Source organism: Pogona vitticeps, chromosome 1 (genome assembly GCF_051106095.1).
Source record: "Pogona vitticeps strain Pit_001003342236 chromosome 1, PviZW2.1, whole genome shotgun sequence".
Classification (NCBI taxonomy): domain Eukaryota; kingdom Metazoa; phylum Chordata; class Lepidosauria; order Squamata; family Agamidae; genus Pogona; species Pogona vitticeps.
The window spans coordinates 330,218,953-330,340,848 of NC_135783.1; the positions used below are offsets into that span (position 1 = coordinate 330,218,953).

Here is a 121,896-nt window from a genome sequence, read left to right on the forward strand (position 1 = left end):
CCAAGAGAGATCTGGTAGTCATTGGTGCACAATGAATGCTGGATTAGGTGGCGGTCCAGCCCATCTGCCAGAGGTTAGAACCCGCAGTTAGCTTTAGGGAAGGGCAGAGGGTGGATTGAAAAGTGTTTTGTTGTCCTTTGATTCACCCAAAGTTCATGCTGACCTGCTTTGTTTTTCCTCTTTTGTGGTGACTAGAGATCAAAGCTCCCAGGCAGAACTCTGGGAGAGCCCAGGGATAACAAAGGGTCTGGGAGGGACAGCTGGAAAGCTTGAGAAAAATTTACTCATTTGAAATGTGATGCTGGAGGAGAGCTTTGTAGGTACCCTGGACTGCCAGAAAGATGAACAAGTGGGTCGTAGATCTAATCAAGCCTCTGGAGGCAAAAAAATGGAGCTAATGAAGATCAAATCAAGCCTGAACTATCTCTGGACGCAATAATTATGAAACTGAGACTTTGGGCACATCATGACAAAGTAGAATTCTCTGGAAAAGATAATAATGTGGAGAAAAGTAGAAGGCAGCAGGAAAAGAGGAAGACCAAATATGAGTTGGATTGACTTCTTAAAGGGAGCCACATGCTTGAGGTTACAAAGAGCTGAGCAGGGCAGTTGAGGACAGGGCCTTTTGAAGACTGCTCGTTTGCCATGAGTCACAGGCGACTTGAAAGCACATAACAACAACAAACTGGAGCTTCAAAGGGTGGTCTGCGGTCTATAAAAGTTTATATGAAATAAAACTTGTTGATTACTAAGGTGCCATGAAACTTTTCAAAGCAGTAGCTATGTTAATGAAACAAAATACTGTGGCACCTTTAAAAATAACAGATTTATTTTAGTATGATATTTCATGGGCTACGTGCATCTGAAAACAAGCGGATTGTAGTCCACGTCAGCTCATGCAATATAAAATTTGTGAATTGTTTTTGTTTGTTGTTTGTTATTATTTTTGTTATTGATTTACTGAAAGTTATTGATTTACTTTCCTTCAAAAGACTATAGACTAACATGGCTTTCCTCTGTTTGTTTGATTACTACAGCTCCCAGAATCCCCATGTTGGTGTGGTCAAAGAAAATAACTTTTCTAAGTTCTCGCCCTAACTAATATATTTCCTTTCCACCCTTCCACCTCCCTTTTTCTTTCCAGATAAGAACCGAGCATAAGCATGAGACATTCAACAAAAGGAAGTTCAAGAAAGGAAATGCTCTAATCCTTTTAGACCAGATGGGCGGGGTATAAATCAAATCAAATCAGTCAATCAATCAATCAGTCAATCAATCAGTCAATCAATCAATCAGTCAATAATATCTCCTCTCAGCCTTTGAGGATCAAAAGTTGCTCTGGTCTGGATGCCAAGCATGAGACCTCCATTCCTGTTCCACTTCCAAAGCAACTAAGGGCTTTGTCACGTGATTGCTGCAAGACTATTTCTGAGGGAAACATGTCAGATTCTCAGGTTACAGCATCAAATGCCTAGATCAGTGGTTCCCAACCTTGGGTCCTCAGATGTTCTTGGACTACGACTCCCAGGAATTCTGGCCAGCAGAGCTAGTGGTGAAGGCTTCTGGGAGGTTTATTCCAAGAACATCTGGGTTACCCAAAACTAGGAACCACTTCCACAGGCTGATGCCCTTCAGATGTACTGAACTACAATCCACTTTGTTTGTTTCATATATCACTTTTCTTTTGGAATTGAGAACCCATGATCCCCATCATGGTACATTGGCAAGGGATGATAGGAGTTGTGAACCATATCCAGAAGGCATTGGTGGGGAAAAGCTATGTCAGTCCTTTTGAAACCAGTGACTCTGAGGATAAATTCACATTTTAGACTAAAGACAAAATATCCACAGGAGGCTATTATTTTTCCTAACACCCTTTCTTCAAAAAGTTGAAGAACAAACATGCCCATAACATACATGTTTATAGAAATAACTATAAAACAGTGCACATCTATACTACTTTTTGAAAATAAATCTTCTATGGCAAGCTTATATTTTTCCTCTTTTACTCCAGTTGGGGTTACAGTGGAGTTTTTTTGTTTGTTTGTTTCTAGACTGTTGTGTATGGTACTGATTGAGTGCTTTTTCAGATAGGAAGACTCCAGGGACCAGCAGCATTGCCTCTGCAAACTTAAGCAGTCCAGTCCAAGGAAAGATTTACTAGGGACTGGTGAAGGTGTTAGAACAGCCCTAGTCCCTTTGGATGGGGCCAGGGAGAGGGCATAGATGAAATGTAATCTAATAGTGCAAAGGGTAAAGTCAGAAACCTGTGGACTGATATAATAAGCACTTTTATTACCTTCTGGGAACCTATGAATGGGAACTGGCAGAGTTCCTAACAGTAGTCCAGCATTTAGTATAAAAATGTCACTCAACACATAGCTAGAGATATTTTATTCCCGCCTCACACTAGCTGTGTTTGAACTGAGCAGCAAAAGGCTGATGTTTTAGTACATCATTCCCTGCCTAGTGCCCTCCAGATTTAGCTATGCCATTTGTGGATGGTGGGAGTTGGAGTCCAACACATCAGGAGGGCCTCAAAGTGGAATTAGCTGAAGGCTGAGTACTGTATGTGAAAGACCACCACAAAAGAGAGAGACAGAGACCTGGAATATGTTTCCAATAAAATACAAGTCAGAGAGAATTTTCGATAAGCTAACAGCATGCTGAATATGCAGAAGAATAAGGTGTGTGTGTGTGTGTGTGTGTGTGTGTGTCTGTGTGTGTGTGTGTGTGTCTGTGTGTCTGTCTGTGTGTGTGTGTGTGTGTGTGTGTGTGTGTGTGTGTGTGTGTGTGTGTGTGTGTTAGTTATTAAAATATTAAAATGCAAATCTTAAGATTCAAGACCACAATCACAGTAGATTGTTTTTCCATTATGCTTCCTTTCGAAGTGATGGTTTCTTTTGCCACTGTACCTTGCTGGCCATGTGGTGTGAAGTTGAAATCAATGTATAGCAACCCTTACAGGGCTTTCTAGTTAACTAGGGGTATGATCAGATTGAGAAATAGCTCACATTTCGGGGCACATGGTTCGATGTGAACTATTTCGCAAGGAACCATGCAATGGATGTGAGATCACAAACCAGCCCAGCCATGTTTTGTGCCCAAGTGAGACTATTTTGATCCATCCCCAAGGCTACTCCTGGGGTGCGGGGTGTGTGTGTGGAGCTATTCCTCTACAAATCAGATTCACTTTAAGGGAGACTGTTCCCATCAAAGCAGCTCTTTCTGGTGTGATCAGACATAATCCTTTTTTGTCATCTGATCACACCCTGAGATGTTTAAGGAATCGTTTTACCAGTACCACCTCTACCCCCTTGAGTTTCCATAGCTGAGTAGGGATTCAGACCAGGGTCTCCTGAGTCCTAGTTACTGTGACTACTACACCATTCCTAGGATCTTGTCTGTTCACTTTCATATGCATGCCTTTTTTCAATACTTTATAATTGCCTCATGGTTTGTACACATGCTGCAAAAGTTTGCAGTGTTTCTTCTAGTATTCTGTATAGAAAGAGAACACTGCTGATATATTCATTGGCACTTTGGAATTGCAGGTTAACTCAAATGACCTCTCCATTATGACGGGTTATTGTTCTAACAGAGAGCGCTCTTTCCCCTCCTTCCACTCAGAGAGAAGGGGATAGGAAGTTGCAGGAATTCATTGTGCTTAGATCCATTGCCATGGCCTGCTGAACTTTGTAACTAAGAATCTGGTGGGTTGTGCTGTTTTCTTCCACCTACTGCCAACTCTTTTTTCTTTTATGTTGTGTCTTTTTTAGCCAAGTAAGTTTAAATTTTTTTTTAATGGAAACATTAAAGTGGAAGACTCATCAATTTATTTATTTATTTATTTAACTGAACTTACATGCCACTCACACTACCCAAAGGTCTCTGGACGGCTTACAACAATTTAACTACAGTAAAAAAGATAAAACAATTAAAATACAATTAAAATATACAGTGGTGTCCCGCATAATGGGCGCCCCGTTTAATGACGAATCCGCATAGCGATGGTTTTTTTGTGATCGTTTTTGTGATCGCATTGCAATGTTTTAAATGGTAAAACATCGCTTTGCGATGATCGGTAAGCTGTTTCGCTTACCGATTTTCGCATAGCAATGTTTTCCTAACAGCTGATCAGCGGTTCCAGAATGGCCACCGGGTTAAAAAAATGGCCGCCCGCAGTGTTTTCGCACCCATTCCTTGCTTACCAGGCAGCGAAAATGGCAGCCGTATGGAGGATTTTCGCAGAACTGTGAGTTTTTTGCCCATAGGAACACATTAAATGTGTTTTAATGCATTCCTATGGGCTTTTTTGTTCTGCATAGCGACAATTTTTCCGGAACGGATTATCGTCGCTATGTGGGGCACCACTGTATACTCTAAAAATCGCCATCAGGACCCACAGTTGATATTACTTCAATTAAAAGCCTTCTGGAACAGGAAGGTTTTGAACTGACGGCGAAATGTCATCAGCGTCAGCGCCAGACGAATCTCCCTCAGGATGGCGTTCCATAGTCTGGGGGCAGCTGCCGAAAAGGCCCTTTGTCTACAAGCCATCTTTCTTACCTCCCTCCTTAAAATATGCAGATTACTCAATCTTATTGGCAGAAACCAGCAATGGCTTGAAATGATTTTTAGTGAAAGTGAAAGAAGAAAGTGTCGATGCAGGATTGCAGTTGAACCCAAAGACAAAAATCATGGCTACAGAAGAATTACACAGCTTTAACACTGACAATGAAAAAAACTGAAATAGTAAAAGATGTTTTACACATCCTTCAACTATCAATCCAAATGGAGACTGCAGCCAAGAAATCAGAAGGAGACAGAGACTTGAAAGGACAGCAATGAATTAATTAGAAAATATCATCAAGTGCAAGGATTTGTCACTGAAGACTAAGGCCAAAATCATCCACAGTCTTGTATTTCCAATCACCAAGTATGGGTGTGAAAATGGTACAGTAAAGAAAGCTAACGGGAAAAAAATGATTCTTTTGAAATATGACACTGGAGGAGAGCTTTGTGGATACCCTGGACTGCCAGAAAGACAAACAAGTCGATCCTAGTTTAAATCAAGCCTCTGGAGGCAAAAATGAAGCTATCCTAATCTGAGCACATTGTGAGAAGGCAAGATTCTCTGGAAAGAAAATAACACTAGGAAGTGTGAAAGGCAGCAGGAATAGAGAAAGATGAAATCCGAGATGGATTAGTTCCCTAAAAGAAGGCAGATGCTTGAGTTTGCAAGAGTTGAGCAAGGCTGTTGAGGACGGAACATGTTGGTGATCGCTCATTCATATATTTGCCATAAGTCCAAGGTGACTTGACAGCACATAAGAATGTATTTCCAGAATACCAGATTTCATCTGGTTCTTAGAGTTAAATAGGAACAAATGAAAGCCTTTTTTAGAAGGGACAAAACCAGAGTTTTTGGTTTTTAAAGATGTTTGTTGCCCTGGCTGATAACCATAATGCCATTTACATGATGTGGAAGAAAGTTGGGGGGGGGGAGACAGCAGAGGAGAAAAATGTCCCCCCTGTTTGACTAGCTGTCATCATTTTAGTTTTACTAATTAGGACTGATACCAGTTGCAGTCCAACAAAATCTGGAGAGCCCACACACCTCCCCAAATGGGGGAAGAGTCAATCATGAAGGTGTTTTTAGAAAACCATATTTAGTACCTATATTCAGCAGAATCTGAGGTGCATCTTGCTCAAGATATGATGTTACTGTAGTACTAAAAATAAAAAAATAAGACCAATAGTCCAGCTGCAGGGGGAACCTTTGACCCTGCCACTCCTAGCAGTAACAACCAGCAATGGCTGGTGAAAGATAAGGCACTGTACAAATACTTCCTTAAAATTATTAAGTGCTTAAATTTTCTAACCCCTGCAACTATTCAGCTATGCTACTTGGTCCTTGTCATCAACATAGGACTATTATGCGCAGATAGATAAGGAACCCTTTGCAGTTCTTTGAAATTCAAGTTAATCTATTTGTCTCATTTGTATTTAGCTGGCTGAATTACTCAGTGGTTTATCAAGTAGCTGGCTATGGAGCCAGAGGTTGGAAGTTCGATTCCTCACTGTGCCTCCTGTGAGTAGAATCAACCTACGTAGTCTTGGGAAAGCTGCACTGTCCCAGGATGCCCCTGAAAGAAAGGAATGGTAAACCACATCTTGAGTATTCTCTACCTAGGGAGCCCTGAAAAGAGTCGCCAATTCTGAAAAAAGTCAGAATTGACTTGACAGTACTGTATATGATTATGATTGTTAGTATTATTAAAAAAATACCAGTAACAGTCAATCAAAATTATAAAACTTTGACTGGTTGTATATAATCTAAGTACAGTGGTGCCTCGCACAACGGGCGCCTCGTAGAGCGATGAATTCGCTCTACGAGGCCGGTTTTGCGATCGCAAATGCGATCGCAAAACGGTGCCTGCATAGGGCGAAAATCGCAGAGCGAAGGTCAGTAAGCGGTTCGCTTACCAACCTTCGCTTTGCGACCCGCCAATCAGCTGTTCGGCGGCTACAAAATGGCCACCAGAAGCCCCCAAATGATCTCTGTATTTTGTTAATTTTTCCAGGTCTTTAGTTTCAACTCTGGCATCCACTGGAACTGCAATGTTAATGATCCAGACATTTCTCCATTCTCTTACTACTATGTCTGATGTGTTACATTTAAGGTGTCTATCAGTTTGGATCTGGAAATCCCACAAGATCTTGACTTTGTCATTTTTGGACACCTTCTTTACCTGATGTTCCCATAGGTTTTTGGAGGCTGGCGGGTTATATTTTTTTTGCATAATGACCAGTGCACTAATTTTGTAATCTGTTTGTGCAATCTTTGGATCTTCACAGATGAGATGTGATGCAGCTTCAATCTTTTTCTTGACAGAGATGACATATGCTGTTAGCACTACGTAATTATTTGGATCTTACCTTTCATCACATTTGTTTGGAATGCTTGTTCTTGTGCAACAAAAATCAAGCCTTTGGCTTATTTCTTAATGATCCATATTTTAAACATGCCCGTGTTGAATTATTGTCATGCTTTCCATCAATATTTCTCAGATGTTGTCCATGTAGTGATTTATTTTTCCATCTGTTTAATTTACTTTCAAATTGTTGTTTCTTATATTAAGCCTTTGTTTTCAAAATATTCTCCATTTTCACTGCCTTAAGGAATTTTTTTTCTACTTGTACTAATATAATCATTTAGGCATCTTTTTCCCTCCTCTACTACCTTCTGTATTTGCCATAATTCACAGCCTCCAGGTTTTCTCAGTAAATACAATATGTCCACATCACTTTTTGAATGCAGTACGTGATGCATGTTCATTAGTTTCCATTAAAAAAAAATCTTCCTCTTCTTCCTCTTTTTCTTCTTCAGTAGCATTTGTGAGTTTGTGCATTTCCTCCTGTGCACTTAAGGTGGAGTACATGAGTCTTCTTATTAGAGATGGGGGTATTCATATATGAATATCCCCTCATAGGTGGAGATAATGAGGGTCCAGCCCCATGGGGCTAGACTGTCCACTCCTGATTACACCACTGTCACGAGCTGCACAGAGCTTTCCTATCACTCCATTGCTCGTGATGGATTAGCCACTCTGACCTGGCAGGGAGACTCGTCATCCTGCCTTCTGCCAGGACTGGCTAATCTATCGCAAGCAATGGAGCTATAGGAAGGCTGCATGCAACTTGCAGCAGCAGCGTAATTGTGAATGGACAGTCTGGCCCCATGGGGCTGGATGCTCGTTATCTTCACCTGTGGGGGAATACTCGTATTCATATACGAATACTGTACCCTCATCTATACTTCTTATCCCACAACAATCCTGTGAGGTAGATAAAGATAAACAGAAAGATAAACTGGTCCAAAGTTACCCAATGAACTTCATGTCTCAGTCAAGACTAAAACCTTTAGACCACAAGGATGATGTAAAGATACATTCGTGTCCCATTGATTTCAGTAGGCCTGCTCTAAGTGTGATTCGGTCTAGATCCAACCCACAGACATCTAATTTGGATCATGCTCAAGGAAACCAAATTGTGTGTTTATAGGAGACACTGGATCTTCATGGCAATAGTTGACTGGAAACCAGTCTCACTTCACTGTTCTACCTCCTATTATCCCAAAAAACTGCTTTTCACTATTTTTAAAACTGATTCTGTTTTATAAGCAACAGGAGTACACTTAATGTAAAATACCTGCTGCACATCAAATATGCTTTTTAAAAATGATAGCCAGCTCGCCTGAAGCATGCAAGGGTAGGATATGTCAGGGCAGATGGATTTCTGAAACAGCATTCAATACAATGGCAAGTGTATTCATCAAATATATTGTGATGGCAGGAGATGGATAGCTCAGAGGTTTAGGTATCTGATTGTTATTATTATTAAACCATGATTGGGCTTGTGGAAGAAAAAGAAGTGTATCAATTCCTAGAATGTATGGATCTTTGCTTTTTTTTAACCAGGCAGAAGAACAACAAAACACACACCTCTGTGTCCTGCCTCAGGAAATTGTGATGACTTTAAGCAAAGTAGGAGCAGCTCATGTAAGGCCATGCAAATTCCTGTCTACATCAAGCATCGTCCTGATTTAGCCTGGCTTGCTGAAAAAGTATACTCGGAAAGTTGGCATCCTAGCATATGCAGGCATGTTTTCAGGAGTACCTGAGAGTGTAAGGGTGTGTGTATTAAAGGGACATTTGTCTAGTATAGTTCTACAATTTGGGCTGGGTTGGGGATATACCGGTTCACTACTTTTCCAGGAAGAATAAGATGTATGTGTCATCCATCTGTGATCAATGCTTACCCTGCACCTTTTTGGGTCTTTGTCAGGGGCTAATGTTTTCCAAAGTGGAATTCTCCTTTGGCAGGAGAAGTGAGAAGGGTGAATGCAGAACATGCTGGGTTTCCCATACTAAGCTAGCTGGCTGGCTATAAAATGTATTAGTTAGATCTAAATGTACATATAAATAGTGTTTAAATTGGGGCCTTTTTAGCATCATTGTGCCAGTATAAATATACTGGCACAGTGATGCTGAAAATTGATGCTGTATTGTGATATTGAAAACACTGGAGTTTAAACTCTACTTATATATATATAGTTGTACACATATACTCTCAGGTCATACGTTGCTGAATACAGTGTCGTATACTGTATGAAATCAAGTGCCATAAAGTCGCCACCAACTTATGGTGACCCTATGTGAACTTCAAAATGTTTTGTCCTCAATAGCCCTGCTCAGCTCTTAAAGACTTAAGCATCTCGTATTTGGTCTTCCTCTTTTCCTACTACCTTCAAACTTTACCAGCATTATTATCTTTTCCAGAGAACTCTTCCTTCTCATGTTGTACCCTAAGTAGGATAGCCTCGGTTTCAATATTTTTTGCTCCCAGAGAAAGTTCATGTTTATGTTATTTTTAAAATATGTGTTGCTCAAAGATCTCAGGGCACAGTGCATTGAATAAGAGAACCTTTGGACATTTTAGAACACTTTTATTTATTTATTTATTTATTTATTTATTTATTTATTTATTTATTTAACTTATATGCCGCCCACTCTACCCAAGGGTCTCTGGGCGGCTCACAACAATTAAAATACAATAAAAATACAATAAAAAGATAAAACAATTAAATACAATTAAAATAGATACTCTAAAAATTGCCATCAGGACCCACAGTTGATATTATTTCAATTAAAAGCCTTCTGGAACAGGAAGGTCTTGACCTGGCGCCGAAATGTCATCAGCATCGGCGCCAGACGAATCTCAGTTGGGAGGGCGTTCCAAAGTTTGGGAATTTAGACCCACTGGAAACAGTTAAGCCAAATTAAAAGACAAATGAATTGTGGAGAAGTTATTTCTGGGAGTTTGAGATCTCACATTTGCTTTATCACTTGTCATACCTTAAAACCATGTCAGAGGCCACAATATGCTTCTGCATCTGTAGTAGTAGGACTTTATACTGCTGTTTCAAATCCTCCCCCACCCTTTAAATGCCCAGCAAATGCCCAGTACTGCCCTGTGCAGTAGTGCAAATGAGTGTTAAAAATAATTCCTGCACCCTCCAAAAATAGCTGAGCCAGATAAAGTGTCCAACTAGGATTCAGAAGACCTGGGTTCAGATCTCTTCAGGGGCCATGGAAATGCACTAACAGGCACAGTAAAGCACTACTGACACACTGAAAATTTTGTTTAGGTCACCTAAGGGCTCAATTCCACTGACAAAAAAAAAACCCCTTACTGTTGTACCAGGTTCTTCTTTTGAAAAACTGCTTTAAATTTTAGCATATACATGAGATATGCATGTGCATAGCACTGCACCAGGGGAGCAAGTTTTCTCCTCCTCTGCCAAGGTGCATTTATTTGGGGTGGATGTGTAATCAATTCATTGGAATTTATTCACCTATAAGAACACCCCATCTGTTTTTTTAAAAAAATTCTGTTACCAGGTAGCATGAATTTAAAAAACACTCACAAAAGAACAGACCTGGTCAAAAAAGTTGCTGCCAGCCCAGTCATCCCTTCACCCGTCTAGTCACCTCCCCCTTGCTGGCTGACCCCCCCCTGCCCACTCGATTGCCCCTTTGGCCACTTGGACGCCTCCCCTCACTCCCTCACTTTCTTGTCCTCTCGGCCACTCCCTCTCATCCTCCTCCTTTTCCCTTCCCATTCTCCCCATCATCACCACCACCTGATAGGCGGCAGCATCAACAATGGCAGTGGGGAGCCCCAGGCAGTAATGGGGAGCTTGAGGTGGCAGTAGCAAGATGAGGACACACGCACCACCAAAAAAAAAGTTTTGGATTTAGGCTGAAGTCCACATGACTTTAGCCAAAATAATAATACAGTAATAGAACATCCCTCTCTCAGTTTATTCTGACAATGGGATTAGGCCCACTGTCATAATAACTTCATGGCACATAGTAGAGTGAGAGAATGAGAGAGCAGTCATGCCATTGTTGAAGGAATAGAAATGAACAGTAACCCCAGATTGCCTGCATATTTTTGCCTGGTTCAAATTCTGAAGTGAAGTGGAGAGAAGATGTTGCAAAATGCAATCTGCAACCTTGAAGCCAGTCCCAGGAGGGTTATAATACCACTCAATTTGTGGTCAGCAGCATGTCCAAACTGCTATCACTGAAAAGTATGTCATAAAAGGGGTGGGTGGAACAGAACCCTGATTTTTTTTTTTTAATCAGCATCATGATCATGGATGGGGTAGGGTGTGGTGTGCCATTGAAAGGGACCGGGCATTGCTGTGCAGTTTTTAAAATGTCAGTGTAAACTGGTCCATAGCACAACCAAAAATGAGCGAACTGTCCCACAGGCCCAACATGGTAGCATGAAAATGTCACTGAAACCCCCTTGAAGTGGCCATTTGGCCCTTTTGTTCTATTGAGTGACTCAAAGCACGGGCTGAAATCTCAGCGAAACTCTGGGTTTCCAGGCAGAGAAACAACTCACAAGGTAAGCAATGCTGATGGGAGAAAAAGCTTGATTTCTGTGTGCAACGTGGTGTTATTGCCTGGACATCTGTTTCCAGTCATGCCCAGCTGCTGCTTGAGATCACTGTATTGTGCCAAAAAGCAAGGACTAAGGTGAGGGAGAGGGGGAGTCTGGAGAAAGACAGTGGGTGTGCAAACATAGTCCCATCATGCCATTTGAAGCAACTTGCAACTTGTGCCCCCCATTGCACCCATATCCACAGTCACTCTTTGCCTGCTGTACATCACAAGGGGTCACCCCCTGATCTCAGGTTTCGGCCTTGAATCTAAGGGTACGAGAGGTTGCTAATATGACAACCCAACTTGTATTGCTGTTTCTGACTGTAGTGGATGTCGAGTCAAAATTAATAAAGCAAAGTATGCCACTTATATACTGCCACATAGTGCTTAAACTACTCTGTGGCCAGTTTACAATTTTTAATCATGCAAGCTACACATTTACCAACCCTAGAAGGATGCACGGCTGAGTCAACTTTGAGCTGGCTACCTGAGCCCGCTGGGATCAAACTCATGTCCTGAGCAGAGCCCTGACTGCAGTACTGCAGTTCATCCACTGTGCCACAAGAGCTCGTTTGATCATGATATCCAAATTAGTTCTATTTCAGCTTTGCTCACAAAGCATGGCTTTCTGCTGTAATGTAAAAAGCAAATTAGCCTGGTACTGCCAACTTGCAAAAGGTTTCTTTTTCAAACATCTGATTTTAGGTTATATTTCTTAAACATGGACTTTTTGCCAAATGAATACTGCATTCCTGACAGTTTAATGAGTACTCTTCCAAAACTGGTAGCCTGAAGATCAAATAACAGAACTATAGACAAAGAGCGTTAGATTTAGCAATAAAAATAAAACATTGAATTTTAAAATGTTCAGAAGCATCATCTGGTCCAGAATACTTCAGCCAGATCATTGATCCTGTTTGCTTAGAAAGAGAAAGTAAATGACTCATTTGTTAGAACACCTTCACTGACTATTGGCCAATTTCCAGTCACAATTCAAGGTGCTAATTATGGCTTATAAACGCCTATGTGTCTTAGGGCCAGATTACTTGAAAGAACACATTCTTCTGTATGCGACAGCCTGGGTTCTAAGTGGTTGAGAAGATTCCCCTTTCTTTGTCCCACTAATATTGGAGGCATGCTTGTCAGGAACATGAGAAGTGGCCTCTTTTATCTTCCACGCTCTGGAATTGTCCACCAAGAACGAACAATCTAGTTGCATTTCTTGTTTCTCTGCTGCTAGGCAGTGGCATTTCAAATCACCAAGGGATTTGGCTTTTGAACCAAGTTATTCACTGAAGTAGGTTACAACTAGCAGATGCTGTTTTGTTTCTTTTGTATTGGCTTTTTCAGTTGTTTTGGTTTGGTATTTTATTCACAATTCTGTATTTTATTCATATTTTTATCTATCTTGAGCGCTGCTTGTAGGGATAAGGTGAAGCATAAATTTAATAAACGAGTAAGTAAATAATGTGAAAGAATGTGAAATCCCTAAGAAATCAAAGTAATTAATAACCCAGCAGAGTTGAAAGAGACCTTATGCATTATTCTGTTGAGGAGGCACAGTGGGGTATTGAACTCCCAACTTCTGGCTCTACAACCAGATACCTAAACCACTGAGCCACTCAACAGTTGTATTCTAGGATAACTGGGGTGCAATCCTGCCTTAGTTAAATACTGTCCTTCTTTTTCCCATCCCTTTTCTGCCAACTTTATTTTTTCCAAATGTTTCTTAGTAAGGCATTGGATTAGGCTGAGCTAGCTAGATGATCACTAAGAGAGACCCACAACAGATTAGATTTGTGCTTGGGGTTTCAGAGTGAGTTGCTTTTGTTGTGGAGTTTTTTGAAAATTTCCTCTTCTCTTTCTGCTGACTCCTGTGTGGTTGGTTAAGGTGAATTCACAAGGGGAAACCCAAATTTTCAGGTACGAATTCTTAGCAGATCTCTTCACATTTTTCCCACTGTGTAGTCACAACCGTACTTGGGACTGAGCACCACTAATCTTACTAGCACTTACTTCTGGCAGCATAAATTCAAATTCTAAAACAATTTAACCATTTATTGTTACATTTTAAGTAGAAATGCAAATAATATGCCAAATAAATGCTACAGTTTAAACTGCTAAAAAAAAGTAGGAATCCCATGATAGAACAACAACAACAAAGTACAGTAATCAGTTTCTGCTTACTTATCTTGATTCCTATATGGTAATCTTTTAGAAAAAGAAATTGCATTTGAAAGCCTCATCATTATCTCATTCATTTGTGAGAGTCGGTAGTGTCAGTTATCTTGGTCCTCTGGCGGATTACACAATTTTACTGCTCCTGCTCTGAAAAAAGAAGTCCCAGACTGTTTTTCACAATATGCTGTCTGTACTACATCACTGTTGGCTGCTACTAAGAAAAAAAGCTTTGTTGTTGTTTAGTCGTTAAGTCGTGTCCAACTCTTCGTGACCCCATGGACCAGAACATGCCAGGCCCTCCTGTCATCCACTGCCTCCCGGAGTTGGGTCAAATTCATGTTGGTAGCTTCGGAGACACTGTCCAACCATCTCATCCTCTGTCGTCCCCTTCTCCTCTTGCCTTCAACTTTCCCAACATCAGGGGCTTTTCCAGGGAGTCTTCTTTTTTCATGAGATGGCCAAAGTATTGGAGCCTCAGCTTCAGAATCTGTCCTTCCAGTGAGCATTCAGGGTTGAATTCCTTCAAAATGGATAGGTTTGTTCTCTTTGCAGTCAAGGGAACTCTCAAGAGTCTCCTCCAGCACCACAATTCAAAAGTACTGTATCAATTCTTCGGCGGTCAGCCTTCTTTATGGTCCAGCTCTTGCTTCCATACCATAGCTTTGACTATGTGGACCTTTGTCAGCAAGGTGATGTCTCTGCTTTTTAAGATGCTGTCTAGGTTTGTCATCACTTTCCTCCCAAGAAGCAGGTGTCTTTTAATTTCGGGGCTACTGTCACCATCTGCAGTGATTATGGAGCCCAAGAAAGTCAAATCTGTCACTGCCTCCATATCTTCCCCTTCCATTTGCCAGGAGGTGATGGGATCAGTCGCCATGATATTAGTTTTTTTGATGTTGAGCTTCAGACCTTTTTTTTTTTTTGCACTCTGCTCTGTCACCCTCATTAAGAGGTTCTTTAATTCTTCCTCACTTTCTGCCATCAGAGTGGTATCATCTGCATATCTGAGGTTGTTGATATTTCTTCCGCAATCTTAATTCTGGCTTCGGATTCATCCAGTCCAGCCTTTTGCATGATGTATTTTGCATATAAGTTAAATAAGCAGGGAGACAATATACAGCTTTGTCGTACTCCTTTCCCAATTTTGAACCGATCAGTTGTTCCATATCCTGTTCTAACTGTAGCTTCCTGTCCCACATAACTCTGGCTTTCTCCATAATCCAGTGCATGTTAGCAATTTGGTCTCTAGTTCCTCTGCCCCTTCGAAATCCAGCTTGTACTTCTGGGAGTTCTCAGTTCACATACTCCTGGAGCCTACCTTGCAGGATTTTGAGCATAACCTTGCTAGCATGTGAAATGAGTGCAATTGTATGGTAGTTGGAGCATTCTTTGGCACTGCCCTTCTTTGAGATTGGGATGCAGACTTTTCTTTTCCAATCCTCGGGCCACTGCTGAGCTTTCAAACTTGCTGGCATATTGAGTGTAGCACCTTGACAGTGTCATCTTTTAAGATTTTAAATAGTTCAACTGGAATGCCATCACCTCCACTGGCCTTGTTGTTTGCCATGCTTTCTAAGGCCCACTTAGAATAGTGTGGACTGATACAGAGTCCACACAGGTTTCCTGTATATTCCTATTTATCGCTGATATACTGCCATTTGTGTATTGCCAAGATAGCAGGAACGCAACAGTAAAAATAGGGCATTTTGTGAATATGGCTTTGTTTTGCTTTGCACTGCTCTGCTTTGCTTTGACAAATGCACGGACTAATGTTTTTTTTTCAACCCACATAACCCTTGCTGTCCTGGAGAGTCATAGTCTGGCCACAGTTTTGCTTGCTCTGGTTTCAACATGATGCCCCTTAGGGTGCTGTCCATTTCTACAATTCTCTAATTCTATGGCAACTTTCGGTTTATGGTGATGGGTTATACATGGAATATCCTCTAGACGTTTTCCCAGAAATGTCAGTTAGGACAAACGGGACCTGCAGCATTGCTAACCGCATCTAGCTGACAAGAACACATCTCTTCAATGTGCTATTCCATTTCTGAGCACAATTTAAAGAACTGCTGTTTATGTTTTAATTCTCAAGCAGCTTTGTTTTCAAGGATTTTTCCCCCATTTGCAGATGAAGAACTTTTCATTTACAGTACCTTGGTTATCCAGCATAGTAGTCAGATACATGGCTCTACTCTGCTTTGTGTTATTGTTGTTGATGATGATGTCGTTATGTGTGTGTTTTAACATTGCAATCCTATACAGGCCTATTCAGCATCAACTCCATTCAATTCAATGGAACTTACAGCTTTCAAAGGGACCAGCTCCCAGCTGATGGTGTACTGGATTGCAACCTTAATCCCCTTGTTTTAATGGCATTTGAATCTGCACTCCTGTGTTTAAAGATCAACAAAAGACAAGCGGTACAGACTGGAGACTATAACAGAAAATGACTAAATAAATACAAGAACGATAGAGAATGCTTTGTTTTTGTAAACAAACAAACAAACAAACACTGGACAGCCTATTGTGTAGCCTAACTGAATACACAAAAAGAACATAAGAGGAAAATCTATCCAGGCCATAAAGTATGATCCAGCAGTAGCATAAATGAACAGTGAAAAATAATACTGTAACAACGTGAACAAAGAAATCATTGTAATAAGGACACAAAATGAAGCAATTAATAAAAGCCATAAGAATATGAATCATTCCCTGTATTATCAGGCCCAACTCTGCCTCTTCCCAAGGAAGCTTTCTCGAGCTAACCGCATTTAAAGCATTCCAATTTCCTAGCTGTTCTAACTGCATTATGTTCAAGAAGTATCCATAACTAAATTCAGTATTGTGGATAAACAGACCCAAAGATCATTCTGTCTCCAAAAGGGCAAAGCAATTTGGGAAGAGCAGGAAAGTCAAGACAGAGAGCAAAAGAAAGAGAGCAGGGAATGAAATAAAGGGAAGCCTTCAGCCACAGTGCCTGGTGCCCACGGAAGTTAGTGTGACAGAAGGCAGCCGATGGACGGCAAAGGCAGGGGCGACTGGCAGGACAAGGGGCAAAGCTAGGTATTCATGCCCCACATGCCCACACAGACATTTACACAAAAGAGGCACATTATTTTTCCACACACGCCCAGAGTCAGGAAGGCAAGTGTTCACATTGGAATGGAGTGGAAAAGTGGGCTTGTTGGAGTGGGCAAGTGATAGCCCATTTGCCCATATGAACTAACCTCTACTCATGTGAAAGTGCATCTCTCTAACAGAGAGAGGAACAGAGGGGGAAAGTTGAAAGCACAGAAGGTAAGGTTTTCTTAGGAAAATGTGGACTGGGATGATGCGCTTGTAATAGCTGGCTGCAAGAGCGAATTTTAATATGTGTCACTTCAAGCTGCACCTGCTGGAATTTCCTCTTCTGCACAACTATAAAAGGTAGAGGAGTTCCGTTCTTTTTTTCCAGTTGGCCTCCTTAATAGAAAATGTGCCCCACTTTATAAGGTTAGGAAATTGGAGTAGATCTTTATGTCATTCCAGAGCTGAGCTCTTAAAGTAGACAATATAACTTTTCCTCTTTTCATACAGGCTCAGAATTTCCCACGGAAAGTGGAAACAACATCCCCTGGGCTTGGAAAAGTACTTTTGTAAAATAATTAGTTAATTATAGTGCAAGAGCCTTTTCACCTCAGTAATTAATTACCATTATAATGGCGATTTTAAAAAAATATAACTCTTTACTATCCTATTTCTCAGAATAGTTACTGGCACTTTAAAAGAAATGGAATGCTAACTGCCACAAGCTCGTGGCACATAACACACTCTCGTCCATCTGTCAGCCAAACACATACGCAATAGTATATAAAGCACAGCACAGGCCAACGCTAGAACCAGGTGATAGCTTTTCTTCGCTGTTTCATCAACCCTGACCTCTACAAGTAACTTGAAAAGGAATGACATCTTCCCTGATTATATTACAGCTGCAATATAACTTAATTATGCCTTTGTGATAGAAAAAAAGAATTAGTTACAAGAAAGTAGTTATTTGTAATTAATTGTATCTAAGCAACACTTTTCTTGTCAATTTATATTAATGTATTTTACAATTACTAAGAAGAATTATTAATTTCTTAAGAAGAAATTGATGCTTTTGAATTGTGGTGCTGGAGGAGACTCTTGAGAGTCTCCTGGACTGCAAAAAGAACAAACCTATCCATTCTAAAGGAAATCAACCCTGAGTGCTCACTGGAAGGACAGATCCTGAAGTTCAGGCTCCAATACTTTGGCCATCTGAAGAAAAGAGAAGACTCCCTGGAAAATACCCTGATGTTGGGAAAGCGTGAGGGCAAGAGCAGAAGGGGACGACAGAGGATGAGATGGATGGACAGTGTCAACAAAGCTACAACATGAATTTGACCCAACTCCAGGAGGCAGTGGAAGACAGGAGGGCCTGTCGTGCTCTGGTCCATGGGGTCACAAAGAGTCGGACATGACTAAACAACAACAACAATTTTACAACTTGTTCTTAAATTTAAACAAAATATTTTATGATTTTTCTAGCTACCGTGCTGCATGACAATCACTCTTCACAGCTTTAATTTAGGTAAGATCTTTTTCTCATTATGCTGGGAGATAAGACCTTATAGAGGTCATCTCACTAAAAGAGTCAGACTCCTCCATTCCTGTCATAAGTTCGTTAAGTTTAACGTTCTGGGCCCAAGATTGACATTTTGAGATTTCTTCTCCATGCTTCAAGATTTCAACCTGAAATATCAGAGAATGAGATGCTGCCAATCTCATAGGCCTGCCATTCAGACATACTCAGACCTGCCATTCAGACATGTTCAAAAGCACTCTTGTCTTTCTCATTACCTTGCACGCTGCAGAGCTGCAGCTGGCGTTAACAGTTCATATCGCCACAGAGGTTCAGTTGCCTGTCTCGCAAACAAACCGTGTTTTGCAGTTTGATCCACCTCTGTGGTATTGTGAGAGCCACTATCTCAAGATATGGTCCTAAAATCTCAGAAAATGGGGAGCTGCTGAGCCAGCAATCCTACTCCTCATGATCCTGCTGTAAACTGAATTGGGTCTAACAGGAGAACTGGATTAACAGTAGTAGTCCTAGAGTAGTCCATCGGACTAGATAGGCGGGATATAAATTAAATAAATAAATAAATAAATAAATGACTGCTGTTTTTTTTAGTGATTCATATGTCTTGATTTTATAATGTTTTATAACTGTTGTAAACCATCCTGGGATTTTAAAGAGAAATGTTTAAAATAAAAGTCCTGGAGAGGACATTCCAGCTTCGCATACAGCATCAAAGTCCTCCATACAGAGCACGTTTTCATAGTCTCTCGAGACTGAAGGATGCCTATGAATGAATGTTCAGGCATGATAGATTTGTATTTACTAAACATGTGAGGGGGAGGAGTGTGTTAGCTACTCGCTTGGGCACTGCCTCCAGTGGCCTGTACACATGGGAGAAAAGCCTTTTCTCTGATGGCGCACCCTCATAAATATAGATTATTTTTTTCACAGACTCCGTCTTCACAGTGCATGGTAATAGAAATGAGGGCAGAAGGGGTGGTCCAAAGCATAGCTCATGGCAGAATTAGACAAGTGGAGGATACTGCTGGATGCTGGCAGCCAGAAGAGCAGTATACCAGTTGTTTCCCACTTAGACAACAGACCGGTGTGTGTGTGTGTCAGAAAGCCTGTCCTTCAGTTTCTCCTACACTAGCTTCCTTACTGCACTGGAAGACACTGTTGTATCCTGAAGTAAAATTTGTTTTAATATATAACTGTGCAACCCAGCATGTATACACAGTATGTGCATCTAAGATTGATTGAGATGTGTTGTTTACATAGTCAAACATTGTAACCAATCAGATTCTGTCTTGTGCTAGCCAATGGGGGTTTGAAGGAGTTTACTGCCAGATGGAAGAAGATGTGACAGTCAGGATGAGGCTTATTCTGCTTGTTCTGTTTGTTTGTTAGCATTAGTTCCTGTTAGTATGCTGGAGAAGTGGTGTTTTGCAGTTATGCTGTCAGCTATTAGTATGTTATTAAGAAAGGTATTATGAAACCATTTAAGTCCATCAAGGACAAATCTAGACCATGCAAAATGTTCAGATACTGATAGCTTATTTTTCAACATGTCAATACAGTCAATGTTCTTTAAAGTTTTAAACAAATTTCAACTGCTGGCACTACATATGTGAACTTAATAACAAGTTCCTATACATATACCAAAGAAGAATCTATTCATGATCTCTCTGGGTTTTTTCTACATTCAAGCTTCATTCACTGTGTCTCAGAAATTTCAACAAGATTCAGGCAGCAGTTTAGTCTGCTTCTGATTATGGAAGTGGGGGAGGGTCTCCATCTTGTCTTTTGCTTCAGGCCACAAAGCATCTTGAGCTAGCCCTGTCTCTGAAACGAGACAAGCTTTCAGACAATCTCTATGTACCAGTTGTTTCTAATACCCAAAGGCAAGCATCTACAGTAACTTAATAAAATATTTATTTAACAAGCAAGAGACATAACAGTGTTATGAACTGTAGACCTCTAGTTATCTGTTTTCTATGTTTTGTATTGGTCTTAAACCAGAGCAGAAACCTTGCTTATAATACTTAATTCTGGTAGTCAAATATCTCTTTGATTTCAAGGTCTGCATTTATGTTACAATTTAGGAGGTGGTAGAATCTATTTGATTCTCCATGCAGGCCATATATCCCCATGGGCACATTCAGATGGGGCCACAGACTGAAAAATGTGAGAAGTTCTTGAAAGATACATGTTTGCATTTTGTCCTTATTTGACAGGGGCCTGGAACCTGAAAAAAGCTCCTAAAAGGGCCTAGGCAAAAAACAAAACAAAAAAAAGTTGACAATGGCTGGATCAGAGAGCAAAACAATTGAGAATAATGTAATTTTTCAGGAGACATAAAATTAAGATAAAAATCTGGGGATTCCAGTATCACTTTATATAGAAAAAGGGCATATCAGAGGAAAAGTTAACTTTCTCTCTTCTATGACATGGGGCTAATTGCAAATCATAGAACTACAGGGTCTTCAGAAAACAGGACATTTGAGAAATTCATCTTACTTTCCTAGCCTCTGATTTTTATTTATTTATTTATTTTTGGATTCAGGCTCCCAAGTCTCTTGCAAATGAAAATTTGGAGGGGAGACCAGTTCAGATCATATTTTCTTAGGCTCAGACCACAGGTAACAGAAAATCCACTTTGCACCTAGCTCAAGAGTCTGGCACACAGCACTGTATTCAATCAAGATATCTGAAGCTGAGTGGTTATAGAAATTAGCAGGTTGGATGTCAGTCTTGACTGACTATACAGTAGCTTTACAGGGAACAGGAGAGCTGCCTTTATGTGGAACTAGAATGGTTTTGCCCAGGCTAAAAGAAAAAAGAAAAAAAAAGGAGCAGATGTTAGCCATCATAATTGGCAGCAACCTTTGTTCAGCATGTTTTTATATATTTTATGTGCCAACTAGATGTGACATGGCGTACCTGTATATTTTGTCCCCTGAGGCAAATAGCACCATTGAAAGGGATTTAAGAGAAAAACGCTGCTCGATATCTCAGAATATCACATTTTATATCTCAGAAGTCATGTTTTGTTGCAGAGGTCACACAGAACAAGAAGCTGTTCACAGCATTGTCACCCGAGGAGTTGTGAGCACTGTCACTGATTTTCAGCCACTTGGCCTCGTGGCTGAAAATCAGTTTATTTTCTTTTTTAAATTTCTATTAACAAACAAAAACATAACTGGACTAAAATTGTCACAACAGATCCATTGCATTTTCTCATAACAATAATAAAAAATTGTGTGCCATGAAGTAAATTCCAAATTTATTACAGGTATAAATCACACAGAAGTGGTTTACCAGTGCCTTCTTCTGGAGGTATTCTGGGACCACATAGCTTGCCCAAGGCTATGTAGGCCAGCTGTTTTTCTGGGTGACACACTAGGGAATCAAACTCCTGACCCCTGGCTCTCATATTCCATCTCACTGAGCTATCCAGTCAGCTTCACATTTTTCCATATATATTTTTCTCTCTCTCAGTATAATGTTAATAATAATTATTATGTGCCATCAAGTCAATTCTGACTCGCGGTGACCCTTTTCAGAGTTGTCTAGGTAGAGAAAGCATTGTTCTGAGATTCCATTCTGGAATGAATTTTTCAGAATGACTCCAAGAGTGATCGTTGTACATCTGAAAATGAAGATAACTGTGCTACCTGCTGAAAGCTGCTCAGAATCGGAACACAATGTTCTTTCAGAGCATTCTTCACATTCCTCAAACATAAGCCTCTGGGAATATCTCCAAGTATACATGGAAAGGATGGCCATTCGAGGGGCAGAAGACCTAGAAAAGGGAAGAAAGCACATCCATGCTTACTCAATCCTATTCATTTAAGACCAAGCAAAGACACTGAGAACTGGGGACTGAAGCACCTGGTACAGAAATCCACAAACAGCTTCCCAAAAACATTACCTGGAAGTGCCTAGGAAGGATACAAACAAACAAATTGTGCTAGAATCCTTTGAACTGCTCCTCATAGAAAGCATTGTGTTTACCACATTATACATAAAATCAATAAAGAGGCACACTTTCCTTACAAAGTCCAGCTTGGTTTAAGTGTAGCGGCAACACTGGACAAAACATGGCAGGTTTTTTTTTTTTTACCAGCCTAGGATTGGCAGAAGGTCAATCCTACACAACATACACTGGCACCATTCAATAGAAAAATACTTGAATCCCCTCTCTGCCCTGCAGCTACTTCTGCACTAGGGCACTGAAAAAGAAAACCAGCAGATGCTGCGCTACATGTGGGATATTGGTTGGAAGGACAAACAAAATGACATACTCTTGTTGCTTTAGGGTGCCAGCACAGGGAATGGCTCTTCACTGGGCTGGGGGTGGGAGCACTTCCTTCCACAAATACTATTTTGTTATGAGATTGTTTAAAAAATTGTCCCACGGGACCATTAACATTAGGTCTTACTGAAAATAAATGAAAACAGCTGTTTTCCTTCAGGGCTTATGTTGGTTTCCTAGTTCTGGGAGTGAAAAACAAGGTTTTTACTATTCTGAATCAGAAATAACAGCAGTATTTTTAAGACACAATATGTGTATTGATAACCTTTTGTTGTTGTTGCAAAAAGCAAGAAAGGGGGGGGCAGTGCTTTATTCAGAATAAATGTTCAAGTTAATATAAACTTGGTTTTAAAAAACCTATATGTCTGAGCATTATGGCATTATCTTGTTTCTGTACTCACAAACTTTCCTGTGAACATAACATATTTCTATAATTTAAGTTGGGGTTCTGTCTGCTCTTTTGTTTAATATCTTAATTGTTTGTAAGCCGCCCAGAATAGTGCCCTTGTGGGCAGGGTAAAAATTTAATTAATCAATCAATCAATCAATGAATTATTCAATCAATCAATCAAATAAATAAATAAATAAATATACAAAACATAAACATTCTGATGTGATCAGAAAACATGACAAAAGTCACTCAATGAACATTTTTAATTTTGGTAGTTGTTACATTTTATCACATAAAGTGTTTATCCCACCTTTCCAGTAGTAAACAGTAGGGATGTGCACTAGCACTAAAATTCAGATTTGGAGTTTGGATTTAGAATTCACACTTACAGCCCTTCAGATTTGGAATTTGGAATTTTAAAAATTCAGAATTTCTAGATATCCAGAACTCTATTATAGTCGATATGAATAACCTGTTTCCCTGAAAATAAGACCTAACCTGAAAATAAGCCCTAGTATGATTTTTCAGGATGCTCGTAATATATGCCCTAACCCCAAAATAAGCCCCAGTTAAGTGAAACCCCACCCTCCACCATCATGCAGCAACCAGAAGATGACATGACTGTAAAATAAAACATCCCCTGAAAATAAGCCCTCATGCGTTTTTTGGAGCAAAAATTAATATAAGACCCTGTCTTATTTTGGGGGAAACACAGTATTATGTTGTCATTCTTATCCTTTTTTAAAAAAATCCAGACAAAACACTTTTAAAGGATTCCCTGTGTCCTCTCACACCTTCCAAGTGATTGTGCCAAAAAGAAAGAGAGCACACCAACAGCCACCAGTGACTAGGTATCAGAAACTGACTGTCACAGGCATACGGATTGACTCCTGAACAGTGGGAATGCTAGCAGGAAATACCAGCAGCATTAGGGAATTAGAGAACAAATACCCTGGCCAGGACTGGCAGGCACATTGGAGCAATGGATAGCCTGTGGTGGGTGGGAGCTGTGCCAACAGCATGGGGCACAGCATAGCTGAATGAGCACAATCTTAGAGTAGCAGTTGGAAGAATGAAAGAGGCAGAAGGAGGAGGCAGCAGACGGAAGCATGACATACCTAGTACTGCGGGCAGACTTTTCCATTCTCTCTTATTTAAAGGAGACTTCAGGAAAGTCCAGCAATGCCTGGTCATCTAGGGGTATCACTTCTGTGTGTTTAGTCGTTTAGTCGTGTCCGACTCTTCGTGACCCCATGGACCAGAGCACGCCAGGCCCTCCTGTCTTCTACTGCCTCCCGGAGTTGTGTCAGGTTCATGTTGGTTGCTTCGCAGACACTGTCCAGCCATCTCATCCTCGGTCGTCCCCTTCTCCTCTTGCCTTCACACTTTCCCAACATCAGGGTCTTTTCCAGGGAGTCTTTTCTTCTCATTAGATGGCCAAAGTACTGGAGCCTCAGCTTCAGGATCTGTCCTTCCAGTGAGCACTCAGGGGTGATTTCCTTTAGAACTGATAGGTTTGTTCTCCTTGCAGTCGAGGGGATTCTCAAGAGCCTCTTCCAGCACCACAATTCAAAGGCATCAATTCTTCGGCGGTCTGCTTTCTTTATGGTCCAGCTCTCACTTCCATACATCACGACAGGAAAAACCATAGCTTTGACTATTCGGACTTTTGTTGGCAAGGTGATGTCTCTGCTTTTCAAGATGCTGTCAAGATTTGTCATCGCTTTCCTCCCAAGAAGAAGGCGCCTTTTAATTTCAGGGCTGCTGTCTCCATCTGCAGTGATCATGGAGCCCAGGAAGATAAAATTTGACACTGCCTCCATATCTTCCCCTTCTATTTCCCAGGAGGTGATGGGACCAGTGGCCATGATCTTAGTTTTTTTGATGTTGAGTTTCAGACCGTTTTTTGCACTCTCCTCTTTCACTCTCATTACAAGGTTCTTTAATTCCTCCTCACTTTCTGCCATCAGAGTGGTATCATCTGCATATCGGAGGTTGTTGATATTTCTTCCGGCAATCTTAATTCCGGCTTGGGTTTCTTCCAGTCCAGCCTTCCGCATGATGTATTCTGCATATAAGTTAAATAAGCTGGGGGACAATATACAGCCTTGCCGTACTCCTTTCCCAATTTTGAACCACTCAGTTGTTCCATGACCAGTTCTAACTGTTGCTTCCTGTCCCACATATAGGTTTCTCAGGAGACAGATAAAGTGGTCAGGCACTCCCATTTCTTTAAGAACTTGCCATAGTTTGCTGTGGTCCACACAGTCAAAGGCTTTCGCATAGTCAATGAAGCAGAAGTAGATATTTTTCTGGAACTCTCTGGCTTTCTCCATAATCCAGCGCAAGTTAGCAATTTGGTCTCGAGTTCCTCTGCCTCTTCGGAATCCAGCTTGTACTTCTGGGAGTTCTCGGTCCACATAATGCTGAAGCCTACCTTGTAGGATTTTGAGCATAACCTTGCTAGCGTGTGAAATGAGTGCAATTGTGCGGTAGTTGGAGCATTCTTTGGCACTGCCTTTCTTTGGGATTGGGATGTAGACTGATCTTTTCCAATCCTCTGGCCACTGTTGAGTTTTCCAAACTTGCTGGCATATTGAATGTAGCACCTTAACAGCATCATCTTTCAAGATTTTAAATAGTTCAACTGGAATGCCATCACCTCCACTGGCCTTGTTGTTAGCCAGGCTTTCTAAGGCCCACTTGACTTCGCTCTCCAGGATGTCTGGCTCAAGGTCAGCAACTACATTGTCTGGGTTGTCCGGGATATCCAAATCTTTCTGATATAATTCCTCTGTGTATTCTTGCCACCTCTTCTTGACGTCTTCTGCTTCTGTTAGGTCCCTCCCATTTTTGTCTTTTATCATGTTCATCTTTGCGCAAAATGTTCCTCTAATATCTCCAATTTTCCTGAACAGATCTCTGGTTTTTCCTTTTCTGTTATTTTCCTCTATTTCTTTGCATTGTTCATTTAAGAAGGCCCTCTTGTCTCTCCTTGCTATTCTTTGGAAGTCTGCATTCAAGTTTCTGTAACTTTCCCTATCTCCCTTGCATTTTGCTTCCCTTCTCCTCTCTGCTATTTCTAAGGCCTCGATGGACAGCCACTTTGCTTTCTTGCATTTCCTTTTCTTTGGGATGGTTTTCGTTGCTGCCTCCTGGACAATGTTACGAGCCTCTATCCAAAGTTCTTCAGGCACTCTGTCCACCAAATCTAGTTCCTTAAATCTGTTCTTTACTTCCACTGTGTATTCATAAGGGATTTGGTTTAGATTATACCTGAGTGGCCCAGTGGTTTTTCCTACTCTCTTCAGTCTAAGCTTGAATTTTTCTATGAGAAGCTGATGATCAGAACCGCAGTCAGCTCCAGGTCTTGTTTTTGCTGACTGTATAGAGCTTCTCCATCTTTGGCTGCAGAGAATATAATCAATCTGATTTTGATATTGCCCATCTGGTGATTTCCATGTATAGAGTCGCCTCTTGTGTTGTTGGAAAAGAGTGTTTGTGATGACCAGCTTATTCTCTTGACAAAACTCTATTAGCCTTTGTCCTGCTTCGTTCTGAACTCCAAGGCCAAACTTCCCTGTTGTTCCTTTTATCTCTTGGCTCCCTACTTTAGCATTCCAGTCCCCTAGAATGAGAAGAACATCTTTCTTTGGTGTCAGTTCTAGAAGGTGTTGTAAATCTTCATAGAATTGTTCAATTTCAGTCTCCTCAGCAATGCTGGTTGGTGCATAAACTTGGATTATTGTGATGTTGAATGGTCTGCCTTGGATTCGTATTGACATCATTCTATCATTTTTGAGATTGTATCCCATTACAGCTTTTCCCACTCTTTTGTTGACTATGAGGGCTACTCCATTCCTTCTACGGGATTCTTGTCCACAATAGTAGATATGATAATCATCTGAGCTGAATTCGCCCATTCCTGTCCATTTTAGTTCACTGATGCCCAGGATGTCGATGTTTATTCTTGCCATCTCCTGTTTGACCACCTCCAGCTTCCCAATGTTCATAGATCTTACATTCCAGGTTCCTATGCAGTATTTTTCTTTGCAGCATTGGATTTTCCTTTCACTTCCAGGCACGTCCACAGCTGAGCATCCTTTCGGCTTTGGCCCAACCACTTCATTAGCTCTGGAGCTACTTGTACTTGTCCTCCGCTCTTCCTCAGTAGCATGTTGGACGCCTTCCGACCTGAGGGGCCCATCTTCCAGCGTCATATCTTTTAGCCTTTTGTTTCTGATCATGGGGCGTTCTTGGCAAAGATACTGGAGTGGCTTGCCATTTCCTACTCCAGGTGGATTGCGTTTAGTCAGAACTCTCCACTATGTCCTGTCCGTCTTGGGTGTCCCTGCACGGCATAGCCCATAGTTTCTCTGAGTTACTCAAGCCCCTTCGCCACGACAAGGCAGCAATCCATGAAGAAGGGTATCACTTCTCCTAGGTGACAAATAATTCTGCATTTTTACACTAAAGAAGGCCTTTTCCTGCACCTCTCCAAGCACCTCTAGGATTGCCTGGAACATGATCTTGAGAGGTGTGTCTCAGACTTGTCTTCCACCTCTTGCTATTTGACTATCTACCTCCTTAAACTGGTGGTTCAACCTCTGCCCTCTTGATGACTCTTACCTTTCACAATAGGAAAGGCACTTGCCCCCCACAGTACCCATTTTGTTTGCCAGCAGCAGTGCCCGGTGCTGAATCGTCAGGTGGCTGAGCATGCTACGATTGGAGATGTGGCCCACGTCCTGCCCACGTTTGAACACCTTCTCGCAGTGCATGTACTCAGCCTGTTGTACACTGTTAGGAATGATTCCAGATTATTGAGTTCTTGGGAGCTCCAGTTTTTAACTGCATGTTCCCAAGAGGGAATGCTAACTTGTCATCACTACTATTTCCAGAAACTGGCAGGGCAAGTGTTGCTGGAGGGGCAGGGTTGATTTCAATGTCATATGCTTGTGAAATAGTGCCCACCTGAGTCACCCTCAGTTTCCTTCTCCCACATGTCAGATGTGTAGGTACTTGAAGAGGATTTCCCAGCAACCGCAATGCTGCTTTGGACAGGAGAGATTTCCTGGGAATGAAGGTTAGGGATGAATCCTTCCATGAATATGATGGAGTGGCATGGTACAATAAGAGCCTCATGGCACAGTGGTTCAAGTGCAGTACTGCAATCAAGACTCTGCTCATGACCTGAGTTCAATCCCAGGATCATGTAGCTGGCTTGAGTTTGACTCAGCCTTCCATCTTTCCAAGGTTGGTAAATTGAGTACCCAGCTCATGGGGAGTGGAGCAGCGTGGGATGTGTAGTCTGCATAATTGAATTGTAAATTGCCCAGGGAGAGATTTAAGCAATATATAAGCAGCACACTTTGTTTTTTGCTTTATGGATATGGAAGGCAATGTCTGCTGCTCTTCATAAATGTTTCTCCCAACTACAAAAGCTGTAGCACATCTGCTACCCAAGCTGACAGTGCCAGTCTGAGTGCTGATGACATCCTTGTCCTTCGTTGGCACACTGGCTCTTTGGGAGTAAAGTTACTTCTTCACCATCTTTTTTTGATTAAAGTTTAATGAAAGATTACTTTTTTTTCCAGAGCTTAAAAACATTCCCTTTTTTAAAAAAAATTACATTTCCAAAGAAGACATTATTACCTGGGGAAGCTTTCAGAAGCCCAAGGGAAGAAATATGATTTGCAGGTACTGATGTAAAATACCTGTTACTTTTTAGTACTCATATTCTTGCATGCTCTTAATTGCTTTTATCCTTTTTATACCTTTATCCCATTACTATGCCTCCACAAAGCTATACTCTGCTATTTTGCCATGACCCTGAACTCTTGAGGGCTGTACCAAAAAAGCAGGTGCTATGACTGGTTCTACTAGATTGGTAACAAAGCAAAGCAAAAGGAAATTGTGCTTCTTATATTTTACCCCATAACACTTAAAGCACTGTATTTGCGAGGGCTTTTACAGCTGGGATCTAATGGTTGTTGTGGGTTTTTCAGGCTTCTTGGCCATGTTGTGAAAATTGTTCTTCTTAGTGTTTTGCCAGTCTCTGTGGCCGGCATCTTCAGAGGACAGGAGTAGCACTCTGTGCTCTGGTGCAGTTTGTTTGGGAGTTGAGTATTTATAGCTGTTGCAACAGCCTTGTCCTTTTCAGGAGATGGGTGATGATGGTGATCAGTGTGTTTTTGTTGTGGGTGTATTGTTGTGATAAGGAGGAGAGATTATCTGTCACTGTGATTGATGGGTGTTGTTAGCTGGTCTTTTGTGTATAGTGATCACCAGTCCTTGTGGCTGGGTAGAGTTCATTGACCTTTTACAGGCTGTATTTTTCAGTGCTGGGAGCCAAGCTTTATTGAGTTTTAAACTTTCTTCTTTTTTGTTGAAGCTCTGCTGGTGTTTGTGGATTTCAATGGCTTCCCTGTGCACATAATGATTGCTGGTGTTGTCCAGTATTTCAGTATTTTGAAATAGAATTCCATGTCCAGCTTGTTCAGCTACTACCAATTTTTCCGGTTGTTTTAGTCTGCAGTGTCTCTCATGTTCTTTAATTCTGGTGTGGATGCTTCATTTTGTGGTTCCTATATATACCTGTCCACAACTGCAAGGTATCCGGTATACTCCTGTAGTCGTGAGGGGGTCCCTTCTGTCCTTTGCTGACGTAACATTTGTTGTATTTTTGTGGTGGGCTTGAATACTGTTTGTACGTTGTGTTTTTTCAAAAGTTTCCCCATGCGATCCGTGACCCCTTTGATGTATATCACAAATATTTTATTTGTGGGTGGCTGTTTTTCTTCTTCAGTTTAGTGTTGTTTTCTTGGTTTGATGGCTCTTGTGATTTCATTTTTGGAGTAGCCATTTGCCTGTAGGGCCCAATTCAGATGGTTGAGTTCGGTGCTGAGAAATTGAGCTTCACAGTTCTGATTTGGACGGTCTACCAGTGTTTTGATTATGCCTTTTTTATTTTTGTATTTATTTATTTTTTGCTGTGGGTGGTGGTTGGAGTTTTTGTGTAAAAACTCCACAGAGACTGGTGAAACACTAGGAAGAACAACCTTCAGAACATGGCCAAAGAGCCCGAAAACCCCACAACAACCACTTAAAGCACTCTTTGTGCGGTTTACAGTATAATTATGCAGGCTACACATTCTCTCCCCCCTCCCCGCAAGCTGGATACTCAATTTACCAACCTTGGAAGGATGGAAGTCAACCTCAAGCCAGCTACCTGAGCCTGCCAGGATCATGAGCGGAATCTTAATTGCGTGCTGCAATTTCATCACTACCCCACAAGGTGCTATACTTTTTATACTATTATTCTGCCACCCCAAGACTGTACTCCGCTGGTAAGGCTTTCAGTTTGGGCATAGAAGTGGACTGTGCATTTGCTAGACCAGCCTATATTAGTGTCTAGACCACCCTTGTTAGGAATAGACAATCTTGTCGCCAAAAGCACAGCTACCAAATGATGAACTGGCTATAGGAATTATCCAAGGAATAGTTGTGATAGGTAGCGTAGATGGATTGTCCCATCAAGGGAATCATAGATTTTCAGGATATCCAAGATATAGTATTACGACCGATGTGCATTAAGCTACACTGATTTATAATCTGCAGCATTGTTGTATATTTATTAACCACTCTCTTGAGCTTTTAATAGCATGGAGAAATTTAAAATAAAAGCTTCTGTATTTCTTCATCTCCTGGACCATGGCTTCTATATTCTTTATTGCTTTCCTATGGGAGGCACAAGAGCAAAATGTTGACAATCCCAACTGTTTGGGTTTATAGTCCAGCAGAAAGTTGTCTAGGAATTCCAGTATGGTCACATTTGACTTCAAAAGGGAACATTTCTCTAAATGATGACGTTGACTAAAATAAAGTTGAGGGGAAGATTCAAGAAGTTAAATGACAGTGGAGTTAAAAGAATACTGAAGTGGGAATAGGCAATTACAGAAAACCTGAGTGAATCCTTTAAACTAGTCTTTGCAGCAGAAGATACAGAACAGATACCTCTTCCTGAATTATCAAGCCAAAAACAAATTTAAAATTAAAGAATATTAAAAGGTTGTGGCATCTTGAAGACTGTCTGTTACATTGTAATGTGAGCTTTCATTGATCAAGACCACTTCCTCAGACATCAGATTAAGATTACATGGCAAATTTGTATACATGGCCACAAAATAGAGACAGAGGTTGGTTAGCAGCTGAAAATTGTGTGAATCGGTGTGGTATTTCACACCTGGTCATGGCTTCTGTTTGATTTTCAGATCTTTTTAATTGAAGTGACAGTGGTTAGTGGGCAAAGCAACCCCTGGCTATAGGGAACAGCAGAAACAACGTGATAGTTATTATAAATAGCCAAAAATAAAGAGACATGGCAATGACTTTTAAGACACCTGTTTGATATTCAGTTCATTTCTAGGAGGCTTTGTTCTCTAAACAACAATAATGGTAGGTGGCTAAATTACCCAGGCTATATGACAGGAAAAACAACATGGTAACGAGTAAAGCATCTCTGATTCACTTTGAAGCCTTTTGTCTTCTTTAATTTTAATTTTATTTTGACCTGATATGCTAACAGAGGCTAATATAGCTACCTCTTCCAAAGCTATTCCTGAATTAATACTGTTAGAAAAGAAATCAGTAACTGAAGCAAATAGTGGTTGAAAGAGGATCTTGACCCCTTGTTGACCAACTGGGGGTTAAATATCACTTGTTTCAGATTATATCCATCACAATTCTGAAATAATTCAAAGGTAAGATTGCTCATCTTCTAACTAAAATATGTAATATGTCCCTAACATCAGTCTTTGTACCAAAGAATAGGAGAGTGACCAATATAATGTCAATTTGTAAAGGGATTGAGGGGATCAAGGAAATAACAGGCTAGTGTTATATTAAAATAGCTATGGTAAATAAGTGTGACTAACTCCACTGTTACTGTTGCCTCAGAAATGCTGTATCTCACATGTTTGAGCATATGAAATTTAAAATGAAATTGAAATTAGTTTGCACTGCAGTAGTCAACAGGATTATTTTGTTGATGTCAGGACTGCAGCAGTAAAAACTATATATAGTATTTCCTTATTTGTGGTTGGGCTTTTTTTTTAATTAAACAATGCAATAAAGGGTATTTGGCATCTGGCCTACCAGAGCAGAAAAGCCATAAATAACCTCCCAACAATATGTGACACAAAAGGACCTTTATATTCTTGCAGCCTGAACCAGTTTATTTGTCGTAGCTTTTGTTAATCGTAAAAACTGAGACGTGAATGTAATGTCACAGTTTCTTTGTGTTAATAGGTTTTTCTAAAAAGAGAAAGAGAGGGAGGGAGGGATTGCTTTTGTACAGAATATTCCATACACTCCGTACATCTTATTGCAGAATTGACCTTAGATGTTCTGATGCTGAGTCAAAACATTACATTCAAAAGAATGTTGCAAGCCCTTGCTTCAACTTTTACCTGCACCTGAGTCTCCGTGTTCACACTACCTCCATGTTTCTAGCCACTTTTGCAAGAGGAAACACCGTCTGCTAGTCTCAGTCTCTTTCTTAGTGACTACAACACACGCATCACCTCCTGGCAAATAGAAGGGGAAGATATGGAGGCAGTGACAGATTTTACTTTCTTGGGCTCCATGATCACTGCAGATGAAAACAGCAGCCCCGAAATTAAAAGACGCCTGCTTCTTGGGAGGAAAGCGATGACAAACCTCGACAGCATCTTAAAAAGCAGAGACATCACCTTGCCAACAAAAGTCCGCATAGTCAAAGCTATGATTTTTCCAATAGTGACGTATGGAAGTAAGAGCTAGACCAAGAAGAAGGCTGACCGCTGAATAATTGATGCTTTTGAATTGTGGTGCTGGAGGAGGCTCTTGAGTGTCCCCTCGACTGCAAGGAGAACAAACCTATCCATTTTGAAGGAAATCAACCCTGAGTGCTCACTGGAAGGACAGATCCTGAAGCTCAGCCTCCAATACTTTGGCCATCTGATGAGAAGAGAAGACTCCTTGGAAAATATCCTGATGTTGGGAAAGTGTGAAGGCAAGAGGAGAAGGGGACGACAGAGGATGAGATGGTTGGACAGTGTCATTGAAGCAACCAATATGAATTTGACACAACTCCAGGAGGCAGTGGAAGACAGGAGGGCCTGGCGTGCTCTGGTCCATGGGGTCACGAAGAGTCGGACACGACTGAACAACTAAACAATGACGACAACACGAGGAAGCTAAAGTATGGAATAGTTTCATCACTGCTAGCATGCTCTTTCTCTTTTTAAGACCTCAGAGGCAGAGAAGAGCCGTGATTGTTTATTTTTCTTTCCTCCTGAAACATTTGATTGATATTTTTTTCTACATCCTTGCTTTGCAGAAGTATGCAAAGCAGAGAGAAACCTGCCTCCTCGGTCATACGAAGAGGCTGTTGATCTAATTTCAGGGATATTGTAGATAAAATGAGAGTTACTGTGGTGTAGTAGGTGGAGAGTGGGATTTAAATGTCCCACTTGGGTTTGGAAACTTGCTGGAGGAAGGAAATGGGAAACCACCCTTTGAACATATCCATACACCTTTAAAAAATCATACTGGGTTGGCCATAAGTCAGAATCTACTTAATGGCACATAACAAGTAAACAAAACAGAAGACTCTTTGGTCCCAATCAGGTGCAACACTAGCCATTTGAACTGAAATAATATTATGTTTTGTGTTCTATAAATAACAGCTGGAGGGACACTAGGTTTCTTCCTGCCACAGTTACCAAAACTGCTATTTGTACCTCAAGGCACGTCTCCATCGACGCCAGTGGAAGTTTCCTTGGAAAAGCAAATGGCATGCCCGAAAAATAAATTTTTGCTGGTTCTATGACATAGTACAGAGTGGATTTTCCCCCCATTTAGTGCTAAATGGGGGCTTGGAGGGGGAAGAGTTACCTGTCAGAAGACACATGTAGATAGTAGGTGAGTCTAAAGCCGGAGGTAGACAGGGCCGGAGCATCACAAAGGAGAGTCCCTCAGTCAGTCAGTCAGTCAGTCAGTCAGTCAGTCTCTCTCTCTCTCTCTCTCTCTCTCTCTCTCTCTCTCTCTCTCTCTCTCTCTCTCTCTCTCTCTCTCTCTCTCTTGTAAAACCTGTGAATAAATGATAATGACTTTATCCATACATGAGAGCAGCAGGAGGCTAAGTAATAGGCAAAGTTAAGCAATATCATTTCTGGATATAACCTTTTGAGAAGGATATCAACAAGTTAGAGCATGTCCAGAGATGGCAACCAAGGTGATAAAAGTTCTGGAAACCAACCCTGGCTAAAGGAGTTTTGATATGTTTAACTTGCAGAAAAGAAGGCTTAGAGATGGTATGATAACCACCCACAAAAACTAAAGGACTGTCACATGGAAGATAGAGCAACCTTGTTTCTGAAGCTTCAAGAGTGTAGGACCCAAAGTAATAAACAAAAATTACAAGAAAGGAGACTTTGACTAAACATTGGAAAGAACTTTCTGTAAGAACTCTTTGTCAGTGGAAACGACTGCTTCAGAAAGGGATGGACTCTCCTTCACTGGAGAGGCTTAAAAAGGGTTTGGATATTCATCTGTCATGGATTCTTGATTTCTTGTTTTGGCAGTGGATTGGACTTGTTGAACACTGGTATTCTGCTATTCCTAACAACCTGGCCTCAGGGTGAGACTAGAACATAACCAAGAAAAAAAAAACCCTGAAGCTGCCCAGTGTATGATGGATTTGTAATAGTGAGCAAACTGAGTTGTAAGATAGCATGTCCTTCAATCTGCTCACTAAAAAAACACAGAAAGCTTCCAAGGAACACCAGATCTTCCTGGAACATAATTTTAAAACAATTGGGCCACATGATTCATTGAGTCCATGCTAACTTTGATTGCATGTTTAGGTGTTCTGTTCCAAAAGAGAACAACTTTGTTTTTGCAGACAACAACCTAGCTACAGTATCTACTTTATGTTATACATTAACAAGATTAGAGGATGCTATATCTCTGCACACAAAAACACAAAGGGGGTAATTGGACCATGAAATAGCATTTTTAGAAATGCATGTTACATGTTGCGACGTCTACGTTGGCTTGGGCATGTTGTAAGAATGGCTGATAGTCGGATTCCAAAGGATCTCCTGTATGGAGAATTAGTGCAGGGAAATCGCCCCAGAGGGAGACCACAGTTGTGATGCAAGGATATCTGTAAGCGGGATCTGAAGGCCCTGGAAATAGAACTCCAGATGGGAAACCCTGACATCTGAGTGTTCAGCCTGGAGGCAGGCAATGCATCACGGTCACTCCCAATTTGAAGAGACCCTTGTTCAGCAGGCCGAGGCAAAGAGGCAGTCATGAAAGCAGCAAAATCAGGGAGCAAGATGGGGTACATATTGTATTTGTCCTCAGTGTGGAAGGGATTGTCACTCTTGAATTGGCCTTCTCAGCCACACTAGATGCTGTTCCAAGTCCTCCATGCAGAGCACAGTACCATAGTCTCTCGAGACAGAAAGATTTCTATTCCTATGTTGCCAAAGGTAGAAGGGTGATTCTAAGAAGATCTGGTTGATACATTAGATTATACATTAACCAGAGCTATGAATTGCTGATCAAAAGACCCTGTGGGAGGGGCCTGGCTATGAGCCTCATGGCACAGTGGTTAAACTGCAGTCCTGCAGTCAAGACTCTGCTCATGACCTGGGTTCAATTCCAACTGGCTCAGGTTGCTGACTCAAGGTTGACTCAGCCTTCCATCCTTCTGAGGTTGGTAAATTAAATACCGAGTTCACAGGGGGCAGGGAAATGTGTAGCTTGCATAGTTAAAATTGTAAACCATTCATAGAGTTCTTAAGTAATACAGTATATATATATAAGCAACACACTTTGCTTTGCTTAAGTAGCATTTTGAAATAAAACAGTAGTAACGAGTTCTTTTGGTCCATGGGATCACGAAGAGTCGGACACGACTAAACTACGATGAAAACATATTTATTTATTTATTTATTTATTTATTTATTTATTTATTTATTTATTTATTTATTGTTATACAATGCAATACCCTTGTGATAACACCACTTCTGACTATTTTGCCAGTTACATGCAACCCTACAAGGCAAATGTGTGGCCACATATTGTTGAACTGCATCTCCCATCAACCTTAGCCAAAAGCAGCTGATGGTGAGGGATGATAGTAAATTTAGTTCAAAAACTTCTACAGGGCCACATGTTCTCCACCTCTAAATCTAGGTATATGTCATATTATCAGGCAGACTCAGATACAACAAGCTATCAGACATTTAACTGTGAAATCATCAGGATCTCCTGGAATCCAAAACTTCTAACTGTATCGCATCTTTTTGATAGATTGGCCTGGCTTAATTCACTGTCCTTCATGGTGATATCACTGCAGAGAGACATGCACCAATTTATTAGAAAAGCATCTTGAGCAGTTCTGCAATAAGACTCGGTTGTTTAATCTTTGAAGGTCCTTCCTAGTCTTTGTATCTTATACTGACTTGTACAAACCGCTCCCACCCCCACCCCCCGTTCTACAGATATTTGGAATATGTTATGCCAAACATTTGGGTCATTAGTCATCCGCAGTACAGTAGGACTGCAGTATCTCCAGGGAATTGCTTCCAAGCTCCCACTTTGGGAAATGCCAAAAAGAAAAAGAAAAAAAAAGGGGGGGGTGGAAATAGCGAACATATCATGGTCTCTGGCGCCTTCTAGTCACCAGTTTAGGCAAGTACACCATGGAAATACATATGCATAAATATTTTTGGGGGAATTTTTTATTTAATATTTTCAGACAGTGGATAAGTGAATCTGCAGATATGGATCCTGTGGGTGGGTGGGGGTTTTATTTGGTCGAACATTTACATTTTCCTGAAAATACTTGATGTTAAAGCTTTCTTTCTGCTTGGATTCAAGCTCTGGCACATGTTGTGCCTGAAAAGAAATCCTTGGCATCTCTGAAGCATTGTTTGTGGTGAACTGGGAGTGGGGGAAAACCTGTCTTAATTCCATGCTGAAGGTCTGTTGGCAGCTGAAATTCCAGGAAAGGCTTTCTGGTTCCAATACTTCTGCTCTAATATGCCATAGAACAAGTCTGTCATCTGTGCTTTAAATCAAAACTCTGCATCAAGGTAGGCAGATAGAACTCTGCACAAAATGAAAGTTAAATTCTGTGACCTGAAATCAATCAAACTTGTACAACTTGTCTTCATGCAGATATATATTGTGCAAATTATGGTGTCTTGCATCATTTATGATGTATCTGGTGCTGTGCTCCTTTATAGAAGGAACCCTAATAGTGTGGGTGATTGAAATTTCGAAGAAAGACTATTATATTATCTGTAGTTTCTAGTTTAGAAAAAAGTGACCAGGGAAACAATAGTTCATTCAAAATCCATCAAATGCAGAACTTTGGGATTTGAGTGACTCCTCTTTACACTCACTGATTACTGGATGCACTACTATCATGTGTGGCCAGTATTCTTCCAATAAATCAGTAAAGCTGTTGAGTCTGTATTAATGTTTGGTATTTGTACATGCAGAGTGCAGTGGGCTTATGCTGAACATGTGGCTATTAACCAAGACTATCTACTCCAGGAACCTGTCACTGTATCTATTGGAGACCAATGAGAGGTTCTCTGGTCATTTCTGAATACAATGTGAGTTGGAATATATTTTGTAATTTAATTTAGTGCAGTCAAAGGTGTGATATTGTTTTTTTTTTAAAGAACAACAGGAGCAGGTGAGTAGACAAAAATGGATCCAATGTCTACAAGGACCCATGAGCTGGGTGGGGCTGTTGGTTACTGTGGACTCTAAAATATGTCCGGTTGCATACAAATGTTCACAGGATGTGGCTAATTTGCAACTAGTCAACTAAAATGAGCATAAAACTGGTGTGTGTGTGTTTGTGTGTATCTGTATATGAAAATCCATATGAACTAGGAAGCTGCTGAGAAAAAAAACTGGCAAGAAAGAGAGAAAGCAAAAACAGCACATTTCTTTATTTCTTTCTTAAATTCATATACCACCCCATTAGTATGACACACTATTCTGGTTAGTTTACAGCAGTAGTAAATAAAGCAAATACTATTGAGTTGCTAATATACAATTAAGAAGTTAAAAAGAATTAACAATTAAAACTTGAAATGGATAGATTCTTGTGGAGGCGGGACGGAAGTGCTACACCTTGGATATATGGGTAGAGAATAACCCCTGATAGGTGTTTCCACTCTAGATGTACCATTAAGTAATGTCCTTTGGGTCAGATAGAAGCCCTCAGTTGTGAGCATAGTCCAGAGGTTCCAGCACTGGAGAAGGCAAAATATCTGAGAAGTTCCTCTCTCACAGTTTTAGATAATCTCCCAAATAAGCATAGGTAGACAACGTTATTCCTTTGGGTTACAATTCTCAAGTGCCCCAGCCAGCATGCTGGCTGGAGTATTATGACAGTGGTACACCCATCTCCAAAAAATAAGTGTTTGGGTGTGATGGAAAGAAATGTAACCTATCCCAGTGGATTGACCATGAGATAATTGTCCAGATTTGGTACAAGAATATGCTTTGAAGCTGGGCAGAATCCAATTCAGAAGCCGCAGAAGAAAGGAAGAAAGGACATGCTGGAGTTGTGAATGATCTGAGATGTCTTGTGGGAATTACAGAGGGTTACTCACCCTCACTTTTCTGAAGGGTGAAAAAAAATCTATGGGCAGCAAGCACTACAGTATTTGGGTTTGCCTTTCTTTTCAGCATGGAGATCAACGGAGCCTTGTTTTTACAGTGTACACAAGGAGGGGCAAACCAGATAGACCCCACAGAAAAAGTAGACTCACACCACAAGTTGGAGCCTTTCAGAAAAAAAAAACCCTCAAATGGAAATACCCCAAAATACAGTCCTTGAACCTGCCCTATTGAGGAACTAACTGATTTCCTGCTTGCTCGGCCCATTCACTCCCCAGTAGTGCCGGCAGTTATTAAGGAGGGAACTCCTTATTGGAGTGGCGCTGCAATGCAAGTCTGCAAGCCAAAAGACCACTAAACTCACCACTGCCAGGAAGAAAGTGAGAACTTAGGCTGAGAAGGAGTCAAGACCACATTCAGATCTTGTTGGTGGAGGAAGCTGTTCATCTGGAGGTGTCTAAATTGTTGAGGTCAAGCCACTGTGTCTTTGGCTCTGCCTCCTGGACTGCACCATTCTGAAACAACTTGGCATGCCCTGGACTCCTGCTCAAAGTCAGGATAAAACACTTACAGTGTTATGTAATGTAGATTTATTTGCAAGGAGAGCACAGGCAGAGGAAAGCAGCATGATGCTTCTAGCCAAGGACAGGGCCATTGTCTTTTCCTATCAAGTTCCAAGAGGCACCTGCTCCCTTGCTTTTTGTTTAAAGTGGTGCCTTTGTGTTCAGAAACAGCAAAAACAAACAACCACAAAAACAACCTAATATGTAATTACTTCTCTAAAAGCTAGACCTTACCTGGGGCATTTGTTTGGGGAGGATAAAACTTCTCCCAAAGAGCTCTGGTATAACAGCAGGACTGAGAACCTTTAGGCCTCCAAACTTTTGGATTTTCACACATCCATCAGTCTTACTTAGCATAACCAATAGCAAGAGAGTATTGGAGTTTCTGACCAAAACATCGGAATAGTTCACCCTTACAGGGCTTATCTTTGCATTCCTGAGCCATTAATTGTTACTGAAGAACTATCAACCATCATCTCCCTCCCCCCCCCCAACTGTATCACTGAACTATAACTTCCCTAACAAAAGGAAGTTTTCTCTAGCACTGCTTGACCAACATTCCCACCAGTATCAATTAGGATTATTGCTTTCATTTTGCTTCCCCACCCAGTGAAGTTTCAATGATTTCTAGAGCTTACCCTGAATTTTGAATTGCTTTGAATGTAGTCAATAAAGACTTCTGGCACTTTCTAACATAGGCATGTGTTTACAAATATAATAAGAGGCAGAATGTAGGTGGCACTACAAAGTATTAATACACAGCAAAAGATGCCAAAAAATCTTTAATTGTTGTGTTTAGTTCCATGACTTGTTACCCTAACCTTTCTTAGTTTACATCTGTCTTCAAAACTTCGGTGCTACCTCTGTCACATCATCATCATCATCATCATCATCATCATCAATATTATTATTGCTGCTGCAATAATAATAATAATTTTTATTATTAAAAAATTCAAAACAGTTTTTGACTTGCATTATAAAATAGATACCAAGTTTTCACAAAAAACCTAATATAAATAATAATATACATAAAATTAAGAAAATATAATAGAATTATTGTGTTGTAATTTCATTTTATATATTGCTCCATAATGCTAGAACACTGTCTGGGTAGTTCATAACATAATTATGCAAGGAATACTAAGTTAAGTAATCTTTTTTTTTGTCCATTCACATAGGTAGCAATTGATAATCAGCCAGTTAACATTTAAAGGCATATCCAGACAAGACCTAGCCAAGCCAGTTTTTCCTTTGAATCATTCACTGAATTTTTACAATCAGAGTGACTAGATCAGAGCACACTATTGATGGAACACTGTCATGTTGCAAAAAAGCAGGAAAGACCTGTGAGTTCAACATGAGTTCAAATATTGTAGCAATACAAACAAACAACATATATTAGTGTGGAATTATAGAATATAATTATATGCAATAAATATGAAATTATAGAATTGAATATGTAACTAACCTAATAAAAAAGATGTGGGTTAAAACTTTTCTTAATTTGGTACCTTGCTGTGGGTTTCGAAACAAAAAGATCCTTCAAAAAGTACTTCAGGATACTTATACATACCGAAGCTTTCTATACACTGTACCTAATGATCCAAATATTCAGAAGACTGCATCTCCCTCTATGAGCCTGCCTGGGCATTAAGATCCTCAGGGGATGCCTCTCTCTCAGTCCTACCACCCTCACAGGGGGCACTTGGTGGAGACATGGGAGAGGGCCTTCTCTGTTGCTGCTCCCAGACTCTGGAACCGGAAGCTAGGCTGGCCCCATCTTTGCTGTCATTCCTCAACCTGGCGAAGACCTTTCTCTTCAGGCAGGCTTTTCCTTAATTACTGGTGGTCTGAGAGAAGTTTAAAATGGATTGTTTGGATCTGATGCTTTTGATAGTGTTTTTAGTGCTGATTTTAATTACCCTTTTTAATATAATACTTGTTTAATTCTTTTTTAATATATGTACACTTACAGGTTTTAGCTTTTAAATACCATTGATGTAAGCTGCCTTGGGCCCTTTTGGGGAGAAAGGTGGGATAGAAGTATTTAAAATAAATAAATAAACATTTGAAACATGGGTCAAGTTTGTGTCCTTGGCAAGTAATATTTATACTGGTCACAGAACTTAAATTCCTTTGAACCACTCAGGGCTTTTGGCAAAGAGAAAAGGTTTAGAGAGAAATTACCATGGACATATGACAAAATGAGTTATCTGAACACATCTTATTTTGAGGAAAGTCTCCAGAGATTTGTGAGGTTCTCGCTCTAATTCGCCTCCGTCAGAAAATAAAGCATGCAGTAAAATTTGAAGAAATCAGGGAGCAGTCTCATACATTCTCCTCTCATCCGTACAACTTAAAATCCAAGCATGTTGGCTATCAGATATAAATGTGTTAGAAAATGTACAGAGATATTGAACATGGGATCTATTTCCATTTTCATTACGGACAATATGCTACCCTCTTTTGGGAGTAAATTGGCGAGCGGCAGAAAGTCTGGGGCAGAAAGTCTGGTTAGATTAACATAGAGAGACTTTTTATTAGACAGCCAGGATTAGGTATACAGATCTTTCCTGCTCATTTGTAAGATGAGATCTGAATAGCAGATAATATGGATTGATTCATTTACAAACGCAGTAGATATTGGCTGCCTAGGTTTCATTTTCACTAATGATTTTTATCAGGGCCAAAAAGTGATTTCTGCAGGTGAGATCATGTTAGCTGCTTTTCAAAGTACAACAGGTACTGTGATCTGTTTTTGTCTCACAAAACTGAAATTTTAAATGAAATCTTTCATAAGCCAATATTCCAGACATTTCTCAGCCCTTAGATTTTCCAAACATGCAGGAATGACAGGGAATTCTAGTCTCTCCTTTCTCCATATAAGAGTGTTTCACAGTACTGTATAAACTTATGGACATTTGTGAAATATAGCTAAAATTAAAAACAAATTAAAGTAATTGGACTGTTTTTGACCAGAAGTGGGCTACTTCAAAACCATCCTGAGGGCACCCAAAATACTGTACCAGAATAGCATTTCTGGTTAAGCCCAGACCACGGAAAGGGTTCTGAGGATTAATTCCTTCCATGCAGCATCATCAAAAGTATTGAAAGGAGTGTATCCTACTCATCACAGCAATGTTGAGCATTCTCCACTTTCTTGACGAGGTACAGTAGGGTTTAAATATACTTTTTAGGTGAGACCCGTGGAAATTCCAGATACCTCTGTAAGATTATTGGCCAACGCGGGCCTAGTGGAACTAGGCAGATTCCAACCTGCTTCCAGTACTGTAGTTATCAAATTAAATAACCATTTCCTGACACTTCTCATCAAGGACACTGCCCCAGATGTCACTCCTCCTCTGCCTTACGACAGGGCCGGCCCTGCAAGCCAAGAACCCGTCGCCAGCGGCTCCTAGCGCCTGCTTCTCCTGTGAGGCTGCTCTGACCCCAGGCACCACAGGACGGGCACCGAGGATGCCCTTCTCCCTTCCTAAGGAGCAATTCTGCCTCTGAGGCCGGCAGCCGGAGCACGCAAGCCGCCTCAGCCCCGAGAAACATCGGCGGCGACCAAGCCCTGGCCGTCGCTCCCTCCCTCCTGCGCCGCGGCACTCCGTCCAACCCCCCCCCCTCTGTTTTCGCGGAGGGAGCGGAAGCGAGCGAGCCCCTCTCCGCTTGCCGCCTGCCAGCTGGGCTGGCAGAGGGGAGTGTGTGTGGCGTGGGGAGGGAGGCAGGCAGGCAGAGGGGGGCAGGGCTGCCTGCTGCAATCACTCTGCTGCCACATGCCACGGGCCGGAGTGGAGGAGGGAGGGAGGGAGCGAGAGGGAGGGAGGGAGAGGCTCTGCTCCGGCGGAGGGATACGCGCGCCGTATAAAAACGGGGCCGCGCAGTCTCACACCTACAGCATTTGTTGGCAGCCGAGCGAAGAGCAGGACGCGAGAGCTGTGAGCAGCCGCTTGCCTTCCCTGCACCGCCGCCCAGTGCGCAGACCACCGTCCCCGCCGCCCGCACCGCCACCATGGTAGGTAGCTTGGATTTACAGCCAGACGGAGCGCAGCGAGGGGGTGTCGGCTTCCTTTAGAGCTGGTTTGGCGCGACCAGGTTTTTCCCCCCCTCCTTTTATTCCTCCCCACTTCTCTTTTTGCCAGGCAAGGGGGGGGTTGTTTAATTCGTGTGTGTTTTGTTCTGTTCTAAAATACGGACGAGACGCGTCTGGATTCGCCGGTGCGCCCTGGTTTGCCTCCAAGGCGCCGCCGCTGCCGCCACCCCTCTTTCTGGAAACCCGTTCTGGCGTTTGGCGGAAACCGAAGCGGAGGCCGGCTTCCTTTTTTCTCGTGCCCGTCCTTTGCTCACTGGGCGGCGGCGGGCGCAGCGACCGGGACCGGCGTCTCGTGCTCTGCCGGAGAGCTTGCGTGTCTTCTGCGTCTGTCTAGGTGGATCTTGGCACTGGGGTCCCGAGGAGCGACGGGATCCCCGGCTCCCCGAGTGTGTCGGCTGGTCTGGGCAGCCTCGGTTGGCCCCTTGCTAGATAAGCCCCAGGCGGCGGGGCTGAAGGGGCTGCATGCAGCTGGGTGGGCGTCGGGGCTGCAGGTCGGGTTCCTGCCCCCCCCAAAGGGAGAGATTTTGGCTCCCCAAGAGCGCCAGCCTGTCCATCGCGGGCGCCCCTCGCCCTGCCCCGCGGCGCCTTGCCTTGCCGCCTTTCCTCTTCCTTCCTTCTCCTCCTCTTTCCGCCGAGCAGCCCGCGCCCCTTGGTCCGTTCGCGCACAGGCACGCCTGGCCGGCTTCCTCGCGCCTGAAACTGGAGAGGGATGCTGCGGAGTCCCTAGATCCTGCCTGGGTGCAAAATGGGGATGGAGGAGAAACATGGGAAACAGCCTGATCCCGGCCTTGGAGAAGTGTTGCGGGGGGGGGGGAAGGAGAGGGACGGCGTCATCGGACACCGGAGCTCCTCGCCTACCTCCTCTCTCTCTCCCCCCCCCCATGTTGGCTCCCCCGCAGGTGATGGAGAAGGAGCTCGAAGGCGTAGGAGGCGCGCCGCCTTCTCCCGCCCGACTCCGCGGGAGACTTAAGGAAGGCGGCGTGGCCGAGGGGAGAGCGTTTGCATGGGGGCTGCCGTTGCTCTCCTTTGGCTTGAGGGTGGCTGTGCCCTGCTTGGCCGCCACCGCTTTCCGATCTCCAGCTCTTTAGGTGTGTGTGTGTGGGGGGGGGGGGTTGTTGTTTCAGGATTCTTTTCCTAGAGGGTTCCAAGCACTCTAGGAAACCCACTTTAGAGTTGGGTGAGGGTCGTGAAACGGTAGATCTGGGCCGTGGGGACGGTATCAAACCCTGCCGGGGCAGAAGAGGAGTTGGATGTTCCTTCTGGAGCCTGTCCTGTAGCGCGGATGGGGAGGGGGGGAAATCAAGGCTGTTGGGTAGAGGGAAGGTTACAACTGACCTTCTAAGACATAAGATTTGCTTCCTCCAGATCAGTGAATCTTAAGAACAAAACAAAACAGTAACATTGCTGTGCAGTCACCGTGATCAAAGGGTATGCTTTGCTTGTGTCTCAGTCTACAGGAAATACGGATTTCCTCTGCGTTATAGAATCAGGAAGTGGGGATGGTGTTCTGGCTTGGGGTGATCAGAGTTGTAGCCCTACAAATCTGAAGGGCACTAGACCAGGAAAGGGTGTGGATCTTCACTGTACGTATGGCATAACTCTGTGGAAGGGACAAGCGGGAGAAGTCAAATCTCCATATGGTGGTGGTGATGATGTTGATGCCGTTCTACTTGGGTGATCATGCCTCTTGGTTTCGATGGCAGGAGGAACTATGGTGAAAACAGCAAAACACCAGGTTGGCTAGAAGGAGATGACAGGGGAGCATTTGGGAGGGTATCAAAAGCATGATGGACGCCATGCCAGTTCTTACACCAGCTGCACTGCGCAGGGTTAGAGGGGAGGGGAGACTCCTCTGCAGCTATTGAGCTGCTTCTCCTCCCCCTTACACCTGCATCCCCCAAGCCCCTCAAACGCAGCGAGACTACAAAACCTTCCTTGGCTGTATTACCTCATGCCTCTTTATTCTCTAGCCTCCACCCTAACCCCCAAGAGGCAGTGAAGGTAAAAACCTGCAGTATTTCTAGTAAGAACAGAAATCAGTTTCTTACATGTCATAAGCCCAAGGTTTCTTTAAAAAGTAACTGGCAGGGAGGGAGGAAATAAGAGAGAGGGGTGTGTAGGTTGGGTGTGGGTGGGAGGAGATGTAAGATTTGGTTGCAGGAAGGGTGCTAGGACCAGCCAGCCACTGATACGCTGATCTCCGATGAGAGAACAGGCCACTTTTGGGCTACTGTTAATGTCAAAAGACAAGATTACTGCATGTGCAGCATCCTGTTAAGGGGTATTTTTACATTTAGATATTGCGGATCAATGCCACTTTAATTCAATTTTTTAAAAAATTTTTGACTTGATTTAATCTTGATCTCTTGGTAGCACTTGGGAGGCTGGGTTCTTCAGCTCCAAATGCTGATTAGAATTAAGTGTGGCTGGTCTTTTGTCTTTAGTCATTATTGTTTTCCATAATGGACACCAGGGACTTACTGCAACAGTGTGAAATCAGAAAAGGTTGGGAGGGGAAGAGGAAATGCTTCCATTTCCCATAAGTGAGAAAGGATAAGGCAGGATCTGTTGCAGATGGCCAGATATGATTATAGGCCACGTGGGCTGGTTCTCCAGTTTCCCCTTCATTCAGCTGGGAAAGATGACATCATTGATCTTACATCCCCCACCCCTCTCTTAATGACTTGCATGGGTGGCGAACTATTACCTTTACCTGAAAGCCAGAGAGACACATGCTTACCTCTGCTACACAGATTGCCAAAACAGAAGCTGTCTTAACAGGTATTCACCCAAACTGGACAAATAAAATATGTTACAATAAAGTCTGTAACTTTCATTCCTTGGCCAAGAAGTATTCCGTATCCTTTGGAGCTTGGATTGTCCATTTGAGCTCATGCTGAGGACTTTTCATGCTCCAGTTCATTTGCATTCTCTTTTCTATCCAGGTGTGGCTTCTGCATTGCTCTGCTGTGTTATGTAAATCACTGTGTCAACTCACCTTGGTGAAATGAAATCCAGAGGCTGGATTCTGGGAGGACTGCATTTGGGTCTTGATATCCCAGTGTAGCCCTTCATTGTATATGTTGCCCAAAAGCATGTTTAAAGGGAAATCAGTGGTAGGATTTGACATCTGTGATGGGGAAGAAATATCAGAACGCTTTTAGAGAGCCAGTATGATGCAAAGTGAACCTGCAGTTGCTTTCAGGCTTTTTCTCTTAAATAATGAGATTCCTGAATAGCATGGCAGCTTAAGCTGTGAGAACCAAGCATTGGATGAAATGAGAATGCATTATTTTGTTATATTCCAGTGACAGTTGTCCTAAACTGAAGTCTTATGGGAAATTAGTACACATATTTTCAATAGTAAATTTTGGACTAAGTAAGTACTACTGTTGTGTATGGGCCAGTTTTGAGAGGATTTACTGATTTTTGCTTGCTGTGTCACTTATGCTATATAGCTGATTTGTTTCCAGACTGTGGAAACGTTACTGTTCTGGAATACAGATGCCAGAATCCCATAGCCAACATGGCCACTGGCTATGCTTCCTACAGGATTCTGTTATCTAAAGGAGTAGATGTTTCTGAACTCCGCTTGTTGTAGAAATGGTTGCATAGTGCTAGGACTAGGAGCCTCTGGGTTATAATGAGACTGTGGTATAAAGTACCTTTGAAAGGGAAACGACTTGGTCATTTGTTGTCGTGGGTCTTTCTTGCTTATTCTGGCCAGGCACTTTGTGTTCTCCCCTCCATTGTGCCATCTTGGTCTTGTTTATTCTCCCTCCAGTAAAAGGGGTGATTGGTTGCCAGTTGCTTCTGGAAGTGCCAAACATTAACATAATGTTATGCCATCTTGTGTCTGAGTTGCAGTTGCATTTGGTGGCTTGACATAGCTACAGGTAAACAGTGTTCTGAAATACTTTTCTATTCTTTACATAGGCTGATCAGCTGACCGAAGAACAGATTGCTGGTAAGTATCCTAATTGGAGGGAGATGGTTTCTGTTGGCCTAGCAACCTATTCTGAATACAAAAATATTGCAGAACGTTCTTAGTGGCTGCCATCACCTGGCTGTTCCTCAAGTTTTTGCCTTCCTATTAGAGCAGACTGAATTGGTTCTATGGAAAAGAAAATATGGTTTTGAATTGCTTCCTGTTTTGTAGTTAATTTCTTAAATGTGTGTGTGCGTTTAAATAATTTGCTGCCATAGGAACTGAAACATTGGCTTACATTGGTTCCTCTCTGTGTATATGTTATACAGTTATCTATGTTGAAACAAAGGGGAAGTATGAAAGGATACATTTGTTTTTCCCCCTCTGTGTACTCTAAAAGACACCCAGTCAAGATCGCTTACTTGAACTAGGCACTTTCTTTGGATTGTCCTTCCTTAGACATAGTCAGACTTTCTGTTAAATAAATATGTGTGAAGTGCCCAGAACATCCCAAAAAGCAAGGGCTGATAGCTACTGGACTGATTTCTGTTTCTCCATCAGACAGAAAGTATTTGTGATTTAACTGGTTATCAAATGAAAGAACAGAACGAATTTGAAAGTTCTCATAGCATATGACACAAGCAACAAAATTATTCCATGAGGATCATTTGGCGAGTGAAATCCAGGAGGGGGTTGCTTCCTCAAACCTTGTGCCTCTAATTGTTCCCCAGTGCCTGGGTAAGCCCACAATAATAGCTGAGTTCAACTATCCAACAAACTGCAACAAAGTACAGACAGGGTTCTGACTCCTGTCCTCTGAAGATGCCGGCCACAGAGACAGGCGAAACGTTAGGAAGAACAACCTTCAGAACACGGCCAAACAGCCTGAAAACCCCACAACAACCATCGGATCCTGGCCGTGAAAGCCTTTGAGAATACATTCAGCAACAATTCTTTGCAGGAATCCTGGCAACCAGAAGCAAAACATAAGAGTTGTGCTGGATGAGACCAAAGGCCTATCTAGTCCAGCATTCTGTTTCTCATGATGGCCAGAAGCAAGAAGTGAAAGCCATAAGCTCCGTCTCGCTGTGGCTTCAGAATCGTGGGAATTGGATTCATGGTGACTTTGATCCTGGAGGTTGCCTATAGTTCTTGTGACTGTTAACAACCAGTAGCCTTATCCTTCATTGATTTGTCTAATCACCTCTGAAATATGTCTAGAATTGGTGGTTTTTGAAGAAATGATTGTGTTAGTTTGTGCAGGCATATCAGACCCAAACAAACAAACAAAAAAAGCAAAAAACAAATAAAAACCAAAGACTAAAATGCTATATGGTAATGTGAACTTCTGTTTGATTAAGTCAAGGAAAAGTCTGAGGAAGTGGACTTTATCCACAAAAGCTCAGATTAAAATATAACAGTCTTTAAGGTGCCACAATGTTTTTGGGTCTTGGTTTTTGTTTATTAGGGTTTTTGTTTGATAGAATTAATGTCTTTCACTCCAGCTTGTGGTAGTAAATTTCATTTGTCTGTGTGAAGAAACACTTCCTGTGGATTTTTGTTGTTATTGTTTTTTTGTCTGAATCTTCTGCCATCAGTCTTACTGCATAACCCTGGTATTGTCTAGCATTATCTGGTATTACCTGAGGAGTGGGGGGAAAACCCTGTTTCTCACACCATATATAATAATTGTACATACTTCTGTCATATTCCTGTGCTGGCTTTCCCCCCAAAAATCAACCGTTTCAACTTCATAACCTTTCCTCATAGAGGTAAACTGGCTAGCCTTCCACCAGCGGGCCTGCTGTTTGCCTTCTTTCTTGTCATGGGCTAGACTACAGAATTCATGGAGGCAAAACCCAAGCATTCTCGGTTTTGCTTGTTTGTTGTGGTCTTTAACATATAATTTACAGCATCTCAGACTTGGTAAGCTTAGCACTAAGTAATTAATGAAGCACTAGAGCTAAGGGTCGTGAGGTGTTCATCTAGAAATGTGCAGCTTCCTTTATGAGTTCAATAAATGTCTTTGAGAAAGCCACTCCCAATCTCTCTCCGTCTCAGTTTCTACCTGGAGACAATGACCTACTTTTAAACGCAATTGTCCTGATGGAAATTTTGTATTGGGTACCTTGAAACCTCTCTCAAAATACTGCCCAAATAGTAAAATAAAATTTTAGGAAAGCGTCTTACCGAGACCACATTTACAATGTCTGACAGCAAATAGTTGTAACATCAGCCTACAATCATGCTGGTCCTCATTAAACAATGACAAAGAATGGTATTGTAACTGGAAAACTTTGTTTAATTTGTAGTTTTTGTTTAATCAGACTTTTACCACATCGAATGGTTTTCCTTGTAATTCTTTTTTTTGGTCGTTCTATGGGACCTGAAGGCTCCTGGGTTCCCCATCTCTTAACTTAGCACACTTCATAGGAGTAGGGAAGTTGGATGTAGCAAACACTACTCTCTACTGCTGGAAGATACTACTGACTGCTAAAAAGGAAGCAGTAGTTTTTGATGTCTGGCAGTTTGTAACAACCGGAAGTTTGCATATTGTTTTGTGATAGGTATGAGCTGGAAGAAAAGCAAGATTTTGATCTGGGAGATTTTAATCTACTTTGAAGACTGTATGGAAGTTACTAATTGTTGCAGGAAAGAATTCAAGGGCTTAGACCAGAGGGGAGGAAGTGTGTACTTTCCAGATAGTTTGGCCAACAGCTCCCGCAACCCTCAGTCAGTATAACCAATAGTGTATGGGAGCTAGAATCTATAAAATAGAAGGTTCTTCATCCCGTGTTTAGATCCACAGTGAAATTTTGCTTTTCTCTCCAATCACCTGTAACATCATAAATGGCCTTCTTGTTTGTATCTTCTTACTGCTGTTCTCTCAGCTGTGCAGGGGGACAGGGTATTCTCTTCATTATATCCCAGTGAAGTAATTCAGGATGTGGGGAGTCAGCTTTACAGCTACTGGGGATTCACATATAATCTCTGTGGTCCATGTTGTGGTCCATTGTATCCCCTACATATTGGTTGTCATTTTGGATCCCCTTCCCCAACAATAAATGCCATACATAGAACAAATTAATTGATACTGATGTGCAGATAGCACTCCTATGTATACAGCTGTATGCATCTGTGTCAGGTTGGCATCTCATTTACATATATAAACAATTTGACAGGTAGAAGATGGCCTCAATTTGCTATATGTGGGATCAGGACTAAATAATTTCTAGTTAATGCTGCATTTGATGCTGGTCACAATGACAAATGGTGATAAGTCCGCTTTCCCTCCCTCTTGTCTGTAGAGTTCAAGGAAGCCTTCTCTCTATTTGACAAAGATGGTGATGGCACCATCACAACAAAAGAACTTGGCACTGTGATGAGGTCGTTGGGTCAAAACCCAACAGAAGCAGAACTACAAGACATGATCAATGAAGTAGATGCTGATGGTAAGTGTTTGAAGAGGTCAATGACTTAACATTCTTGTAACTACACTTAAATTAATTCTGGTAGAGGTTTAAGTCACAGAAATTCTATCAAACCCTGACTCTGCTTAGTCCAACTTTGCTTTATGTTCCTTAACCAAATGATCCTAACAGTAAAAGTAGTGGCTGTTCCTGTGTAATGATAGGAGCGTACTTTATAAAAAGCAGATTTGCTGCCATTTGCAGTCCAAACAATTTTCTAATATTTACCTGATAATCCTCTAAATCGGCCAAAGGATGTTACTTTAGTTGTAGCTTTCATGCCTTGAATTCAAGGATTACTCCCTTCATCTACCCACAAGTTGTCAACAGGTATCCCCAGTCTAGCTTGGGATCCAAGGATGGTGATTAGTTATCCTTTCATGCTTTATTGCCTTCTGCAGCACCGATCAATAATTTGCGTTGCCAAGTTGAGGTCAGTTGAAACCAATGAATTTGTCTGATTCTTCTTTTTTGCAACATAGATTGCAGGTATGAGGGGCCTTTGATTTGAATCAAGATCACAGCAGGCAGGACATGGCATTAAAGTCTCCCAAAAGAGATTTTAATTCAGGGAAGGGAAATAAACCCTGCATTCTGTACAGGGACAATGCAGTTAAGAGAATGTATAGTTTGGTCCTACATGTTCTAAAAATAAATATGGGAAAGGCAGAAAAATTCAGACATGAGTAAGTGAAGCAGAGAAGTGAAGCAAAGAACAGGTACAAGAGCATTTTTGGACATTCTCTAATGTGAAATAAATGGAGACTATAAAAGATCTTGGTGAAAAGGCTCCCATATGGTAAGAGAACAACTTTGCAATCTGGACATTCAGAAGAAGCGTGTCCCCTGGAAAGATCGCTGAGTTGGTTAACATTTATGCCCAGTGTGATTTTTTAAAAATAATAATAATGTAGAAGAGTGTTTAAGAAAGGATTCTGGGCCCCATGCACTAAAGGTCATGGAATTTTTAGAAATCCTGTTTTTCTGTGGGCCTGCTCCTTATATTGCTGTACTGGCATCCAGTTAAAAGCAAGGAACATGTTGAATCATATATTTATTGAAATATTACAGTGTTGCCCCTTTTTGTTCACTTGCCCTTAAATTTCCAGCCATTCACACAGCAGGAACTACTGACCTCTATCCAGGAATTAGCAACAGAATTGTTGCCCACCAAGACTCCCTTTGAAAGCTGATCTGGTGCCTGGAAGAATATCATAGGATGGCTGCTAGTTTAAGCAGAATACTGACTCTGGAGAGACAACAGGGTGTGTGCAAAGTCCCATTATTTCCAGCATTTACTTAAAGGGGCAGGGAAATAAAAGAAGCAAAGTCCCATTATTTCCAGCATTTACTTAAAGGGGCAGGGCAATAAAAGAAGCTTTGACAGCCATAGGCAGCCCATCACTAGAACATGGGCCAGTTCATGTGCCACTACTGTGGGTGTCCTAATAGGGAAAGTTTTGGAAAATTAAGGTTTCAACTAAGAAATTAAACCTCATTGTAACTGGTAAGGTGAAGGAGTGTCCCTAGTGGGGAAAAGGTGGCAACTTTACAGATCATTGGAAGTAATGATGATTACCTTATTGGTAATAAAGAATTGTCCTCTTCCTGAGTTAGATGAATCTAAACTTTGTTGGAATGCTTCTGCTTTTAAAACCTTAGGATATACTTTGTCCTGCTTAAATGTCTGTTCTGATGAACCCTACTCTTCTGGGTGGTCCAGATTAAAAACTGGTCTGTTGGCTAATGCTGTAAGGTTCAAAGCTTTCACAGCAACTCTTTTGAGTGCAACCTGTGCTCCAGTGTCACCTAATGAGCTGCTGATTTTTACCAGTAATGATTATGCATTACTGGAGTGCAGGAGATGTAGTAGTTTAAGGGAAGGTTGCTGCTGAAGGATGATGTTCTGCATGAGATCTTTTATTGTGAAAGTTAGAGTGGTCTCATTGAGATTTCCTGTTACATCAAAACCAGAATCAAGCTGCTAGAAGGAAAATGAAGAGTTTAGGAATACTTGATTCCTAGATGAATTGTGTTAATTGTAAAAGCAAGCTATGTTATATACAGAAAGGGTGCATGTAGGCTTACAAATTCGGACATAATTCCTTCTCTGTCCTTTTTTCAAAGGCAATGGCACTATTGACTTCCCAGAATTCTTGACCATGATGGCCAGAAAAATGAAGGATACAGACAGTGAGGAAGAAATTCGTGAGGCCTTCAGAGTCTTTGACAAGGTGTGGTTTAAATGTATACCTGGATGCTTGAACTGTCTATGGTTTTAATCGCTAAAAATTCTAATCAGATCTCTGCCCAGTCCCTCTCTTAGCCTAATCTACTTGAAGAACAAAAACGAGAAGTGAAAATTATGAAGTGTACTGCACACTGTCAAGTCGTGCTTCAGGGGAGGGGCAAAGCATGATCCTCCAATTTTTTTCTGGATGGCTACTCCCAGCATTCCTCATCATTAGTTGTTCTGACTGGGAATGATGGGAACTGTAGTCCCACAACAACTGGATAGCCCAGTGTTGCCCACTCCTGTCCTGTAGCAACTGTTGGCAAAAAAAAAAAAAAAAAAACCTGCAGGAGAGATTGTATGAGGATTTCTCTAAAGAGGAAAAATTTCTAGACAGACATTTAAAAAGCAATGTGAGAAATACAGCCAAACTTTTCTTTCTTTCTTTCTTTCTTTCTTTCTTTCTTTCTTTCTTTCTTTCTTTCTTTCTTTCTTTCTTTCTTTCTTTCTTTCTTTCTTTCTTTCTTTCTTTCTCTTCCTTCCTTCCTTCCTTCCTTCCTTCCTTCCTTCCTTCCTTCCTTCCTTCCTTCCGTCCGTCCGTCCGTCCTTCCGTCCTTCCGTCCTTCCTTCCTTCCTTTTCATTTCTTTCCTTTCTTTCTTTCTTCCTTTCTTCCTTTCTTCCTTTCTTTCTTTCTTTCTTTCTTTCTTTCTTTCTTTCTTTCTTTCTTTCTTTCTTTCTTTCTTTCTTTCTTTCTTTCTTTCTTTCTTTCTTTCCTTTCCTTTCTTTCTTTCTTTCCTTTCTTTCTTTCTTTCCTTTCATATAAGTTAAATAAATATAAGTTAAATAAATAAATATACTTATATCCTGCCTTATCTCAAGGCAGCAAACACAACTTTCTTGCTCTGTATTTTATCTCCTCCCTATTTTGTCTTCACAATAACCTTGTGAGGTACAGGCTAAGTGGTTGACTGGTCTACTGAGGGTTTTTTTAGATCACAAGGGATATTGCCCAGTCCAAGTCCATTACTCTTTAATTCAAGATTTGGGATTTCCTTGAGTTGGTAACAGGTTGCCTATGTGGTATACCACATTAGGGCTCAGTAGTCAGGATTATCCAAGATTTGATTATGATTTTCTGGTTTGCTGTGTCTCATGTGATTGAAATTGATCTGGCTATGCCAGAATACTGCATACTACAAGGGTAAAAATAATCGCAGAAATTTTATCCCATTGAGTTAGATTGTGTGACAATGACACTATAAAAATGCAAAGACTGTTTTGATTTTCACCATTTGCCCAACAGGGCTTCTAGATATTTTTCAGAAACCACTTTTTATCTTTCATGCCATTCCAACTTTAGGAATTCAGACAGAGAAGTGAAAAGGGATTAGTGATGCTACGTAGTTGGGCACACTGAAGCTCACTGAACATGTAACTGAATGTTTTCTTGATTCTGACCTTAATCCTGAGAGCAGGTTTTCTTGTAATATCCTTTACACCTTGCATCTCTTAATTGAGAGAAAAGTGGCATAGAAAAAGAAATCATAATAATGGTTCTATACATCTTGTCCATTGCAGAAAGGAGGTTTTCCCCTACCCTACCTACTCATTTAAGAAGCAAAACATGCATACTGTCAGCCTCCCCACCAACACCACCAAATTTAAGTAATTGTGCAAAGTTTTTATTGACATTTCGTATAAGTGACTGCATAATGGAGAAAGACCTCAGGTTTGGAGACCATGGGAGAAGAACGCTGATGCTAAAATTACATGCTAAATGAAATTTGCATCAACATAATGGAAGGAAGTAGTTTGAAGATACCTGTCTGGGTCAGTTCTTCATCATGTTCTTTAGAAACATTCATCCTGTTTCTAAAGGCAGTGTACTTTTCAGGGACAGGATTGCATTATTCTGAAGGTTAACTATGCGGTACAGTAGTACTTCGGTTTACGAACGCCTCAGTTAACGTAATTTTCAGTTTGTGAACGGAAATCAATTGAAAATAATGCTTTGGTTTACGATTTTTTTTTCTCAGTACGAAGCAAGTTTCCCCAGGATGCATTGTGCCTGGAGTTTTGTAGCCCCGCCCCCATTCCTGTGGCAAACCACATTTCGATTTACGATTTTTTTTTTGCATTATGTAATGTCCCAGAGAGCATTAAATTCGTAAACCGAGGTACGCCTGTACTAGGAGATCTAGTCTCATACTTGCATAATTGGGAGCAAGTTCAAGTGGAATGGATAGAAATCACTTATTGGTTGTCCTGATAAGAGACTGCTTCAAATGATTATCTGAAAGTCGAGAAAGTTGCCTTAGACTGGTATATCCAATATTATTTACAAGTTTCCAGGCAGAGGATCTTTCCCAGCACCTGTTACCATTGTTTTAGCTGGCAGTGGCAAGGACAGAAACTGAAACCTTTTGTTACACAAATCATGTGTTTAACCATTGAACTGTGGGACCTCCTCAAATTCAAACCAGCTTTAGCAGGGACCTAATCTCAGTAGTTCTTGAAAATATGGCCACCATTCTTGCAGCTTCTTCCATTATTTAGTCTTGTTGACTAAGACATTAGTTGTGTGCTTAATTCCCCATAACAGGGTGGAGAACTTTTAGGCTTCAGATTTTTGGACTACAGCTCCCACACTCTCTTACTGTATCATGGGCTGTGCTGGCTGAGGCTGACGGGGATTGAAGTCCAGAAACTTTTGGCATTCTGGCATTGAGCAGAGAGTTGAATTCAGTGGCCTAAAAGGCCCCTTCCAGCTCAATTATTCTGTGATTCTAAGATTCCCACCCCTACTGTATAGGAAAAAGAGTTGGGTTGAGAAGTTCAAAGTTCATTCAAACCATTTCCTTCAGGAGCTGGCAATTTTTGCTGAAATTTTAAAAAAAATTAACTAATCTCAGTGGTTTTAATCACTTGCCTATTTTCTCTAGGATGGCAATGGTTACATCAGTGCAGCAGAACTACGTCATGTTATGACAAACTTAGGAGAAAAGCTAACAGATGAAGAAGTAGACGAAATGATCAGAGAAGCAGACATTGATGGAGATGGACAGGTCAACTATGAAGGTAAGGGGTGGTTTCCTGTATCCATTTATAGGATTTTGAAGGGATTAAGCCCTGAAACTGTGGCATTAGAAACTGGTTTGTGCATTCTTTTTGATTGTTCCAGAACATCTGTATTTGGTGACTTCTGCTTCAGAAGCTGTTTGTTTATATCACCTCCTTTCTAAAGAGGTTAAATGTGGTGGTATTTTCTTTGTTTCTTTCTTTCAGAATTCGTACAGATGATGACTGCAAAATGAAGAGACCTCCTTCCACCTTTTTTTCCTCTAGAAGAATCAAATTGAATCTTTTACTTACCTCTTGCAAAAAAATGTTCATTTATTCATTCTGTTTCTGTATAGCAAAACTGAATGTCGAAATACCTTCTGTCCACAAACTGCATGTAATGGTTGGTGGTCCTGTTCCCAAAAGATCAAGTTAAACATCAGTTTTTTCCAATATAAATAATTGTACTACCTTTTAAAAATAAGAAAGCACTTAGTGAACTCCTCAAAAAGTTCCATTTGCTAATGACTATTACACTGTTTGGGCTGGCCAGTTTTTCATGCATGCAGCTTGACAATTGAGCACAGTCAGACATTTGTATTAAAACAGTTCAAAAAAAGAGAGGGAAAAACTATATATATATAAATATATTTTAAAAAAAGACCCAACCAACAATCCCAATCCACACTTTTCTCCCAAAGTGGATTCTGGTTCAATTTGTAACAATAAAATTGTCGTAGCTGGTTTACTTTCAAATTGGTCTATACCTCAGGTGTGCAGCAAAAATGGTTGAGGGATGAAAAATGGTTAGAGGCAGGAAAAAAAATGCCTGGAAGGTGCAAAAGGGTCTATTTTATGTAGTAGCAGTGCCCCTGTCCCCTGAACATGACTTGAGGCCATGAATGGCACGTCTGCGTTATACTGGTTTTAATATTGTTTGCATTGCACTACTTGTGAAACGGGTGTTGGGCTGTTACCATTCACACCTTGTTTTGAAAAGAACCTTTCAACAGGGGGCAGGAACATCTTTGGACATGTGCTGCCTTCTGTCCCCCCCCCCCCCCCGCTCTCTTGCATTTTTAAACCCTTGTGTACCGAGACTTGGAGCTGCCGGAGTAGCCTGTGGACTTCAGCACAACTATCAACATCGCTGTTCAGAATACTACAGTTATGTCCATTCCAAGTTGTAAATGCTAGTCTTTTTTCCAATAAAAGACCATTAACGTAAAGGCAGTGTTACATGCTTTGTAAAAGCCGAATATGTAGAGATTTCTATACAATTTGAGAGACTAAACCAAATGCATAAATAAATAAAGGAAGGAAGGCAGTAGGGAGGGGGACTCTGTTCTGTAAATGACCTGCTGCTAAATTTTAATGCACATGTATGCAATAACTTAACCCGTTTAACGTTTCTTCAAGTTGGCAAGAACTGACCTCTTGTAACCCAAGGCCTTTGCTATAAATAAATGAACTTGTGCTTGCCTTTCATATTTATCATAATCTTAATTTACTTGCTCACAAACTGACTTGATTCCAGTTCATCTGGAATCTACAGGGAAGTGACATGATTTCTTCTCATGTACTCTTGTGTTAGCTGTACTTCTGGAATTGGCGTTATAAGGAAAGGGAAACTTTGAATTTAAAAAATTATTTTACAGATCCCATCTTGCAGGGAGATGCAATTTTCAGGCATGATTAAAAATAGGGGTGGAATGGGGCATGTGCAGGTTTCAAGATGGATGTGCAAAATTAGAATTCTAGAAGTAAGTACAGTCGGAGAGGCTTTAACTTCTTAGGTATAGCCTTTTTTAGACAGAGAAAAATCCTTTGTTCCGCATTAGAATAATTTGATGCCAATGACTATATCAAAATTTCCAAAAGGACAAATTTCAAAGACTTGCTCATTACTAAATGAGATTTTGTTTCTTCCTAATAAATTACCTAATGTAGAATTCAGATTTTTTTTCCTCCCACAGCTACTGTTATTTTTGCTGCAGACTGTGAGTTTTTGCTGATTTTTATCTATTTTCTGATTTTACATATAATTCTGAAGCTCAGGGGTAGGAAGCCCTGAGCATTGCACCTCACACTAAACTGCTCCTACATTTTACTGTATTTTTCACAGAACTAAAACATATGCATGTTAATTTCAATCATGGAAAAAGTTCAGACAATCGTAGGTACCCAGTGCAAAGTGCTGAACTTTTTGTGTTTAGTTTTGTGTATTTTACAGACTATGAATGATACCTTTAGAGGCTCTGAGAGAAGGAAAAATCACCCAAGCTACTCATATATTAAAAAATAGATAAAATAGGAGTAGCTAGTACAGATGAAATTATAGAACATTGTAGGAAAACAATCTAAAGGAATTGGGATTTGAGACCAGAAAGCCCTTACCTTTTTGCATTAAGAAGTGCAATGGCTATTTAATAGTATCTAAAGTTCAGCTGAAAGCCACATGATGCACTTGTGTATCGTTCTTGGAGCTAGACAGAATCCTGGATGCTTCCTTACCCATTCCTTTAAAAGTGAGAGGAGACAAGGGTTTAAAGACCTAACTTGTTCTCAGTGCATTGGCTGTTGCAATTCCTGATAAACTGTAGCCAGTGGTGAGGGAAGGGGCACAGTTGCCAAGCCTTGATCTTGATCAGTGGTTCCCAATCTTGTGTAATCTAGATGATGTTGGACTGCAGAAATCCTGGCCAGTGGTGGTGAAGGCTTCTGGGAATTGCAATCCAAGATTATCTGGATTGCCCAAGGTTGGGAAGCACTGATCTAGATTAAAAGGGATAAATTAGTGTTCTAGAAGTCTGGCCGAAATCTCATTATTTTGTTACACATGCAAAAGGCAAACTGTAACATTTTTGCAATTCATGAGTCACAGCTGGGATTTTTTGGCGGGGCACGTGCATCTGCTGTCTTGGTGTGTGCTCAAAAATCGCATTGGAGACTCGCTGGCTGCCAGCTAGGATCCATGGCATGTTACTTCATTTGCCTTCTGCATGTGTAACAAAGCAACACGATTCTAGCCAACATTTGCAAAACACTGTTTTGATTGTGTTTGGATTTAAAACACTCCTTAAGTGGGCTGGCACTGCTTTCCTAAGGGAGGAAGATACCCAAGGTTATTCTGTGATGTTGAACTTGGGACCAGGCACCTATCTAGCTTTGCAATCATGTCTATTGCATTTATTCGTTTTAGAACATTTCAGTCCTGCCTATTTTGTAACAAGGTCTAGATGGCTAGCAGCAGAAATAAATATTTAACAATGAAGTAAACAATACTCTAGAATGGTGTTGGTCAAAGAGCAGCTGTGCACCCACATGGGCCCCCCTGGTTTGTCTTTGTGGCCTGTAGCCCCACCAACCTGCTAAAGCTGCAGTATTTGACACTCTGCAATATTTAACAACCAAAATATTCTTGAAAAACAGAAGTGGCCCCCAAGAGATGATGGTGACAGAAAATTAACTCCTGCGCCCACTGAAGTTCCTCTAGTTGTATTCTAATCTAAAGCAAACAACACAAAAGAGCAGTAAAATGTCACAGAGCTTTAAAAGCCAGAAGTTATGGATAAAAGTAAAATTATGTGCTGAATTTCTTCCTTTAAAAACTGGAAGGACTTTCATGTGCATGATACTGCTTCACTTGTTAGGAAATTGTGACCAAGATTACAAGTGCAGATATGGTTCTTGCACATTTAACTGCAGTAATTGCCAGTTCATCTCAAGCCAGTACAAAACAGTTCTGTAAGCCACTCAGATTTTCCCAAGCAGGTAAGAATGAAACAGCAACCTGCAGAGCAGATTCTTGGATGCAACACAGTATTTCTGCATGGCTGTATTTTCTCCAAAGAGATGTTTCCACATTACCAGTGATGCAGAGAGAATTAAACAGCAAATTTCTCCACTCAACAGAGAAGGAAAGCATTGAGAACATTCCATTCCAGTAGAAATAGAAGAATAACAAGTTTGGAGTGGTAGGGGAGATAACTATAGCCCCTTTTCATAACTGAAGTTGCTCCTTGGTGAGGTGCTGGGTGGAATAACTGTGACCTGAACAACTACCACTATGCATGAAAACTCAGCTGCACTGTTCAAATAAATAGTATGCTGCTTTTGATATTAAGGACAGCTCTGTGGGGAAAGGAACAAAGCAAAAACTGTGGTGCAGAACTGGAGTAGCTCCGCATAGTCACCTTTATTATATTCTCTCCAAAGAGTCCATGTGATGGTTCTGAGGTGGAGACTGATCCATTCACCTTAAGGAGCTACTCTGTTTAGCTTGTACAGTCGTTTTTTTAAAATTTTCATTTGGAAGAGTTTCAAATCATGCTGGAAATACTCATGTAGGCATCCTTCAGTCTCGAGAGACTATGGTATCGTGCTCTGTATGGAGGTCTTGGAACAGTGTCTTGTGTGGCTGAGAAGGCCAATTCGAGAGTGACAATCTCTTCCACACTGGAGACAAATCCAATCTGTCCCCTTTCCAGCTCCCTGGTTTTGCTTGTTTTGGGACTGCCTCTTTGCCTCAGTCTGCTGTACAAGTGTCTCTTCAAATTGGGAGAGGCCATGATGCACCGCCTGGAAATACTAACAAAGTGGCGTTTGATTGCTATCACATGCAGAATGTTTAATATGTCTGGTGATGATATATTTTCGGCTCCAGAGAACCATGAACTAATAGAGAAAGTATTATTAGCCTGATTATATGAAAAATTGCAAGATGGCAAGCATTATCACAGGCATCAAGGATGGCAATGAATGTGATAAAAACAGAGGATACAGGCAACAGCCTCCTGGCTGATGGTCAGGAATGGATGGAGTTGTACTTCAAAACATTTGGAGGGGAACACATTCATCATTTCTGCACTATACAAAAGGAAGGTCAGTGGTTCAGAGAGCAATACTTTTGTGTTACAGCTTGGGGAATCTTTTATTACCCTGTATAAATATATTCCATTATAGGACTAATTTCTGCCAGGATTACATGGACTACCATTCACTGTGGTAGCGGTACTTTGGAATAGTACCCTATACAAACCAGTGGTGTACACTCCTCAAGCATCTACTCGGATTTCACCAGACAATCAAGAGCCACCAGCTACAACTTGAGCCTAAAGACGTACACTAGCAAACAAAAAACTCTTGACTTTGAGTGTAGTCAATAGAGTGTACTACTGGGCGTGGGAGACCTGGGTTCAGATCCCTGCTCAAGCATAGTTCATGAGTTACAAGTGACACTGATGAAACCAGACTTAAGTGGTCGCAACAACCAGATAGGTGGGATATAAAATGAATGAACGAACGAACAAACAAACAAACAAACTTCAGAAACCCCTGCTAAGGTTGTTACAAGTCAAAACGCTTAGACAGCATGTAACACATGGGAACAGGTTATAGACTTCCTACTGTTATTTTGTCTTCATTTGAGCAGAATAACACGGTAAAATGGGATGGACAGAGTTATTGTGCTGTTCCTGCTAAATAAGTGGGAACCAGATAACCTTGCTATTCTATTGCCAGTCACCCAGAGAACCACATCTCTCTTCTGCAGTGCTTATATAGGCAACCAGTTACTATTCATTTTAATACTTCTGGTCTTTCACTTGTATGTTACATTAGACTGGATGTTGAAGTTACAACTTTCTCAATTTAAAGTTCTGGAAATGAATTCATGTTCAATGAATTAAAAACATTACCCTTCCTAAGGCCAGCATTTGTCTGCATCAGTGACTGAACTATCCTTTGATTAACTGGATCTTTATAGTTATACACCAAGTTGTGAGGTGAGGAACTAAAAGACTGCTTTCTTTGAGCACAAGCAAATAAATTTCACCTGCCTTTGAAAGCACAACAAAAATTCAGCTGGGACTGACAAAAACTGGTTGGAAATTCAAATCAAGCCATATACAGTGGACCCTCTACTTACGGAATTAATCCGTATTGGAACAGTGGCTGCAAGTCGAAAAGTCTGTAGGTCGAATCTCCATTGACCTATAATGCATTGAAAACCGATTAATCCCATAACCGGCAGTTTTTATTCTATTTTTGTTCCATTTTGGTTTTTTTCTGGTCTGTAGGTCGATTCTCCGGCTGCAAGTCGAATCTAAATTTTGCAGCCAGAGAAGTCTGTAACTCGAAAAGTCTGTAAGTCGAGGGTCCACTGTACCAGCTAGATACTGTCACCCATAAGTCAGGTAACAAACCACATAAAGAAGTGTGGTGAGGTATTTGCATAGTAAGACACAGGGATGAGGAAAGTGGGTTTTCATCAGGCAAACAACCTCTTCACTGGTGATTCCAGTCTATAAAACAAAACTACACCGGATGAACGGATGCAGTTCTTAATACTTCAACATTTTGATTCCAAAGTGTTACAAGACGGGGCAAGTTGTTTGTGCCAGGGGCTTCACAGTAGTTTAAATTATGCTTGTTGAGAACCTTAGTGAATGAGACACGTATTCTGCAGCCTCAGCAAGGTTTAGAACAGCATAGAATTGTAAACCTGGAAAGGACACAAAGAGTCCAACTCCCTGGCAAAGCAGGAAATGAACAGGGAAGGCATCCCTGAGAGGTGGGCAATCCAACCTGTGATTGGAAGCCTCCAATGAAGAGGAGAGAGTGCATCATCTAAGGCACTCCATTCCACTGTTGAATAGCTTTTACTATCCGGAAGTTCACATAGTCTACTATTTCTTCACTAAACTGCAATAAGCTCAGAGCTCCTCCGATACAGCACTTTTAACTGAATTAACATTAGTTAGAAGGATATCAGAGTATTGTCATTATGGGATTTAGTGGTATGGGAGATAAGCTCTCCCTTCTGTAGTATTACTTCCATGTGATACACTTGTTACATGTAGTATGTATGTTACACAACGAGTTATACCACTCTGGACATTTGTGTGCCACTGAATGCCAGTCATTCGGCAGTAAATCAGAAAGATAGGCTTTTCTGTCATGCTTGAGGGACCTTCTGCAGGCATTTGCCTGACAGCTGTGGAAACCCCAATACTACGTGGCCTTCTGAGCTAATCCAGCAGGCCTCTTTCTACAGAGACCAGAGCATAACGGCCTTCCCCCTGTGCACTGCTGAACCACCCATTTTGAGAGAACAACTGTGAAAAAGAGGAAGCTGGAACAAGGTTAAGCCTGCAGTACTTACCAGCTTTCCTGGCAATAAACCTATCAAACACAGTAGAACTTACTTCAGAGTAGACATCCTTAGTATTGCATGGTTACAAATGTATTACCGCCGGGGTGGTGTAGCAGTTAAGCTGTTAGACAGGGATTTAGGGGGCCACTCAAGCATGAAACTTATTGAGTGACCCTGGGCTGGGAGGAAGAAAATAGTATATGTTAAGTTTATTAGAGGGAAGGTGAGATATAATGTAAGCAAAGAAACATACTATTTTATTTCATTCGCCTTCCATTCTTACTGAAGGCTGCTCAAGGCAAGATTAAAAACAGACACAGATAAAAACACAGTGACTAGAATGCTTATGTGATTGTGTTAAGGGCAATTGTGTAAGTGTTTCTTCCCTTCTTGCAGGCTCTCCTTCATGCAACTAGGAAAGCACTGATTGTGAAGTTGATCACATGACTGAATGTGTGAAGGAGAGTATGCCAGTAGGAGGAAAACACTGCTCTAGTTCTCTTAAGGTTTATATAATCCTAACCAGCGATTACTGCCTATCCCGACATTTCTTGCATGATAAAATGCACCTGAGAAATATCTCTGTGGGAGTGAGTTACTGGGTACCAGTCTGCTAAAATGCTCTACTGCCAAGGTTTAATGCACAGCTGCCAGGAAATGTTTATACTGTATGTGGGCAGCTTAGAACACACACACCTTTATGCTCATGTCTGTAGTGCACTCTTGGTGAGAACAGCCTGGACAAATCTTGTCAAAACACCTATTTTGAACCCACAGATCTAATTATAGGAACTGGCCCTTGTTAGAGATCTGCCTCATACCAAGCCGTTATGGATCAGCAATACTGGAGTACACCAATGGGCTTGATACATTTTGTTGTTGAGGGTTTCTAGAAGTAGTGGGAGGGAAATCTTTATGGCAGAACAGAAAAGCAACCACAATGCTTGGAAACAGGATATCAGGTTACAAGCATTACATCTTTAGAACAAACTGTCACTGGCTAATTAATGATCCTGATGGCAGGACAGTGTTGCCTAGCGACAGCTGAGTGCTGATTAACCTTTTGTGAGTACCATACATGTTCTTGACTTCACTGACTTTGGGAATAGTTGCCTTGGGCACAAGCGAGTGGCCAGTGTGTCAACTGAACTCCTTTGGGCCTCACCCCCCCACACACACACATACTCTCTACTGAAGTAGGAAACTACACATTCACACTGAAGGTTTGTCCAGATGGAGTGGAAGTTCCACAACTCGTTCTTTCACCTGGTTGCAAAAGAGTAGAGGGAGTACCGGGAATGCTTGCTGGGATTTACGTCAGAGTTCCCTTTGGAAAGTCACTTTTTCTTCTGTTTAAGAAAACCATCTCTTTGAAAGAAATCTTTACATATATTTGAGAAATCCACATCTCTACTGGAGCTTCTCTTCTCAAGCTTCTTCACTTCTCAGAATGCTAATTGAAAGCTTCCAACAAAGAGTTTCTCATCAAATACAAGCTTCAGATGGGAAGCCCCATAGTGTTAGATTATATGCGTACAAACACACACCGTACAAAACAATACTGAAAATACCGTATTTTTCGCACCATAAGACACACTTTTCCCCCCACAAAACAGGGGGGTGGATAGTCTGTGCGTCTTATGGAGCGAAGAAAACAAATTATATTTTCCTGTTTTCTTCTCCTAAAAAACTGGTGCATCTTATGGAAAGTTGCGTCTTATGGAGCGAAAAATACGGTAATCTATGCTTTCAGGAGGGATACAAAGGAACAGAAAGTAGTGGGAAAGCCACAGTACTAAGGGAGACAAGAGGAACATCACTAATAACATCAGCATAGAGCCCTGTATGCTAAGGAGAACCAATATTCCAAAGAAAAAGCTTACCCTGGTGAATGGTGGGTGCACATTTCCCCCACGCCTTGTTTTTTTAAAGAAAGATTGTTACCCAATTTCAAAAATAACTTTCAGTGCAATACTTTACATTCTACACAAAGTTCCACTATATTTTCAGGTTATCTTTCAGGTTAAGTCTACCCATGATTATGCCATAGAATGCAATTCCCTACCTGCTCAACTGGGAGTGGACCTCCACTGAATGACTTACTTCTGAATAGATATGCATAGGATTATGGCTTTCATCTATTAATTATATACCATACTCCTCATTATTTCGATAGCACATATTTTTTTAAAAAATATTATTTGAAACACAAATATTTATAAAACATGGCAAAGGCAAATACCATCTCAACAAAGGATACACCTGACTTTTAACTGCGCAGAGGGAAGCCTTGTCTAGCATCTCCTATGATGGAGTGTATAATAGAGAGAAAAAAGGTATATTTGTTGCTTTACAACAATTTGTGAGTCTTTGTGCAAATACAGTCAATTAGCCACTAATTGCTTATGTATCATCTAGAACAGTGGTTCCCAAACTTGGTTAACCCAGGTGTTCTTGGACTGCAATTCCAAGAACCCTTTACCACCAGCTTTGCTGGCAGTGTCTGAGAGTTGCAATATGAGAAGACCTGGGTTACTTAAAGTTGGGAACCACTGATCTAGGAACAAAAGATGCCTCTTGTTGTCTAGAGGGGCGGGGTAGAAATCGAATAAATTAAATAAATAAACAAACAAACAAACAAACAAACTATTATTTAATTGCCTTACAATTATTCATTTAAGAATGCTAGGGTTAATTGCCTAAGAGTTATTTAGTTGAGTGACTGACTTTCTTTATACCAACAGGGGTTAGAAGATGGTGACATACCCTCGTCCCCTTAGATTTAGATTAGGCATCCTTCAGTCTTGAGAGACTATGGTAACGTGCTCTGAACAGAGGACTTGGAACAGCGTCTAGTGTGGCTGAGAAGGCCTTGTCCCCTAGTTTTTAGTCAGTTAGGATACCTGGCTTTCTTCCCTGCTTGGCTTAAAGTGCCAGCTGGAAGCTCCAGAAGGCATTTCATGTTCATAGCAAATGACACTATGGGACATGACCATACATGCTAACAACATTAGGACCATAGGGGAAGGAAGTCAGTGATAATCAATCATGCACAGGATACTGAGCAAACAGATTTTTCAAGAGTTATATCTTCGTATCATATAGACATACTGTATAATTTATTTGAGACTCCTTTGGGGATAGCCAGCAGAAATTTTGAAAAAGGTTTTAGAAATGGGTGACGCTGCTGAAGATAGCAATCTTCCAGAAACGACACCAGCCAAGTGTAGTTCAACGTGACATTTTTTGTGTTATTAAACATTTAACAATCTTCTGTGCTGATAGCACATGGATCATTTAATTCCCTTATTGCTGGATAAGTCCTTTCTTTCTTCCAGTTTTAAAAAAAAACACCTTACTGAAAGAGCACCAGTACATGGCAAAATGTAAATAAATTATACAATGCTAAGTTACATTTATGAACATAGCTTTAACACCACACAGGGAAAAGGCTCTTCAAACAGGAAACTATCAATTATTGCCATGATTGTGTAACTGGGCCAAAAATGTCCCGAAGTGCACTCCATTCAAATCTTCTTTTTCCATTGGTCAAGATTCTTCTGAGCCTTATGAAAGTTAGTGGGGCTTCAGGTCCCTCGGGTATAAAGGAATCAAGTCAAAATGACAGGAAACAAGTCAAAATCATGGGAATTTGCTTTGTCTGGAGTAATGGCTCTTTCTTAAAGCCTTGTCATTTTTCAAGTGTAGACTGCAGACAGAATCTTCTTCAGTGGAGCCAATGTACATCATCACCTGTATGGAGTAATCACATGCAAAGCAATCAAAGAATAATACTGTAAATCTGAGGTGTGACCAAACTTTCTCCATGACAACATAGCCTTGTCTTTAGTCAGCCATAGGCACCAATTTGGCCACACACACCTCTCTTAGCAAATGCCAGGGATTTCCTACTCTTGTGATTTTTTGTTTTGTTTTCATTGCTTTTTAAAGAAAGTCTTGGGATGCTGACATTTGTGCATTTTTGTGTTTGCGAGGAAGAGATTCTCTGAGCACCACCCTTTTTTTCCTGCAAAGCTGATAATTTCTTCTGTTTTGCAATGATGAATATGTGATTTGGCATTTGGGGCTCAGTTTCTTGACTTTTCTATGGCTTTGAAAATCATCTGCTAGACTTCTCTGAAGTGAGGGTCAGAGCAGAAGTTACGGGTAAAAAAAGAGGTTTATGTTTTGGAATTCAAACTTTTATGGGTTTTTGGACAAAAGACTTTTCTTTTTGCCTTATTTGTTTGGCTGCTTTGTAATTGACCACGCCCATTGCACCAGCATTTTGTGAAGGTCCTCTCCTGGCAGCCATTTTGTGACAAAACATCCATGACGCTTTCGGAAAAATTCCAAATGTGCTGCCAGCACTCCAGAATTAGGACTTCTAGATTAGCTCTTTTCTATGAACCAACTGATTATTCAAATATTCCCAATAAATGAAATTCAATGGAACTGAACATTGGATTAATTTTAGAACAGATTTGCCAAAAATCTGATTTTCAGAATCCTAGAACCATTTATAGTTTGTTAAGTTAATATCCCTTAAAAATTAGACTAGTTCAGAAGCATGCCTTTGGCTGCACTGGGTTCTCATAAAGGCCGCGCCGTGTCTGTTGTAGTTAACCCTGTAAATTGCCCACTGAATAATTAAACAAGGTGTCCTTTTCAGTTCAGTCTTTGTCTGTTTGGTTGCTGAGTTGACAGTTGCTACTAAGCTTGGACAATGGCTGCACTACAAAGCTTGTTTCAGATGCTACTTTCAGTAATTAGCATTGTTCTAAATAGAACACCAAGTGCCATTTCACTAAGGAAGCAGAGGCAGCAGCAAATGTGGAGTTACTATGGATACCACACATCATTAAAAAAAATTAAATATAATGGTTAACGAAAAGCCACCCCCACAGCATTAGACATTTGTTTATTTGTTTTAAAACTTAAAAAGAAAGGGAGCTAGATAATAGTGAGGGAGCCAATTTGCCAAGGATACAGTGGCTGCAGTGACAGAAATAAATCACTGTATTTGGTTACGCAGGAAGCCATGGGCTCCAGAATTAGTCCCAGGGGTTTAAATTAAGCACCGAGAAAATATTTAAAATGCAAAAGAGCAGATCCTCAGGCATGCCAGCCAGCTGCAGAAAGGGAGAAACATTTTACTGGATAAAGCAGAGAAATGAAGAAGAATTAGAAGAGGCAGTCCTGGTAACCGTTTGTTATGATGATGCTGCTATGTGCCATCAAGTCACCTTGGACTTAGGGCAAGTTGACGACCTTATGAAAAAGATGACTTCCAAAATGACAGCTACTGTGATGAACACTTCAGGACAATATAAATTTATTAATAGGTGTGTGAGACCCAAGTGTGTACTAGAAGATATTCTGATTAACTTTTCTGTGATAGTGGCTTATATAAACAACTGAATGTTTGCCTTGATTTATTGGACCAATATTCCCATTTGTAATGTCCTTTTGTCCTTCTACATCACTCTACCCCAATAAATACATAGGACTCTCAAGGCTGCATCTCTGTCACAGGGATATAAGACTTTCCAACTCTTTAAAATGAACATTTCCTTTCTTTGTCTTAGTGGCTGTCTCTTAACAATATAGCTCAGTGGTTTAGGCATCTGGCTGAGGAACCAGAGTTTGGGATTTTGATTCCCCACTGGGCCTCCCTGACAAGGGCTGGAGTCAATGATCTGCAGGGTCCCTTCCAGTTCTGCAGTGCTATGGTGGTGATGATGATATACGAATGAGATACATTTGGTTGCCGTTTATCTAGATCAGCTTTCAGTGTTTGTGTCACTGCCAGAATTGTGCTTGACTTATGGATTAATACAAATGCATGCATGTATACATACACACAGAGAGAGAGAGATAATAAACATGTGTATATGAGTCAAAACAATGTTTAATATTTGATGTAGATGGTGTGGTTGCTGTCAAAGAATGTTTTCCCATGATCCCGTAGTTGGTGATGTGCCACTCCCAACTCTCTGTCAGCTGCACATTAACAGGGATGACTGTGATGTGGAAATCTCTTTACCTCAGCCCTTACCTATCTAGGCCTTTCATGTGCCAGATCTGGAGAATCCTGTGCATGCACAGATTTAGTGGACATAGGCTTTCCTGTCTCAGCTGCCTAAAAGAGTTGGACCAGGAAAACAATTTGTCAGACATAAGGCAAGGGGAAAGACCCCCACATCCCATGTCTACTGGGGTCACACAGATTTACATGGCAACACACAGAGAGAGCTCTACCGGGGACTGAATGTGCACCGTTCATTATATGACTTGCCCAGGTCATGTGGGCCATCTCAGTGCCAGTACTAAGCCCCACAGCCTTACTTCCCATGCAACTCAATCAATCCCCATGGAAAGATACTTACAAATGACCTCGCTGTGCAGAAGGATTTTCAGTTACGAAACACTGCCAAGGTCATATTAGAACAGGGCTTGTAATGTTACATTTTAAAAGGATTTTCATTGCATTATTCAATAGAACCTAGCAGTCAGCTTATTATAATTGCTGCCATTGCACAAGTACTTTTTTCATTGTTTGTTATTAACACATCATATTCCATTAATGGTAGGTCAGAAAAATACAAGGAATTATATTTGGGTATCTGATTTTCCTTTAGTCCCAAATTTTGATATTGCGCCTTGGAAAAATATTTATAAAAATATAAAGGACCAAAAAAATGCTTCCCTTGGCACTTAAAGGTATGATAGTATCACAAACCCTGTAAAATACCTGTGGAAAAGACTTTAAAAACACCCTTATAAATAATTTTTGAAAGCAATTTGGTATTATTTGTTACATCAAACTAACATAGGTGTTATTAACTACCTGAAAGTAATGCAAATGTTAGCTTATTACACCTAAACTTTGCAACTATTCCTTATACAATCCATTACCCAAAAGTAATTAACTGGTCAGTTACCTAAACTTTTATTGTTTAGTCATTAAGTCGTGTCCGACTCTTTGTGACCCCATGGACCAGAGCACGCCAGGCCCTCCTATCTTCCACTGCCTCCCGGAGTCTGGTCAAATTCATGTTGGTAGCTTCAATGACACTGTCCAACCATCTCATCCTCTGTCGTCCCCTTCTCCTCTTGCCTTCACATTTTCCCAACATCAGGGTCTAACTAAACTACTTGTACATAATTATTTCCAAGCTCTATAATGCAAGTGGATCTATTTTTTAAATGCTCGAATGATTGACATGCCATTAATTAAAGAGAAGTGTTCAGGTGGTTCAATTCAAATTAAAAGAAGTTCTTGTTTCATGCACACAAATTAGAGGTCTTGGGATATCTTCTAGATAAATGGAGTATGTCTTCAAACAACTTATTGAAAGGATTTTCCACAGCGTACTTAGTCACATGTTAATATTGAACAAATGCTGCAGAACATTTTGTCTGGAGCATTAGAGAGAATTTCTGGAGCATTACAGAGAATTTCCAGATACTTTTGACAAGATGGCAGTTCATATAAACTGCTCAAAGCACAACACAATTGTAACAGCTAAACCACATTTGCACATTTGAACAGAAACAGGATTACCTTCATTCTGAGGTGCTCTTTGTTGTTCTGTTTGGGTTTTGTTTTACCAATATTGCATTTTCACTCATATAAACATGTCATGGTACAATACAAAATCTCGGGACATTTCTTATTGTTGTTATGTGCTGCCAAGTTGCAACAGACTTACACTGACTCTAATAGGGTTTTCAAGGTAAGTGAGGTATTTAAGGAGTAGTTTTACCACTTCTACTCCCCCAGTCAGCTTTCATCGCCAAGGAAGGATTCAAACTCAGATTCGTCACTCTGTCCGCTACACACCACACTTATGTGTCATAAATAACTAAGGCTATAATTACATGCCCACCTACCCAAACTTCGGTTCATGCTGAAGGATAGACTATAGAAATAGTAGCAGAACAGAACTGTTAAAAAAAGAACACCCAAACCAAATCAAAACTATATGCATTTCAGAACATAATAGGGGGCTTGATGAATCAACGTAATTTTTTTTCTAGTTTAGTTTTCTATGTCTGCAGTGGTTAACCAGATGGTCCAGAAAAACTCACAAACAGGATATAAATGCAATAGCACCTGCTAACTTGAATACACACACAGATGGTATTGAGAGGCATATATTGACTCTGATCCTGGAAATAATACATCGTTATAAAGGATTAATACTTACCAATTGCCTTATCTTCCATTAGCTTGTCTAATCCTCTTTTTAAAGTGATCCAAGTTGGAACCATCACTACAGTTTGTGCCAGAACAATCATAAGTATTATTAGCACTACAGTTAAAGGGAGGGTGGTTTTTCCCCCCGAATCACATAGAGCATTTTTGTGTATGCAATGATTGCATCCCTGCAGCAAAATGGACACTGACCAATTTCTTCAGAATCATTCATTTATTTAATTGATTTTATATCTCACTGTGGGAGTGGCACAATCCCTACGGAGGATGACCAGGCTGGATCCAGTGGCCAGACCACCCCACTAATGACCAAAGCAACTTTCCCACACACAGCTCTCCTGCAGGCTGAGGTGAAGAGGTGGAGATGGAGGAGAAGCACGTGGCTTCCCCACAGCTGTAAGAGGAGGGCTGTGGAGAGAAAGCGAGGGACCCTCTAGCAGATGGGGATAAGATGGAGAGAGGGGCAGCGGAAGTGGCAGACCTGTGGGAGGAGGTAGAGGGGAGTGTGGAGGAGGAGGCTCGCCAAGTAGAGTATGCAGTTCAAGTGGAGGCCTTGGGAACCAGCAGTGTGTCAAACATAAGGACCCTTGGACTGATGAGTGGATCTGTCTCTGCCTGCCATCTAAGGTGGAGTGAGTCTGGTATGCCAAGAAGACGCAGAAGCTCTCCCATTGGGGAGAGCATGACTGGTGCAAGAGGAGAAGGTGTGGGTGAGGAAAGGGCCAGAGGAACGAGTACTTTATACCATTCACACCCCCATCACCCCTTTGCCGGATACCCGTCACCCGCAAGGTGCTGAGGCCTCTGCTTTGTACTCAATTGCCACTACCAAGGGGGGACCCAACAGTCTAGAGACGGAGGCAACTGTGTCGGGCTGCCTGATCCATCCCTGCTGCAGCATCCCCTGTCTTGCACACCTCCAGGGAGTTCTGAACCTGTTGGAAAAGGACGGTTTTGCTAACGAAAACTGCTTCCATGATCTGTAGGAAAAGAGAGCTAGGCTTTTCCCCCAGGTTAGCTTAGGTCCCCTATAATGATATTTGCTATGTTGTGTTAATTTGTTTGCTCTTTTTATTCCAAGTTAATAAACCCTTGGTTTGGTTCGCCTGCAAACTTGTGTCAGACTCATGGTGGGGAGCACTGGGGACACTTACACTCACCTTTTGATGACGACCAAAACTCAAGGCAGATGCTAAAGGAACAAGAGCACCCCAGCCTTGTTTTTCAGATCCATTGTTAGCCAAGGTACAACAAATTAATCTCTTCCAGTACAGCTCTTAACCCTTGATTCCTTACTTCTGTTTCACATCTTACAATCTATGCCTCCTTTCGCCAGCGCAGAAACCCGATCAGTGACAAGGAGTCTTGGCTTGGCTAGGGTTGACAGTTCTCAGGTGACCATCTGAAAGTTCAAGGAATTGTTCTGCTTCTCTGGGTCTCCAGGAGAGGAGAGGAATCTCATTTAGCACTGTAGAGGGGGGACGGGAATTTGATTTTTGTGTCTGAGATGGGTTTAAAGCCTAGACATCCATCTCCACCTAGCCACTAAAAACATATTGTTTTTCTTTCCAATTCCAACTTGCCAGATTATTTGGCTAGCCAAGTTTTGGGTCCATTTACCTGGATTCATCTCACATCTGTTTCCACACTCAGTTGACCCAGAAAGAGCTTGTAATGGTCTCTGTGACTCACACAAATGGCCCTGGAGCAGGGAAGCTGGCAAGTGATTGGGTCTGAGTCCCAAGTCTGAGTCTTTGGTACCAAGTCCTGAGTCCCCAAGTCCAAGTCCCTGTTAAGCCTAGTGGCGCAGTGGTTAAAACACTGTATTGCAGCCAAAACTGTGCTCACGACCTGGGGTTCAAATCCCAGGTAGCCGGCTCAAGGTTGACTCAGCCTTCCATCCTTCCGAGGTCGGTAAAATGAGTACCCAGCTTGCTGGGGGGCAATGTGTAGCCTGTATAATTAAAATTGTAAACCGCCCGGAGAGTGCTTGTAGCGCTATGGGGCGGTATATAAGTCCAAAATAATAATAATAATAAATAAAAATAAAAAAGAAGGGGTGGGTGGGTTCTGAGTCATGAGTCGAGTCCGAGTCTTTGAAAAACAACAACACTCAAGTCAAGTCCCTGGTGTGACTTAAGTCCAACCTGACAGCAAGTCCTGCGACTCAAGTCCCCATCCCTGGCCTGTCCAAAGGTTTGTCCAGAATGTTCTAAGGTAAAGGTTCCCCTTGACATTTTTTAGTCCAGTCATGTCCGACTCTAGGGGGCAGTCCTCATCCCTGTTTCCAAGCCGTAAAGCCAGAGTTTGTCTGAAGACAGTTTCCATTGTCACGTGGCCAGCGCGGCTATACATGGAATGAGCAATTTAGGTGGGAATCCTGCCCCACTACTTGTGCACAATTCTGTGTACTTCCAACTGTATTTTTTTTCGGTCTGCTGTCAGAGAGACATTGCCTGGCTCATGTCTCTTTCTGAGTTTCTTTCTATGCATTCCTCATCACTAAATTTCCCACTTATTTTACAAATGCAGTAAAATTCCCCCCACCAATACACACTCCAAGTACTCTTTTTGTCTGGACAAGGAACACTCTTTTGCGGGCCTCTTTCATCTGCCAGGGCTTCACCAAGCAGGGACTAAAACTTCAGTAATCAAAAGTGAGACTTCATCTGTAGGAGAAGTTGTTGACAGCCACTGATCAGGCAGCACACACCATATGGCTCATGTGAATATATTTCTGAGACCTTCCAAAGAAAAGACTTTGTGCAACCTTTATCTGCCCTGCCTTGTCTTCCATCAACTTATCTAATCTTTTAGATTCGCTATCGCTACCTCATAAGGAGCCAGGCTCCCAAACATCTCCAGCACTGCATACTCCTCACTCGACAACCGTAGACCTGGCAAACTTATCTTTGACTTGAGACATTATTGTTGAGCTTAATATTCTAAAGCTTTTTCAACAATGGCAGACAAGGCCTCTCCTTTTTTCCCCCCATAGACATTGTTTGGGTTATATATCACACAGAGTGCATCACTGAGATGATGTATGGTGCTAATCTTTCAAGAAAGCATTATCTCTTGGGTGATATATTGGCATAATGTATCATTAAAACACCATTCATGCAGGTACCTATATATTATTCAGTCCCACATGGGCTAGCAACAACTGAAGCCTGGGAATCAGGCCAGATTAACCTATTAAATCAAAGCTGTTTGAAATCCAAACATAAAATAAAATTAAGCACAAGAATCTCCCAGTCAACGAACATGGGAACACCACAGAACAACACATTATTAAAGCACAGTTTGAATGGGGCAATGGAAATGGTCTTTTATTTGCCAAGATTTTTTCCTTCTAGAAAAAAGGGAAGCTGTAAAAAGATACTAAAAGTGGCTGAAACACCATTTCCCACTGGCTTTATATGTCCTTGCCGTTTAGTTAGGAAACTGGAGAAAAATAAGTGTTTAAATAGTGACAGTGCAAACACAGAGAGTTTGCAGAAACCTTCAGGCATTTCTTCTTTAACATGTCCCTGGACTGTCTCTGAATTTAGAAACTGAAACACTTCTCTTGATCTTTAATAAGCTTAAGTGCCACAAACTCCAGTTAGCAGGAACTCACAGAAGGGAACTGTGGAATGCTAATGTGTGTTATTGCTTTCCATAAAAATATAGATATGTATTATGGATTTATTTTAAATTATATACTTTACTCTGGGTTTAAAGTATTCCAATTAATTAAAAGGAAGATATGAAGTAATACTGGCTGTAGTTCTGTTTTTTGAGACTTTTTTTAACCCCCAGCAGTGTTTTCTAATATGCTAATATGCACTGGATTATAGAGATAGTTGGACACTGTCATCGAAGCAACCAAAATGAATTTGACACAACTCCGGGAGGCAGTGGAAGATAGGAGGGCCTGGCGTGCTCTGGTCCATGGGGTCACGAAGAGTCGGACACGATTAAACGACTAAACGAAAACGAGTGTTTTCTAACAAGGCTCTGTACCGTTAATAGTTCTACAGATGGGATGCTTTGCCACCTGGATACAACTTTTGCCATCACTGCATCTATAAACTGGAGAAAGCTGAACTGAGGCCCTATCAAGGTGCATGATGACTACACTGATTTTTCTTAAAGACACTATACCAGTCTAAGTGACCTGCTCCATACCTGTGGCTGATCCTCCAAGCTCTTACATGTACTCTCACCTGTCTGTTTCTTTCTTATTCTCTTTTGGGAGCAGTGACACCCTAGCATAGGAAAGCATGTGGTATTGGAGGCCTGGCCCAATTTGCACTGGTACTGACTCTCCCAAAGGAAGCATTACTTCTCTTTTAAACCTCTAAACTCGTGGATCCCCCAACCTTGGGTCTCTAGATGTTCTTGGACTAAGACTCCCAGAAGCCTTCATCACAAGCTGTGTTGCTCAGGATTTCTAGGAGTTGTCGTCCAAGGACATCTAGGGAATCCAAGGTTGAGAACAATTGCTCTATCGCTCCTGAGAGCAGAACAGTGGTCTATTGGACAAAAGCCAACTTTTGGATGAATTAAGAGTGGAATATTTATTTGCCAAATGCACCCTATACTCATCAAGTGTCTGGGTTTCCATGAGGCTGTCAAGTTTCAGCTTTAGCCGTGCAGTTCAGGTTTTGGGGGTTATTCTATGGATCTTCATCTTTGACTCTGGAATCTCAAGGAGAGGAACACAACATTGGTTTTGTTCTGGGGTCCAGCCTAACATACTGCAGATCTCTCTGAAATCTACCACTAGATGCAAATTTACTCATGTCTCACGATGTTTGAAAACCATGTGTTCCTTTTGTTTTTAGCAATGTACTTGTGCCCCAATAGCTACACAGCCTTCAGCCTAAAATATTTTCCCATTAAACTTTGGAAAGCTGACCTTTAGATTTAAAATTCATCAAAATGTAGTTTTTTGAACTTAGGTTTCATTATTGTGTCTCCACGTTGCCTAGCTGTCATAGATTCAGTGTTTTGTAGTTATTGTTGAACTATCTGCTACCTGTGACATCCCAAGGACACACTGCTATTTGCCCTAAAATAACAGAGGATGGGATGCTGCTGATAAGCAATCTTAATCTCCAAATTTATACCTCTGACAAGTTTATGTTGCATAGTTTTGAATTTTGGTTAAATTCTCTGGCTGTGCAGCAGAGGTTCAGAGACTCACAGAGCAGAATTAGGTTCAAGTTCCCCAGTTCAGTCCACCGCTTTTTCTCATCAATAACTGACACTTACAATCTCAATAACTCACTCTGAGACATTAGTGGTAGAACAAGTTAAAAAAATATTTTCTTTACTTGCAGTTCTGAACAGATCAAGGTAAAGGTAAAGGTAAAGGTTCCCCTTGACAATTTTTCTCCAGTCATGTTCGACTCTAGGGGACGGTGCTCATCCCCGTTTCCAAGCCATAGAGCCAGCGTTTTTGTCCGAAGACAATCTTCCGTGGTCACATGGCCAGTGCGACTTAGACACGGAACGCTGTTACCGTCCCACCGAGGTGGTCCCTATTTATCTACTTGCATTTGCATGCTTTCGAACCGCTAGGTTGGCGGGAGGTGGGACAAGCAACGGGAGATCAAACAGCAAGCTAAAAACTTGGCTGACTGCTTTGATTAACAGACCTCAACAGATTCACAGCCTGCTTCCAGCAGGCTTCTGCAGACTACATTCTAACAGTACAACTCTAACTGCATATCTGCTAGCAGACTAAAAGAAAGATGAAAAGATATTTAAACAGAGAGGCTTCGCTTTCTTTGAAATTAGAGGCAGGGAAAGAACAATTGGTTACTGCTGGATTGATTGACTGGCGCCCCAGCCTAGAAAGGTCCCTCCTAGCCAAACCTACTAGACGCAGCCTGCAGCCTACAAAGTTGAAATAACTCAAATATTTTATCCCTGTGCCAGCCTGGTCTCACTTTTCTTCTTATGTGACAGTGGTTCACTGTGAGATCCAGCCACCACTGTTATGCAAACGAGTGCAACAGAGAAAGAAGGAGGCAAGGACACAGATGGGCAAAGATTTGCATGCACTCAGAAGCTAGTTGGTTGACATTCCAAAGAAAAAGCATCTTAAATAAACCTTGTTTAAAAAGGACCCTGTTTCTCTTTAGCTGGACCTACTCTGTGGCTGGCCAGCTGATACATGAAAGTGTGGGGGAATGGTGAGTAGTATGGACCACATAAAGTAGACTGCAAGCTGCTCTCCTACACCTAGCAGAAAGTTATACCTGGAAAGCAGCAAGTAAAAAGTAAGATTGACTTGCGCTCCTTGGCCTTCATAGCCAACTAAGGACTTGTGCCTAGGTTTCTCAAGTCCTAGTCCAGCACTCAAACAACATATCACCTAGACATTCAAAACCTTTGCAGACATAATCAAACATTTTGGAGACATAATCAGGGAAAGATTAGGAAGAACTTCTGCATAATGTAGACTAGAATATATATATATATATATATATACACACACACACAGGCTTTGTCATACCATCCTCATGGCTCTTTCCTACTTGAAAGTTTCATGATGGTGATGTGCCTTCAAGGTAATCCAAGAAATCAAAGAAAAAGGTAAACCTAAATTAATAATAATTGAGTGCCATCAAGTCAATTCTGACTTATGGCAATCCTTTCCAGGGTTTTCTAGATATAGAATACTTGCCCATGACTACACAGTTTGGCTCTTCCTCTGGGCCCACATCCAGATACCTAAACCAGCGAGCAATCCTAGAATAGGGATGCTGAAAGATCAACAGGGGAATATACCACTTGACCAAGACAAATAAAGATAAGGTGGAACCAATATATTGAAGAAATATACAAAAGAGAGGAAAGGATGAAAGATTCCTTTGAAAGAGAATCCTGTGACAAAGAACCTGCAATTTTAGCAAGTAAGAAAGCTGCTCTCAAAACACTTTAAAGAAGGAAGCCACCAGGAGTAGATAGGATGCTGATAGAACCATTTCAAGGTACTAATACTGTACTGAATTTGTCAAAATCCTAACAAGAATATACCAACAAACTTGGAGGAATAACAATAGCCCACAAACTGGAAACATTCCACATACATTCCAATCTCCAAGAAAGAAGATGTCAAGAGTGCAGTAAATTTAAGACCATTGCTCTAAATTCTTATCATTAGCAGCCTCCCCTGTTCAGCTCTTGCAAATTCAACACCATGGCTTCCTTTAAACGGTCACTCCATCTTTTAATTGGTCTTTCTTGTTACCCCATTGCTATCAACTTTGCTCTCACATTACCGTCTTTTCCTAAGAGTGTTGTGTCGAAATTCTTATATCGTAATTTTTGCTTCTAGGGAGTGTTCTGGCTTGATTTGATGATCAATATATATTTCTTTTTGGAACTTCGTGGTATCTGGAAGGCTTGCCTCCAACACCATATTTCAAGTGAATTATTCTTTTTCCCATCAGCTTATTTAACTGCTTAACTTTTGCATCATTACCATAGTGTAATGTTCACCTTGCTTCCAGGCCCAAATGCTTGCACTTGGGTATCTTTTCTTGTTCCTCCACAGCTGCCCTTCCAAGTTTCAATCTTATTCTGATTTATTGGCTACAATCTCTATTTGCATTGATTGATTGAACTAAGGCACGGGGAAAAAATCAGCAGTTTCTATTTCTTAATTGTCAGCAGCAGTTATGTAATTCTTCTGTAAACATAATTGTTCTCTTCTTAATATTCAACATCATTGCTGCTTTTGCACTTTTTCCTTTCACTTTCATCAGGAGCCATTTCATTTCTGGTTTCTAGCAGTAATAGGGTTTCATTTGCATATCTTAAATTAATTCTCTCACCATATTCACTCTTCTTTCATCTGAAACTATCCCGGTTTTCTGTATAATATGTTCTACATACAGTTTGAACAGACAGAAAGAAAAATTAAGGCCATGTTAAAAGAAAAGCATATTCCCCACCATTGATATATTTTTCCTTTACTTATGAGATTTGCTCAAAGATGTGGAAAGCTTCAATATATCTTCAAATTATCAGTCCGTCCGTCCCCCCACCACCACTCCCATAAAACATAGCCAGATGCTAACTATGGAGTGAGGCAAAGAAGGGGCTAGGACAAACTTTCCTCTTCAGCACTTGCGGGAGCACTGTTGCTAAAAACATACTAAGAATATTTTCTAATATGACCTTTGCTTTTAAGATACATTAACTTGGGCAGTCTTATGTCACGTTCCTGTTCACTTGCTTCCAATGAGAGTCTCAATTCATTAAGATTTATTTCTGAGAGACTGTGTTGCATTATTTTAAAAAAATCAGTTCGAACAATAATACAATAATCAAGTTGCATCTAAATAATTATTTGCTTACATAGCCTAGGGGTTCTTCCAGATTGAGAGCTCCTAAAGCTGGCAATTAAAATATATTGTGCAGTTATTCTGCATTTTTTTTCCTTAACGGACTTTCTGGGGAAAGAAAATATATATATTGAAGAAGCTGTGGAATAACAAGATAACTGCTCAAGTGGAAGACAACTTGAAAATTTCCAGAATGAGAGAGGAGCAGTATGTAGATCAGGGTAGGGGCCACCTCAACCGAACATTTCAGGATGATGCTCCACAACTTGTTCACAAGCCAGCTATGAAAGGAAGCAGGACAATTTTACTATTAAATTTTAACTAGTAAACACCCCAGCTTTTCTATTACTTCTTGCCCATTGCCAGGTTGAAAGAAATTTTAGGCCATGAAGACAGCATCCCAATACATTCCCTTATCCTTTTATGCAGTCTTTTTGTATCTACATTACAAACACTTTTTGGAATCATACAGTTTCAACTTTCATTATTTCCCTTAAAGATTTAAGGGAACTGTAGCTTGATGTGAAGGCAGGTAATTCTGGTCAATATCCCAAAGTCCTCCCCTGCTCTCACATGCACATAAATATTATTACCGGAATCACTTGGAAAAAAAGAATAATAAACTAATTCGTCCACAGTTTATCTACATTCTCTTCCTCCTGTCCCTCCGTAGGAGCATTTGTTGTCTCTTTCATTTCCTAGGCCTAGTTGTAGTCCTTATCAGTGTGAGCAGAAGGCAGGTGACAGGAGCAGGTTTCACTCCCACGCCATGCCCTGCCCTATGTATCATCAGTGATACCATCTGGATATACCCGGCAATGGCTCTGAAAGACTGATATAGGCCATTGCTTTAAGCCACAAGGAAGAAAAAAATAATGCAAGTGAAAGTAGCAAAAGGAAAGAAAAGAAAGCCCAGTTTTAACAGCCGAGCAAAATATATGGATCTCATGGCAAACAATCAGATATATACTTACAATTAGTGCCAGCACTGCATAGTAGAGGGAGTGAATAGCAAAAGGAACAGTAAGGAAATATGGCACGAACAACTGGACAAATTCCTGTCACTCCCTAAGATGAGGAGGGCCACTGCAATTCTTTAAATCATCATCACCATCTTAGAACTGCAGACCTGGAAGGGACCCTATGGTTCATTGTGTCCAACCCCTGCCAAGGAGGCACAGTGGGGAATCAAACTCCCAACCTCTGGCTCCAAAGCCAGATGCCTAAAGTGACAATTTGGTTGGACAAAAGAAAGGGATGAAAATTGCTCCAACCGGCACCTAGAAGGAAACACTTCCAAACCTTCTATGCACACCATGCTATTCCCACAGCTGCTTATGCACATACATCTGCCCTTCGTTTCCTGCTGGAACATGTGGAGGTTGAGGGGTTAGTATATACTCCATGCTGCCTGCCCTTAGTGACCAAGGTGTGCTTCTTCCATGCCAGCTATGTGTCAGAATTATGTCCCGACCCAGGAGGACAATGGAATAGTCTGAGACCCAGAGCTGACAGAAGAACCTGGTCATTCTTTACGTAGCAGGTTTTTCTGAAAAGCTCAAAAGGACTTTTGGTAAACACCAGATTGCCATGCACTTCAAACCCACAAACACACTAAAAAAACAGACACCAAAACACAACAGGAACAATATAGTACTTGTCCAATGGAAAGAGGAGTGTTTGAAGCACTACACTGGAGAAACCAAACAGCCACTAAACAGGAGAATGGCCTAGCAGAGGAGGAACAATGGCTCAGGACCACAATCAGCAGTGTTCCTTCATTTGAAGGACAAAGGACTCTCATTTGATGAGCAAGATGTACTCATTTTAGACCAAGAAGATAGGTGTGGTTTGAGAAAAGGGTCATGAAGGCCATACATATGCATACAGAAAATCCCTCACTCAACAAGGGTGGAGGCCTTAGATACAATCTGTCTCCTATTTATCATGCTGGCCTTTCATCCACCCCAGAAAGTTTAGGACCACAGACACCAGAAAGACCACTAATGACTGTTCATGACCCGGACAATGGGTGGAGAAGGAGTATATAAGTGGGATTATTCCTCACCCCCAGTCCATTGTCCTTCTAAGGAGCCTCTTCAGAACAGGGGAAAGTGAAACCAACATGGAGGATGTATCAGGGGTCTCCTACCAACTCTCCTCAGACTGAAGAAGCCACTTGAATGAGTAGCGAAACATTTCAACCTAAAAAGAAAGAAGTGCAGTTGCCATGACTCAACTTCTAGATAACCACACTTGGATGACGGAGAATCTTCACAGAAACTATGAACCCTGTGCCTAATTTCTTTGCCAGTACTTCTCTTTCAAGGGACATGGTGGCGCTCCGGGCTAAACCGCAGAAGCCTGTCCTGCAGGGTCAGAAGACCAAGCAGTCGTAAGACCGAATCCATGCGATGGAGTGAGCGCCCGTTGCTTGTCCCAGCTCCCGCCAACCTAGCAGTTCGAAAGCATGCAAATGCAAATAGATAAATAGGGACCACCTCGGTGGGAAGGTAACAGCGTTCCGTGTCTAAGTCGCACTGGCCATGTGACCACGGAAGATTGTCTTCGGACAAAACGCTGGCTCTGTGGCTTGGAAACGGGGATGAGCACCGCCCCCTAGAGTCGAACACGACTGGACAAAAATTGTCAAGGGGAACCTTTACCTTTACCTTACTTCTCTTTCAGGCATTCCAAGATTCTGATTTTGCTTGGTGACTGTGAATCATGAGCTGTGCCCTAAAAATCAGTTTTTCCAAAAGTGATATAATCAGGTGTAGCAGAATTTCCACCTCACTCTTCCCGATTGTCTGTTTCAACAACATTAACCTTATGAGAAGCCCTCAGGTTAAGAGAGACTCAAGCTTCTAGTTAGGTGGCGGCGGCTTCTGCTATATTAAACAAACGAGAGAGAGAGAGAAATGCTGTAACAGGGTTACACAAATTGTGGTATATTTTGAATGTTCACATTTAACAATTTATCATACAGCCTCTGTGATTTCATGTATAACATCGTTTGGAGATTATGACAAGACATTGTCTAAATTGGAGGCCCCCTGTGAATGTGAAGCACAGGTCAAAATGGCCATCGTGCACTTTTTCTGTCTCATTGGCCTCACCGAAGAGTATGGCTCATCTACCATTTTGTGCACAAAAGAATGAAGGTTCCCAGAAGATCAGCCAAACCATACAGGAATGATATGGGACCTTTTTCATTCCTCTGTACCTTTATAAATGTTATGTTTTCTAAGTATATGATCAGAACATATTGTTACTTGCTTAATTCATGGCCTTTCTCTACGTACCCAAATGACAGGCTCCTTTGAACTCAAGGATGTTATCATCGCTATCAGCATCAAACGCCTCTCCTACAGGAAAAACAGTAAGCATCACTGTGAGCTTAATGATGAACCTGCGATTTAACCACCTGATGCTAGCTGGAGCTTTGATCCAACAGATTGTAGGGTATCAAGAAGGCTATTTCTGTATGCTCCCCTGTACCTTTCAAACTATTAATCAGCCTGCTCTGCAGTCTGCTGCAGGGTTTGTGTTATTAAAGCTTCCTGCTGCCTGTACACGTTCACTGGCGTAGGATGAGAGGGAGAGAGAGAAAGAGAGAGAGTGAACACCAATCAAGTGGAGCCCTTAGTGCTGCATTGCAGAGCGGGCTCTACTGGATTATTACGACAGGGTCATTAACCTGCCTCCTCCAATCTCCCTCTTTATCTCACCCTTTTTGTGGACCCTTAGCGTAAGGGAAGACAAATCCTTCGCACCTTACACTCTACAATGAAAGAACATAAGCGTTCTACATAAAAGGACAATTGAGGACAAAGAACTGAAATGAAGTAACTTAAGGATTCCAGGTTGCTTCATGCATTCATTTTCCTCCTTATGACCTGAAAATCATTTCACATAAAATTAAATTTTGGAATCAGCCCCCCTCCCCCCGTCATCACTGTCTTACATACATTATGGAACTAAAATGTACAGTATCTACATATCCCCACTGTGGGTACACAATTATGGAGGCAGAGTGAAATATCTGTTTTGTGCTATGTGACATGGCTCACAGTGATGAAACTATTTTTTTTCTGCAGTAACTAAGGAAAGACTATTCGTTCTATTTATGAAGACATATGAAGAGGAAATATGGGTTTACCCAAGTTTTGTGACCCACCACAAGGAAAGAACTGTTACAGTTAGGGCCAACTCTATTATCTGGCTGCCATCTTGAGCAACCCATGCTGAGATGTGACAGCTATACAGCACATGATCCTACTTTGTTGTGTAGTGTATCGAAGAAGACTGTGCCATCATCAATTAAAACTGTCAACACTGTTCACTTTTGTACTTGGAACAGAAAGATGTCTCATTTTGTTCCCCTCAGGGAGCAAAATGTCTTGGGCTGATCTGGGGGTGAGGGGGTATTTCCTATTAGAAGATCCCTTACTTACAATATAGCCATCCAAATAATTAGTGAGAGGCTGATCCTCACTTAAACTCTGTAGCTGTCCAGCTGCTTTGAGAGATTCTGTGCTCTATTGCCAAAACCTCTGCCTTTGAATCAAGATTAATGAGGAAGGAAGGAGGTTGCTTAAACATTAAGGTTTAGAATAATTGTGTGCAATTGAAGCAAGTTTGTTAATTAATCCTTAAATGCCTGAATGACTAGGACATCATTCAGTAATCTAAAATCAGATCCAAACAACCAGAACTATTATAAAAGACTGAATCTTCATTTCTTATTAAGCGTTAACTGTACTGTGTAGCAATCATCATCATAATCTTTGTAGTATCTTTTGCTGAGGTAGTAGTATTAAAGAAATTTCACGTGTTCAAAAAAAGAGAGTAGAATCTGAGTATCCTGTTAAGTTTAATTCCTATTTGTTTGTTTGTTTGTTTGTTTGTTTGTTTGTTTGTTTGTTTGTTTCTTTGATTGATTGATTGATTGATTGATTGATTGATTGATTGATTGATTTGACAAACTTGAGAGCTACTTATTATGCCAGTGTAAAATTAAGCATTTTTACAGAAAGATAAGCTAATTCCCATTTGATAAGCTAAGTTCCATTTCCTCTAGTAACTTTTTTTTGTGGAAGTAGTATGTTCTCTGTTAATATAAGCATGCAGACATTGTGATGATGATGATAATTGTTGTTTTTTAAATAACACAGGCTTAAATCCAACCTAACAGTGGTGTTGAGCATCACTGGGACATGGATTCTTCCTGTCCCTGGCATCACTTGAAAGCTGACTCTGAAATGTTTTCCAAGCAGATTTTGTGGGCCATTGCTTCCTATAGAATCATTTCTATCAGAAAAGGTTCCTTCCCTGGATTTAGCCTATAGTTTTCACATAAATAAGACATTTATGTTAGAAGCAAAATATAATTAAACAAATAACTGCTTATTCATACATTATACAGATCAATTTATGGACCTCAGTAGCTTTTGACCACTAGTTAGAATGGTTTAGAGGGGGATAAGGCATATTCTTATAGGGTAAAACTAGCAATGGTTAAAAGGAACATCTATGTTCAGATGCAGTATTCCTGAGTATGACTTTCCAATGAAATACAAAGGAAAAGCACTGTTGATTATGGTCTAATCCCAGGCTTTCCAGAAGCATTTGTTTTGTCATGGTGGGGAACAAAGTGCTGGATGAAATTAATCCAGCAGGGCTGTTATGTTCCTCAAGAGCTGGTCATATTTTAAGATTATCTCAGGAGTCTATTCACTGGCTATCCACAAGATCAGTAAGGCTGGTGGGCATGAGAGAGTGGTGGTCCGTACTCAGCCAAGGCACGCACAGCTGGACTGTGGCTGTTTTTCAGAGGGTTTCGGAAACTCTTCTGTTCTTCCTCCCTTCAAATTTAAAACTCTGTATGTTATTCATTCTATCCCTCATCCCAGCAGTTGAAAAATAAATATGCTTTGAATTATATAAAGGCTATTTTGTGGGCCTACAAGAAATCTACTACACTGACAGGTAACAGAATGTTTAGGGTTAGGAAGACTTGAATTTCTTAAAGTCACATAGAATTCCAAAGCCCCCCTGAATGGGGTCAACCTCTGACGATCAGAACATGACATTAAGAATAGTGACACTGAAGGAGGCCAAAGGAGTGAGCATAAGAAATCATGCTGTCTCGGGGGTGGCCTCGTCTCTCTGGAACAAACTTCGAATACAATTTTGTATTGTATATTATTTGATTTAATTTATTGTTCTAAAGTGACCAGAGAGTGCTATGCACTATGGGGTGATATGGGGCCCAGTTACAAAAATTACAATATGTGTTGGACCAGTTTTTATTTCCAGCTGCTTTTTGCTTGTTTTAGAAAAACAGTATATGAAACATATGAACATATGAACAGCTGATTGGTTCAAAATTGGGGAAGGAGTACGACAAGGCTGTATTTTGCCTCCCTGCTTAGTTAACTTATATGCAGAATACATCATGCGAAAGGCAGGACTGGATGAATCCCAAGCCGGAATTAAAACTGCTGGAAGAAATATCAACAACCTCAGATATGCAGATGATACCACTCTGATGGCAGAAAGTGAGGAGGAATTAAAGAACCTCTTAATGAGGGTGAAAGAGGAGAGCCCAAACAATGGTCTGAAGCTCAACATCAAAAAGAAAAAAATCACCCGTCCAATCACCTCCTGGCAAATAGAAGGGGAAGCTATGGAGGCAGTGACAGATTTTACTTTCTTGGGTTCCATGATCACTGCAGATGGTGCCAGCAGCCACAAAATTAAAAGATGCTTGCTTCTTGGGAGGAAAGCAATGACAAACCTCAACAGGATCTATATGTATATTATAATTTGGACTTTCTGTTTTCCTAAGTAAAAAAAAGATATGAAATACTGTAATAGGTCTTTAATTTTCCAATCTGAGAGGTTTGACTGAAGGAGAGCAAGAAGAGGTAACTGAAGTGATGACAACAATGCAGTCTGTTCTTACATAGCCTGTGTGTAATTGCAGAGTATGTTGTTTGTACTTACTACCCAGGAATTCTGTTTATAATTCTGAACAGGCATTTGGAGCAACCTCATGGTTTAAATGTTGCATAGCTAATCAATTTTAGTTGAAAAATCATATGTGACATTTAGACCTACTACAGAATAATGATGTGGTGCCCAACACAGACACTAGGTTCCTAATAGCTAGTGTTTTAGAATCATAGAATAACTGAGTTGGGAGGGGCTTACAAGGCCATCGAGTCCAACCCCCTCTTCAGTGCTGGAATCCAAAGCAGATCTTACAATTGGTTGTCCAATCCTCTCTTGAATGCCTCCAGAGTAGACTTTGTCTAGAGGGGTGGGGTGTAAGTTCAATAAAAGTAAAAAAGTAAAGAGTTGGCACACTCACCACCTCCTGAGGTATTTTTCCTGATATTCTGCCTAAATCTGGCTTCCTTAGCTTGAGTCCATAATCATGGTGTCCTGCACTCTGGGATTATTTTATTTATTTATTTATTTATTTATTTATTTATTTATTTATTTATTTATTTATTTATTTATTTATTTATTTATTTATTTGATTTTTACCCCGCCCCTCTAGACCATGTCTACTCGGGGCGGCTATGGAGAAGAGATCCTGCCCCTCCTCTGTATGACTACCTTTCAAGTATTTGAAAGGTCCTATCATACAAAGGAGGGAAAAGATCTATTCTCAGTTTTATACAGCTATCCTTTTAAGCCATCTGTTATTGCACTCTGGAGTATATTTTAACATTCAATAGCAGGACCAGCCCAGGCATTAGGCAGAGTGAGATTGTTGCCTCAGGCACCAGCGCTTTCTGTCTTTGAATAGTGCAACTGCATGCCAATCTGCTACTTTAATAATACCTGCTTCTGAGGATCCTCAGGGTCAAGGCATTATGGGAAGAGTGGGACAAAGGACCCTGAGAAATGGGTCTTGGTAAAATAATTGAAAGACAGATGTGCTATCAAGGTCAGAGAGGGAACCTCCACCTACTTTTAACCCTTTGCATGATTGCTGCCTTGTAAACTCAGGGTGCAGCATGGAAGGAATGATGTAGCTGGCAGTGGAGAGCAGTGTGACCAAGACTTTTTTTCTCCTTCTTGGGCAGTGGGAGAATTTACAATTTTGTGCATGTACTGTTAACATTCTGCTCCTATTAACACTATAGTCTGCTGTTGACACAGGTATATTTAAAAAGAGGGTGAAGTTACACTATGAAAATGAATTGGAAAATGGATTAGGGATTTTGAAGTTGGTGTAAAGTCATATGGTTTTGGGGTTGGTGCATGCATCTTCTTGGGGAAACCTTTTTAAAAACTGTGTTGTACACCGGTCAAGAGGGTTATATGAGCTTTTAGAATTATTGCATTTGAGACATTGTCTTCCACTCACCCACCCTTGTGCTGGATATCTCTCATAGCCACTGGCTGCTGTGGTGTTGTTTTAAATATGTTCTTATTTCTTTCAAAGTGAAATAGCGCTCATTCAATATTATATAGAAAAAAATTAAACTTGTCAATTGCAAGATCTCCCTGCACTCTGACCCATGTGCATATGGAGACACACATGCACACACACACATGCATCCACACAGGGATGGGGTGGGGAAGGAGAAGGGAGCACATGAAACTGACAGCTGGAGATGTCACGAGGAGGAGAATAGAGTGGCTCTAATACAGGGAAGCACACATGCCTCTCACAGCTTCTCGCCACTGACACTGCCAGGGTTATTTTTTAATATTTATTTTACCTTTTTATTTCTTTCAGTGTAAGATAGCTACAGAATAGATCAATATTACTGATACATACATACATACATACATACATACATACATACATACATACATACATACATACATACATACATACATACATACATACATACGTGTGTGTGTGTATCAGTAATATTGATCTATTGCTATCTTACATAAATGCACACACATACAGTGGTACCTTGCTAAACGATGACCCTGCTAAACAACGAATATGCATGACGATGACTTTTTGCGATTGCTATAGCGATTTCCAAAAACACTAATTTCTATGGGCGTCGATTAGGCCCGTGCTTCACGAACCATTTATTTGCAAGATGGTGATTTTTTCAGCTCCACAAAATGGCTGCCCTGTCTTTTCCAGACCCATGCTTCGCAGGGCAGCCATTTTTACAGCTGATCAGCGCTTGCAAAATGGCTTCCCTATGGCGGTTGCAAAATGGCGATCTTCACTGGACGACGAGGTATTTTCCCCATTGGAATGCATTAAACCAGGTTTCAATGCATTCCAATGGGGAAAAAGTTTTCGCATGACGACAATTTCACTAAACAGCGATTTTCCCAGGACGGATTATCGCATCATGTGGGGCACCACTGTATATATAAAGCTCAGACTTCAAGGTTTCCCTATAGCTTGAAACCATACTGGCATCCATTACTTAACAAACCACATAGACTTAATTTACATCAACAGAGGTATTCACATATCCTGAAGTGAGTCAAAATACACTGATTTCACAATCCATTTAAAATAAATGGCCAAATAAAATACCTCGCTTTCCAACAAAAAAAAAACCCATGGTTTCTGGGCAAAACATTCAATACTTCCTTGTGTGTTGTGTAGTTGGGATTTTTAAAATTTATTTCAAACATGCTAAACCTGATTTTAAAAATGTTTTTGTTTTTTGTATATATAACCGTGCTTTCATAGAGCTTTACCTGCCCACCATGATGTTCTTCTAGCATTATAATGTACATAGTGTCTTCGATCATCTAAAGCCTTACTTGGCAAACAAGAAGCTTTGGCTTCAGAGAAAACAGTGATTTATTCTAGACTGGCCAGTGGCTTGGTTTTATACTCTTAGCTACTGCAGAAGAAATGCAGATGCAATAAAATGTTTAAAGATGGGTGTAATGGAAATCATCTTGTTAATGTTCAAGGAAGGCACAGGATAAACCTTTGGAGATAAGGAAAAATGAAAGGTCTTACACTGCAAAGTAGTAAATGAAGAAGTTAAAGAACAAATTAAGTATCAATTATTATGTTCATTGTTTGGAATTGTGTATATTTTATTTGTTTAATATGTAAACTGCCCAGAGTGGCCTAGTAGCCAGATGGGTGGTATAGAAGCCGAATGAATGAATGAATGAATGAATGAATGAATGAATGAATGAATGAATGAATGAATGAATGAATGAATGAATGAATGAATGAATGAGTAGCATGAAATATTGTTGCTTTTTAGGCTACTCCTGAAAACAAAATCTAAGCTAAAGTTCTGAAGAACAATCACATCTTTATTCCAAGAAATGAAGATGCCTTTGTTTTGGATTACAGAGATGAGTTGCCCAGTGATTCCTTCCCATAACCTTGTTGGTCACAATCTTATCCAAGTTTTCTACCCTTCCCCCACCAACCTCTTTGTCTTTCCAAATATATGTACCAGACACATTTTTCCAGCCTAATTTTAAAGTAAGCTCAGCATAGACTTTCCTCTGCTAAAACTCCATTCAGCCAATTGCATACCTTTTCTACAGTAGCAAAGAAGAAAATCCTCTATTGCTGTCAGTGGGTTATACCAGCAGGATTTAAGTTTCTAACATTTTTCCAATATAATCTCTATTTGCATAACACTGGGAGCTGTCCCAGCTCAAGGGCTGCCTTTTTGTCTGATAGCCAAGTGATTATCTGAACAATGAAACTTACCAGGGCCTTTATATTATTTCAGGGTGCTGCTTCAAGCACATACATCAAGCAGAGAGAGACCCTGCAGTCAGGGTTCTGGAAAATACACACAAGAGCATAAAATTATTATTATGAAATGCTGGTTACCAAAAGCAAAAATATACCAACACTAACAGCTGCTCATTTTCCCCATTCTAACTATTCTAGTTATAACAGCTGTCAAACCACTCATTCTACTACCACACACACACAGGATTTTTGCTGTGGTGAGTGCTGTAAAGGGAAGTTGTAGGCAGATATTGCTAAGTTAGGATTCATTGAAAGATTCTGATCTATCACTGCAAAATAACAGAGTCTCATCCCAGTTAGGCTTGACAAATCAGCATCATCTTATTCCTTGATATTTGAGGCCAAAATCCTGAGACTTGAGGACAGATCCTTCCGATATTACAGGTCTGTTAGTGGCCATTTTCTATGATGCACTTAACACAATCAGTACTTGCTGCATATTAATCTCTCTCTCTTTTTTTTTAACAATTTAGAATAAGGTAGGGGATACAGAAGGTAAAGGTGGGATATGAAAGGGGAAAAAGTAGAGGGAGGAGAACACAAAATGTACTGCCATCCAATCTATTCATATTGCTGTATCAACTCGACTTTCCACATTTCTGCTATATGATTGCCCTCCAGGTTATAACTTACATTTACATCCTAGTTTTAATCTATATTATTCAAGTACCATCTGGTGATTCAAGCCATTTATATAATAAATCCCATCGTTCAGTTGCCTTTTGTATTGGACAGTCCTTCAGTACTTCTAATAAGACATCCATTCCTGCCACTTCGCATATCTCCTCAGCCGCCTAGAGTGGTCCTGAGTTGACTAGATAGGCGGGATATAAATAAAATAAAATAAAATAAAATAAAATAAAATAAAATAAAATAAAATAAAATAAAATAAAATAAAATAAATAAATAAATAAATAAATAAATAAATAAATAAATAAATAAATAAATAAATATAAGTTCCTCTTGTTCCTGTATCACCAATTTCTTCTAATTCTTGACATAAAGAATTCTGGCTGCAGATGTTAATTTCTCTTTCATCTCATAGTCTACAATCCTATTTCTAATTGTGTGTACTGAATCTCTGGATTTGATGAAGTGGGCTACAGACCATAAATACTCATGGGTAATAAATGTACTGTACTAGACCAGAATCCTCTTAGGTTTTTTTGCCAAGACTCTAATGTTTTTTAAAAATATTTTTTTTATTTTTCTTATAAAGTTAGGGTAAGCTAAGGGGCAGCTGGGATAGAGGTACCCTCGGAGGGGTGGATTTGAACAGATACATTACAGATCAATATTTTTGTTAGTAATTCTATACATTCTCTTCTAGGAATAGTTCAACATATCAGAAAGAAATATAAACAGTGAAGGAGAGGGGAAAATCAAATTCAGACAGATATATTGTTTTCTTTTATTTCTTGTTTCCCAAAGGATGTCTTCAGATTCCTTCCTTCTCTTATATATTGCTTATCTTGTGTTGCTTTCAGAATTTTGTCTCTATATGTGGTTTTAATGAATCTAATTTGTACCTCTCTTGTGAGATGATTTTTAAAAATAAATATTGAGGATGTTCTTTTGACTGCATCTATATTCCACTTAATTTCATCCTTCTCACAATTCGCCCAGTCTGATAGTAAATCAGTTGTAGCTTCTAAGAGGTCTTCATTTTGAATTTCTGGTACATTCCGTATTCTCAAATATGTGATGGATTCTCCATCTGGATTTGAGTCACTAGTGTTTCATGTTGGTTTCATCTGGTTTCAACTTTTCCTAAGTCCTTCTGAAGTTCTATTACTTTTTTTCCTCCCTTTTCTTTGCTCATCTCGCTGTCTTCTGTATTTCTTCATTTTGCAGTGTCATATCCTCTTTTATTTGCCCCAATTGTAAATTCTAGTCCTCCTGTTGTTTGGAGCGGTCGGACACTTTAATTTTCAGGGCTGGAATATCAGACTTAATTTCATCAAACTTTCTATCAAAATGGGCTGTCTGTTCGCTGAACATGGTGCTCATGAGCTTCTCAGAATATTCTTTCACTAATAAAGAAGACTGACTTTCTTGCATCAATCTCAGTGGTGTAGTTTCTGGTGCCGGACTTCCTTTCCCTGCCTTAGGTTTTGCAGCCATTTTTTGTATTTTAAAAAAAACAACACCTTTATATGACAGTTCTCCAGTATTCTCCACTGATATCTGCTTCCCCTCCTCTCCCTTCTTATATAGACATAAACAATCTAGTACATTCGAGATATGGAAATATAGAAGGATATGAGAGCCACCAACAAACAGAGATCAAACAACCAACAAATAGGGATTGCCCAATATACACTGAATCAAACAAAGAGTCAATGTTATTAATTAAGAGGGGAAACTTTCCTTGACCACCAAAAGAGGGAGAATATATCCTGAATACAAAAAGTATAATAAATATTACTCCGCTTGAAGGGAGTTGTTTATGTCTAGATTTGGCAAAGAAAAAAAGAGACAAAAGTCAGCTAGTTGAGAGTTCTGGGCACCTTTCCAGACTTTGGGTAGAGAAAGATAAAGTGAGATAAAGTGGAAGAGAAATTCCTTGTCTCTTCCAGCATTGCCACGGAGTTTCAGGAACAGCAGGAAAATTAAAATTAAAAAACTATAGAAACTACTTTTCCAACTAATCCCCCAACCATGGTCAACAAAATAAATAAAATCAAGAAGAAAGAAAAATAGAATCCCATCTATTCCCTTTTGTAATCCATAGGGATGTCGCTTCGTTTATGAGCAGCCTCCATTTTCTACTTTCATCTCTGTACCGGACATATTGGTTCCTTCAGCATAAATACACTTCAGGTGGGTGTAGGCACAATAGTGATGTCTGTAAATCTGGTATATAGACGATAATCCGTTCCAGGAAAATCGCCGTTAAGTGAAAACATCGTAAAGTGAAAATAAAAACCCCATTGAAACGCATCGAAACCCGTTCAGTGCATTCCAGTGGGGTAAAAACTCACCGTCCAGTGAAGATCCTCCAAACGGTGGCCATTTTTGTTGCCTGTATAGCGAGGAATCCATCCCTGAACACAGCGGGGAGCCATTTTAATCACCTGGTGGCCATTCTGAAACCGCCGATCAGCTGTTAAAAACATCGTTTTGCAAAGAATCGGTTCCCAAAGCAGGGAACCGATCATCGCAAAGTGAAATTCCCCCATTTAGACCATCGTTTTGCAATCGCAATTGAGATCACAAAAAGATCGTCGTAAAGCAGATTCGTCATAATGCAGGGCAATCGTTAAGCGAGGCACCATTGTATTTTCCTCTCCTGGAAAATTTGCTTAGGCTATCTCAAGCCTACAGAACTTCCATCAGCGGTTACAATTGAGAGAAAGCTCTCAATTTGCAGCCTCCATCCATCTTGACCCTGCCTCTTTCCAAGACTCTAATGGTTTTGTTGTCATTTCTTAGCATTTGCACAAAGGGGGATTCAACACTCTCTTACACTAATCAAAGTCCTGTTACTTTCAGCAGGGCATTCTTTAGCTTGCACAACTGGAAGCTGCAGAATGCACATTTGCATGTATTGCACTCTGCAATTTCCTAACAGGATACTGTCAGATTTGTAAGATGCGGGGCTACTCTCTGGCTTGAATCCAGATGGTGATCCAACTAGAGTCTATCTGCTGAGTTCACAGAGTTAATTAAGAGTTGACTCACCATTCAATGGGTCTCCTTTAGTTTGGACTTTGTTTTTACTGTAGAGTGACAGGAACTGATAAATCTGTTATAGAATGTATACTTAAAGCAGCCTCTACTCTCTGAGAAGGGATGGATGGCAACCCCATTAGAAATGCCTTTTTATGCAAACATGGTGGTGGTGTCAAAGGTTACTTGGTTATTAGAGAAGGAGGTTGTGACTCGAAAAAGGTTGAGAGTCCCTAGAGCATAAAGCAACTGCAGGTATTCATATGAAGGAGAGATACATAGAGCTTGAAAATATTACTTTGGAGAGATGAGAATTCTCCAAATCCCTCAACAAAATATGCCACAGGGCATCCTTGCTGAGGGATTATGAAAACGTTGGGGAGATGAAAGGGAGGGAACCCCCTTTTCCTGCTTTTCTCTTCAGCCCCCCCCCCAGCTCCATTTAGATGTGAGCTAACCATCTGCACAGGCAACACAATGAGCAAATTTGGAATGAGCTGAATCACACCAAAATGAGTACATGCCCTAACAGTTTAGGACCTCGGTACCTATCAGAACGCCTGCTCCCAGCCAGATCTGTCCATAATACCCATTCTTCACAGGCAGGGTGGTTGAGGGCTTTGACCCCGAAGGGGGACCAGAGGGAAAGAACAAGAAACCAGGCCTTCTCAGCAGTCCCCCCTGAACCTGTCTGTGGAACAACCTGCCCATTGAGATCCGCCTGGCATCCTCGCTGGATGGGTTCAAATGAGCATTGAAGACTTGGCTCTTCTGCCAGGCCTTCCCTGACCATTAGGGAAGGACTGGCAGAAGACCCTTTTACCATCCTTTTTGTCATCCTCTTCATCACCCTTTTACCACCCTCATTGCCATCTGTTTTAATTTATCTTGTTGCTATGTATTATTTTATTTTCTATCGTGTTTTAATACTGCTGTTTATATTGTTGTAAGCCGCCCAGAGTGGCCTGGTTGCTAGATGATGCAGAGTATAAATCCAATAAATAAATAAATAATGCTGTGCCAGAAAGCAGCACACCAGCTCTTAAAGAGGCAGGATGGATCAGTATAAGCAGAAATATATGTGTTGGCCATCATTTGGTTTAAACCAAGTCATGCAACAGCAATCCATATACAGTGGTGCCCTGCAAGATGAGCGCTTCGTTTTATGATGAAATCGCATAATGACAAAGTTTTTGCGATCGCAAGAGCGATCGCAAAACGATGTTTCCTATGGGTTTTTTCACTTTGCGTTGATCGGTTCCCTGCTTCGCTAACCGATTATCGCCAAACGACAATTTTCACACAGCTGATCGGCGGTTTCAAATGGCCACTGGGTAAAAAAAATGGCCGCCCGTTGTTTTCTGGGACGGATTCCTCACTGCACAGGTAGCAAAAATGGCCACTCTATGGAGGATCCTCACTGGATGGTGAGTTTCAAGCCCATAGGGGTTTTTTAAAATCGCTTTACGATGTTTTCGTTCTACAGCGATTTCGCTGGAACGAATTAACATCGTAATGCGAGGCACCACTGTACCAATCTATGTGTCCATCTGGACAGTTTCTAAGATACAATCACGCATGGCCTTCTGCTGAAGAACTCTACTGAGACTCTACTGTGTTGTGTCTGATGAAGTAGATTGCAATCCATGAAAGCTGAATTGAAATAATTATGTTAATCCTTAAGGCAACAAAACCCATGCTGTACATGCTGGAACAGATTAATATGGCTACTTCATTGAAAACAACCCTGTGCAGAGTGTTCCAATGTGTCTAGAAACATACACTGAACTTAACAATGCATGAAGATGATATTTCTTTATTCATATCTGAGTGTTGCACAATTTAAAAATATGGATGTATATGAAATAAGAGAGGTATCTACAGATATTAAGGAGACTTGCAGTAGAGTGATAATGACAAGAAGAGTCATCCCCCCTCCCCTAATTTAGGTTGTTGAAATAAAGGAAGCTTACGGAAAAATAGAAGTGAGTTTGTATGTGAAATTATGTTTGTGTTAACCTAATTATGGTACTCTTAACAGATTTCTGGATGTGCTATTTTGTCAGATCCACTTTGTTCCATGATTCTGTTTGCCTTCCTGGGCCATGATTCTGCACCAGGATCCGGTTGGTAGACGTTATGGTTCAAAGCAAAAAAAGAGAGCAGATCTTGAAATCTTAAAGCTTACTCATTCCCGCTATGTCACGGTGGTTGACTGCACATCCTCTCCCTGGCCTTTGTCTTTAAAGTTTTCACGTCTGCCCTTCAGACCTAACATCACCATAGCAAATTCACAATATATTCTGGGTAGATATGGCAGCTTCATAGAGTGCCTAAACCAGTCCTTTGGAACAGCTTATTGAAAAGAAAATCGAAGTCACTTTATAAAAGCGAAGCTGCACGTTGTTCAGCCTGGTCTCCAGGGAAATCCTTAATCTTAATTCCCAGTTGCTTTTGAGAAGAAGGTGAGCAGAAGAAAGCAATTATTCACAGCTGTATGTATATTAGTTCACTGGTACAGAAGGCTGACATACACATAAATGCTCCTACTTTTCAACAAAAGAGACACTTGAGCAATGGATAGCCTTTCCAATGATGGCATTATCTGATAGGGTTGGTGGCAGAAAGGAACAAAACTAGAAGGGATTAGAAGAAGCAAAAATAGAATTTGCTCCAGAGGATCCAATCAACCAGTAGCACTTTTTGATTTAAAAGCATTGCAAGAGATTTGCCCTCTGTGCTTACAACTTTACATATATAAATGTGTTTATTTTATTTGACTTACATAATTTTATGATAGCACTATTTAAATATTATTATTTTTAATTCACTGCTGATTTAGACTACAATCTATGGTGGCGGTGGGTTTTGTTTCTCGTTTTTGTTTTTCCTTTTGTTTGTTTTTTTATGGTAAGGGGAGGAACAGTTCCCTCACTGCATTTATAAGATAGTTAAACTAGTACCCACTGGTTCTTTTTGATGGCAGCATCCATAATTCCTGGCTATTGGCGATGACTGCTGTGTCTGTTCGAAGTTCTGAGCTGAAAGAAACTGGAGGTCATCAAATTGCAGGAAGATAAAAAGAACTTCACATCTATCTTTTTAAACTTTTGGACAGCAAATAAGCAATGGAAGCAAAGCAAGCAAACAAACGGGAAGAGAGGAGGGACATGACACCATCAGGGGAGAAGAAATGTGCTAATTGGTTGCTGGCAGAAGACAGTTGATTGATTCGTGAAATCTCCCTCCTCCCATGGAAATCCAGTGTTAGGCTGCATGCAAGATTGTTATTTTCTCCAACATTTCCTGGGTCCATCTGCAGATGTCCTAATATGTGGGGCATCTCACTATTTATAATTAGAATTAGAGATTATATGGAGCATTGTAGACGGCAAGCTAGTATTTCCAAGGTGAAGAGAAACTTCAACAAGTTGAGAATAAGGTGCGGGAGTAGAAAGAGGCCACTATAATGGTGTAGAGGTCAAAACTCCCTCCTAGACAAGCCTGGTAAAACACTTGCATCCTTAATACAAACTTAATGTATTATGTTTCAACAGGCAGAAAAAAAACTTTCCCCAGTATTATATTTTAATAACAGAAGAGATCCAGATGGAGACTTTTTTGCATATTTCCTCAGCCTAGCCTAAGCTCCTGGGAAAAAAGCAGGGGGGGAAATTGTAGCAAATAATGGTCTCTGCCCAACACACTCTTTCTTTTTTGCTTTGCTTCTGCCTTGACTCCACAGAGGGCTGAATTTTTTCAAACATTCATTCTCAGCCTGGGAAAGCATGCCCCCTAGGGAGGAATAAGGAAAGTCCTAGGTGGGGTGCGAGACTATGAAATTTTCATAAATGATTTTTTTAAAGTTCTGTAGTAATTTTGCTTATTTTAATTTTAAACATTTTTCAATAAAAAAATTGTCCTTTTTTTGTTAAAGGGGGGCTAGATGACTGTAGAGAAGGGGTTTTCTCAAAAGAGTTTTCTCAAAAAGACAGCACAATGGTGAATCAGTTGAGAACTGGTGATTTAAAGCAAAAATTGTTAGCCTGAGGACCTCTATAGCTGACCATGATGAAATAAAAAGCAGGACTCACAACAGGTTCATACAAGCTTTGCAATGAGTGGATCTCTACATATCACACTCATCTGAAATTCCTGTCAAAAAATAAAGTCATTATAGGTATAAATCTATTGGTGTAAGATTCAAAAACATTTTTTTTATTTTTTTGTGTGCACCTTGCCTTGATACCAATGAAGCTCATGGAACTAGAGGCCTGGTAGGAAATGTCTTTTGTTCTGAAGATAAATACAAAGTATTTGGCTTTGATCAAAAACATAATTTTCAGTTCTACTTATACTGTACTCTGTAGCTGAATATCTGCATCACCGTAACACCATGGAGACCAACAGAGAGACTCCTTGTCTCTGCAATAAATTAGACTTGTTTTGGTTTCAATCTTTTGTTGACCTTTGTTTCAATCTTAAACTGGTTTACTTTCAAACTCTGTCCTTTTCTCTAGGTTCATACAGAATTCTTTTAGCTCAAAACAATTCCTCACACCCCCACAAATGCTAAAAATGAGCCTGATACAGAATGTATTTATGTAACAGTTTTCAACAGTCATTTTCTCTCTTCAAAACTACAACAGACATCAAAACAAGAAATTTTCCCTGGCAACATGTAATCAATTTTTGGGGGATTATCACTGTCATCCAATATTTTTTTCTGGCCTCCTATAAATTTATTAACATACTGTACTTTATTAAGAATGTTGTGCTAGGTGATATCTCCACATTAAGATGACAGTATTAGTATATCAACTATTCAGTGGGATGTGAACCAATCTCCTCTTTCTCTCCCCCCTCCCCAAACACAAACAAAGGCAAACACAAGCCTTCCCCCTTTATTTTGTCTTCATGCACTTGATATACAGTACTCATATCTTCCATAGTTTTTCCTCTTTGGGTCAAACTAGTCGAGATTTTCAGCATGTTTTAAGAAACAGAAACCCAATAAGAAACAAAAGACATCTGTTAATCCTAGCACAAACTTCCTTTATTCTGCATGTTGCAAATTAGCTTCCTTTTTCTTTTGTGCTTGGCCATGGGGTGGTAAATACTAGTCTTACCCATTTTTTTGATTAGGTAGATGATGGGAATGCTGTAGACCTAATATATCTTGACTTCAGCAAAGCCTTTGACAAAGTGCCCTGCGATATTATGATTAGCAAGCTAATGATGTGAGCTAGACAGAACAAGCGTCTGGTGGATACACAGTTAGTAGCAGTGGTCCCCAACCTTGGGCCTCCAGATGTTCTTGGACTACAACTCCCAGAAGCCTTCACCACTGCCTCTGCTGGTCAGGATTTCTGGGAGTTAAAGTCCACGAACAGCTGTAGGCCCAAAGTTGGAGACCACTGAGTTACAGGATCATAATCAGAGAGTGTTATCGATGGCTCCTAGTCAAACTGGGAAGAGGTAACAAGTGGGGCACCACAAGGCTAGGAACAGGGTCCAGTGCTCTTAAACATTTTTCTTAATGATTTGGATGAGGGCTGCCAAAAAAAGGGCAAATGCTATTTTAGACTGCATTAACAGTATACTTCTCAAATTTACAGATGACACAAAATCGAATGAAATAGCCAATACCCTGGAAGACAGAAATAAAATCTGAAAATGTCTTGATAGGCTCAAGCACTGGGCTGAAAACAACAGAATGAAAATTAACAAGTACAGAGTTCTACACTTAAATGCACAGTTACAAGATGGTGGATATTTGGCTCACTAATATTAGAAATCAGAAGGATCTTGGAATTGTTGTAGGTGAACAATGAGCCAACAGTGCAATATGGCTGCAAAAAAGGCAAACACGATTTTAGGATGTATTAACATATGTAAATCCCTTTAACTACTAGTTCCACTCTACTCGGCACAGTTATTTAAGTACTGTGTCCAGTTCTGGACACTGCACTTTAAGAAGGATGCTGACAAACTGGAGCAAATTCAGAGGAGGACAGCAAGGATGATTAAGGGACCGGAAACCAAGCTCTATAAGGAAAGACTGAAAGAACTGTACATGTGCAGCCCAGAGAAGAGAAGTCTGAGGAAAGATCTGACAGTACCGTTCAAATACTTGAAAGGCAGTCACACAGAGGAGTTGCAGGACCTATCTTCAATCATTTCAGATGCAGGACACATAATAATGGGCTCAAGTTACAGGAAGCCAAATTTTGGTTAAATGTCAGGAAAACTTCCTGTTAGAGCAGTTGGATAATAGAACCAATTATCTCAGTAGGTGGTGATAGGTTTGAGCTGGAGGCATTCAAGAGAAAATTAGGCAACCATCTCTCAGATATACTATGATTTGGATTGCTTCACTGTTAGCTTTAATGTATCAAACCCACATCTTCTCTCTCTCTCTCTCTCTCTCTCTCTCTCTCTCTCTCTCTCTCTCACACACACACACACACACACACACACACACACACACACACACACACACACACACACACACACACACACACACAACTTTAATGCCAAAAAAAAATCACAATATTTTTCCTCTTTGCTTCCGCCCACACTTTTCCACATTATTTTTGCCCTTTAATTTTGTCAACCTGGTGGGACAGACTTACGCAGCTACCTCTTGAGAAAGTTCTTAAAGGACTCTTCCGTGCTGTCACCCAAACGACAGCCTCCAGGCCATCCCCCACAAGACTAAAACAAAAACTGGGGCCTGCTGAACAGACTGTTCAGTGTTCTTTGCAGGAGGTTAGGAAGAGTAAAGCAACACAGTATGCATCCAAAGTTGCAGATTCGTAATGAGCCAGGAGCATTTAAATAAGAGTCAAGGGGACTTTGCAGTTCTGCGTTGGCAGATTTCAATGGTAAATTTGGCAGCTCTGCTATCATATGTTCTAATGCTATAGGATGAGAGGGGAAAGAGGCTTTTCTTTTAGAGCAGTTGATTATTGAATCTGCACCAGCTGTTCACGGTAATCTACACTTTTTATGTGGCTTGCATGCAGCCTGTATTGAAGTCTCTCTCTCTCAAAAACCCATCAACCTTTTGAAACCTCAACCACTACTGTAATTTTAATTTTTTATCAAGTGATGGAATAAAAAACATGGATCTACACTGGACTTCCCCTTTTGGAATCCTGCCTGTTCTTCTGCTATTACCAAGATTTTGGCAACCAAAACTAATTTACCCAGCAAATATTTAGAACACACTTTTGAGACTGCATTGAGGAGAATGATAGGCCTAAAGTTGGAGCCTCTGTCAGAAATTGGAACAATAATGTTTACTCCTCAGCCCTAAGGGTTTATACTATAAACCCATTCAGGTTTGTGTAGGAGAACATTATAGCAAGCACGGCACAATGCTGTGTGGTATTTGATGTAAACAGTTCTCCTGGAAGCATAACCTCTCCAGGAGCTTTGTCAATGAGTAAAGAGGTAATCAAATTACGGTATTTATTTCTTCAGGACAAACTGGGTCTCAATCAGGACAGAATAAGAAGGGAATCGTGCCCAAGGTACAAAGTGGTTCTATTTTAATCCTGGTAATAGTTTGTCCAAAGAGAGCGGGAAAATGGGAATGCCATTGTGCAGAAGCACCCACATTTGTTGAGTAAAACTAACTTCAAATTGGGAGCAGAAATCTTTAAAGTCTTTATTGATTTGGAAGGCCATCCTGCAACATTCCAGGAGATAACTTTGTTAGGTATGTGTTACATAGGGCATGGAGAAGAAGGCAGTCCATGGTGTTTTCCCCTTCCAAGCAAACCACCAGTATAACAGGCAGGACTTATTCCTGTAAATTTGGGTCCATTTTCCTTGGTACTAAGCAAAGCATCAGTTGCTGCCTCATGTGAGTGTCAGGATAATTGCTCTTCATATACAAGATCTAAACCTAAGGGCTTATCATTAGTGGTACACTTTTGTGCTGCATGCAACCCCAGTTTGAGTTAAAGTCACGGCAAAGTCTTAGCTGGGGATTTATGTTATCTTTGGCTGTAACATTTTGTCTCTTGTTTTAGAAATACCCCAGCTGTGTTAGATTCACTCATCCCCCCCCCCCCGCAAAAACAGACTGCTAGTCATGGAGGGCTAGCAAGAACCATTGATAACTGAGGGAGCTGTGGTTCTGTCAGGTTAAAAAGCTTGACGCTTGAACATCTCCCTAAGAAACCCTACAAATTCTATACACCTCTAGGAAAAAAATAGAAGCCTGTGCTTGTCGCAACAGGCATTTATCCAGTCTAAATCAGATAACCGTTCCTGACCACATCAAAATACATGTGGGTATCAACGTAAATTATTTCCTTTTTACAATGATTCCAGTCAACATTAGCCTATTTCTACCAGCTTTATTCACCTGCAGTGTCTCAATATGCACAAAATGAAATTTTAAAAAAATAATTCAGTAAGTTCTGAACAAGTGTCACCAGCTTTCCCAAGCTAATTTTTTTTAAAAAAATGAAATTAAATAAAAATGAAACATGGAACCTTTCCAATTTGATCTGTCCCTACTGTTTATCATCTTGATCTGATTAGAGATGGTTGCCAGAATCTCTCTCTGTCCTGTTATCCACTCCAAACTGGCTTTGAAGGCAGCTAGCAGAAGCAAACGCTACATAGACCGCATTTGGCTGTATGTAGGGCACAGGGATTGAAAAGACACCGAATCACTCTCCTCGTGCTGCTCTTAATTTATCCAGTTCTCTCTAGCAGCAGCTGCCTGGGGGTGGTTCTCCTTAGCCTCTTCCCTGTGCACATCAAACACAGGCACAGAGCTCTCCTGCTGTGCCAAATCCCTGGATAGGTTTCATAGGCAACACTGGAAGCGTCTCTTGTCAGTCTTTCAAAGGAGGAGCTGATACAGCATGGCAGGGGACAGGCCACTTTGATGGATAAGGTGCAGCAGAGGGCCAGTGGTGCCCTGCAGTTCACTTCTCTGCTTTCCATGGCACATGCCTAGCCCAGAATGTACTGCAGAGTCTAATCTTAGCGGCATCAGGGCAAAAGGGTAGAAAGAAGCTGTTTGAAAGTCTGTGGGGTGAAGCCAGATGTACAGCATCTACACACACACACTCTGTGTGTGTGTGTGTGTGTGTGTGTGTGTGTGTGTGTGTGCGTGCGTGCGTGCGTGCGTGCACGTGTGTGCGTGTGCGATACAGAGTGAAAGCAAAGCCCTGTTTGCACTTGGGAGAGGGAGAATAAAATTGCTCTAACAAAGCATCCCCTGGATACTAACAGTGATGACCTACTTCTGGATTTTTCGGTCAGTTCATTAGCGTTAACAGCCCGGGGCTCTGTAAAAGGAAAAAATATCTCCACCATTTTACATTTAAGCTACATTAGCATTGCTCCTCTCTATTTTATTAATGAAAACATGCACTAATGTTAGCATTGCCCATGCAAACTTTTTAACACAATTAACATAACCCCCATACTAACTTGTGAATGACTTGTTACATAAGCTAAAAGTGGTAGCAGCAACAGTATAATCCATTCTTTAGTATACCATGCAATGCTAAGAATTTATTTATTTATTTATTTATTTATTTATTTATTTATTTATTTATTTATTTATTTATTTATTTGAAAAAAGACTCAAGGCCATTTACAGCTAAAAACAATAAATTATTGCAATAGTAAAAAAAAAAGAAGCAAGCAAATCTATTAGAAATAGTAGATAAAAACATGAAGAAGAGAGACCTCAATTCAGGTTCTGTTCAGCCACGGAAATTACAGGACAACCTTGGGCTAATCTCTCTGTCTCTCTCTGTTTGGCTCTCTCTTCTCATGCCCCTCACCTCCTGTGTGGAAAGACAGATTGTAAATGTGGTAAATAATAGATAAGATAGGGAGGTGACAGCAGCAGAGGACGAAGAGAGATAACCTAATTTATTGATTGATTGATTGATTGATTGATTGATTGATTATTTGATTTGATTTGATTTCACTTCTATCCCACATTTCTTTCTATTTAGGGTTCCAAGGCAGCTCATAAGTTTTAAGGAACATACAATAAATTTTAAAATTGAAAAAACAATTCTGCACAAAATAGTAGTTCCACTTGTGTTATGTACAGATGTGAGAGCCGGACAGCAAAGAAACCTCACAGGAAACAAAACAAAAAGGCTTATTTGAAATGCAGTATTTGAGGTGAGCTTTACAGGCACTGTGGATTGCCACAAAGACAAAGAACTAGGTCCTAAAGCCAAGCAATCCTGAATTCTCTCTAGAAGCAAGCATGACTAAATGGAGGCTATTGTAGTCTGGGCACATCATGAGAACAGAAGACTCACTTGAAAACACATCTGGGAAAAAAGAAGACCAAAGAAGTGGCAGGGAAAGAGCAAAATCAAATATGAGAAAGATTGACTCAAAGGAAGCCACAGCCTATCTGTGAGTTGTGAGCATGGCTACTAATGACAGGACATTTTGGGGGTGACTAATGAGTGCCTCGTGGCACAGTGGTTAAACTGAAGCACTGCAGTCAAGCCTCTGCTCATGACGTGAGTTCAGTCCTGAAGGGCTCGAGGGTGACTCAGTCTTCCATCCTTCTGAGGTCAGTAAAATAAGTACCAAGCTCATGGGGCGGGGGGGGGGGGACGACACACATGTAGCCAGTATAATTAAATTGCAAACTGCCCAGCAAGTGTTTTAAGCATTATGGGGTATATATGAGTAACACACTTTGCTTTTGCTTTAATGTACAGGGTCGCAAGCAACTTGTTGGCACAAAACATCACAATAGTAAAAAAAAAACACAGCAACACTAATTTAAAAAGCAGTGGGAGGGTATTCCACAACAACAGAACATAAGAACATGCCAAACATATTGCATGTATTAGTTTTTAATTATGTTGTGTGCTATGCACTCTTCTTACACACAAGGAGTGTGGCACAATAAAATAAGTACATGCCTTAAGTATGGGTTTTTATCTGCCATTCCTGCTTCCCCTGGACTAGATGGAGTTAACTATTTGTTCTGCTAACATTTTTTGTGCTGCTGGAAGGCTTATTAAGCTGATTTGCATATTACTATAAATTTAACGTGGATGCCTTTATAAGAATATAATGAAGTCTGACTAGGCCTGTAGCAAGAACAATCCTTACCTATAATCTAGAATTATTATATTATTATTATATGCCGATATATTCTTTCACTACCTAGGCCTGTCTAGATAGTCATACTGGCTGAAGATCATGGGAGCTGTGGTTGAGTGCATCTGAAGAGCCACCAGTAGGGACAGACTGCTTGATGAAGAACTGCTATTACCTCATTTGAAATAGAGAAGTCATCGAACGGCAGAACAATTATTTATTTATTTACTTATTTAAAACATTTTTTCCTCACCTTTCTCCTTGAAAAGGACCCAAGGAGGCTTACTATAATGAAAGACAATATTTAAAGTTGAAAACAATTAGTATAACATAATTTAAAGAGAATATTTAAAACTACAAATGATGAAGAAAGAAACATTTTTATGTAATTCACAGGTAATATTAAGGCAAAGATCAATAAGTACACAATTTAAAGAAATTACACTCTGAGAAATGGAAAGCACAAAAATGGAAAATACAAATAGTATTAAAAATCTAATCAAATGCATAACAACCTAACTAAAAGTCACACAGGTATCTGGTTACTGAGAGAAGGCTTGCCTGAAGAGAAATGTCTTTGCCTGCTTGCGGAAGGACAGCAAAAATGGGGCCAGCCTAGGTTCCTGTGGGAGAGAGTTCCAAAGAATGGGAGCAGGAATAGAAAAGGTTCTCTCCTGTGTCCCCATCAGACTCACCTGTGAAGGTGGTGGGACCAAAAGAAAGCCCTCTTGATGAGCTTACCACCTGAGCTGTCTCATAATGTGAGAAATGGTATTTGAGATAGCTTGGACCCGGGCCATCTAGGGCTTTGTAGGTTAAAACCAGCACGTTGAATTCTGCCTGGAAACTGGTTGGCAGTCATTAGGGGTGATGTAATCCCTGTACCAGCCCCATTCAGCAATATGACTGCTGCATTTTGGACCCGTTGATGTTCCTGACACTTTCCATTGGCAGCCCCACATCGAGTGCATTACAGTAATCCATCCGGAAAGTAACTAGGGTGTGAAGCAAAGTGGTCAGATCAGATCTCTCAAGAAATGGACATAGCTGGTGCACTAGTTTTAATTGTCCAAATGCACTCCTGCCCATAAATTTACATGTCAAAATTTAAAAATACAAATGCAAAGGCCAATAATATTCTATCAGGTGCCATTTTAGATTTCAAGAAGAGATTTTAGTAGGGAGAAGATCCAAATTCCTACCCTTGAGTTACCAAACATAAACAAATCATATGAGCCCAGAATATGTGTTTGTGAGCATTTGTTATGATTAATTTTGCACATCTCAAAATAATTATGGTATATGCTTTGCCAACTATACAATGGCAGATAGGAAAATGCTCCAGAGGATTATTACAAAGGCCCAGAGGATCATTGGCTGCCCTCTTACCTGTTTGGAAGATCTCTATAATTTCTGATGTCTTAAAAAAGCCTAAAATATTCTCAAACTTCCATTATACCCAGTTCACTCCCTCTTTAAATTGTTACCATCTGGTTTTCATGAGAAGAGAAGACTCCCTGGAAAAGACCCTGATGTTGGGAAAGTGTGAAGGCAAGAGGAGAAGGGGACGACAGAGGACGAGATGGTTCAACAGTATCATCGAAGCTACCAACGTGAATTTGACCCAACTCCGGGAGGCAGTGGAAGACAGGAGGGCCTGGCGTGCTCTGGTCCATGGGCTCACAAAGAGTTGGACACGACTTAATGATTAAACAACAACAAAGGCAGTTTAGGATAATTAAAACAAAGACAAATAGGTTTAAAAACAGTTTCTATCCCAGAGCTGCAGCTATATTGAATTGAATTCCACTATACTGTATGTGTCGTGAGATGGGAAATTGAATGTGAAGGATGTGGATGTGGATGAGAGATATGTGTTTTATGTGTAATGGGCTATGTTTTCATGTTATGGACGCTATGTTCTTGTGTGTTTTATTATTATATGTACTGGAGATGACATTTAATTTCGTTGTGCGGAAGTACAATGACAATAAAGTAAATTCAATTCAATTATGTATTGTTATTGACATTAAATTGTGTCACCTCACACACACTTTGGCTTTAGGCAAAGACATCTCTACCCTCAATGTGCTACCATATAGAGATGATTATTATTTCTGAAAATAGTCAGATTTAAAACCAAGACTAAAGCAGCAGTATAGATCTGTCCAGTTATAAAGATTAATCAGGTCCTGGCTGAAAAACAAGAGAAGAGTGACAACGTATACACCCTTCCTTTCAAGGGTTATCTCCTGCTTTGAACAATAGAGCTGCAGCAGACACAGAAAAACAAATATGATCCCCCCCACCTATTATATTTTTCCTACATCTATTCAATTTCCACACTTCAGTTTCCAACATGCCACTCCTCCCTCCTGTTCCCCTGGTTCTTTTGTTTCCCATAATTGGGAGGAATGTTCATGAGATAATGGCAAAATCAGGAAAAAGGAAACTGGTCTGAAAGTTGACTGTGCCTCAAGATCAGCCTGCCAGCACAATTTCTCATTAACACAGAGAAGTGGAATCTGACTCAAGAGGCTAAGCAATAAAGTTCACCCAGATGTGGAGTCACAGGAAATAAATATTTTCTGTTAACATTCAGAAGTCCTCAGGTCTATCTCCCTGGTCTAGCACCCAGAAGAAAATATATGTTTCTTCATGAGAAGACTGATTAATTCACAGGAGCAGTTCCTGTTCTATATCCCATCGTACCAACCAGCCATGTATGAAAACGTAATGAGAGGTGTTCCATGACCTTAAAAATAGGTTCTGATTTTAAGGATATGTCCATTATTTTCAAACTACTTGCTCGGGACCAAATCTTCTCGATTTCAGTTAAATTGGTTCTTTGAGGACTCTGATCTCACGGCTCAGCATTTGACAGAGAAACATGGGTTCCCTTGCTTTCATGATGGGAAGGAAATGAGGACATGCCAAGGGGAAAGGAGGTACAGAACACTGCTCTTCCTTTGATTCTTCCTCCTTCTCCCTCTCCTTCTCCATAACTTCCTGTCATAATCTGTGCCCTCAGTTGGTGGCACAGACATGAAGATGGCCTCTCCAGGGACTTCCTACTCAGTGATTCCCAAAGTCTGACCAAAAAATGGGAAACCTTTTGGGTACAGGGAAGTAGAATGAATCTGACAAGAAGGATGATGTCAATTAATTCCCCAAGCCCCACCTCCTAGTGAGAAGCCAAAGGAGAATGAGAGGCCTTAGGAAAGGAGAAAAAATAGAGAGGAGGTGAAAGAGACACTTTCAAGACCCTCCATAGCTACAGTACATGGGAGGAGACCAATTTAGGATATAGGCTATATGCTCTTCTCCCCTAAGGCTGCTTAGCTTTAGACGTATTGTCCATTATGTGTTCTCCGCAGTACTGTACATCTTCCTTTGTATTTGGTCACACTAATGTTGATATAACAAATGTTAATATATCCAGCCTTCGGGAGGTACATAAATTACTTTTGAATTTCTTATTTGTTTTTGCTGGATTCTTCTGATATATTTCTACATTGTTGGAAGTTACCCTATGGCAATGAAATAGTGGTTTTTTTAAATTTTAGTAAGTAATAATCGATCATTATTGGTGATAGGGTGCACTTTTCCCTACAACAAACAGTTCTGTGTCCTCCTTTATGTCTGACTATTCTTACAAACAATGAGTCTCACAGTGTAATGAGTGGAGAACAATATAACCTAAGCAGAAGCCCACTCAAGGAACAGGCCTTCTTCTGCAGTCCCGTATTCCCTCCATCTACAGCGTTCATCAATTCCAGGGTTCAGAATATTACACTGAAAAGGAACTTGGTGTGTTGCTTGTTACTTCTTGTAACAAGGCTGCATTTACTGTTATCTTTGCTCTGCCCCACAAGTAATTTGTAATGTTGCACTGTGGCATCTGCTCAGGTCATGAATATTACTATGCTATCTGCATGAACCAATTAGAGTGCTGGAGAGACGGAGTCACAAGATATAAGAGTCTCTGCAGGAGAAAGAGGAGTTCAAATTGGGATACTGAGAGTTTTGGGTGAAAGGATTGGTGGTTTTGGAGTTTGGGGTGGAGAGAGGGGGTTGGCAGTTGAGAGTGGATGAAGTAGAACGTTTTGTTAAGAGTTAAAGACATTGAGTGTACCTTCATCACCTGTAATAATAAACAACTTCTATTTAGTTCTATTTAAAATGACATATTGCCTAGACCTCTATTATTAATAATACATAATGTTGATGTAATCAACTGGTGGCAGCGACGCAACACATAGCTTGTGCCCTTTGATTGGTGAAACAACCAAGGGACAGGCAGGAACATGACATGTACATTATTAACACATTCCTTCTACGGGCTGATTCTGACATTGCATCTTGGAAAATATCTATAAGAAATACAAATGCAAAAGCTAAGAATACACTTTTGCCACTTAACGCCGCTCTGAGACTATTGGTAATGGCATGACAAAAAAAATCTTGTAAATAAATAAATAAATAAACACAACTGCATAAAACCAAATAAATGCTACTCAAAGTGGTATTTAGAGTGCCTTGAAATGCCCTTAGAATGCCCTTAGTAACATTTGAAAGTAACCTCATGTTATTATATTTACTGTATATACTCGAGTATAAGCCTAGTTTTTCAACACAATTTTTTTGCTGAAAAAAGCACCCTCTCGGCTTATACTCGAGTCAGTGTCAAAATTACATGTTCTCCCCTCCCCTGCAGTGCAGGTGTTCTCCGGACTCCCCCGCTCATCTACAAGTGCCTGCAGCCTCCATGGGTGGTCCGATGACCCGGGTTAAGTACACACTGCATTTCCACTTCCAGGACACTCCCATCCTCCTCCTCCTGCATATTCTACGTACCCACCTTCCTCCTCCCACCTTCCTCCTCCATCCTCTGTCTCCCTCCATCTTGTTACACAGCAGTAGAGCAGTAGATAAGCGCAGTATCCGGTATGAGTTCTCCCTCCACAGGCAGTGAAGTGTTTCTTGCAGCTCAGAAGGGCAGTATCTTCAAAACATTTAACTTACTGATGCCTCCATTAATGTAATTTTATTGGTATCTATTTTTATTTTTGAAATTTACCAGTAGCTGCTGCATTTTCCACCCTTGGCTTATAGTTGTTGTTGTTTAGTCATTTAGTCATGTCCGATTCTTTGTGACCACATGGACCAGAGCATGCCAGGCCCTCCTGTCTTCCACCGCCTCCTGGAGTTGGGTCAAATTCATGTTGGACCGTTGGCTTATATTTGAGTCAATAAGTTTTCCCAGGGTTTTTTGTGGTAAAATTGGGTGCCTCGGCTTATATTCGGATCAGCTTATACTCGAGTATATACGATAAGTACACCTAAGCATGTCGGGGTACACAGTATGATGTAGCAGGCAGAGTAACAAACTCGTACTCAGGAGACCTGGGTTTAATTTCCCTACTCTGCCTTGGAAATTCACTGAGGGGGTGACTAGAACTGGTAAAACCACTCCTTAAACCACTCCTCACTTCCCTTGAAAGCAGGTCAGTTCCAGCTTGACATCATATAAAAACAGCAAGTGGGCCTAAGTTGCTTGTTACACCTAAAAAATAACTTTGTAACTTGTAGTTACATAAGTCATTACTCAAACAATAACTCATTATTGGTTCTCTGTTCCTTGTGACAAGCTGTCCCAGTCCTGGGGAAATGACTGTGCTATAGGAGATGTCACAATCCCCCTTCTGCTGACAGAAGCAATTCTGTCTGTTGAAAGGCATCGCAAGATTTTAGCCCAAGAGCTAAGTGTGTGAGGCCTCTTCTTAGCTGGAGTACAGTGTTCAGCATTGAGTAAGTTGCCTGCCTCTTATAAATGCCTCACATATTCCACTCTTGGGGACTTTATTTGATTAGGTAGTGAAAACAATGTAATTAGATAGATCTCTGTGCCAGGATGAGGTAGGTAATTCAGAGTGCTCTGTGCACTTTTCTGCAGAGAACATGTACTCTTCATTTTATGCCTTGTATTCAGAAGAAGAAGAAAAATACTTTGCTAAAGAATTCATAAAGGATTTTCAGAGCAAAACAATATCAGTGTAGGTTATTAGTCTGTAACAGAAAAGATCCTGGCTATGGGACTAGTAAAGCGAACATTTATGTTTGAAAAGAAAATGCTTTAAAAAAGCCCTGCAGCTTAAATATTGCATGTTCTAATATGGAAAATACAGGCCTATTTTCTAAATTGGATTTTCAGTGTTTCCTTCCCCCTCCTTCCTTCTCTGATAGAGTGGCCTGTCTCGTTGACTGAATGGAATTTTACAGAAGCATTTATAGCACTGGGCTCAATTAAATAGGTACTCAGTCTTTCTTCAAAACTGAACTTTAACAGAAATCTAATTTACATAACAAGCACTCAGATCCTATTATTAAGCACATGGAAACTCTGCCATATTTTATCCTTTCCATCTATTAACGAATAGAAATGAGCTGTGCTGAATCTTATCCCATTTTTTTGAGCTGCAATATTGTCAGCATAGCTTGGAAAAGTTACTTTCTGGACTATAGTTACTAGGATTTCACAACTCTGTGAACATTTCCAAAGCTTACCACCTTCCCCAGATCCACTTTCAAGGTTTATTTGGAGGTTTCTCATGAAACTTACCCAATCTGCCTAGAAAAATGCTTTAGAACCACTGCTACTTAAGCATAAGAAGATCTCTTTCTGGAAGATATGAGCAAGACCATGTAGTCCTCTGCCCCAACTCCACTACAATCTGAATGAAAGGAAGACCATTTGTTACACCTGTTGATATTGTTAAAGTCACCAAGATACCACAGTTTGGTTGTGAGCCTGAGTTATTTTCAGAGCCTGGAGTAGTTATTTTCTGGGACACATAGTCTCAGAAAATAGGTTTTATAAGCTCTGCAATTATTTTCAAGGCTTTTTGGATAGCTACCTACTCTCATGCTAGCTGTGATATGATGTGTGGAAACAACTTTACCACAAGGGACTCTGTGTGTGTGCATGCATGTAGGAGAATTTTTCTTGCTGAGGTTTAAAAATGTGCTGCTTATATATTTCCCCATAATACTTAAAGCTATTTTTGGCTGCTTTACAATTTAATTATGCAGACTACACTACAACCCACCCCATTGAGCTGGGTATTCATTTTACCAACGTTGGGAGGATTGAAGACTAAGTCAGCCTCGAGCTTGCAACTCTGAGCCTGTTAGGATCAAACTCAGGTGGTGTGCAGAGTCTTGATTGCAGTACTACATTTTAACCACTGCCCCATAAGGCTCCTGGTTTAGTATGAAACTGAACAGTTCAGCCTTGGTTAAATGACTTGGTTAAGGCAGTAGAGGATATCACATAAAATCTGCAAGTGACACTAAACTGGGAAATCAAGCTGTTACTGAAGAATACAGAATCAAGATTCAGGGTGGTTTTAACGGAACAAATCCAAAACAAAGAAAATTAGTTTCAACAAGAAACAGTGTAAAGTTCTAAATTTTGGTGGGAAGAAAAGAAACTGAAATCAGGTGTCACTTCGCTTGGTAGTAGTCTACATGAAAATGATCCAGAGCAGCCATTCTCAACAGGGGCCATATGGCCCTCTGGGGACCCCCTAGCACATTTGAAGGGAAGGGAACACAGAACAGAAACAATTCTTCATACAACTCATAAGGTTTAATATACAGTTTGTAAAATGTTGATTCAGCCTATATTTCTTTCATATTGTGTTTATGACCATGTTCAAAAAATGGTTGATCTAGAATTCTTCTAGATTGCAAATTAAAAATGAGGCAACCCTGTGATGCAGCTACAAATAAAGCAAATGCAATATTAAAGTGGTATCAACAAATTAAACAGTGCCAGTTCATGATAGCACTCTATTCTGCTTTCGTGAGACCTCACTTGGAATACTGAATGCTGTTCTGGGCACTACAGTTTAAGAAGGATATTGATAAGCTTACACATGTCTAGAGGAGGATGACTATGATGGTAAATGGCTTGGAGACCAAGCTCTATGAGGAGCAGTTGAGGGAGTGTTATATGCTTAGCCTAGAGAAGGAAAGGCTGTGAAGAGATATGATTGTTGTTGGTGTTGTTTAGTCGTGTCCGACCCTTTGTGACCCCATGGACCAGAGCACACCAGGCCCTCCTGTCTTCCACTGTCTCCCAGAGTTGGGTCAAATTCATGTTGGTACCTTTGATGACAGTCTCCAACCATCTCGTCCTCTGTCGTCCCCTTTTCCTCTTGCCTTCACATTTTCCCAACATCAGGGACTTTTCCAAGGAGTCTTCTATTCCCATGAAATGGCCAAAGTATTGGAGCCTCAGTTTCAGGATCTATCCTTCAATTGAGAGGGTTGACTTCATTCAGAATGGAGTCTCAAAAGTCTCATCCAGCACCACAATTCAAAAGCATCAATTCTTTGGCAGTTCGCATTCTTTATGGTCCAGCTCTCACTTCCATACATCGCTACTGGAAAAAACATGGCTTTTACTTTGCGGACTTTTGCTGGCAAGGTGACGTCTCTGCTGTCTAGGTTTGTCATTGCTTTCCTCCCAAGAAGCAGGCATCTTTTAATTTTGTGGCTGCTGTCACCATCTGCAGTGATCATTAGGATCATTAAGCCCAAGGAAGTAAAATCTGTCACTGCCTACATATTTTTCCCTTCTATTTGCCAGGAGGTGATGGGATCAGTGGCCATGATCTTAGTTTTTTTTTTTTTTTTTTTTTTTTGATGTTGAGCTTCAGACCATTTTGGTACTCTCCTCTTTCACCCTCATTAAGAGGTTCTTTAATTCCTCCTCACTTTCTGCCATCAAAGTGGTATCATCTGCATATCTGAGGTTGTTGATATTTCTTCTGGCAATCTTAATTCCGGCTTGGGATTCCTCCAGTCCAGCCTTTCACATGATGTATCCTGCACATATGTTAAATAAGCAGGGAGACAATATACAGCCTTGTTGTACTCCTTTTCCAATTTTGAACCAATTAGTTGGTCCATATCCAGTTCTAACTGTTGCTTCCTGTCCCACATATAGATTTCTCAGGAGGTAGATAAAGTGGTCAGGCACTCCCATTTCTTTAAGAACTTGCCAGTGTTTGTTGTGGTCCACACAGTCAAAGGCTTTTGTGAAATCAATGAAGCAGAATTGGATGATTTTCTGGAACTCTCTGGCTTTCTCCATAATCCAGTGCATGTTAGCAATTTGGTCTCTAGTTCCTCTGCCCCTTCGAAATCCAGCTTGTACTTCTGGGAGTTCTCGGTCCACATACTGCTGAAGCCTATCTTGTAGGATTTTGAGCATAACCTTGCTAGCGTGTGAAATGAGTGCAATTGTACGGTAGTTGGAGCATTCTTTGGCACTGCCCTTCTTTGGGATTGGGATGTAGACTGATCTTTTTCAATCCTCTGGCCACTGCTGAGTTTTCAAAACTTGCTGGCATATTGAGTGTAGCACCTTAACAGCATCATCTTTTAAGATTTAAAATAGTTCACCATCACCTCCACTGGCCTTGTTGTTAGCCAGGCTTTCTAAGGCCCACTTGACTTCACTCTCCAGGATGTCTGGCTCAAGGTCAGCAACCACACTATCTGGGTTGTCTGGGACATCCAGATCTTTCTGGTATAATTCCTCTGTGTATTCTTGTCACCTCTTCTTGATGTCTTCTGCTTCTGTGAGGTCCCTACCATTTTTGTCTTTTATCATGTCCATCTTTGCACAAAATGGTCCTTTATCTCCAATTTTCTTGAACAGATCTCTGTTTTTTTCCCTTTCTATTCTTTTCCTCTATTTCTTTGCACTGTTCATTTAAGAAGGCCCTCTTGTCTCTCCTTGCTATTCTTTGGAAGTCTGCATTCCATTTTCTGTAACTTTCCCTATCTCCCTTGGACTTTGTTTCCCTTCTCTTCCGTGCTATTTGTAAGGCCTCATTGGACAGCCACTTTGCTTTCTTGCATATCCTTTGCTTTGGGATGGTTTTTGTTGCTGCCTCCTGTACAATGTTACAAGCCCCCATCCATAGCTCTTCAGGTACTCTGTCCACCAAATCTAGTTCCTTAAATCTGTTTTACACTTCCACTATGTATTCATAAGGGAGTTTTGGTTTAGATTATACCTGAGTAGCCTAGTGTTTTTTCCTACTTTCTTCAGTTTAAGCTTGAGTTTTGCTCTAAGAAGCTGATGATCAGAGCTACAATCAGCTCCAGGTCTTGTTTTTGCTGACTGTATAGAGCTTCTCCATCTTCCAGCGTCATATCTTTTGGCCTTTTGTTTCTGTTCATGGAGTTTTCTTGGCAAAGATACTGGAGTGGCTTGCCAGTTGTTGCTCCAGGTGGATTGCGTTTGGTCAGAACTCTCCACTATGACCTGTCTGTCTTGGGTGTCCCTGCACGGCATAGCCCATCGACTCTCTGAATTACTCAAGCCCCTTCACCACGACAAGGCAGCAATCCGTGAAAGGGAGAGATATGATAGCCACCTTTAAATATTTAAAGACATCTGATGTAGAAGATGGAGCAGGTTTGGCCTTTTTTAAAACAACTCTAGAGGGTATGGCCTGAATTAATGGATTCAAATTAGAAGAAAGGAGATGTCAGCTAATATTAGCAACAACTTCCTGATAATGAATGCTGTTTGACAAGGCAATGGCCTGCCTTGGGAAGTAGTCATCTTTCTTTCATTAGAGGTTTTTAGACAGTGGTGGGGGATGTTGGGGGTTGTTTAGTTCTAGATTTCGTGCTTTGTCAGGAAGTTGGACTCAATGATCTTTGGGACCTCTTCCAATTCTACAATTCTGTGCTTGGCATGTGACATAGTTCGGAGGCCTACAGTCAAGGAATGTAAAGAGCAGGGCATTCTCAGTATGGCTTCATCAATGTGCAAGATCTCTTTAAGGAAGCTGGTATATAACATGAGCTCTTCTATTGCCCAATATCCGTCCTATCCAGCATCATGTCTATCATTTGTAAACTGCTTGGACTTGGGATACTATGGCTATCACATTGCTGCACCCCAGCAAATTATATTAATTTAGTGAAATACAGTTGCTTATTATTATTATTATTATTTATTTTATTTATATCCCGCCTATCTAGTCAATAGACCACTCTAGGCGGCTTAGTGTAGTAAGTTGTGCTAGAATAGGCCCATTACATCAGTGGGGATTTAGCAAGTCAATTCCTCCATAAATTACATTGATTCAAAAGGTCTAACCCTATTTGTGACTTACCATGCTAAAGTATTTGAATCATTGGATCTTATGAAGGAGTTGACTCACCAAATCCTAATTGATTCAATGGGCCTATTCTAGTATGAATTACTATGCTAAGCAACAGGATTTCAGCCAGTGATATAGTGTTCTTGAAGATGGAGGCTCCATTTAATTCTTCACCATTCTCTGTTTTATCTGATGGTGGGGCCTTTTAAAAAAATTAAGCACTTTTCCAGGTTCGTCCAATTCTTTATGTTCTTAAATGTGCATGCTGCTGCTTCTGATTTTATTGCTTTTAATTTATTTGTTGATTTTATTTTTATTTGCTGCTTTTATTTTTATTTGTTGGTTTTATTTTTTCATTGTGTAAAATTCATTGTGCAAATTTTAGATCACTTATATATTTTTCCTAAGTTGCCTCAAGACTGATAGCAATAACTAGATGACTAAAATAAGAAGGAAGGTTGATCAAGGACACAGTCTTCAAAGGGGAAACCAAGCTGAGGTCTGGAATTGGCTCAAGATTCCCTCACCCTTATCCAACTCCTCCCTCCGGTTTTCAGCTCACTGAGCCAAATTAATTTTAATAGTTTTAGTTCAGACCCATGTTTCTTTTTACATAAATTAATTGATGGACATTGCTGAGGTGAATGGGTTTCTCTCCCCCTTCTTTCATTCTTTTTTCTTTCCAAAAGTACTGTGTTTGTACATGGAAATTAGCCTTCCTGAGTTTATTTACAATCCTATAACATGTTAGATGAAGATAAAATGATTACATTCTGATCTATTTAATCCATGCTTGGTAAATATGCTTAGCTGATCCCTTAAAGCTGGGTATTGAAAGACTACACGTTGTAACTCCGTTTCGGTGCGAAAGGCAGAGTTCAAAGATGCATGAACACTAGATGTATAGCCAAGGCAAATCCAAGGAAAAATCTCCCTCTCTTCCCCTCCTCCCCTGTTCACAGAGTTGTGAATTCTGGCAACAAGCAATCAGACAATCTCAAGCTTTAATAGAAATGTTAAGGCTCTGGACTTAATGCTAGAGGATTTGGCAGTATCTTCCTCACAGTTTATGTATGTTTATGCAGAAGCTGCTTCAGTGATCTGACAAGATACCAGCTATGTGAAGTTATATGCCTGATTTTGTGATCCATTCACATGACCAGGCATACTACTGTACATCAATGGCACCTCCTTAGTTTGCTGCAACAGCAGCTTCTGCAGCTGGAAGTCTCTGTGTACTAGTATTGAACAGGGCACTGGCCATTGGATTTCATACTGCAGTCTGGACTTAGCACACACATTCTTGACTGATTTTAGAAGCTAAGCGACTCTGGCTCTGGTTAGTACTTGGATGGGTAATCACACAACATAGTTCTCTAAGCGGGACTAGGGGAGAATACAGGTTGAAACCTGGAAGAACTATTGCTAGTTTGAGCTAAATGAGCCAATAGTGGGGTGGATGAACCAGTGGTCTTGCTCAGTGTAAGACAACTTTCTAGGTTCCTGTATCTCATCCAGGTATGTGATAGTACAGGAATGGAGAACATTGTGCCTCCCAGATGTTTTGACTTGTTATAGCTCCTACGATGGCCAATTCATTGTGTTGCAAGGGACCTTTCTTTAGGGCATAATACAGATTCTTCATCCTCATTTTTATCTTCATCTTTGTTATCTTCTTCCTGTTATTAATAATTACAGTTGTCTGACTGCCCATAAATATGATTTCCTTCTGTGACTTATACAATAACGTAAAATATAGAGGAATAATTTAAACATGTTTTTAAATGCATCAAACATTCCTCTCTGGTGAAGGAAAATGCCTTACTCAGCAGCGCAAATCACCAAACACAACTTATTCAGAAAGGCTTTGTTTGTTTAAAATTAAGTTATTTGAAAGGTTTGGGTTAATAAAACGTGATTCTTCCAGCTTGCAGAAGATGCCAAAGAAGATGCTAGCCAGCCTCCAAAGTGCCTCCACTCAGGGCCAGAACAGATAAATAGTCAGCTTTGCAGTAGGAGGAGATTGTAAGGCTACAGACAGTGCTTAGAAAGGAGCATTAGCAGGAAGTGGGGCGTTTGAAGGCCAAATGGGAAGCAGAGGAGGCTGTGGCTCCAAGTTTAGGGGTGTAGGTGAGGGTGCTCAGGGTGTTAGTCTGTGCTATAGCCACTATCAGAGTGCTAACCACTCTGAATGTCCAGCTTTTCAGCTTCACAGATGACCTTGAGTTTGAGAATAGGAGAGGAACTATGCGCTGAAGATCTGCTTTCATCAGATCACATATAATTGCATGCACACTACCAAGGTCAGCTTATGACCTAAAGATGACAGCAAGGCACCTCCCTGGCTCAGTTCACAAGTTGCCTATGACCTTTATGTGTCTGTCCAGCTTTTTTCTTGAGCTAATAATCCCCAGATAATGTAGCCATTTCTAGTAACAAAATAAATGTGTGTTAGTGCCCCCGTCTGCACTGCAGTAATGGAAACAAAAGATTATCATGAAACGAGTTAACTTTAAGTAGAAGTCACCATCTGAGTAAAGTCATAGTATAATTTATGTAGAAGCTAGATCTGGTAAAAAGATTATTTGAGCTATGGAGGCCACTCGACAGTACTGTTTCAAAGAGCATCACCAGACAGGTGACCCTGACTCTTTGGGCAAATGTAGGCCCTGAAGATGTATGCAATTTGCTGCCCTCCAAATGTTTCAAAGTGCAGTTTCCATGCACCAAATCTGCTATGGCCAATGGTCAGGAATGGTGTAGTTGTAATCAACATTCCCTCTAATTTTCTCTCCTGCTGTATGGGAGCCTCACTCTGTGCACCGGGGGGGGGGGGGTTCATTCAAAATGGGAAGTAACCAAACTGACTGCCGGCTGCCTGTGCACAGCCCCAATGGAACTCTAGGGAGTGCGAGTGTGAATGTGCTCAGTTTAGAGGGAACATTGTTTGTAATCCAGCCTCAACATCTGGAGGACCTCAGACTGTTAATTCCTGCTTCTGGGAAAATGCTGTCCTTTCCAGAACAAGTTGAACAATACTTATCCTGATGAACAAATCCATTATGGCTGGCCTTCACCTTTTTCTGGTTGAGATTCATTTTGTTCAGCCATTTCTATTCACAAACACTGATAAAGGGCATCCAGAGCTTCACTATGACTTCATGTGTCAGACAGATGCAGACATAAATATAGACATTAAATAGGGAAAGTATAGAACCTTGGCGCAAAAGTACCATAGAATATGAAAAGTCAACCGTAGAGCAAAACTACCAAGGGGGGAAAAAAACCTTCATTCCCCCCCCCCCATGTAGTAAGTATCTGAGGGCCCTCCTGCTGATTCTGGTGAGTTGGTCCCTGGGCGTTCAACACCAAGTTCCTGCCCAGATTATATAACTATGATCATATTTATAAAGGCATGCTTAATGAACTAGCAATAGACTGGACGATTAAAGTCACGCTAGTTTGTTGGGCCAGGATGCAAAACTTTAAAAATAGACTACATCTACAGTGCTTTCAGTCGACCCTATAGCTCTTCAAGCTCCAGAACAGCCTACCACAAACTGTTCTTATTTTCCTAGACAGAAATTTGGAAAACTTACTTTTTTGGATTTAAATTCCCAGAATCCTCAAAACAGGGAAATCTAAGAACTTCAGACTCAAAAAAAAGGAAAAGGGAAAAAAAGCTCTTATAGTTACTTTTTCTTTATAGGAGAAAGCCTCTGGTGGTGTGGTAAGATACCTTTTGTCTTGCATGGTGTACACCCTGAGGCAAAGATCCAGAGTGCTTTATAATCAGTTTTCACTTGAAAAGTTCTTAATACCACCTTTAATGGTATTTCCCTTATGCCCACATTTGTGACTTTTATCTTGGATTTCATCTTCAGAAAGCCTCTTGCTGCCAATCCCCAGTTCTAAAGTTGTCCCAAGTGTTTAATTAGGCTGAAATTGTTCTGCCACACAACAGAGCTAAGGAGAGTGTGAATCTCTGACTATAGTTTCAGTTTTGGAAGAGGAATTAACTCTTCCATGCTGAGCAATACCTTCTGTGGCCCTTTTGTCTCTCACAGGGTTCATGGGTCTTTCTCTTTCTCTCCGAAAAACAAAACAATTCAGCTGTTTTGAAAGGATACTCAGGGTGTGAGCTATGTTGGAATATCCTGCAGTAAACTACAGATGCAGATGTTTACCACAGCTTTCTAAGACTGATAATGAAATAAAATATGCAAAATATATCTGCTCATGTATACTGTTTAAAATTCATATATGTACAAACCAAAATAACTCAGCAGTAGACAATTAAAAATAAAGCACCAAATACGGTAAAGGCAAAATAAATAATAACAAATGACTACATACAGTTTGTTTGTTTAACTTTATTTTATTTCATACTTTTTTGTGAATTGCTTTTACTGCTGAATTATTTCAGCATGTACAAATACATATTAAATAAGATTCAGGCTTCCAACCAAGGGAATCTTCCAGATATTTTGGACTATATTTTTAATAAGTCTATACAATTGGCATTTCTTGCTGGAGATTTAGGGAGTGTGAGCCGAAAACAGCTGGAAGGCTACAGGTTTCCACCCTTGCTTTATGGAACACAACATGGCTTTTCTGCTTTTCCATGCTGACAAATCAAACCCCTTAGGATGAGATTTCCATAGAATCTCTACCACATGGAAGAGGATGTGCTTTGTATAACAGGCAGTCAGGTTTCACGATATACACTATCCATGCTCAGATCAAAAGTGGGAATACAGTGGGTAATTCACATGCACACTCTCCTTCCAACAACCCTGTGAAGGAAGCCTCCTCTCTAGAGCTGTATGTGTTTGTTTATGCATACATATACATCACTGGACTTCTCTATGTTTGGTTTCATTAAACTCGGGTGCCTATGTAAATCAGGGGCAGGGACCTCTCACTGGGAGCAGCAGCCTACATCAGAACTCATTTCACCCTCTGGAGGCAGCACCTTGCTCCATGGCTATGGATTTACTGTTGCAGCAGCAGCACAAAAAGTGCAGTCTCCTTTGAAAACAAGGTGGATGAACAGCATGAGACTTGTTTTAAAGCAGAATCATGCCAAGAGGCTTTCAGGAGCATGATTCATCTTTTAAAAAATGAGGAGTGTCCTCTTTTCTTTATTTAAAGCCAACATTTGGCAGCATGGCAGCACCTTCAAGGGTGGTGGTGGTTCGCAAAAACAGGATAGGAGTGTATTCAGTTCACTAGCCATGATTCGCCAATCCATATAAAATAACTTCTGCTTGTGGTTTTATGACATGTGTCTTATGGGGGCAGTTGTGTGAATTTCTTAGAAGTCAAAAAATACCTCAGAACAGACTCTCTGGAGAAAACAAAATGGCGGTTAATAGCATTCTCTTTTTCCCTAGAA

General features: G+C 40.7%; 1 protein-coding gene and 2 long non-coding RNA genes across 3 annotated transcripts; 1 reads left to right on the plus strand and 2 right to left on the minus strand.

Annotated features, from left to right (window-relative positions):
* The first annotated feature begins 43,126 nt into the window (after nucleotides 1-43,126).
* Nucleotides 43,127-59,329, plus strand: CALM1 (calmodulin 1). The gene is made up of 6 exons (XM_020807605.3): nucleotides 43,127-43,277; nucleotides 47,292-47,322; nucleotides 50,592-50,735; nucleotides 52,881-52,987; nucleotides 55,930-56,065; nucleotides 56,273-59,329. The coding sequence occupies exons 1-6, from the start codon at nucleotides 43,275-43,277 to the stop codon at nucleotides 56,299-56,301; spliced, it is 450 nt and encodes a 149-aa protein (XP_020663264.1). The 5' UTR covers nucleotides 43,127-43,274; the 3' UTR covers nucleotides 56,302-59,329.
* LOC144586070 (uncharacterized) lies at nucleotides 56,601-64,767 on the minus strand. The gene is made up of 2 exons (XR_013540792.1): nucleotides 63,123-64,767; nucleotides 56,601-63,092 (listed from the first exon to the last, which is right to left on the minus strand). It is a non-coding gene; the product is annotated as an uncharacterized LOC144586070 (long non-coding RNA).
* Nucleotides 64,768-66,351: 1,584 nt separating this feature from the next.
* On the minus strand, nucleotides 66,352-116,206 carry LOC140703243 (uncharacterized). The gene is made up of 3 exons (XR_012082649.2): nucleotides 90,466-116,206; nucleotides 83,078-83,140; nucleotides 66,352-66,956 (listed from the first exon to the last, which is right to left on the minus strand). It is a non-coding gene; the product is annotated as an uncharacterized LOC140703243 (long non-coding RNA).
* Between the last annotated feature and the right edge of the window lie 5,690 nt (nucleotides 116,207-121,896).

Bases quoted from the DNA above. Each gene is read 5' to 3' on its own strand.
- CALM1 (XM_020807605.3), top strand. The intron at 47,323-50,591 runs GTAAGTATCCTA...TCTTGTCTGTAG, and splicing joins GACCGAAGAACAGATTGCTG to AGTTCAAGGAAGCCTTCTCT. The intron at 56,066-56,272 runs GTAAGGGGTGGT...TCTTTCTTTCAG, and splicing joins TGGACAGGTCAACTATGAAG to AATTCGTACAGATGATGACT.